This window comes from Artemia sp. Qi Xiang Cuo, chromosome 1 (assembly GCF_049724085.1).
Source record: "Artemia sp. Qi Xiang Cuo chromosome 1, ASM4972408v1, whole genome shotgun sequence".
NCBI lineage: Eukaryota > Metazoa > Arthropoda > Branchiopoda > Anostraca > Artemiidae > Artemia > Artemia sp. Qi Xiang Cuo.
Genome location: NC_142794.1, coordinates 44,777,606 through 44,921,784, shown reverse-complemented (window position 1 = coordinate 44,921,784; position 144,179 = coordinate 44,777,606). Strand labels below are relative to the sequence as shown.

Here is a 144,179-nt window from a genome sequence, read left to right as displayed (position 1 = left end):
CCTCAATTCACCTATCGTGAATCAATAATTCCCCTTAGAAACAACAAATTAATTCCCCTTTCTTGACAGATCAATCAATCAATGACATCATCTGTCAGACTTTAAAAATTTTCGCATAGAAACGATTCTCCAGGAATAGATCCAAGTCATTAATGTCTTTGCCTCGGAAACAACTCTTTTGGTCGAACTCCAAAGGATATTAATAGCCAAAGGCCATGGAAACAATTCTCCAAGAAACATCTTAGCGATGAATTGTTTTAGCGCGGGAATCAGGTTTCTTATTAATTTGAAATGCATTAGCGCAGAGATGCCAAAAACAAAAGGAACACGCTGAATTACGTTTAGGGATTATTTGGGCGAAACTGTTTTAGACAGGTTATGGAACTATTTCGGCGAAACAGTTAGAGACATTTTAAAAGATGATTTTTGAAGAGATTTTAGAAGAGAATTTAATGGTGAAACTCTGTGGTCATTATAATACACAAGTTTCATTTGAACAGTGTTGTGAGGTCCTCTAACCCAACCCCAAAGGGTTCCAATCCTCCTACCACAACCACGAAGGGAAGCCCCTGGTCCTCAAAGGCCCCTCAAGCTCCCAAAGGGCCACCGGCGTCCCCAAAGGCCCATCCAGACCTCCAAAGGCCATCACCGGGCCCCCCAAAGGCCCATCGAGCTCCCAAAGGACCAACGGGGTCCCAAAGGCCCTCCACCGGTCCCCAAATGTCCCCCAGGCCCCCAACTGCCCCCCGACCCCCAAAGGCCCTCCCTGTGCCCCAAAGGCCCTCCCTATGCCCCAAAGGCCCTCCCCCGGGCCCCCAAAGGTCCCCCGGACCAGAGAAGTGCCACTGGGATGCGCCGTGGGCCAGGAAAGCGCCGCAGGATGCGCCGCAGGGCTGCGCCGTGGCTCAGGAAAGCGCCGTAGGGGATGCGCTGCAGGGAGGCGCCGCATGAACGCGCCGCAGGATGCGCCGCAGGGATGCGCCGCAAAAAAAGTAAACTAAAAAGTAAAAATTTCGAAATGTTATCCCCCAAACGCCCTCCTCAGACCCCCAAAGGCCCTCCCCGGGTCCACAAAGGTCCCCCGGGCTCCCAAAGGGCCAACCGGCCCCCAAGGGTCCCCCCGGCCCCCAAAGGTCCACCCCCGGTCCCCCAAGGTCCACTGGGCTCCCAAAAGACTACCCAAGCCTCAAGGGCCCCGGATCCCCAAACGCCCTCCCTGTGCCCCAAAGGTCCTCCCCCGGTCCCCATACATGCACACAAAAACTTACACACACACAAAGACTTACACACACAAACAAAAACTTACACACACAAACTAAAACTTACACAAACACACGAAAACTTACACACACACGCCAAAACTTACACACACACAAAAACTTACACACACACACACACACAAAAAAACTTACACATGCACACGAAAACTTATATGCAGATAAAAAATTACATGCATACAAAAACTTACACACACACACACACAAAACTTAAAAAAACACACACGAAAACTCACACACACACGCAAAAACTTACACACACAACAAAACAAACACACACACACACACACAAAAACTTACACAACAACACAAAAAACTCAAACACACAAGCACAAAAACAAACACACACACACAAACACACACAAAACAAACACACACACACATTAAAACTTACAAACACACTAAAAAACTCAAACACACAGAAACTTACACACAAACACACACACACACACACACACACAAACTAATACACACACACACACAAAAAAAACTAAAACACACAAAAACTAACACACACACACACACACACACACACAAAAACTTACACACACACACAAAAAACTTACATCCACACACAAAAGCTTACACACACACACACAAAAACTTAGACCAAAACGCAAAAACTTACATGCACACAAAAACTTACATGCACACAAAAACTTACACACACACAAAAACATACACACACACACAAAAACTTACACACACACACAAAAAAGAACACACAAACACACACAAGAAAAAATACACACACACTCAAAAACTTAAACACACACTAAAAAACAAACACACACACAAACAAAAACTTACACACACACAAAAACTTACACATGCACACGAAAACTTACATGCACACAAGAACTTACATGCACACAAAAACTTACACACACACACACACACAAAACTTACACACACACACACACGAAAACTCACACACACACGCCAAAACTTACACACACACAAAACTACACACACACACACACACACACAAAAAACTTACACATGAACAAAAAAAACTCACACACACACGCAAAAAAACTTTCACACACACACACACACAAAAATTACACACACACACACAATAAAACTTACACACACACTAAAAAAATTACAAACACAAAAACTTACACACACACACACACAAAAACTAAAACATGCACACGAAAACTTACATGCACACAAAAACTTACATGCACACAAAAACTTACAAAAAAACACACACACACAAAACTTACACACACAAACACACGAAAACTCACACACACACGCTAAAACTTACACACACACAAAAACTTACACACACACACACACACACAAAAACTTACACATGAACACAAAAAAAACTCACACACACACGCACAAAAACTTACACACACACACACTCACAAAACTTACACACACACACACGAAAACTTACACACACACGCCAAAACTTACACACACAAAAACAAAAACATGCACACGACAAACTTACACACACACACACACAAAAACAAACACAAACACTAAAAAACAAACACACACACACACACACACACAAACTAACACACACACACACACACACAAAAACTTACACATGCACACGAAAAACTTACATGCACACAAAAACTTACATGCACACAAAAACTTACACACACACACACACACACAACTTACATACACACACACACACACGAAAACTCACACACACACGCCAAAACTTACACACACACAAAAACTTACACACACACACACACATACACAAAAACTTACACATGACACACAAAAAACTCACACACACACACACAAAAAATTACACAAACAAACACACACAAACAAAAAACTTACACACACACACACTAAAACAGACACACACACTCCAAAACTTACACACACAAAAACTTACACACACACACACTCACAAACTTACACACACACAAAAACTTACACACACGCACAAAAACTTACACACACACACAACACACACAAACTTACACACACACACACACAAAAACTTACACCCACACGCAATAACTTAGACACACAAAAACTTACACACACACAAAAACTTACACACACACACATGCACAAAAACTTACACATGCACACAAAAACTTACACACACACAAAAACTTACACACACGCACAAAAACTTACACACACACACAAAAACTTACACACACACACACACCAAAACTTACACACACACGCCAAAACTTACACACACACACAAAAACTTACAGACAAACACACACACACACAAAAAAACTTACACATGCACACGAAAACTTACATGCACACAAAAACTTATACATGCACACACGAAAACTTACACACACACGTCAAAAACTTACACGCACACACAAAAACTTACACACACACACGAAAACTTACACACACACACGACAAACTTACACCCACACGCAAAACTTACACACACACACACAAAACTTACACACACACACACACACACACACACAAAAACTTACACCCACACACAAAAACTTACACACACACACAAAAACTTACACACACACACACGAAAACATACGCACACACAAAAACTTACACACACGCACAAAAACTTACACACACACACACAAAATTACACACACACACACACTAAAACTTAAGCACACACATTAAAAATCACACACACACACTCCAAAACTTACACACACAAAAACTTACACACACACACACACAAAAACTTACACAAGCACACGCAAAAACTTACATGCACACAAAAACTTACACACACAAACACTGACACACACACACAACAACTCACACACACACACAAAAAATTACACACACACACACGAAAACTTACACACACACAAAAACTTACACACACACACACACACAAAAACTTACACATGCACATGGAAACTTACATGCACACACACAAACTTACACACACACACACACACACACACACACACACACACACACACACACACACACACTCACACACACACACACAGCTTACACACACACACAAACTTACACACACACACACACACACACACACACTTACACACACACACACACACACACACACACACACACACACACACACACACACACACACACACACACACACACACACACACACACACACACACACACACACTTACACACACACACACACAAACTTACACACACACACACAAACACACACACACACACACACAAACTTACACACACACACACACACACACACACACACACACACACACACACACACACACAGAAAAACTTACACACACACACACAGACACACACAAACTTACACACACACACAAAAACTTACACACACACACAAAAACTTACACACACACAAACTTACACACAAAAACTTACACACACACACGCAAAAACTTACATGCACACAAAAAATTACATGCACACAAAAACTTACACAAACACACACACAAAACTCACACAGACAAAAACACTAAAACTAACACACACACACAAAAACTTACACACACACAAAAACTTACACACACACACACACACACACACAAACAAACATACACATGCACATGAAAACTTACACACACAAAAAAACTTACACACACACACACACACGAAAACAAACACACACAAACTACAAAAATTACACACACAAAAGCTTAGACACACAAAAACTTACACACACACACACACACAAACTTACACCAACACGCAAAAACTTACACCCACACGCAAAAACTTACATGCACACAAAAACTTACATGTACACAAAAACTTACACACACACAAAAACTTACACACACACACACAAAAACTTACACACACACACGAAAACTTATGCACACACACACACACACTTACACACACACACAAAAACTTACACATGCACACAAAAACTAACATGCACACAAAAACTTACACACACACAAAAACTTACACACACGCACAAAATCTTACACGCACACACAAAAACTTACACACACACACGAAAATTTACACACACACACTAAAAATTACTCACACACACACGAAAACTTACACAAACACACACAAAAACTTACACACACACACATGAAAACTTACACACACACACACACAAAAACTAAAACATTCACACGAAAACTTACATGCACACAAAAACTTACATGCACACAAAAACTTACACACACACAAAAACACACACACACACACACGAAAACATACATGCACACAAACACTTACACACACACAAAAACTTACACACACACACACACAAAAACTTACACACACACACGAAAACTTACACAATCACAAAAAAGCATACACACACAAAAACAAACACAGACACACACACACACACACACAAAACACACACACACACACACACACAAACTTACACACACACACACACACACACACACACACACACACGAAACACACACACACACACACGACAAACTTACACACACACACACACACACACTTACACACACACACACACACACACACACACACACACACACACAAACTTACACATGCACACAAAAACTTACATGCACACACACACTTACACACACACACACACATACACACACACATAGACACACACACACACACACACACACACTTACACACACGCACAAAAACTTACACACACACACACACACACACACACACACACACACACACACACACACACACACACACACACACACACACACACACACACACACACACACACACACACACACACACACACACACACACACACACACACACACACACACACACACACACACACACACACAGAAAACTTACACACACACACAAACACACACAAACTTACAAACACACACAAAAACTTACACCCACACACAAAAGCTTAGACACACAAAAACTTACACACACACACAAAAACTTACACCCACACGCAAAAACTAACATGCACACAAAAAATAACATGCACAGAAAAGCATACACACAAACACACAAAACTTACATACACGCACAAAAACTAGCACACACACACACAAAAACAGACACACATAAAAAAAATTACACACACACACACACACACACAAAAACTTACAAAACCACATTAAAAATAACAAGCACACGAAAACTAACACACACACACACACACGAAAACTTACACACACACACGTCAAAACTAACACACACAAAATCTGAGACAAACAAAAACTTACACACACACACACACAAAAACTTACACCAACACGCAAAAACTTACACCCACACGCAAAAACTTACATGCACACAAAAACTTACATTTACACAAAAACTTACACACACACTAAAACTTACACACACACACACACACAAACAAACACACACACACGAAAACTTATGCACACACACACACACACACATACACACAAAAAACTTACACATGCACACGAAAACTTACATTCACATAAAAACTTTCATGAACACAAAAACTTACACACACTCACAAAATATTACACTCACAAACAAAAACTTACACACACACACTAAAATTTACACACACACACTAAAAATTACACACACAGACACAAAAACTTACACACACACACAATAAAACTAAAAGACACACACACTAAAACTCACACACACACTCAAAAACTTACACACAAACAAAAACAAACACACACACACACACAAAAACTTACACATGCACACGAAAACTTACATGCACACAAAAACTTACATGCACACAAAAACTTACACACACACACACACACACACACACAACTCACACACACACACACACACGCCAAAACTCACACACACACGCAAAAACTTACACACACACAAAAACATACACACACACACATACACACACAAACAAAATTACAAATTCACACGACAACTTAAATGCACACAAAAAATTACATGCATAAAAAAAATTACACAAACACACATACAATCACACAAAACACACACATACACACAGAAGAAAACTTAAAAACACCCGACAAAAAATGCACACAAACAAACACAAACAAACACTCACACAAACACACACAAAAAAAAAATTATACATGAACACAAAAAAAACTCACACACACACGCACAAAAACTTACAAACACACACACACACACACACACAAACTTACACACACACACACGAAAACTCACACACACACGCCAAAACTTACACACACAAAAACATACACACACACACGCCCACACACACACAAACAAAAACACACACACACACAATAACTGACACACACACACAAACACACAAAAACTTACAAACACACACACACAAACTTACACACACACACAAAAGCTTAGACACACAAAAAATTACACACACACAAAAAAACTAAAACCCACAAGCAAAAACTTAAAATAACAAAAAAATTAACATTCCCACACAAACTTACACACTCACAAGAACTTACACACACGCACAAAAACTGACACAAACACACACACACTAACACACACACAAAAACTTACACACACACACACACACACAAACACACAAACACACACAGACACACACACACACACACACACACACTTACACATGCACACTAAAACTAAAATTCACACAAAAACAGACACACACACACACACACTAAAACTAACACACACACACACGAAAAAACTAACACACACAAAAGCTTAGACAAACAAAAACTTACACACACACACACAAAAAAAATAACACACACACTCAAAAACACACATCCACACAAACTCTTAAATGAACACACAAAAATACAAACAATCAAAAATAAAAACGCGAAAAATCTCATACAAACAACCAAACACAAAAAAACAAACAAACACGAAAAATAACTCACACACACGAAAAATTACACACACACACGACAAAACTTACACACACACAAAAACTTACACACTTACCATATCACAGTTACATTGTCTTAATTTTTCAAATTTCATTTTGAATTTCTGTCGTGAAATGCAAGAGTTGGAATATTTCAGTAGTGACTTGTGGTGCTTTGCCTTCTCACAGTTACATTCTCTTGATTTTTCGAAGTTCATTTTGAATTTCTGTCATGAAATGCAAGAGTTGGAAAATTGGGGTCTTAGTCCACCAGCCCGAATGGTGGAAATCCACTAGCTCAGTATTGGGGTCCCAGTCCACCAGCCTGAACGGTGGAAATTCACTAGCTCAGAATTGGGGTCTTAGTCCACCAGCCTGAATGGTGGAAATTCACTAGCTCAATATTGGGTTCTCAGTCCACCAGTCTGAATGGTGGAAATTCACTGTTTAAGTTAGGTTAGGTTAACATATCATGAGCGCACATGATAAGTTAACCTAACCTTTTCCGGCGAGTATGGTTAGGTTAGGCTAGATTAAGTTAGGTTAGGTTAAGTTAGGTTAGGTTAGCCCATGTACGCTTCACTTAGGTTAGCTTAGGTTAGGTGAGAGACAGGCAAAAAGTTAGGTGTATGATTAGGTTAGGTTAGATTAAATTAGGTTAGGTTAAGTTAGGTTAGGCTAGGTTAGCCTACGTACGCGCGCGTACGTAGGCTAACCTAGCCTAACCTAACCTAATAGTTTTTGTGTGCATGTAAGTTTTTGTGTGCATGTAAGTTTTTGCGTGTGGGTGTAAGTTTTTGTGTGTGAGTGTAAGTTTTTGTGTGTTTAAGCTTTTGTGTGTGTGTGTGTTTGTGTGTGTGTGTAAGTGTGTGTGTGTTTGTGTGTGTGTGTAAGTTTGTGTGTGTGTGTGTAAGTTTGTGTGTGTGTGTGTGTGTGTGTGTGTGTGTGTGTGCGTGTGTTCCTGTGTGTGTGTAAGTTTTTGTGTGCATGTAAGTTTTTACGTGTGCATGTAAGTTTTCGTGTGCATGTGTAAGTCTGTGTGTGTGTGTGTGTGTAAGTTCTTTGTGTGTGTGTAAGTTTTGTGCGTGTGTATGTGTAAGTTTTCGTGTGTGTGTGCAGTCTCTGTGTGTGTGTGTGTGTAAGCTTTTGTGTGTGTGTAAGTTTGTGCGTGTGTGTAAGTCTTTGTGTGTGTGTATGTTTCGTGTGTGTGTGTAAGTTTTTGTGTAGTGTGTGTAAGTTCTTGTGTGTGTGTGTAAGTTTTGTGTGTGTGTGTGTGTGTAAGTTTTTGTGTGTGTAAGTTCTTGTGTGTGCGTGTGTAAGTTTTGCGTGTGTGTGTAAGTTTTATGTGTGTGTGTGTGTGTAAGTTTTTGTGTGTGTAAGTTCTGATGTGTGTGTAAGTCTTCGTGTGTGTGTGTATAAGTCTTTGTGTGCATGTAAGTTTTCGTGTGCATGTGTAAGTTTTTGTGTGTGTGTGTGTGTGTGTGTGTGTGTGTAGTTTGTGTGTGTGTGTGTAAGTTTGCGTGTGTGTGTAAGTTCGTGTGTGTGTGTGTAAGTTTTGTGTGTGTGTGTAAGTTTTGTGCGTGTGTGTAAGTTTTTGTGTGTGTGTAAGTTTTTGTGTGCATGTAAGTTCTGTGTGCATGTAAGTTTTTGCGTGTGGGTGTCAGTGTTCTGTGTGTCTGTGTGCTGTGTGTGTGTGTGTGTGTGTAAGTTTTTGTGTGTGTGTGTAAGTCTTTGTGTGTGCTAGCTATTGCGTGTGTGATATAGCTTTTTGTGTGTTTGTGTAAGTTTGTGTGTGTGTGTGTGTGTGTAAGTGTTGTGTGTGTGTGTGTGTAAGCTTGTGTGTGTGTGTGTGTGTAAGTTTTGTGTGTGTGTGTTTGGCGTGTGTGTGTAGTGTCGTGTGTGTGTGTGTGTGTAAGTTTTTGTGCGTGTGTGTGTGAGTTTTTGTGTGTCATGTGTAGTTTGTGTGTATGTGTGTGTGTGTGTAAGTGTGTGTGTGTGTGTGTGTTTGTGCGTGTGTGTGTGAGTTTTCGTGTGTGTGTGTGTGTGAGTTTGTGTGTGTGTGTGTGTGTAGTTTTTGTGTGCATGTAAGTTTGTGTGTGCATGTAAGCTTTCGTGTGCATGTGTAAGTTTTTGTGTGTGTGTGTGTAAGTTTGTGTGTGTGTGTGTGTGTGTGTGTTTGTGTGTGTGTGTAAGTTCTCGTGTGTGTGTGTGTGTGTGCTCGTGTGCATGTGTAAGTTTTGTGTGTGTGTAAGCTTTGGCGTGTGTGTGTGCTTTCGTGTGTGTGTGTGTGTGTTTCGTGAGTGTGTGTGTGTGTAAGTTTTTGTGTGCATGTAAGTTTTGTGTGCATGTAAGTTTTCGTGTGCATGTGTGTTTGTGTGTGTGTGTGTGTGTTTTGTGTGTGTAAGTTTTGGCGTGTGTGTGTGTGTTCGTGTGTGTGTCTGTAAGTTTGTGTGTGTGTGTGTGTGCGTTTTTGTGCGTGTGTGTGTGAGTTCTTTTGTGTTCATGTGCAAGTTTTTGTGTGTGTGTGTGTGTGTGTGTAAGTTTTGCGTGTGTGTGTGAGTTCTCGTGTGTGTGTGTGTGTGTGTGCCTGTGTGTGTGTGTGTGTGTGTAAGCTTTGTGTGTGTGTGTGTGTAAGTCTTTGTGTGCATGTAAGTTTTCGTGTGCATGTGTAAGTTTTTGTGTGTGTGTGTGTAAGCTTTTGTGTGTGTGTGTAAGTTTGTGCGTGTGTGTAAGTTTTCGTGTGTGTGTAAGTCTTTGTGTGCATGTAAGTTTTTGTGTGCATGTAAGTTTTTGCGTGTGGGTCTAAGTTTTGTGTGTGTGTGTGTGTAAGTTTTTGTGTGTCTAAGCTTTTGTGTGTGGATGTGTGTTTTGTGTGTGGATGTAAGTTTTGTGTGTGTGTGTGTGTGTGTGTGTGTTTTGTGTGTGTATGTTTTGTGTGTTTTTGTTTGTGTGTGTGTGTGTGTGTGTATTATTTTTTGTGTGTGTTTGTTTTGGCATGTGTGTTTAAGTTTTAGTGTGTGTGTGTGTTAGTTTTGTGTGTGTGTGAGTGTGTGTGTATTTTTGTGTGTGTGTGAGTTTTTTTCGTGTTCATGTGTACGTTTGTGTGTGTGTGTGTAAGTTTTTGTGTGTGTGTAAGTTTTGGCGTGTGTGTGAGTTTTCGTGTGTGTGTGTGTGTAAATTTTGTGTGTGTGTGTGTGAAGGTTTTTGTGTGCATGTAAGTTTTTATCTGCATGTAAGTTTTCGTGTGCATGTGTAAGTTTTTGTGTTTGTGTGTGTGTAAGTTTTTTTGTGTGTGTGTGTTAGTTTTGGAGTGTGTGTGTCAGTTTTCGTGTGTGTGTGTTAGTTTTCGTGTGTGTGTCTAAGTTTTTTTGCGTGTGTGTAATTTTTTGTGTGTGTGTAAGTTTTTGTGTGCATGTATGGGGACCGGGGGAGGACCTTTGGGGGCCCAGGGAGGGCGTTTGGGGATCCGGGGCCCTTGAGGATTGGGTGGTCTTTTGGGAGCCCAGTGGACCTTTGGGGACCGGGGGAGGACCTTTGGGGGTCCGGGGGACCCTTGGGGGCCGGTTGGCCCTTTGGGAGCCCGGGTGACCGTTGAGGACCAGGGGAGGGCCTTTGGGGGTCTGAGGAGGGCGTTTGGGGGATAATATTTCGAAATTTTTACTTTTTAGTTTACTTTTTTTTTGCGGTGCATCCCTGTGGCGCATCCTGCGGCGCTTTCAGGCGGTGCCTCCCGGTATAACATCCCCCGTGGCACTTTTATGACCCATGGTGCCTCCCTGCGGCAAAGCCGGTGGCACTGTCGTCTCCCGCAGCACTTCCTCTTGGCGCTTCTCTGGTCTGAGGGACCTGGTGGGGCCGGGGGAGGGCCGTTGAGGCCCATGGAGGGCCTTTGGGGCATAGGGAGGGCCTTTGGAGGTCCGGGGTGTGGGGCAGTTGGGGGCCTGGGGGACATTTGGGGGACCGGGTCGGAGGGCCTTTGGGGGCGCCGGTGGCCCTTTGGGAGCTTGAGGGGCCTTTGAGGACCGGGGGCTTCCTTCGGGGTTGGGGTAGGAGGATTGGAACCCTTTGGGGTTGGGTTAGAGGATCTCACAACACTGTTCAAATGAAACTTGTGTATTATAACGACCACAGAGTTTCACCATTAAATTCTCTTCTAACCAAAATCATCTTTTAAAATGTCTCTAACTGTTTCGCCGAAATAGTTCCATAACCTGTCTAAAACAGTTTCGCCCAAATAATCCCTACACGTACTTCAGCGTGTTCCTTTTGTTTTTGGCATCTCTGCGCTAATGCATTTCAAATTAATAAGAAACCTGATTCCCGCGCTAAAACAATTCATCGCTAAGATGTTTCTTGGAGAATTGTTTCCATGGCCTTTGGCTATTAATATCCTTTGGAGTTCGACCAAAAGAGTTGTTTCCGAGGCAAAGACATTAATGACTTGGATCTATTCCTGGAGAATCGTTTCTATGCGAAAATTTTTAAAGTCTGACAGATGATGTCATTGGTTGATTGATCTGTCAAGAAAGGGGAATTAATTTGTTGTTTCTAAGGGGAATTATTGATTCACGATAGGTGAATTGAGGTCGACAGCACAGGTGTTCCAAATTCCGGGAAACTCATAACATTTGGCTTGAACAACAACAACAAATAAATCGACCTTGACATTCGCTGAGAGCGTGCACTTACAACAACAACAACATCGACCTTGGAAATTTAGGTCATTGACCCCATTAACACCGTGTTCTCCCTAATGACTCTATGCCCATATATGGTGTGGGGTCACGAGTCAATAAGGCCCTTCTACTATCATTTACGGGTTTATTTGGCAAGGAAAAGAACCCCCAAGACTGAAAACAACTGATATGTACCTAAAGAAGAAGAACGGAGGACTGCAAGTTGTTGATACCCATGCAAAAACTAGGTAACCCTACGATGGCACTGATTGTGTCACTTTTTCCTATTACACATGCAGCGTTGCCACCAGCTCAAAAATAAAAGTCCGATTTTTCTTCAAAAAAAAATTCCCGAAATTAAAAAAAAAAATCCCGGAACACGGTTTTTAAGTTATACAACATAGGGCTGCGCGGTGATGACGTAAAAAGCAAGGTGCGAAATTCAAAGTACCGTGAAACGTGGTTTCTAGTTGTAACTAACAACTGATTGTCAATATTCCTAGTATTATTTCGAGGTTAAAATGTTCTGGTGGATTAGTAGGATCTACGACAAATATTTTAGGCCAAAACAATTCACCGAAGTTCCGAAAAAATGTGTCTACGCATCCATGTTTCACCGTTATTTGAATTTCCCGCCCAAGAATTAACGTCACGCTTGGCAGCCCTATTCAATTTGGCTTGACCAGCGATAAAAGATACCTTTTATTTCGTCTTCACGTGTCCCTTTCCCTTTTAACGTTCATGATTTTCTGTTTAGTGGCTGTGCCAAGACGCACCCTTGGATCTCGGATTCTTAATTGTATACTAAACAAAAAGGAATCTGCTGCTTTGCCACGAAAGAATCCGGAAGAAACACAGATCCCTTTTTTCCGAATGTACTAAGTATATAAACTTTCTTGGTATTAAACCCAGGCCTTTGGGTATTTGAAGAGAAAATTGTAAAGTCAGAAAAATTGTAACTAATGAGTTATAAGTAAAAAGCGCTAAGTAAAGCCACCAATTAAAAAAATAAATCGTTTCTAAGATATCTATTGGTACGGTTCAGTAATCATCTTGATAATTACAGCTCAAATGGCAACCCTAAGAAACTGGACAAATGAGCTTCAGTAAATCAAACTAAGCTCGGTTAGCACAAGTATAAACACTAAGTCTTCTACTACTAAGTCTTCCTTAGTAGTAGCATTTTGTTCCTCTTCAGAGGCAACAAAATAAAGCTCTGCGTCTATTGAAAAATTGCTTGCCTAGCCAGTTTTCTTACCCTGGTAAATCGTCGACAAAAAGTATGTATCAAATTTTAAATATCCTTCCACTGGATCTTTTCTCTTCTTTCCATTCTGTTCTTTATATGATTAAACACGTTCAAGGTCTTTTGCCTGAGTGTTTTTATTTGCATAATAATTTTTTTCAGGATGATAATCAGGTTTTGCATGCATATTGGACCCGTGGCAGTTGTGTTGTCCGTCAGGCTTTAATAAAATCTGAAAGGTCCCGTTTTTCCCCAAGGCGAAATATTATATATAATTGGAATAAATTTCATAGTTTTATAGATTTGAATAATTCGTTGGTTAATAATAAAATTAGATTCATGAATCACCTAATCAGTAATTATTAATTTGATTTATTTTCTGGGGTGGATGCTCCTCATTTCACTTTATTTATTTGGTTATTTTGATTTTATGCGGATTTTGTTTGTTGTTACCGTGAGGAAAGTCGAAAAGCAATCTTTTTATTCCAGGATCTGGAGATAGTATTGTATATTCATTGTTGAGTGTATGTAAGCCCAAACAAAAGTAATTCTGACGATGGGTTACTCATTTGATAGTTTTGTCAAAACATTTTTTATTGATTAATAAAGAATTTGAACTTGAACTGAGCATAACAAGTTTTCCGATGGTATTCATCGCTTCCGCTGCCTTAGATCTCGGAATGCATTCGAGACTCATAAAATTATATCAAGAACTCAAGCGAATGGGGGAGGAGGGGCACACGCACTTAAGCTGGAAGGACCAGCCCCGCCGTGGGTGGCCTCCTCGTCCGTAGGAGACATGGTTCAAGATTCTGTTCAGTTCTGTGCCCTCATGCACGTCGGTATTAAGGTTATTTTTGGTTTTTTGTTGATGGGCTGGTTGTATTTTGTTTTTTTTGTTGATTTATGCTGGTCGTAAAAAGAGCTGAAAAAAAAGAAGAAAAGAAGTGCCACCGCAAGAATGGGTTTCTTGTGGAAGGAGGACGCCCAGTCTACGGGAGAGCACATAGTTTTTTTTGTGTTAAAAAATTTTAAAGTTGTAAGAGTAAGCCTTTTGGAAGACCACCTTTAAAATTCGAATTCGTATTAGTGAAAATTGAAGGATATGAATTTTAAGAAATTGAAGTAAAAATGCCACCGGAAAAGCGTCTCCTAGAGGGGGAAAGACACCCTGGAACGGGGGGAGGCGATAGATATTTGGCAAGAAAAAAGTTAAATGGTAGTGTGTCTTCATGTCCACTAATACATTGACTGGTATATAATAATTTTTTTTTTTGAAGTTTAGGTGATATGATAATATATAAAGTTGTAAGATTCATATGTTTTTGTATTAAAACATCATCGAGTGGAGAGGAGGAGGGGAGGAAAAAAAAAACAACTACCTCTGAAAAATGTTAAACAAAATTCCTTCTGTTGACACAGAGAACATAGCAATGGTTTTGGTTATGGTCTTGAGGTCAGTTTTGGGTTTAGGTGCCATTTTTAACATGATGATTGCGATGCTGACGAGACATCAAAAAAGTGGAACCCATTCTTCTGGATAAATGAATTCAGCTTTGTGAAGACGTCTGAGTCAAAGCCAAACACAATGTTGGTGCCGATTTCCATAGAAACGGGTTCTGCTGAATGCATGATATACAGGCTGGAGTCACAGTAACCCCGGTCTACCAATGCGGCAGTTAATGTGAGATCAGCATTCAGCCAGAACCACTGGCACAGAATTTCTATGTCGTCAGGGAACGGCATCGCCATATTCTGCGTGTCAGCAGAGTGGCATCTTCACCCAGACAAGTAGCCAAAGTGTATGACCCGCCCAACTAATACTCTCCTTCCCCTGCCAACCGGTCTGTAAACGCACCATTCACCGATAAGCAATTCCGATTTCACACCGACCTCTACATTGGTTTGTTGCAACTCACGTAGTCCTACTCGTCAGCCCTGGACCATCACCCTTTTTACTCGGTCACTACTCAGCTTCTCAGAGCTTTCCCTCAGAAGCCACAACAGCGTGGAGTTTTTTATTGGTGTTATGGAGCCGTCAGAAGTTTTGACAAGACAAAACCTAGAATTCTTCATGTTCGTCACATGCTCACTAACCCAATTTTTCTCAACTTGGTGTTTCACACAGTGAGCAATCCCTGGCAAATCTTCAAAGATGCCGTCACTTTCCGAACCCGATTCAGTGTCTGCCGCGGAAGCCGTTTCCTGCTTATCGGACAGATTATTTTTTTCTGAGTCATCGTTTGAGTCATAGTCGTGAAGTACAGAAAGACGAATATTCGGTACTTGGCGACCGAAAGCAAAAAGTGCGTCGTCGGGTATCAAGGCTTTCATTATTCGCCGGCTTTCAATACGAGCTCGCCCTAGCTCAAGCTTGATTTCATCGTCCCCTGGCAAAAAAAAATCGGAACTGACAGACGCAACACCAATGGATCTAACTCGTTTGGCCTTGGGCAAGGACAACTATTCATTAGAATATTGAGCTTCAAAATCCGTTATACTCTCATATCGACGAATTCGATGTAGAAGTTGGAGGAACGAAAAGTTTATTACAGTACTGTAAGTGCTGGTTTGAGACCACATCTTCCTAAAAAAATGTTCACACGGTAGGCTATTCATGTCGGAGAGTTTGAAAAGACGTTCGAGACCAAGCCGTTTGAATCGACGAATGAGAAGCACTAGGAAATGCATATTTATCTCTAGGCAATGGTAAAGGTTTGTGGTAATAAAATTTTTGTTCAAAGCATAATGTCCACTTTTTAGGACCCAGGATCTCCAATGTCAAACGCAGTAAACAACACGACCAAGTAAAGATAACCTCTCAAGAGGAGAAAGTTTACCGTCGTAAAAAACGCGCCGTACGTTTTCCATAAGCCAAAGATAAAACTGTGTTCCTTCGCTTCCAGGAACACGCTGTTTCAGGTGTGCCGGAGGCGCGAAGGAAGGGACACCTGCGACGGTCAGTTATTAGCCCCTCGGCCTACACCAGGTGACACTGCCTGGGCGAACGTGGCGTAGCTTAGCAGAACATAGTTTGGCAGGCCAGAGCACGATAAAAAGTAATATAGTGTGGCAGCGATTTTAAGGAACATTAATTAGACCTCCTTTTTTCAACCCAAAATAACAAATATCATTCGATAGTACAATCACAAATCAGACAGTTCGTGGTAACAAACTGTAAGTAAGGAGCGACGCGGCTAATTAGTAATCAAAACTCTAAGAAACGGAATTTTGATACCAACAGATACATCAAAAGAATTGTCTTATCATGCTGATTCCAAATATGCAAGATTCATAAAGTTAAATATACCCATTAAAGGTTACGAGCCTGATAAAATCTACCTAATTTTCGAAAATGGGGGAAAACCCCCCTAAAAATAATTTTTTTTTAATGAAAATCACACCATCAGATTCAGTTATCAGAGAACCCTACTGCAGAGGTTTCAAGCCCCTATCTGCAAAAATGTGGAATTTTGAAATTTTTTTTCCAGAAGAAAGATCACGGATGCGTGTTTATTTGGGATCTAGGCGTTTACCCCCCCCCCTCCGACGGCTGGTTTCCAATTACTTTTGACTTATAAAAAAGGACTAGAACTCTCAATTTATGATCGAATGAGCATCCTCCGAAGTTTCTACGACCATGATGCGGAGGTGGGGATGAGGAAGGGGCACTCCATCTCATATACGGAATAAATTCTGCTCATTTGGGGTTTAATGTTACTCTTTACTTTCATATTAACAAGGCAGGCTGGTGGAGTAAATTCGTCAAAATCCAGTGGGTGGGGGGGGGGGCAAAATTGGAGCCAATTCTCTCAAATCAAGTGAAAATGACAATGTAAAATGAAAACCGAGCTATATCAAACAGTTCGTGGTAACGAACTGTAAGTAAGGAGCGACCCGGCTCAATGGTAACCGAAACTCTAGAAAACGGGTTTTTGATGCCAATAGATATATCAAAAGAATCAGATTTCAATGCTGATTTCAAATATATAACTTTCATCAAGTTTAGAGCTACCCATCAAAAGTTACGCGCCTGAGAAAATTTGGCTGATTTTCAAAAAAAGGGGGAAAGACCCCTAAAAGTTATAGAACCTTAATGAAAATCACACCATCATATTCAGCGTATCAGAGAACCCTACTGTAGAGGTTTCAAGCTCCTATCTACAAAAATGTGGATTTTCGTATTTTTTGCCAGAAGAAAGATCACGTATGCGTGTTCATTGTTTGTTTTTTTTCCCAGGGGCGATTGTATCGACCCATTAGTCCTAGAATAACGTGGGAGGGCTCATTGGAACTGAAATTAAAAGTTATAGTACCCTTTTTAATTGACCAAAAAAATGGAGGGCAACTAGGCCCCCTCCCACGCTTATTTTTTTACCAAAGTCACCTGATCAAAATTTTGAGATAGCCATTTTGTTCAGCATGGTCGAAAATATGATAAATATGTCTTTTGGGATGACTTAATCCCCCGAAGTACCCAGAGGGAGGGCTAAAAGATATGAACTTTACCCAATGTTAACATATAGTATTGGTTATTCGTAAGTATACAGAAGTTTTCAGGTGTTTTTTTTTGGGCTGGGGGTGGGTTGGGTTGGGTCGGGAGTTATGTTGGAGGATCTGTTCATGAAGGAATTTTTCATGGGGGAAGGGAAATAACCATGAAGGGGGCGCCGGACTTGCCAGCATTATTTATTGGTTATTGGGAAGTATACAACCATTTTCAGGAAGGATTTTTTCTGGAGGGGGGCTAGAGGAGGGAGTTACTCTGGAGAATATTTCCGTGGAGGATGTTTCTTTGGGGTAAGGGACATTTCTATGAAGGGGGCGCCGGATTTCCAAGCATTATTTAAAAAACGATCAGAAATTAAATATAAAAAAAACCAAGTTTTTTCAACTGAAATGTAAGAAGGAATATTAGAACTTAAAACGAACAGAAATTATAACGTATGTGAGGGGGTTCTTCTCCAAGTCAATAGCTCGCTCTTTACGCTACAGTTTTTTTTTAGTGCTTTCAAAAGAGCTATCTATTCTAATTAAACGGCCTTTGTGATTCAGGGGTTTGTGAATAAAATTTTTTTTTTAACTTTTAACGTAAAGATCTTGGTATTGACTAAGGGCAGAACCCCCTCATATACGTAATAACATATACGTAATAAAAAAAAAACAATAAAAAAACAAGCGATACGGCTCAATAGTAATCGAAACTTTTAAAAACGGAATTTTGATGTCAATAAATGTATCAAAAGAATGTGTTTATAATGCTGATTCTAAATATATAAATTTTATTAAGTTTAGTATTACTCATCAAAGGCAACAAGCCTGAGGAAATTTACTCGATTTTTTAAAGAGGGGGAAACATCCCCTACAAGTGGAAGAATTTTAATGAAAATCACAACGTCAGATTCAGCGTATCAGAAAACCCTATTACATAGGTTTCAAGCTCATATCTGCAAAAATCTGCAACTTTGAATTTTTGCCAGAAGAAAAATATACGAATATAGAAGTTAGTTACGTAAGTTAATTTGTAAAGACATTCATTTAGCAAAAGAAAAGTAAAATTTTTATGCAAATAAAAGCTGCATTAACTAAAAAACGATCAGAAATTAAATAAAAAAAACAAGTTTTTTAAACTGAAAGTAAGGAGCGACATTAAAACTTAAAACGAACAGAAATTAGTCCGTATATGAAAGGGGCTGTCCCCTCCTCACCGCCTCGCTATTTAGTCCTTATATGACTGGGGCTGTCCCCTCATCAACGCCTCGCTATTAACGCTAAATTTTTTTATTTTTTAAAAAAAAAAATTTTGATACAGTAAAACGTTAGCGTAAATAGCAAGGCGGTGAGGTGGGGCCAGCCCCGTTCATATAAGGAAAAAATAGCGAGGCGGTGAGGAGGGGACAGCCCCTTTCATGTACGGAATAATTTGTGTTCGTTTTAAGTTTTAATGTCGCTCCTTACTTTCAGTTTAAAAAACTTGTTTTTTTTATTTAATAGCACCAAAACGGCATCTATACACTAAAGAAAACTGACTTGTTTCTCTGGATTCTTAAATTAGGTAGGATAATCTTAGTTTTGTCATGATTTTTTGCAGAAACTAAATTTCAGATGGGTGGCAAACTGAGGTCTAATTCTGAGAACTATTTCTGTATTTATCTGAAGGCTCAAAGAGAGTTGGGATATTTTGGCATAAAACGCACCCTTTGAGGTATCTCACTCTCTCTCTAACTAGCCAAAGAAGTTTTAAGGTCTAAACAGATTTCATTGTCTTAGGTAAATTGCCTGTCGTTTTATAATTCCAAACATTTGAATACAAGGGCTTTATACCCTACAATGGGGTTCTATAATTGTTTTGGAATTAGGGAGGGAGGGAGATGCCTCAAAGGATGCAAACCTTTTGACCATAATCAAACAGTTCGTGGTAACCGAAACCCTAAAAAACAGAATTTTGATACCAATAGATACATCAAAAAAACGGATTTTTATGCTGATTTCAAATATATAAGTTTCATTCAGTTTAGCTTTACTCATCAAACTTTAAACGCCTCAGAAAATGTGCCCTCTTTCCAAAGAAAGGGGAAAACACCTTCTGAAACTTATAAAACTCTAATGAAAACTCTATTATCACAATAAGCGCATCAGAGAACCATATAGTAGAGGTTTCACGCTCACATCTGCAAAAATGCGGAATTTTGTATATTTTCCCAGAAGAAATATCAAGGATGCGTGTTTTATTTGTTTTTTTTTCCAGGGATTATCATATCAATCCAATGGTCATGAAATATCGTACGAGGGCTATCTTAAACGAAAAATCCACTTTCTAGTTTCCTTTTTGACAGACCAAAAAAATGGAGGGCAACAAGGCCCCCTCCCTTACTCATTTTTTCCCCAAAGTCACCCAATCAAAATTTGACAGCCAATGGCTGAGATAGCCATTTTGTTCAGCAGGGTCGAAAAATATAATAACTATGTCTTTGGGAATGATTAATCCCCCACAGTCCCCGGAGGAAGGGCTGCAAGTTATGAACTTTGCCCAATGTTTACATATAGTATTAGTTTTTGGGAAGTATATAGACATTTTCAGGGGGGATTTTTTCTGGTAGTGGGAGAGGGGGATCGGGGGTTACGTGGGAGGATCTTTAAATGGAAGAAGTTTTCATGGGGGAAAGGACATTGCTATGAAGGGGGCACAGGATTTCCCAGCATTATTAAAAAAAAACGATCAGAAATTAAATAAAAAAAAACGAGTTTTTCAACTGAAAGTAAGGAGCAACATCAAAACTTAAACCGAGCAGAAATCATTAACCATATGATTGGGTTCGCCCCCTAGTCAATACCTCGCTCTTTACGCTAAAGCTGTTTTTAATACTTTCATAAGTTATTTATTCTAATTAACGGCCTTTGTGATTAAGGGGTCATTCTTAAAGAATTGGAACAAAATTAGAACTTTAGCGTAAAGAGCGAGGTATTTAATAGGGGGCGAGCCCCCTAATTGCTTCATAAAATATACGAATATAGAAGTTCGTTACGTAAGTTAATTCGTAAGTTACGTATATTTATTACTAATAAAAATGTTCCTAAATAAAATTGAACAGCTTTCGAGAAAGCCAATAAAAAAAAAAAAATAAAAAAAAAAAAAAATGCAAATTTCGTTTTAATTATTCATATATGGTGAGCCAAAATCAAAACCTGCATTAATTCAAAAACGTTCAGAAATTAAATAAAAAAAAACAAGTTTTTTAACTGAAAGTAAGAAGCGACATTAAAACTTAAAACAAACAGAAATTATTCCGTATATGAAAAGGGGCTGTCCCCTCCTCAAAGCCTGCTCTTTACGCTAAAGTTTGACTCTGTCTCACAACTAAATTTTTTAAAACAATAAAAAAAACTTTAGCCTAAAGAGTGAGGCGTTGAGGAGGGGACAGCCCTTTTCACATACGGAATAATTTCTGTTCGTTTTAAGTTTTAATGTCGCTCCTTACTTTTCAGTTAAAAAAAAGTTGCTTTTTTTTATTTAATTCAAACAGTGAGCTCTACGAAAACGAGGTTCTATCCCGCTCTCTAGGGCTATAATGAGAACATGGTTGAAATGGCTGGGACTTGATCTGCGGATAAAGCGTGCGTAGCTGTGATGACATCAGGCGGTTTGGTGATGTAGTGAATTGTTAGTAGCAGTAGTAGCATGTTAAAATATGGTGTCATTGTAAAGAATGAGTGTAGAAATCGAGCTTTCTCTAGGAAAGACTCAGTTTGAGACTACGGAAAACTGAAAAAGCGTCCACTTTCGTTGAAAGAACGTCACATTAGTCAAACCATAACGTTAGATCTTTAACCACTATTTAAATTTATAGTCCTTAGCCTTAGATCATGAACACAAAGGATTTTCATTTCCACTAAGTTAGTCTTTTATGCTGCTTCAATAATAATTTAGTCTTCTGTCTTGTATATTTGTATATATAATACTGGCAAAGATTTAAATATAAGACAGGCAAATATATATTTAACAAGCAAATATAATATAAAGGCAAAAACTTTCATGTCCAAGGCTCAAACAGACTTGAATAACATGGGTCAACGGGGGTTGAATTGAATGCAGGCTGAGTTAGCGGAGTTGAGTTGAATGGCGGTTGATGTAAATCGGCTGATTTGAACGGGGTCGAGTTACACGTACACAGAAAATGATAGTTCAGTCTTTGAAGTCGAACTTAGCTGGTATTGAAAGTTTATCATCGTAACCAGTTAGGGCTATTTTATGCTACATACTTCCGAATTTAGTTTTATAATTAATTCTCCCCCTGGAAGAATGATGATTCCTCGTAAGGTTAAAAATTGCTAAAGTTATACCTCATCACAAGGGTGGATACAAAGATGAAATTGAGATTTGGAGCCTGATTTGGTTACTGCTTTTATTTTCGAATATCTTGGAAAAAGTTGCGCATAAAAGACTTAATTCTTTTCTACAGGAACCTGGCTCCACGAGCCAAATATAATTTGGCTTCTGTTAGGGTTACTCAATCACCCATGCTCTGTAAAATTTAGTCGAGTCTGTAAATAGCGCAATGGATAAGTTTATAGGTTCGTGTAAATACTTATTGACATCAGAAATGCGACCGACACTGTTGACTTTGAGGTTTTACTTCACACAATAGGGAGTATGGGGGTTCAGGAACTGTGTTTAGTGTGGTTTGAGAGCAATTTAACAGGACGATCGCTGAAAATTGGGTTGCAATATGTTACCTTTTCGGCTTTTCCCGTGAAGTACAGAGTACCGCAAGATTCTGTACTTGACCCATTACTGCTTATAATCTACGTTGACATGATGAGTCAATGTCTAAAGATATGTGTCAAATCATTTGCAGACGATACGACCAAATCAGTTTTTGGAAGTTCGGCTGAGAGCTGATGAAAAAAGCAGACCAGGCGCTGGATAGTCTGGAAATATTTACAGGTGTAAGTTTGTTTTGCCTTAATGCAAGAGTAGTAAGCTGACCAATCAAGTCAAAAATTGATTTTAGTAAAATAAATAATAAAGACAGGAAATACAAATTACTAAGTTTTGAATCTACCACTTTTACTAATATAAGAGTTTGGAAAAGAACCACAATATAACCACATATCCTGGGCTTCAGGGTGTGTGTAGGTTTGGAAAGTAAAAGGAGAAATATCCACATCCTTGCTTAGCTCAGGTGTGGCCCGGACTAGTGTGGTAGGGCCTATCCTATAAAAGCAACTGTTGCTCTTGTTTTCTGGATATCTTTTTGACCTCTGGTCTTTGCCAAGTCTTTGTATTGCTTTGACTATTATAAGCGTCCGTAATTTCTTATAGTTTTAAGTTGTATGGGCTTTTAAATCTGTTGGGACAAGATTCCCAGTACCGAGTTTTGTCTAGCACTAAGACCTCGTACAGTTGTTGTCGAGTCCATTAAAAGGAAATAATAACCGGTCTTCTTGTACATGCCCAGTAGGAATCGTCTCTTGTAAATATTTTAGGCCCCATACCTTAGTACGCTACCATAAAAATTAGTCACCCTTTCGACATATCTCTTACCCCCTCTAGTGACCATACAATACCAGCTCTACCACACCCGATGAATATAAAGGTATTCACTTTATTACACAAGAAAGGACCTTCATGACATACAGTAGAGTTGGTGGGTATGTTTATGTTACTACTGGAAATGTGTTATTACGCGATACACCTATTCAACAAGTTAACATCCTAAGCTACCTTGGTTTCTACATTAGTTTAAATCTTTATTAGAAGTATCACAGCGATATAATTTCTGCCAAGATTACTCAGTTCGTTGAAACCCTTCGGTGACTGAAGCACACACACACACATATATATATATATATATATATATATATATATATATATATATATATATATATATATATATATATATATATATATATATATATATCATACAGTTGCTTAGTTTGGAGTAGTAATATGTAAAGTAATAACTATCGTGTACAAATTGAACTGTTCGTGGAAACGAACTGTAAGTTCGTTCCCACGAACTGTAAGTTCGTATCAAAAGGAATTTTGATAGCAACTTACACATAAAAGAATTGGATTTTTAGGTGATTCTTAATATATATCGATTTCTTAACCCCTCGAAAAGATCAAGGATGCATTTTTATTTGACCTTTTTTCCAGGGATGATCAAATCGAACCAATGGCCCTAAAAGATCAGAAGATGGCTCATTTGAACTGAGATTATAAGTTCTAGTGGTCTTTTCAAATGGCCAAAAAGATTGAACCATGGAAAAGTGGCATTTTCTGTCATTGGCGACATCAAACTGAGATTTTACCACAAAGAGGACCAAATTGTTATTGATTGAAAATTGTGAGATAGTTAATCGATTAATAAGTGTCAAGAACTGTTTACTGAGCTTCCCCTTGCAGAGGAAGAAAATACAAATACGAAAATACACTAAATAAGCTCTTTTCCGGAACATTTCTGTGCAAACGTTCAATTACTATTTTAAGAGCCAGGTTTGAGGGGTGGTAGCTATCCTCGCATTTAGGCTCACTCTGTATATACTATGGAAAAAGAACATGAACCAAATTAAACACAACAAACAAGTTTTCTCAAATGAACGTAAAGAGCAACATTAAAACAAACAGAAATTATTCCGTATATGGGGGGACCCCTCCTGACCCCGTGGCTTTTTATGGTAAACTTTGACTTTTTGTCACAATTCAGTAAAAAAAAAAACGGCTGCTCAAACATAAGGGCCGTTGATGCGGAAAAAGAAGCATTCTTAAATCCCGATAAAGCTTCAGCGTAAAGAGCGAGGGTAACCCCCCCCCCCATTTGCGAAATGGTAGTTTTTTATTAAATTTTTACAAAATAAAGTGATGACAGTAATTAGTTAGTACATGACGCATATAAATAGTACATGTCAATGTTACAAGTATTTAAGTTAGTACATACGGTATTTCGTTTTTTTATTCCTCAAAAAGTGACCTCCATGAGTATCACCCAGGGAGTCGCAGTTAATTAGTTATAAAGCATCGGATTAGAAAAAGGTCTGATTTCTCAATAAAACACTTACGCCTTATCATATGGAATGTACCAACCTCAATTTAAAAAAAAACTTCTTTTAAATGAAGAATTTTTTGCAGACTTGAATATTGAGAGAAAGGTTTACACATATTTGGATAGATCTGTTTCGTTCTGAATTTTTTTTCGTTTGTCTCTTGTTGTTAGTCGTGCATTTATTCAGCTTGTCTGTTAATCGTGGATATTTTACCGTTAACCGTTTATTTTTTTGTTAACCGTATGTTAACCGTTTATTTATTTTTTTCTTGTTTTGTGTAATTATTTAGTATAAAACTTGGAATGTTAGTTGCTGTGAGCAAGCAAAGCTCCAGCAATTTTTTCCTAACACAGTGATCTGTATTAAGAAATAGTTGATGTGTTGTGAATTATTGTGATAAATAAACAAAGTAAATAAACTACAATATCTCTAACTGGTCCTGATACAATAGAAGCATGACATGTCCGCATACACAAGGCTGGGTAAGAGGGAACTTGGAACCCATATGCAGTCTCTCAGCTATGCAAATTACCAAGCCTTGTATGATTAAATAAAAAAAACAAGTTTTTTAAACTGAAAGTAAGGAGCGACATTAAAACTTAAAACGAACAGAAATTATTCCGTATATGAAAGGGGCTGTCCCCTACTCAACGCCTAGCTCTTTACGCTATAGTTTTTTTTATTGTTTTAAAAAATAGAGTTGTGAGAAAGAGTCAAACTTTAGCGTAAAGAGCGAGGCGTTGACGAGGGGACAGCTCCTTTCATATAAGGAATAATTTCTGTTCGTTTTAAGTTTTAATGTCGCTCCTTACTTTTAGTTAAAATACCTGTTTTTTTTTAATTTAATTTCTGATCGTTTTTTAGTTAATGCAGCTTTTATTTTGGCTCACCGTCATTGAATAAGTAAACAAAATTTGCGTAAAAATTTTACTTTTCTTTTGCTAAATGGCTGTCTCTAAATTTGGTACTGACGTAATTTACAAATTAACTTGCGTAACAGTAGTAGGGTATCTTATACTCCCGTACGTACCACGTGGTTTATGGTTTTCTCACTGAGAATGAAAAAACAGGAATTTTCTCACTTGGAAAAACAGGAACTTTGTCACATTTATGTCTGTTTTCATGGATGGTTATGTGTGTTGATTGATTTATTTGATGTTTTTATGGTTTTTGTCAGTGAGAATTTGAAAAACAGAAACTTTGTCCCGTTCATGGATTATTGAGTCTAATGGGGGCAGGTCAATGACACTTCCTTCTTGTTGTTGCTCGAGGCGAATGTTATGATCCAGAAATAGTAAGATCACGTGTTTCCTTCTCAGCCAATCAGAGGGCTTGTTTACATATTAGCGGCGGAGGGAATATAAAGAAAAGATTTTTGCTATAGTTTTATTAGTCTGTGAATAGAATTCACCAAGTTTTTAGTTAGCAGTGTAATAACATGAGTGAACAAATTGAGTTAGAAATATCCTTTTATTGCAACTGTTCTATTTGTAAAGGACATTTTCATGATTTTGAGTATTCATATGAACCTACTGAATGTTTAGAGTGCATAGAGGCAGAGACAGATGAGAAGAATCTGGAGGAAACGAGAAGAAAAATTATATGTGACATAGAGAGAAATTTATACGGATTGCAAGTAAGCTCAGATAAAAGAAGGATGGATATGATAGAAAAGGAAGATCAAAAGAAGAGACTGGTAAAAGAGGGCTTTCTCTATAGTGTAAAAGACAGCAGTGAAAACCCAAAGAAAAATGTGTATAGTGCAAGATATAACTCGGATTATTATGATGATTATGCTCCAAGAGAAGAGAAAAAGTGGCCCTTTAAGAGACAACATAAGACATTATTCTATGGAATGGATTTTAAACAACGAAAACCATGGTGGAAGAGTTCTCATAGATCATTTACCGCTAAATCTAATTATTAATATGCATAATGAGTTTTATATCATAATCATACAATAAATTTGTTTGTGGTATTTTAATTTTCATATACTTGATATGTATAGAATAAGGATACCAATAGAGACTTCTGTACATGAATAGTTCAGTTTGAATAGATCACCATATAGAGTATTATCAGTCCATAACCAAGTCTTCTATCAAAGATAAAAAATAATTCATTCTTCTAATCATTTACTCCTTTGAAAAATCAATATTTACAACGGTTTTTAAATAAAGTACATCTGGTTCAATTATTTCATAATCACTATCGCTATCTTCTAATATCGTTATATTACACAGAGGGGGTGGTATACATTCAACCTCCGGTTCAAGTAATTGAACCCCGTCTTCATCATCATTATCGCTATCTTCTATTATCGCTATATTACACAGAGGGGGTGGTATACATTCAACCTCCGGTTCAAGTAATTGAACCCCGTCTTCATCATTGACCGTTATATCGATAAAAGGGGGCATCTCCTGAAATAAATCGCCGCGTATTCTAATGGGCAAACTAGGGGCCAACCGCTCATCGTCTTCAATACACATTTGACCCGAAGGCCATTTCCTCACTAAATCATCAGATGTGTATGATAGTCCTAATGAAGTATAATGTACTTCCATTACATCATCATCGGTACCATCAATGCTTATATCACACAAAAGAAGCTCCTCACTTTCCGTGAGCTCCCATTCGCTCCATACATCCTAAAAAGATTGAGAACACTATGGTCAAAAGCTCTGTGGAAAGGTATAGTCTTCATGAATATACTGAGGGGTGTTCTATAAATTTGATAAACAGGGTTACTTATTATTTTTCATTTTATCTATAATTTTGTATGTCTAAAATTCATCAATTAGCCAGATCTGGGTTTTTTTTTATTATTTTTTACATACGGAGCGAGATTTAATGTCATTGATAGAAGCCTGTATGAGATTTAATGTCTGTGATAAAACCAGTAAAAAAAACCTTTCCAAGAACTATGTTTTTCAAAGAAAAGTAAAGAGCTACGACATTAAATCAAAGAGAGCAGAAATAAAGTTGAATAATTGCTTAAACGTAAATTTTCTGTAAACATACTTCTAATTAATCACTCCTAAAAAGGTAAGTATAGACCGCTCATCCTCTATGGTGGGGGAGCATGCACAGCTGTGTCCTTCTCGGTCGACTAGGTGCTGAAGTGAGTTGTTTTTAGTAGGAGTACATTGTTTTTGAAGATTTAAATGAATCAGATTATTTAAACAAAGCTTATAAATAAAAATTGTATTAACAGTTAATTTTGTACCAACTACATAAATATTTAAGACCAAGTGCACCACGATGCACCATTGTGGTCTGAGAAATTTAAAAACTCAGAAACTCAATACATAGTTTTCGATAATTTCAAGTTGATTGTTATCTAAGAATTTTATTTCTACAACACTTAGACCTTCCTTAGGTTGAAGTGCTGTTTTGCGACACAAAATGGTAGAAAATCCCGCTTTACTTGAGTACATTATACGTTTTGCCTCTTACAATAGACACTAAAAAGGTAAGTATAGACCGCTCATCCTCTATGGTGAGGGAGCATGCACAGCTGTGTCCTTCTCGGTCGACTAGGTGCTGTAGTGAGTTGTTGGTAGTAGGAGTACATTATTTTTGAAGATTTAAATGAATCAGATTAGTTAAACAAAGCTTATAAATAAAAATTGTATTAACAGTTAATTTTGTACCAACTACATAAATATTTAAGACCATGTGCACCACGATGCACCATTGTGGTCTGAGAAATTGAAAAACTCAGAAACTCAATACATAGTTTTCGATAATTTCAAGTTGTTTGCTATCTAAGAATTTTATTTCTACAACACTTAGACCTTCCTTAGGTTGAAGTGCTGTTTTGCGCCACAAAATGGTAGAAAATCCAGCTTTACTTGAGTACATTATACGTTTTGCCTCTTACAATTGACACTAAAAAGGTAAGTATAGACCGCTCATCCTCTGTGGAGGGGGAGCATGCACAGCTGTGTCCTCTTCGGTCGACTAGGTGCTGTAGTGAGTTGTTGGTAGTAGGAGTACATTATTTTTGAAGATTTAAATGAATCAGATTAGTTAAACAAAGCTTATAAATAAAAATTCTATTCACAGTTAATTTTGTACCGACTACATAAATATTTAAGACCAAGTGCACCACGATGCACCATTGTGGTCTGAGAAATTCAAAAACTCAGAAACTCAATACATAGTTTTCGATAATTTCAAGTCGATTGCTATCTAAGAATTTTATTTCTACAACACTTAGACCTTCCTTAGGTTGAAGTGCTGTTTTGCACCACAAAATGGTAGAAAATCCCGCTTTACTTGAGTACATTATACGTTTTGCCTCTTACAATTTGCCCCATTAGCTTGATATGCTATCTCGTGAGAAAAAAAACTATCAAATAAACACGGATCCGTGATCTTTCTTCTGGCAAAAATGTAAACTTCCACATTTTTGTAGAAGGGAGCCTGGAACCTCTAGAGTAGGCTTCTCTGATACGTTGAATATGATAGTGTGATTTTCATTAAGGTTCTATAGCTTTTAGGGGGTCTTTTCGACCCTTTTTCGAAAATCAGCCAAATTTTCTCAGGCACCTAACTTTTCATGAGTTAGACTAAACTTGATGAAACTTATATATTTGAAATCAGCATTTAAAGCTGATTCTTTGATGTATCTATTGGTATCAAAATTCCGTTTTCTAGAGTTTCGGATACCTTTGAGCTGGCTCGCTCCTTACTTACACTTCGTTACCAAGAAATGTTTTATTAATTAAAAAACTTTCCACAAAATAAGTTTTTCAAAGAAAAGTAAAGAGCTACTACATTAAATCAAAGATGAGCAGAAATAAAGTTAAATAATTGTTCAAACGTAAACTTATGTCCAATGCCATACTAGTTAAAGTGACAAAAACTCTTTCCCACAAGAGGACACTTTTCGAGTAAAAGTAAAGAGCTACTAAATCAAAGATATGATGAAATAATAAAGAATAATTGTTAAAACGTAAACTTATGTTTAGAGATAAACTTATTAGAGTAATAAAAAACTTTTTCCCACAAGAGGACACTTTTCGAGTAAAAGTAAAGAGCTACCAGACTAAACCAAAGATATGATGAAATAATAACGAATAATTGTTCAAACTTAAATTTTCTGTATTACGGGAATGGTTTATTTTCAAACCATTATATCTACCAAAGGTTCAATACTTGAGTTAAACTAAGAGGTTTCAATTTCAGGAAAAAATTACATTTTGACAACATTTGACAATTTACCAAATTTAAAGTTTTGTTTAGTTTCAAAATGTTTTCTGTCACTCATCATCTTTTAATCATTCACAAACAATACTAAAGAAAACCACTTCCCACGGTTTGTTGATTTTAAATTATTAAGAAGGCTATTATTTCATTGAAATATACATTTTACATTTTTAATTTTCATGCTTTTGATAAGTATCTTGTCCTTTTGGTGTAAATTGCAGCTGAAGGCTTATCGCAAAATCACTCTTTCAAGTTTTTTCATAATTAAAGGATATGAATTAGAACCATGGGAACGCATTTTCATCATATTTTGCTTATTTTCATTGGAAAAAACACTGAAAAGTCATATTAAGAGCTATATTTTTGAGTTTTTCACTGAAAATTCCTTTTTCATACCAAGTCCTGACCCCCCATAATTGAAGGATATGAATTAGAACCATGGGAACGTAATTTCGTCGTATTTTGCTTATTTTCGTTAGAAAAAACACTGAAAAACCATATTAAGAGCTTTATTTATGAGTCTTTCTCTTAAAATTCCTTTTTCATACCAAGCTTTGACCCCCCTAATTAAAGGATATGAATTAGAACTATAGGAACATAATTTCATCGTATTTTGCCTTTCCCACAAGAGGACACTTTTCAACTAAAAGTAAAGAGCTACCAGACTAAACCAAAGATATGATGAAATAATAACGAATAATTGATCAAACTCAAATTTTCTGTATTACGGGAATATTTTATTTTCGAACCATTATATCTACCAAAGGTTCAATACCTGAGTTAAACTAAGAGGTTTCAATTTCAGGAAAAAATTACATTTTGACAACATTTGACAATTTACCAAATTTAAAGTTTTGTTTAGTTTCAAAATGTTTTCTATCACTCATCATCTTTTAATCATTCACAAACAATACTAAAGAAAACCCCTTCCCATGGTTTATTGATTTTAAATTATTAAGAAGGCTATTATTTCATTGAAATATAAATTTTACATTTTTAATTTTCATGCTTTTGATAAGTATCTTGTCCTTTTGGTGTAAATTGCAGCTGAAGGCTTATCGCAAAATCACTGTTTCAAGTTTTTTCATAATTAAAGGATACGAATTAAAACCATGGGAATGCATTTTCATCATATTTTGCTTATTTTCGTTGGAAAAAACACTGACAAGTCATATTAAGAGCTATATTTTTGAGTTTTTCACTGAAAATTCCTTTTTCTTACCAAGCCTTGACCTCCCTAATTGAAGGATATGAATTAGAACCATGGGAACGTAATTTCGTCGTATTTTGCGTATTTTCGTTGGAAAAAACACTGAAAAACCATATTGAGCTATATTTGTGAGTCTTTCACTGAAAATTCCTTTTTCGTACCAAGTCCTGACCTCCCCTAATTGAAGGATATGAATTAGAACCATGGGAACGTAATTTCGTCATATTTTGCTTATTTTCGTTAGAAAAAACACTGAAAAACCTTATTAAGATCTATATTTATGAGTCTTTCACTGAAAATTCCTTTTTCATACCAAGCCTTGATCTCCGTAATTAAAGGATATGAATTAGAACCATGGGAACGTAATTTCATCGTATTTTGCATTTCCCACAAGAGGACACTTTTCAACTAAAAGTAAAGAGCTACCAGACTAAACCAAAGATATGATGAAATAATAACGAATAATTGATCAAACTTAAATTTTCTGTATTACGGGAATAGTTTATTTTCGAACCATTATATCTACCAAAGGTTTAATACCTGAGTTAAACTAAGAGGTTTTAATTTCAGGAAAAAATTACATTTTGACAACATTTGACAATTTACCAAATTTAAAGTTTTGTTTAGTTTCAAAATGTTTTCTGTCACTCATCATCTTTTAATCATTCACAAACAATACTAAAGAAAACCACTTCCCACGGTTTATTGATTTTAAATTATTAAAAAGGCTATTATTTCATTGAAATATACATTTTACATTTTTAATTTTCATGCTTTTGATAAGTATCTTGTCCTTTTTGTGTAAATTGCAGCTGAAGGCTTATCGCAAAATCACTGTTTCAAGTTTTTTCATAATTAAAGGATACGAATTAGAACCATGGGAAATGCATTTTCATCATATTTTGCTTATTTTCGTTGGAAAACACACTGAAAAGACATATTATTTGAACTCACATCAAACATTGCCGGGCTTGCATTTGAAGAACCTTCCATTATTTTCTATCTTGTCCTCTATTTCAGCATATACTGACTTTTAAACCTTTTCAAAGCTCTAAAATATACTAACCTAACGGTTATTTTTTTACGAAATCTTGCAAACTGTTGCTTTAGAACAATAATTATCTTTCTATATATCACTTAACACCCACTGGAATTGCCACTTTTCACTCACGGAGAATGGTTTCAAAACCATACTTCTTACATCATATAGACTAATTGTGTCAAACGAGACATCTTCAATGCAGATTAATTAATTGTTACGTTCGATTTTGTTTTGGATATAGGAGAGCATCAATGGGAAGTGAGAATTTCTGTAAAACTATCAAAGATTGATCAACTCTCTGATTTCACACTTCTTATGTAATCAGAAACAAAAAAGAAGGAAAATTGATAACAGATATTTTGAAATATGCCCCAAAATCAGAGCTATTACAACTTAAATGACACGAGGGGAGGGGGAACCAGATTTAAGAATATCCTGGATATATCATTTTACATTTTCTAAGTACTCACAGAAGGACTCGTCACGGAAACATTGAAAAGGACTCATTTGATTGGGAATTAAAGTTACTAGCACTCAATTCACAGGAGGGGGCGTGAAAATTTCTAGGAACGTATTTTCAACATATTTAAATATTTACCTACGTACGCATCACTTAGGTTAGATTAGATTAGGTTAGAGACCGACAAAAAGTTAGGTGTATGGTTAGGCTAGGTTAGATTATGTTAGGTTAGGTCAATTTAGGATAGACTAGCTTAGCCTACGTACGAGAAAGAAAAGTTCTTAGGTGTGGAGCTCCCCCACCGCCTCAACCATCGCTCTTAAAATCCATTGAATTAGGTTAGAGACAGACAAAAAGTTAGGTGTATGGTTAGGTTAGGTTAGATTATGTTAGGTTAATTTATGTTAGACTAGCTTAGCCTACGTAGCCCCCCCTCCCCCACCGCCTCAACCATCGCTCTTGAAATCCCTTGAATTAGGTTAGAGACAGACAAAAAGTTAGGTGTATGGTTAGGTTAGATTATGTTAGGTTAATTTAGGTTAGACTAGCTTAGCCTACGTACGCGCGCGCGTACGTAGGCTAAGCTAGTCTAACCTAAATTAACCTAACCTAACATAATCTAACCTAACCTAACCATACACCGAACTTTTTGTCTGTCTCTAACCTAATTCAAGGGATTTCAAGAGCGATGGTTGAGGCGGTGGGGGGGCTCCACACCTAAGAACTTTTCTTTCTCGTACGTAGGCTAAGCTAGTCTACCCTAAATTAACCTAACCTAACATAATCTAACCTAGCCTAACCATACACCTAACTTTTTGTCGGTCTCTAACCTAATCTAATCTAACCTAAGTGATGCGTACATAGGTAAATATTTAAATATGTTGAAAATACGTTCCTAGAAATTTTCACGCCCCCTCCTGTGAATTGAGTGCTAGTCACTTTAATTCCCAATCAAATGAGTCCTTTTCAATGTTTCTGTGACGAGTACTTCTGTGAGTACTTAGAAAATATAAAATGGTATATCCAGGATATTCTTAAACCTGATTCCCCCTCCCCTCGCGTCATTTAAGTTATAATAGCTATGATTTTGGCGCATATTTCAAAATATCTTTTATCAATTTTCCTTCTTTTTTGTTTCTGATTACACAAGAAGTGTGAAATCACAGAGTTGATCAATCTTTGATAGTTTTACAGAAATTCTCACTTCCTATTGATGCTCTCCTATATTCAAAACAAAATCGAACGTAACAATTAATTAATCTGCATTGAAGATGTCTCGTTTGACACAATTAGTCTATATAATGTAAGAAGTATGGTTTTGAAACCATTCTCCGCGAGTGAAAAGTGGCAATTCTAGTGAGTGTTAATTGATATATAGAAAGGTAATTATTGTTCTAAATCAACAGTTTGCACGATTTCGTAAAAAAATAACCGTTAGGTTAGTATATTTTAGAGCTTTGAAAAGGTTTAAAAGTCAGTATATGCTGAAATAAAGGACAAGATAGAAAATAATGGAAGGTTCTTCAAATGCAAGCCAGGCAACGTTTGATGTGAGTTCAAATAATATGTCTTTTCAGTGTGTTTTCCAACGAAAATAAGCAAAATATGATGAAAATGCATTTCCCATGGTTCTAATTCGTATCCTTTAATTATGAAAAAACTTGAAACATTGATTTTGCGATAAGCCTTCAGCTGCAATTTACACCAAAAGGACAAGATACTTATCAAAAGCATGAAAATTAAAAAATGTAAAATGTATATTTCAATGAAATAATAGCCTTCTTAATAATTTAAAATCAATAAACCGTGGGAAGTGGTTTTCTCTAGTATTGTTTGTGAATGATCAAAAGATGATGAGTGACAGAAAACATTTTGAAACTAAACAAAACTTTAAATTTGGTAAATTGTCAAATGTTGTCAAAATGTAATTTTTTCCTGAAATGGAAACCTCTTAGTTTAACTCAGGTATTGAACCTTTGATAGATATAATGGTTCGAAAATAAACTATTCCCGTAATACAGAAAATTTAAGTTTGATCAATTATTCGTTATTATTTCATCATATCTTTGGTTTAGTCTGGTAGCTATTTACTTTTAGTTGAAAAGTGTCCTCTTGTGGGAAATGCAAAATACGATGAAATTACGTTCCCATGGTTCTAATTCATATCCTTTAATTAGGGAGATCAAGGCTTGGTATGAAAAAGGAATTTTCAGTGAAAGACTCATAAATATAGCTCTTAATAAGGTTTTTCAGTGTTTTTTCTAACGAAAATAAGCAAAATATGACGAAATTACGTTCCCATGGTTCTAATTCATATCCTTCAATTAGGGGAGGTCAGGACTGGGTACGAAAAAGGAATTTTCAGTGAAAGACTCACAAATATAGCTCTTAATATGGTTTTTCAGTGTTTTTTCCAACAAAAATACGCAAAATACGACGAAATTACGTTCCCATGGTTCTAATTCATATCCTTCAATTAGGGGGGTCAGGGCTTGGTAAGAAAAAGGAATTTTCAGTGAAAAACTCAAAAATATAGCTCTTAATATGACTTTTCAGTGTTTTTTCCAACGAAAATAAGCAAAATATGATGGAAATGCATTCCCATGGTTCTAATTCGTATCCTTTAATTATGAAAAAACTTGAAACAGTGATTTTGCGATTAGCCTTCAGCTGCAATTTACACCAAAAGGACAAGATACTTATCAAAAGCATGAAAATTAAAAATGTAAAATGTATATTTCAATGAAATAATAGCCTTCTTAATAATTTAAAATCAATAAACCGTGGGAAGTGGTTTTCTTTAGTATTGTTTGTGAATGATTAAAAGATGATGAGTAACAGAAAACATTTTGAAACTAAACAAAACTTTAAATATGGTAAATTGTCAAATGTTGTCAAAATGTAATTTTTTCCTGAAATTGAAACCTCTTAGTTTAACTCAGGTATTGAACCTTTGGTAGATATAATGGTTCGAAAATAAACTATTCCCGTAATACAGAAAATTTAAGTTTGATCAATTATTCGTTATTATTTCATCATATCTTTGGTTTAGTCTGGTAGCTCTTTACTTTTACTCGAAAAGTGTCCTCTTGTGGGAAATGCAAAATACGATGAAATTACGTTCCCATAGTTCTAATTCATATCCTTCAATTAGGGGGATCAAGGCTTGGTACGCAAAAGGAATTTTCAGTGAAAGACTCAAAAATATAGCTCTTAATATGTCTTTTCAGTGTTTTTTCTAACGAAAATAAGCAAAATATGATGAAATTACGTTCCCATGGTTCTAATTCATATCCTTCAATTAGGGGGGGGTCAGGACTTGGTATGAAAAAGGAATTTTCAGTGAAAAACTCAAAAATATAGCTCTTAATATGACTTTTCAGTGTTTTTTCCAATGAAAATAAGCAAAATATGATGAAAATGCGTTCCCATGGTTCTAATTCGTATCCTTTAATTATGAAAAAACTTGAGTGATTTTGCGATAAGCCTTCAGCTGCAATTTACACCAAAAGGACAAGATACTTATCAAAAGCATGAAAATTAAAATTGTAAAATGTATATTTCAATGAAATAATAGCCTTCTTAATAATTTAAAATCAACAAAGCGTGGGAAGTGGTTTTCTTTAGTATTGTTTGTGAATGATTAAAAGATGATGAGTGACAGAAAACATTTTGAAACTAAACAAAACTTTAAATTTGGTAAATTGTCAAATGTTGTCAAAATGTAATTTTTTCCTGAAATTGAAACCTCTTAGTTTAACTTAGGTATTGAACCTTTGGTAGATATAATGGATCGAAAATAAACTATTCCCCTAATACAGAAAATTTAAGTTTGAACAATTATTCGTTATTATTTCATCATATCTTTGGTTTAGTCTGGTAGCTCTTTACTTTTACTCGAAAAGTGTCCTCTTGTGGGAAATAGTTTTTTATCACTCTAATAAGTTTATTGATAAACATAAGTTTACTTTTGAACAATTATTCGTTATTATTTCATCATATCTTTGATTTAGTAGCTCTTTACTTTTACTCGAAAAGTGTCCTCTTGTGGGAAAGAGTTTTTGTCACTTTAACTAGTATGGCATTGGATATAAGTTTACGTTTAAACAATTATTTAACTTTATTTCTGCTCATCTTTGATTTAATGTAGTAGCTCTTTACTTTTCTTTGAAAAACTTATTTTGTGGAAAGTTTTTTTAATTAATAAAACATTTCGTGGTAACGAAGTGTAAGTAAGGGGTGACCCAGCTCAAAGGTATTCGAAACTCTAGAAAACGGAATTTTGATACCAATAGATACATCAAAGAATCAGCTTTAAATGCTGATTTCAAATATATAAGTTTCATCAAGTTTAGTCTAACTCATGAAAAGTTAGGTGCCTGAGAAAATTTGGCTGATTTTCGAAAAAGGGTCGAAAAGACCCCCTAAAAGCTATAGAACCTTAATGAAAATCACACTATCATATTCAACGTATCAGAGAAGCCTACTGTAGAGGTTTCATGCTCTCTTCTACAAAAATGTGGAATTTTACATTTTTGCCAGAAGAAAGATCACGGATGCGTGTTTATTTGATAGTTTTTTTTCTCACGAGATAACATATCAAGCTAATGGAGCAAATTGTAAGAGGCAAAACGTATAATGTACTCAAGTAAAGCGGGATTTTCTACCATTTTGTGGTGCAAAACAGCACTTCAACCTAAGGAAGGTCTAAGTGTTGTAGAAATAAAATTCTTAGATAGTAATCGACTTGAAATTATCGAAAACTATGTATTGAGTTTCTGAGTTTTTGAATTTCTCAGACCACAATGGTGCATCGTGGTGCACTTGGTCTTAAATATTTATGTAGTCGGTACAAAATTAACTGTTAATAGATTTTTTATTTATAAGCTTTGTTTAACTAATCTGATTCATTTAAATCTTCAAAAATAATGTACTCCTACTACCAACAACTCACTACAGCACCTAGTCGACCGAAGAGGACACAGCTGTGCATGCTCCCCCTCCACAGAGGATGAGCGGTCTATACTTACCTTTTTAGTGTCAATTGTAAGAGGCAAAACGTATAATGTACTTAGTAAAGCTGGATTTTCTACCATTTTGTGGCGCAAAACAGCACTTCAACCTAAGGAAGGTCTAAGTGTTGTAGAAATAAAATTCTTAGATAGCAAACAACTTGAAATTATCGAAAACTATGTATTGAGTTTCTGAGTTTTTCAATTTCTCAGACCATAATGGTGCATCGTGGTGCACATGGTCTTAAATATTTATGTAGTCGGTACAAAATTAACTGTTAATAGAATTTTTATTTATATGCTTTGTTTAACTAATCTGATTCATTTAAATCTTCAAAAATAATGTACTCCTACTACCAACAACTCACTACAGCACCTAGTCGACCGAGAAGGACATAGCTGTGCATGCTCCCCCACCATAAAGGATGAGCGGTCTATACTTACCTTTTTAGTGTCTATTGTAAGAGGCAAAACGTATAATGTACTCAAGTAAAGCGGGATTTTCTACCATTTTGTGTCGCAAAACAGCACTTCAACCTAAGGAAGGTCTAAGTGTTGTAGAAATAAAATTCTTAGATAACAATCAACTTGAAATTATCGAAAACTATGTATTGAGTTTCTGAGTTTTTGAATTTCTCAGACCACAATGGTGCTTCGCGATGCACTAGTTATTAAATATTTATGTAGTCGGTACAAAATTAACTTTTAATACAATTTTTATTTATAAGCTTTGTTTAACTAATCTGATTCATTTAAATATTCAAAAATAATGTACTCCTATTAAAAAAAACTCACTACATCACCTAGTCGACCAAGAAGGACACTGCTGTGCATGCTCCCCCCCCATAGAGGATGAGCGGTCTATACTTACCTTTTTAGGAGTGATTAATTAGAAGTATGTTTACAGAAAATTTACGTTTAAGCAATTATTCAACTTTATTTCTGCTCATCTTTGATTTAATGTCGTAGCTCTTTACTTTTCTTTGAAAAACATAGTTCTTGGAAAGGTTTTTTTCCTGGTTTTATCACAGACATTAAATCTCATACTGGCTTCTATCAATGACATTAAATCTCGCTCCGTATGTAAAAAATAATAAAAAAAAACCCAGATCTGGCTAATTGATGAATTTTAGACATACAAAATTATAGACAAAATGAAAAATAATAATTAACCCTGTTTATCACGTTTATAGAACACCCCTCAGTATATTCAAGAAGACTATACCTTTCCACAGAGCTTTTGACCATAGTGTTCTCAATCTTTTTAGGATGTATGGAGCGAGTGGGAGCTCACGGAAAGTGAGGAGCTTCTTTTGTGTAATATAAGCATTGATGATACCGATGATGATATAATGGAAGTACATAATACTTCATTAGGACTATCATACACATCTGATGATTTAGTGAGGAGGGGGCCTTCGGGTCGAATGTGTATTGAAGACGATGAGCGGTTGGCCCCTAGTTTGCCCATTAGAATACGCGGCGATTTATTTCAGGAGATGCCCCCTTTGCTAGATATAATGGTCAATGATGAAGACGGGGTTCAATTACTTGAACCGGAGGTTGAATGTATACCACCTCCTCTGTGTAATATAGCGATAATAGAAGATAGCGATAGTGATGATGAAGACGGGGTTCAATTACTTGAACCGGAGGTTGAATGTATACCACCCCCTCTGTGTAATATAACGATATTAGAAGATAGCGATAGTGATTATGAAATAATTGAACCAGATGTACTTTATTTAAAAACCGTTGTAAATATTGATTTTTCAAAGGAGTAAATGATTAGAAGAATGAATTATTTTTTATCTTTGATAGAAGACTTGGTTATGGACTGATAATACTCTATATGGTGATCTATTCAAACTGAACTATTCATGTACAGAAGTCTCTATTGGTATCCTTATTCTATACATATCAAGTATATGAAAATTAAAATACCACAAACAAATTTATTGTATGATTATGATATAAAACTCATTATGCATATTAATAATTAGATTTAGCGGTAAATGATCTATGAGAACTCTTCCACCATGGTTTTCGTTGTTTAAAATCCATTCTATAGAATAATGTCTTATGTTGTCTCTTAAAGAGCCACTTTTTCTCTTCTCTTGGAGCATAATCATCATAATAATCCGAGTTATATCTTGCACTATACACATTTTTCTTTGGGTTTTCACTGCTGTCTTTTACACTATAGAGAAAGCCCTCTTTTACCAGTCTCTTCTTTTGATCTTCCTTTTCTATCATATCCATCCTTCTTTTATCTGAGCTTACTTGCAATCGGTATAATTTTCTCTCCATGTCACATATAATTTTTCTTCTCGTTTCCTCCAGATTCTTCTCATCTGTCTCTGCCTCTATGCACTCTAAACATTCAGTAGGTTCATATGAATACTCAAAATCATGAAAATGTCCTTTACAAATAGAACTGTTGCAATAAAAGGATATTTCTAACTCAACTTGTTCACTCATGTTATTACACTGCTAACTAAAAACTTAGTGAATTCTATTCACAGACTAATAAAACTATAGCAAAAATCCTTTCCTTATATTCCCTCCGCCACCAATATGTAAACAAGCCCTCTGATTGGCTGAGAAGGAAACACGTGATCTTACTATTTCTGGATCATAACATTCGCCTCGAGCAACAACAAGAAGGAAGTGTCATTGACCTGCCCCCATTAGATTCAATAATCCATGAACGGGACAAAGTTTCTGTTTTTCAAATTCTCACTGACAAAATCCATAAAACATCAAATAAATCGATCAACACACATAACCATCCATGAAAACAGACATAAATGTGACAAGTTCCTGTTTTTCCAAGTGAGAAAATTCCTGTTTTTTCATTCTCAGTGAGAAAACCATAAACCACGTGGTACGTACGGGAGTATAAGATACCCTACTACTCGTAACGAACTTCTATATTCGTATATTTTTCTTCTGGCAAAAAATACAAAGTTGCAGATTTTTGCAGATATCAGCTTGAAACCTATGTTATAGGGTTTTCTGATACGCTGAATCTGACGGTGTGATTTTCATTAAAATTCTTTCACTTTTAGGGGATGTTTCCCCCTCTTTAAAAAATCAGGTAAATTTTCTCAGGCTCGTAGCCTTTGATGAGTAATACTAAATTTAATAAAATCTCTCTATTTAGAATCAGCATTAAAGCCTATTCTTGTGATACATTTATTGACATCTTAATTTTATATTTCAAAGGTTCGATTACTATTGAGCCGTAACGCTTGTTTTTTTTTATTGTTTTTTTTATTACGAATATGATGTGGCTCTCTCCTTAGTCAATACCACGCTCTTTGCGCTAAAAGTAAAAAAAAAATTAATTCACAAACCCATGAATCACAAAGGTCGTTTAATTAGAACAGATGGCTCTTTTGAAAGCACTAAAAAAAAACTGTAGCGTAAAGAGAGAGGTATTGACTTGGGGGAGAACCCCCTCATAATTTCTGTTCATTTTAAGTTCTAATGTTGCTTCTTACTTTCAGTTGCAAAAACTTGTTTTTTTTAATTTAATTTCTGATCGTTTTTTAAATAATACTTGGAAATCCGGCGCCCCCTTCATAGAAATGTCCCTTACCCCAAAGAAACTTCCTCCACGGAATGATTCTCCCGAGTAACCCCCTCGTCCAGCCCCCACCCCCCCCCCACCAGAAAAAAATCCTTCCTGAAAATATCTGTATACTTCCCAATAACCAATACAATATGTAAGCAATGGGCAAAGTTCCTAACTTGCAGCCCTTCCCCTGGGAACTGCGGGGGATTTAAGTCATCCTAAAAGACATATTTATTAGATTTTCGACTATGCTGAACAAAATGGCTATCTCAAAATTTTAATCGGGTCATTTTGAGAAAAAAATGAGCATGGGAGGGGGCTTCGCTGACCTCCAGTTTTTTTGGTCACTTAAAAAGGACACTAGAACTTTTAATTGCCTTTCCAATGAGCCCTTTTACGATATTCTAGAAGCACTGGGCCGATACAATCACCCGTGGAAAAAAAAACAAGAAATAAATACTCATCCGTGATCTTTCTTATGGCAAAAAAATGCAAAATTCCACATTTTTGTAGATAGGAGCTTGAAACCTCTACAGTAGAGTTCTCTGATACGCAGAATATGATGGTCTAAATTTCATTAAGGTCCCATAACTTTTAGGGGGTCTTTCCCCCTTTTTTCAAAAATCAGCCAAATTTTCTCAGGCGCGTAACTTTTGATGGGTAATATTCAACTTGATGAAACTTATATATTTGAAATCAGAATTAAAATCTGATTCTTTTGATGTATCTATTGGTACCAAAATTCCGTTTTTTAGAGTTTCGGTTACCATTGAGCCGGGTCGCTCCTTACTTACAGTTCGTTACCACGAACTGTTTGATACTGATTTCAAAAAGTGTAGATTGACAAGGTGAGGCAGACTCCTCTAGTAATATAGCCATTAATTGTATTGAATGATTCCCAAATTCAGTGATATACATTAGAATTTATTTAATAGGTTATTTTACCATTAAAAATGACATTGATCTAATTTAGTCAGTAAATTAAGGCTGACTAATTAAAATTAATGTTCCCTAAAATATCACAAAACGATTCTGATTGGAAATTATAACATGTCTATATCTGGGGCAGAAACGGTCAGTCCGCAAGACCCTATTTACGGCACTTAGTTATGCAAATTATCAATCTTCGTATGATTCTCATTGCAACAAGGCGTAGTATTTCCAATTCTAAACCAAATCTATGAAACTTATTTTTCTTCAAAGTTAGAACTTATTACTTCTCATACTGTAGCTGTGTATAAAAACCAGAGCTGAACTTCGTTCGGGCAGAAGGGAATTCTGAAAAATATCCTTCCTTTGACTTTGTCAAACGGCATGGAACAAAATTCAGGCCGCTATTCCGCTCCTTTCGAACATGGACACGTCCTCTAGACATATTGATGCACCTTTAAAAAGCTTCTTTTTAAGTTGCTTATAAGAAAGCCAAGTATCGAGACAAATGATACGATCATATAGAGAGGGTTTGTTGATCAGGTAAAGTAAGTGTCTGTGAAACCAAATCTAACCGATAATTTATCTTCCCTGCAAAAATGTCTACGACTTCTCCAGGGCAGATTTAGATGTTCCAATGACACCGATTAGGGCTAAACCACTCAACCTTTCTTATTCTGTTCAATATCTTGAGCCAGGCTGGCTCTGGATTAGCCGTACTCTTAAACAACATCACTAAAAATAATGCATAGCCGAATCATAATGATCGATTTGATCTTAGTCCATCTTTTTCACAAAGCCCAGTCAGACTTTAGTTTCAAAAGTCCGGTAAGAGTTCGTTTATTTTTCTCTGAGATTCCAGGCTCTGGATGACGAAGCATTGTACAAGTTGCATTTGTCTACTCCTGCCATCACACAAAAGTTTCAGTTTTTGTGTTTTCTTAGTTCTCAGCAGATATTTTCGGGTTTTTATAGCTTATATGTTTTCCCCAATAGTTTTCAAATATTTCAGAAAAAATCCAGCTTCAGTTGCATCACTCATTTAGGAAAATGAGGTCAAGTTAAACCTGGGCCAGCAGCTGAAAATGCTGTAGAAGCCTACCTTCCATTTTATACTCCAAGCAATGTCACGCGGGTCTTTTAAAAACAAAGCAGATTACTGCTGCTTCAACCACTTCCTTTTCTGCTGTAATGGAGTTTTGGTAATTATATTTTTAGATACTAGGTTATTTCCATTTCGAATTCAAGTCTGGTCGACAATTTTAACAAACCTGAAGACGAATGGCCAAATTTTTCAAGGCATACCTGAATATCCATAGATATAGGTGAGCTTAAACGCCTTTTCCATCTACATTAATAAATTATCTTAAATTGAAGAAGCATATAGTACGCTTTGACCATAATGATTGAGCCAGAACTAGAAAACATCTCATCAATAGAATACAAATCAAATGACGAAATATAGTCCTTAAAAAAGAAGAATAATAAGATACCGACTAGATTCATGAAACATTATGAACTCAAAGTTATCAATATCTTCGGTTGTCACATCCAAAAGGTTCGTAATAGAACTGCTCCTGACACATTAATTTGACTATTAATAATCTGCTATTTCAGAAATTCAGGCTTAAAAACTGATTGAAAAATTTAAAAATACTAAGAACTTAATTGGATGTCAGAAATTATATTCATTTTCATCAGTGGCAATAGCTAGAAAGTCCACAAACAAATTACTGCGACTTATTAAAAGGGCTGTACATTTTTTTCTCTTCATCAACTGTAATTGATTCCAAGTCTAAATTAATTGTATTCGAAGTATGTGTTATAATACCACAGGGGGTGGGGTCACCTCTCACAAACAAACAGTTTGTAGAAAAATTAAAAAAAATTACGTTAATTATCTTATAGATTCAGAGTAGCCTTTTGTACCAGCTATGGACGATCTCGAGCCGCCTCACATTGGGTAGATATAACTATAGATGCGACTTGTGACACACCTGCGGTTGTTTTGCTGATCTTGAAAGTTCAGGAGGGTCATACCCTCCTCCTCCTTGTGTATCCCAAATGAAAATTAATGCTTTTATTTTCGAGTATTTACATACTTTTATATCTAAGAAAGAGGCATGATCCGTAAAAGGAACCCGTTACCTAATTTATTTGATTCCATGAATAGAGTTTGCATTCCAATAAGGACCCTTTCAGGCAAGGGACTAGAAAAATAAGACTTGCTATCACAAGCAGAGTGCTAAAAACTTGTCACACTTTCAGACTTCCTTGTGTAAAATCTAAATATATTCTAAATCCAGCGATTTGCTTAGTATACCTCACCAGTTTAATAAAGAAATCTATTAATTAGAAAAATACATTAATAGACCCTTCGAACTCGGAAGCCTTAGGCTGCAGCCAAGCATGTATGTACGCAGGGTCGTTCCCTGGGTTGGAAGCGCCCGGGGGCAAAATTAGTCATGCCCCCCGGCTCGGGGGGGGGGCAATAGCTCCCCCCATAAATATAAAACCTATATCCAAGCCATGGCACCCCAGCCCCGGTTGCCCCCTGCTTTAAACGGCTCTGTATGTACGAGGTTTCATTGAAGGGCACGGAGACGTAAACACTTCGATATTTCCTGGGAGCTCCATGCGGATACCCGGCGTTGATTAAATAATGCTGGAAGAAGAAGATCAAGAACATTAGACTGATAGAATAATTTCGTTTGTTAGCGCTATATATCACGAGGTTTTACAAACCTCAAGTAGGTAAAATGACGAAAATGAAGTCAAAGCATCTATCCAAGCATTATTTTTCTTATCAGATGCAACGCTGTAGCGTTGCCTATAGTAAAGGCCATACGGCTCCAATGTTTTATTTTATTTTTTCCCCAGAGGCACTTCATATGGAAGGGGTCGTCGTAGAAACTTCAAAGGGGGCTCATTCGATTGAAAATCGAGAGTTCTAGTGCCCTTTTTAATAGTCGAAAATGATTGGAGGGCAACTAGCCCCCCCCACGCCCATCATTCCCCCAAACACATCCAATCAAAATTTTGATATAGCCATTTTGTTCAGCGTAGTTGATTTCCAGATCGAAAATATATTTTTGAGGAGGACACTCCCCCACAACCCTCAGAGCAAGGATTTTCATTAATGCCCTGAGGTCCGAGAAGGTTTTCATATAAGGTGTTGTCGTAGAAACTTAAGAACAGGCTCATTCAATTGGAAATTAGAAGGGATAGTGCCCTTTTTAATAGTCGAAAGTGATTGGAGGGTAACTAGCCCCCCCCCCACGCCCATCATTCCCCCAAACACATCCAATCAAAATTTTGAGATAGCCATTTTGTTCAGCGTATTTCCAATTAGAAAATATATTTTTGAGGAGGATACTCCCCCACAACCCTCAGGGCAAGGGTTTTAAGTTATGCCCTGAGGGCATATAAGGTTTTTATAGAAGGCGTTGTCGTAGAAACTTCAAAACAGGCTCAATCGATTAGAAATTAAAGGGCTAGTGCCCTTTTTAATAGTTGAAAGTAATTGGAGTGTAACTAGCCCCCTCCCCCATCATTTCCCCAAACACATCCAATCAAAATTTTGAGATAGCCATTTTGTTCAACGTAGTTGATTTCCAGATAGAAAATATATTTTTGAGGAGGACACTCCCCCAGAACTCTCAAGGCAAGGGTTTTAAGTTAAGCCCTGGGGCATATAAGGTTTTTATAGAAGGCGTTGTCGTAGAAACTTCAAAACAGGCTCATTCGATTGGAAATTAAAGGGCTAGTGCCCTTTTTAATAGTCGAAAGTGATTGGAGTGCAAGTAGCCCCCCCCCTCTTTACGCCCATCATTTCCCCAAACACATCCAATCAAAATTTTGAGATAGCCATTTGTTCAGCGTAGTTGATTTTCAAATAGAAAACATGTTTTTGAGGAGGATAATCCCCCAAAACCCTCAGGGCAATGGTTTTAAGTTATGCCCTGGGGGCTTATAAGGTTTTTATAGAAGGCGTTGTCATAGAAATTTCTAAAAAGGCTCGTTTGATTGGAAATTCAAAGGGATAGTGCCCTTTTTAATAGTTAAAAGTGATTGGAGGGCAACTAGCCCCCCCCCCTACGCCCACCATTCCCCCAAACATATCCAATCAAAATTTGAGATAGCCATTTTTGTTCAGCGTAGTTGATTTCCAGATTGAAAATATATTTTTGAGGAGGAAACTCGCCCACAACCCTCTAGGTAAGGGTTTAAAGTTATGCCCTGGGGGCAAATTAGGTTTTTATAGAAGGCATTTTCGTAGAAATTTCAAAACAGGTTCTTTCGATTGGACATTGAAGGGTTAGTGCCCTTTTTAATAGTCGAAAGTGATTGGAGGGCAACTAGCCCCCCCCACGCCCATCATTTCCCCAAACATATCCAATCAAACTTTTGACAGAAACTTCAAAACATGCACATTCCATTGAAAATTGAAAGGGCTAGTGCCCGTTTCAGTAGTCGATAGGGATCGTAGTACTGCTATCCCCTCCCCCCACGCCCATCATTCTTCCACCCCCAGCACGTACCGCTGTTGAGAGAGACAATTTATTCAGCGGCTTTGATTTCCCGATATAAAAAATATATTTAAGGAGGACAATCCCACACACCCCACGGGGCAAGGGTTTTAAATTATGCCCTGGAGGCATATAAGGTTTTTATAGAAGGCGTTGTCATAGAAACTTCAAAACAGGCTCATTCGATTGGAAATTAAAGGTCTAGTGCCCTTTTTAATAGTTGAAAATGATTGGAGTGCCACTAGCCCCCCCCCCCCCACGCCAATCATTTCCCCAAACACATCCAATCAAAATTTTGAGATAGCCATTTGTTCAGCGTAGTTGATTTCCAGATAGAAAATATGTTTTTGAGGAGGACGCTCACCCACAACCCTCAGGGCAAGGGTTGTAAGATATGCCCTGGGGGCATATAAGGTTTTTATAGAAGGCTTTGTTGTAGAAACTTAAAAAAAGGATCATTCGATTGGTAATTCATAGGGCTATTTCGCTTTTAATATTTCAAAAGGGATTAGAGGGCACCTAGGGCCCCCCCCACCATTCCCCCAAACACATCCAATCAAAATTTTGAGATAGCCATTTTGTTCAGCGCAGTTGATTTTCAGATAGAAAACATGATTTTGAGGAGGACAATCCCCCACAACACTCAGGGCAAGAGTTTTAAGTTATGCCATGGGGCCATATAAGGTTTTTATAGAAGGTGTTGTCAAAAAAACTTGAAAACACGCTCACTCGATTGGAAATTCAAAGAGCTAGTGCTCTTTTTAATAGTCAAAAATGATTGGAGGGCAACTAGCCCCCCCCTCCTACACCCATTATTCCCCCAAACACATCCAATCAAAATTTTGAGATAGCCATTTTTGTTTAGCGTAGTTGATTTCCGGATTGAAAATATCTTTTTGGGGAGGACAATCGCTCACAACCCTCGGGGCAAGGGTTTTATGTTATGCCCTGGGGGTATATAAGGTATTTATAGAAGGCGTTGTCGTAGAAACTTCAAAACAGGCTCATTCGATTGGAAATTAAAGGGCTAGTGCCCTTTTTAATAGTCGAAAGTGATTGGAGGGCAACTAGCCCCCCCCACGCCCATCATTTCCCCAAACACATCCAATCAAACTTTTGACATAGCCATTTTGTTCAGTGTAGTTGATTTTCAGATAAAAGAACATGTTTTTGAGGTGGACACTCCCTCACAACCTTCAGGGCAAGAGTTTTAAGTTACGCCCTGGGGCATATAAGGTTTTTATAGAAGGCGTTGTCGTAGAAACTTCAAAACAGGCACATTCAATTGGAAATTCAAAGGGCTAGTGCCCTTTTTAATAGTCGAAAGTGATTGGAAGCCAAATAGCCCCCCCCACGCCCATCAGTACCCCACACCCATCCAAACAAAATTTTGAGATAACTCTTTTGTTCAGCGTAGCTGATTTCCTGATAGAAAATATGTTTTTGAGGAGGACAATCAACCTAATCTCTCGTCACGGTTTCTAAGTTATTCTATTGGAGTATCTACTGTTTTTGTAGAAGACGGTTTCTTAAAAACATCAAGAAATGCTCTTTGGGCGGAAAACTTCAAAGGATAGTGCCCTTTTCAATTGACAAAACTGATATGAGGGCACATAACCCCCCTCTGACGCCCACCTTTTCCTCAAACACATGCATTCAAAATTTTAAGACAGCCATTTTATTAAACGTAGTTTTAAGTTCTGGAAATTAGGTCTTTGAGGATTACAACTCCCCCAAAACCCTCAGGGCAAGGGTTGTAATTTAAGGATTCTCCGAATCCTTGATATTATTTCTTATGGAAGGGATGCTTGTATAAACTTTAGAGAGGGCTCATTTGATTGAAAATTGAAAGTTCTTGTTCACTTTTTAAGAGTCAACAGAGATTGAAGGGCAACTAGCCCCTCTCCCTGCTCCACGCCCTAAATTCATCAGATAAAAATTTTGAGATAGACATTTTGTTAAAATAGTTCAAAGTTCTGATAACAAAAAACTCCGGTGTCGACACAGCCCACTATGGCCCAGGGGTAGGCGTTGTAAGTTATGCCCTGGGGCATAACTTATTAAAGGGGGTTTATAACTTATGGGAAGGGGTTTTTGTATGGGAAGAACACATAGGAAATCTATTATAATTATCTAATTATAAGGTTAAAATACATACTCTGTGATAGATGCAAAATTGCTTTGGCACACAAATTCCTATTAAGGTCAATTCCAAACAGTCGTGATCCCTTTGTGTCAGCAAGTGAAATGGTCTAAATCCCCTTATTGGAGCTATTTTTTCAATCCATTTATTGTTGTCAATCACTGTCCACAAGTTATGAGAGCTGTCTATAGTTCATATATATGGTTTTTACCAAAGAGGTAATCGTATAGACTTTGAAAAAATCCTCATTCGATTTAAATTGAAAGTTCTAGATCCGTTTTTTAAGGTCAAGAATAATCGGACAGTAAGCATCCCCCTCCCATGCCATAAAAAATTGAAACTTTTTGCAATCAAAAACGAAAAAAAATCCATTAAAAAAAACTTTCTGACAAACAAGTTTTGCAAAGAAAAGTAAAGGCCATTATATACTTAAGATCAGGATATAAAAATACTTTTTAAAATTAAAAATAAAAACGACCAGAAATTACTATTAAAGAATAAATGAAACCCAAAAAGAAAAGAAATTAAATAAACAATCACAGCAAAAAACATACAACAAGTAATAATATAAATGAATAAATAGATCTTAAAGCGAGTAATGCTTAGACTAAACAAGAAAATTTATGTTGAAACAAAAAAAAACAGTTTCCTATGGAAGTATGAATGAAACTTCAAACAGACACAAATTAAACAAAGTATCAATGTAAACAAACATAAAATAGATATTAATGTAAATGAGTAACTAAATCGTAAGACAAGTGAAACTTAGATTGAGTATACAAATCCAGTTTGAATCGAATAAAAGTAACTACAAACTAGAGTTTGGGTATTGCCTCACTGCAATAGCCTAAAACCTACTGCGTCATTAGCGCTTTACTGAAAACAATTCTTTGAAATATTTTCACTTTTGTAACTTTAAGAAATCAAAAATTAATTAAGATTTTAGGGAATAAATATCAGTATATGTATATTAAACAAACGGCTGAATTACACTGATATCGTTTCAAGAATCGTAAAATTTACTCGATTATCGATACTATTCCGATCTTTTGAAAAACCACAATCATCACGATTCCGATTCATCGTTCCATACTAGTATAGACCAGTTTCTTATGCAACCAAGATAGTACTGTACGCTAACTCTGGCTTCGATCAAACGACCGTTTGCGGAAAAAAAAGATAAACGAATAAATAACAGATTCTCACCTCCACAAGCAGCTGACAAGAGGTGGACCTGGTGTGAATCCGGCGAAAGATTTTCGTTGAAGAGCTTCTTTGAGCTGGAATACGTCCAAAAATAAATCGCTCTCGAGGGGGCAACACCCAGCAGTGTTGGACCAAGGCCCTTGAAGAGTGCCTGTGGCCCCTCTTGGCTGATAATATGCCTAAAAAAGACAAGCACTTGTTCTTTGAGCTCTATGCTTAAGAGAAAACATCGTTCATTTTCCTAGTATTTATAAGAAAACTTACTAGCCATGATCAGTCGCAATTTTCAACGCACTAACAATGCTCTGTCTTCATCCTATCCATTATGACAACAACCACTGTTCCAACAAGCTACGTCTGCGACGACGAGGGGGGTCTTAGGGCCCGTATCTCTTTCCTAAAATTGTTTGGCAATTGTTCGTACCATTTAACATATTTTCAGCATAAGTTGCCTTTTGACACCGCCCAGATAAATAAATTTCTGAGTTATATACCTGATTCGAATGAACAAATAAACAGGTCCAACTGAATATTTTATTAGATTTCTTATCCTTAGAGTTAGTTCAGACATTTGGGGAAAACACAAGGGATTTCCTATAGGAAGAATAGGGAGAATGTTCACACGTATCCGAACTGCAAACATTGCCAAAATATTCAAACATCAGAAGTCATGACTGAAGATACAGACTTGGAAGTTGCTTTTTTAGCTTGTTGAGATCTCTTGTAGTCTGAACTTGAAGCACCATGCAAAAGTTGAAAATTCTTTACAAAGGCAATCAAATTGGGTATTTTATGATGCCTGACAATCGACATGTTTTTCAAATTTCAAAGATACCGCCACAAATTCCTGATCACTTCAGCCCTCCGTTAGGAAAAAGCAAGGAAAAAATCCAAACCATACTCCGAATGGGAATTACGAAACTCCCTATCGAAATTCCCATAGGAAGAATGGGAATTCCCAAACGTCTGAACTAACTCTTGTGTGTTTCTACTTTCTTCTGCAAGAACATCATTGACCAAGTTCGGATAGTTCGAGACCGATTAAATAGACAAGGAACTTTAGCAAGAAAAGGAAATCTGAACTCAAATGTACACTGAAACTTATGCAGAATTCTGAAAAACAAGTATTTTACTGAAACAGAACTTAATTGAGTTGTTTCACAAAATTCAAATCAAACAGTTCGTGGTAACGAACTGTAAGTAAGGAGCGACCCGGCTCAATGGTAACCAAAACTCTAAAAACCGGAATTTTGGTACCAATAGATACATCAAAAGAATCAGATTTTAATTTTGATTTCAAGTATATCAGTTTCATCAAGTCTAATCGTACCCATCAAAAGTTACGTGCCTGAGAAAATTTGGCTGATTTTTGAAAAAAGGGGAAAAGACCCTCTAAAAATTGTAGAACCTTAATGAACATCACACCATCAGATTCAGCATATCAAAGAAACCTACTGTAGAGGTTTCAAGCTCCTATCTACAAAAATGTGGAATTTTGCATTTTTTTTGCAGATCACGGGTGCGTGTTTATTTGTTTGTTTTTTCCCCAGGGGTAATCGTATTGACCCAGTAGTTGTAGAATATCGCAAGAGGGCTCATTGGAACGGACATTAAAAGTCCTAGTGCCCTCTTTAAGTGACAAAAAAAAATGGAGGGCAACTAGGCCCCCTCCCACTCTCATTTTTTCTCAAATTCACCCAATTAAAATTTTAAGATAATCATTTTGTTCAGCATAGTCGAAAATTTAATAAATATGTCTTTTACGATGACTTAATCCCCCACAGTTCCCAGGGGAAGGGCTGCAAGTTGTGAACTTTGTCCATTGCTTGCATATTGTATTGGTTATTGGGAAGTATACAGACATTTTCAGGAAGAATTTTTTTTTTGTGGGGGGGGGGGGGGGGGGGTGGAGGAGGGGGTTACTCGGGAGAATCTTTTCGTGGAGGATGTTTCCTTGGGGTAAGGGACATTTATATGAAGGGGGCGCCGAATTTCCCAGCATTATTTAAAAACAGATCAGAAATTAAATTTAAAAAAACAAGTTTTTTCAACTGAAAGTAAGAAGCAACATTAGAACTTAAAATGAACAGAAATTATTACGTATATGAGGGGGTCCTCCCCTAAGTCAATACCTCGCTCTTTATGCTATAGTTTTTTTTAGTGCTTTCAAAATGGCTATCTATTCTAATTAAACGGCATTTGTGATTCAGGGGTGTGTGAATTAAAATTTTTTTTAACTTTTAACGTAAAGAGCGTGGTATTTACTAAGGGGAGAACCCCATCATATACTTTACAAAATATACTTAATAAAAAAAAAACAATAAAAAAAAAACAAGCGATACAGCTCAAAAGTAAGCGAAAATTTTAAAAACGAAACTTTGATTTCAATAAATTTATCAAAATAATGTGCTTATAAGGATGATTCTAAATATATAAATTTTTTTAAGTTTAGTATTACTCATCAAAGGCTACGAGCCTGAGAAAATTTACCTGATTTTTTGAAGAGGGGGGAAACATCCCCCAAAAGTGAAAAAAAATTAATGAAAATTACTGTTAGATTCAGCATATCAGAAAACTTTGTAAAATAGGTTTCAAGCTCATATCTGCAAAAATCTGCAATTTTGTATTTATTTCCAGAAAAAAAATATCCAAAAATAGAAGTTCGTTACGTAAGTTAATTTGTAAATTACGTCGCAACCAAATTTAGAGACAGCCATTTAGCAAAAGAAAAGTAAAATTTGTATGCAAATTTTGTTTACTTATTCAATGACGGCGAGCAAAAATAAAAGCTGCATTAACTAAAAAACGATAAGAAATTAAATTAAAAAAACAAGTTTTTTTAACTGAAAGCAAGGGGCGACATTAAAACTTAAAACGAACAGAAATTATTCCGTATATGAAAGGGGCTGTCCCCTCCTCAATGCCTCGCTCTTTCCGCTAGATTTCGACTCTGTCTCACAACTTTATTTTTTAAAACAATAAAAAACTTTAGCGTAAAGAGCGAGGCGTTGAGGAGGGGACAGCCCCTTTCATATACGGAATAATTTCTGTTCGTTTTAAGTTTTAATGTCGCCCCTTACTTTCAGTTTAAAAAACTTGTTTTTTTTATTTAATTGTATACCTAAGGTTACCAGTATTATAGCCGGTAAAAGACCATTGAGAACCTTATAGTCTTTTCTTTTCTGCCGATTATTTAATAACTTTCGGCTTCTAACATAACATCCTGTTTAGGCAGCAATGCAGCTCAATAGTAACCGAAACTCTAAAAAACAGAGTTTTGATAACAAAAGAATCGATTTTTAATGTTGATTAAATAAATAAAAAACAAGTTTTTCAACTGAAAGTAAGGAGTAACATTAGAACTCAAAACGAGCAGAATTTGTTCCGTGTATGAAGGGGATTGCCCCTTCCTCAACACCTCGCTCTTTACGCTAAATTTTTTTCGTACTTTTAAAAAAGCTATTGAAACGGAAAAAAGCAAGACATTTAAAAAGAATTTTGTATAGGAATCCTGGCAAATTCCCCCAGTGTATAATTTCCCTGACAAGCTCACTCCCTGGAAACTTCCCTCCCCATAGATTCCCCCGTGGAAAAAAACCCAAGCAGAAAATTCCCCCACCCAAAAATGTATACATACTTCACAATAACAAATACTATGTGAAAAAAATGGGCAAATTTTATGACTTAAAGACCTTTCCCCTTGGGCGGTGGCTGGGGGGGGGGGGGTCATCTAATATTCAAAGGCGTAGATATTGGGCCTTTCAACTACGAAGAGCAAATTGGCTATCTCAAAATATTAATCGGACGACTTTGGAAAAAAGGGGCGGGGAGGGGGCCAGGCTGCCCTTCAATCTTTTTGGTCACTTAAAAAGCGCACTAGAACTTTTAATTTCCGTTCGAATGAGCCCTCTCACGATATTCTAGGACCACTGGATCGATACGATCAACCCCTGAAAAAAAACATCCATGATCTTTCTTCTGAAAAAAAATACAAAATTCCACATTTTTGCATATAGGAGCTTGAAACCATTACAATAGGGATGCCTGATACGCTGAATTGGATGGTGTGATTTTCATTAAGATTCTAATATTTTTAAAGGAAGTTTCCCCTTTTTTCATAAATCAGGTAGTCCTTTTCAAGCTTTTACACTCTAATCGGTATGATTGAGCTTAATGAAACATATATAGTTAAAATCAACATAATAAGCCAATTCTTTTTTATATATCTATTGGTATAAAATTCCCGTTACTTTTTAGTTTCGGTTACTATTGAGCCGGGACCCTCCTTACTTACAGTTCGTTACCACGAACTGTTTGATTCCAAATATATACAGTTTATTAAGTTTAATGTTACACATAAAAACACATAATGTTACACATATATGTAAAAATGTGGAATTTTGTAATTTTTGCCAGAAGATAGATCACGGATGCGTGTTTATTTACTATTATTTATTTTCTTCAGGGGTGATCGTATCAAGCCAATGATTTTAGAAGATCGGGAGAGGGCACAAAGTTTCTTCAACTGAAAGTAAGGAGCAGCATTAAAACATAAAAACGAACGGAAATTGTTCCGTAAATTATTAGTATTATTTATTGAAAGCCTGTCTTCATTCCAAAATAAAATGACGTAGCACTACGAAAAAAAAACAGAAATAAAAGCAAAGCAAAAGAGCACTATACTTTCTAGGACGGAAGACAATTAAAAAAAAAAGAAACAAAAAAAAAAATACAAAAAGAAAGAAGAACACAGGCACTTGTAACAAAAGCGAGAAAGAAGAGCTACAACAGCGTAACTTATGTTAGAAGGAGTTGTTTCCAAGCATGGTTTGAAATCTGGTTGTGTTTTTCTATATAAGTTTAGCAACAGCTATAGCAGGATCTACTATATGAAGACTCTTGATGAGCTTTGAACAGCACGTCCAAATTGAGTATCTCAGTAGATGTTTTGCAAAACAGAAGAAAGTGGAACATTTGATCATAATAACCTAAATACAAAAAAACGTATACTGTCATGGGACTGATGAGTTTTTGCCCATTTATTTTGAACAGTATTCCTGGAAAGGATTTCAGGTGTATGCAATTGGCTACTAATGAAAACTACTACAATATTATTCTAGGTATCAAAGAACAGAAATAGAAAAAGAAAGCTTTTACTATTTATCACAGCATTCACGTTCTCCCAGCTCAATAATAGTCAAGTAGACAAAAGCTATTCTTAGAAGTTAAGATTGATTTTGTTTGGAGGTAATTTACTATCTGTGCTTATGAAAGAACATGAGCATTGGAGCAAACCAAAGAAAGCAGAGAAAAAACTGCTTCCAATGATCCAATAGTTGTAAATAGAGCAACATGCCTGCTCAATCTCTGGAGAAGGAGACAAAGATTGCTGGAGTTAATGGAATGAATTTTGGCCCTTGGCTTAAAGTAAATTGAATTGGAGGTCTGCCATTCCTGACTGGCACAGGTTGGGTACTCACTATGCCTTCAGACACAGGGGGACCCTAGTAAGTAAGTCTTTAGGTGAAATGGGAAAATCAAGAGCATTACACTTCAATTTTACCAAGACAAAATTTGTATTGTAGAAAGATCAGCAACAGAAGAAGGAGGAGGGTTCCTTTTTCCCACTGGTATTTGATGCTTATGCTCCTTCTCCTAGAGCTCTGAACATGTTAGCCTCACTGCCAATAACCAGTCATTGTTATCTTCAAGTCTAAACTTATTAGCCTCTATTCAAACCTTTATCAAGTTAAATATAGTATTGCAAACTTACTTGATGCATGATGCAAGTCCCATCCTCTGTTTGACAAGGGAGACCTCTGTGAACACCTCTGCTGGCGACTGCATCCCTTGCAGCTTGTACCCAGATTGAAAGAAAACTGAAGTCTTGTTTTTAAAGCCTGGACATTCAGTAGAGACATTTCCTGCTGTAATACCAGGGAATGAAAGGACATTTTGAGGCAATGTTAAAACAGTCTGAAATGGCCTCTTTAAAATGTTCACTGAGATTGTTTTCACTTTCTTCTTTTCAACATATTCACTTGAACCAGACGATTGTAGTCGAGTTTTAACCACTTCTAAAGGACAAGTAAGGATTGCCCCAATAGTTCCAGCAACACTACAGTAACAAAAAAGCTTGTTTTTAATTGTGTTTGACATTGAGAAAAGAAAAAATAAAGAAACAACATTGCATGATTCAAATAAAAAGTCATTTGTTAGGAAATGGAGAAAACTATTTCTTTCTTACTAATATCAATAAATGAGGTATGCATATGTTTGCAATAACATATCAGGCATTCAGAAATGGAGAATATTTCTTATGAATATCAATAAATGAGATATGTGTAAGTCTGCAATGACATGTGAGATGTGTCATTGACATCTTTTAAGAGAGTATACTTGTATATATTTTTGAAGATATTAGTTTAGAGTAAGACATTTACCAGATGAAGGTTACAAAAATAGGATTGAAATTATGTCAAAAGACAATGAACTATGAAATTGACAATGAAGTACAGAGCATTTGAAGCTAGGAAAAATTGCAGCTATATGACTACTTTTAATTCCCTTTGTTCACATGCACTGACTGGTTTTTTTCTTTTAGATATGTGGCTTCCAATAAAAGAAAAATACAAAAACGTCCAGGTTTTTACTGAGAGTTTTAGATCCTTGCCTGAAGAGAGACACAAACAGACAAAATGAAAACAAAAAAACATTACAAAAAAAACTAGAAACTTTTCATTCACTTGCAAATGAGGGGCAAAAAAGCTAAAAAAAAAAGAAAAAAAGGGACAATCATTCTCAGAACTATTTATCTACCATGGTAGCACTGAGGCAAATTGACAGTGAGGGTGTTTAGTTATACAAAGAACAAACATGATTGAAATTAAATAGTGCTAACTCTCATTGATGTCAACTATTTTTCACCTTTTTCCAAAGTATGGGATGTCTTTTGAACAAACTAATTGTAGGGAGGGGAGAGGCTAATTCCAACTTTTCACCACCCATTTTCAATATTGGTGTTGTGTCATCCTTGTTACCCTTGCCAGTTTTGTTTCTCATGCCAATCCAATACGGTTTTAAGAAGTGCTCTTATATTAGAAATTCAGTTTACATCCTCTAAATCCCACAACAATACTATAGTATATTCTCCCCTTTACTGCAAAATATATGGGTATGCACAGACCTAACCTTCCGAGGGGGGGGGGTATTGCTATAAGAACAATTTTTCCAGAAGGACTGAAAATTTTATAAAAATGAATTCTTTACAATGGTGCCTTTCAGACAGGGAATACTTCCGGATCAAGGGAGGGGAAATCCAGAGTTTTGTATCCATTTTTTGATTGGTCTTATAGGAGTTATTATGTAATCCAAAGTACAAAAACCCTCTTACTCATCAAGTGACCCTAAGTCTTAAAAATCTATCTCTGTTCTACCTGCTCTCAGTAAAGTCCTTGAAAGGATCTTTCTATCAAGAATAGAATTTTTTGCTGAAATTAATAATCTCCTTCCAAAAGAACAAACAGTGTTCAGAAAAGGATATAGCACCATGGACCGCATTACCTACTTGGGAATTGAGGTTAGTAACACCCTTAAAAGCAGACATTTCACTATGGCTGTCCTGCTTGACTGGTCTGATGCCTATGGTATTTTGATTAGATTCATTTTTAAAATAACTTCATAAATTGAATCAACATTTAAATTTCCATTGTTCCTATTAATTGAAAAAATTCTAATTATATTTTCATTTCTCTGGCTTCCCTAACTCATTGCATAAAACCTTTATTGTAAGAAATTAATTTAAAAAAAAACTTTTTACACAAAATCAGTTTTTCAAAAAAAAGTAAAGAACTCCATTAAACCAAAAATGAACAAAATAAAATCAAGCATACAACTACCACAAACCAGTATCAATAAATAAATGAAACCAAAACAAACAGAAATTAAAATAAATAACAGAGTCAAACTCAAAACGAGCAGAAATTAATATGAGTAGGGTTCTAAACCCCAGGCTTTCTAAAAGCCAGAAAGGGCTGTTATTTCTAAAAGGGCTGTTATTTTAATCATCTTTGTGCTAAGATCTTACATCTTTTGACAAAGAATGCTTAAAAGTGAATCTTAGCACTAAGGTCTTACATCTTATAGGCTAGTGTTCTTTTGCAAATTTCTTTCATCATTCTGCTCTGATCAGTGGTCTAAGAACAATGATGAGCATATCATCAAAGTTCTCTCATCATTGTTCTATATGGTAGAAAGATGGCATCTTTCACACTTTTTGCTAACATCAGTGAGCTGTAAGATCTTAGAACAAAGATGAATTAAAAGAATGGAAATCTTTGTAGAAAGATATGAGATCCTGAGGTAAGATCTTAGTGCAAAGGAACAGGCCTAATGACAAATGTAGATTATAATGCAAATACTTTGTTTAATACCTCCACTTGACTCTCAGTGCAGAATAAAACCAATAAAATATAAAAACCAAATGTTAAAACAAAACACAAAACTAAAATGAAGTGACCCTTTCAGAATAACAGTGAAAGGGTAACTGACTTACCTTTTCACTGTTACTCTGGAAGGGTCATCTTATTTTAGTTTTGTGTTTTGTTTTAACATTTGGTATTTTACTAGTCTTATTCTGCACTGAGGATGTTCAAGTGAAGGTCTTGATCAAAATATTTGTTTTATAATCTATGTTTTTCACTGGCTTGTATTATTACCTTAAATTACCTTAAATTTGCGATGTGCCCGATGAGCTGAGCCACCATCATCATTGACCGGCGTCTACAGGATTCGTCCTTATCGCTGGCTAGTGCGATTTAAGGTAATTTAAGGTAATATACATATGCTGATATTTATTCCTTTGAATCTTAATTAATTAAAGATTTCTTAAAGTTATAAAAATGAAAACATTTAAAAGAATTTTTTCAGTAAAGTACAAATTATATTGCATGGAAGGGGTGTTAGTTGCCTTCCAACCACTTTTGACTATTAAAAAAGGCACTACCCATTCCAATTTCCAATCAAATGAGCCCTTTTCAAAGTTTCTATGACAACTCCTTAGATACAAAGCGCCCTGATCTAGAAAAAAAAGAAAAGAAAATGTACTAACCCTTTCAACTTCCAATCAAATGAGCCCTTTTTGAAGTTTCTACAACAAAACTTTCTATATAAACCTTATATGCCCCCAAGGCATAACTTACAACCCTTGCCGTGAGGGCTCTGAGGGGGTTATTATCCTCAAAGACATAATTTCCAGAACTTTCAACTACATTGAACAAAATGGATATCTCAAAATTTTGATTGTATGTGTTTGGGGAAATGGTGGGCGTAAGAGGGGGGTTAGTTGCCCTTCAATCTCTTTTGACTATTAAAAAGGTCACTAAGCCTTTCAACTTCCAATTGAATAAGCCCTATTTGAAGTTTCTACAACATCACTTTCTATAAAAAAAAACCTTATATGCCCCCGGGGCATAACTTACAACAATTGCCCTGAAGGCTGTGGGGGGGGGGGGTATGCCATCCTCAAAGACCTAATTTCTGAAACTTTTGACTACATTGAACAAAATGGCTAAATTTTGATTCAATATGTTTGGGGAAAAGGTGGCTGTGACCGGGGGGTTAGCTGTCCTCAAATCACTTTTGACTAATTAAAAGGGCATAGATTATAAAACAAATATTTTGATCAAGACCTTCACTTGAACATCCTCAGTGCAGAATAAGACTAGTAAAATACCAAATGTTAAAACAAAACACAAAACTAAAATAAGATGACCCTTCCAGAGTAACAGTGAAAAGGTAAGTCAGTTACCCTTTCACTGTTATTCTGAAAGGGTCACTTCATTTTAGTTTTGTGTTTTGTTTTAACATTTGGTTTTTTATATTTTATTGGTTTTATTCTGCACTGAGAGTCAAGTGGAGGTATTAAACAAAGTATTTGCATTATAATCTACATTTGTCATTAGGCCTGTTCTTTTGCACTAAGATCTTACATCAGGATCTCATATCTTTCTACAAAGATTTCCATTCTTTTAATTCATCTTTGTTCTAAGATGTTACATCTCACTGATGTTAGCAAAAAGTGTGAAAGATGCCATCTTTCTACCATATAGAACAATGATGAGAGAACTTTGATGATATGCTCATCATTGTTCTTAGACCACTGATCAGAGCAGAATGATGAAAGAAATTTGCAAAAGAACACTAGCCTATAAGATGTAAGACCTTAGTGCTAAGATTCACTTTTAAGCATTCTTTGTCAAAAGATGTAAGATCTTAGCACAAAGATGATTAAAATAACAGCCCTATTGGCTTGTATTATCCTTGTTTCTCTTTACTGTTATTTTTGATGTCATGATTAGCCAGGGTGGTCTCAGAAATCATTTTCCCTAAGCTAGCTAGGCTACTTTTATTTGCTTAGCATGTTTCCATCAGAAGTGGCCAACCACTATGTATTTACCAATCTTAGAAATAAGGAAGAAGTAACTAAGCTGAAGGCTAACTAAGACCTCAAAAATAGAGAAGGAGAAAATAGACCAGCCTAGGCTATTTGAACTTAAACAGTCATTTTAGTGCGCACTGAAAAATCTTAAAATAGCAATTCTAGTAGCCTACTGGAACTGTTATCATTATAGTAGCATTAGCACTTCAATCTTACCCTCCTCCAACAAGATGTATCAAATTATCCTTGTCGCACATTACGATTAATGTTTTTCATTTTTTTTTTTACCAGATTGTTCTTTCTTTGCACTATTCTGACTGGCCAGAGTTGCCGAAAATTTTAATTAAGAACCGGTACAGATTATTCTGGGAGAGCTGCCAAGTCGCGTTTTGTATGCACAGCATTGCCTTGTAAAGACAGAATGCAGCTGCCAGAAGTTTTGCCTTGAACTTATTTCTGAAAGGCAAAGGAAATGGTACTTCGGTGCCCCCTAAAATAATTTGTTTGTTTTATAACATGGAAAAAGCTTTTTGTAGTCATTAGCTGTAGCTTTGAGTAAAAATAAACCTTGTTTTTTTTTTACAGTAAGTGCGTATTTGAAATGGAGACTGTCCAGGTGCCATCAGAGAGAAACCACAATTGAAAGTAACCCACTTGACAGGTGCGAAAACAAAACCTAAATGCCCCTTATTTTTCAAGGCTTTTTTTATTAAAAATAGTGTCACTCCAATTCATTTTCCACTTTCGACATTGTATCAAGGAGTAATATTTACTTAACTTAACTGAATAGAAATCGATAACCTTTCCGTGTTGCATTAAGAAATTAATCCTTCATAGTCCAGCCAAGTTAAGGAAAGGTAAATAAGTTAAGGAAAGATAAAGATAAGAGAAAAAGTGACAGTGTATCACAAGGTTAAATTCTTTTATAGCAGTCGGGTCAATTAGAGGTAAGGGGGGTTAATAAGGACATTTCCCCCTAGAATGTGTTGCTCTACGCCCTAATTTGAAGATACCTTTTGTTTGGGGGGGGGCGGACAATTTTCAGTAAAAAATGTATTTTTGGGGTATTTTGATTAAAACTGAAAAAGGCAAATCTGCCCCCTCCTTGATTTTAAAACATACATTTTGCGCTCCCACCACCTAATTTTTGTCATTTGACTCAACTATCCTACGAAATTTATAAAAACAAATAGTCTATCTCTTTTTCTTTTTCATCTGTTTCTTGACTTTTAATATAAAATATTATTATGTATAATGTTAGTCATAATTATGATATATAGTATTATTATGCAACATATGATTATTATAATCTACAATGTTAGTTATTATTGTCTAGATTTTTGTGCATAAACTTGAAGTTAATTTTTACTTATTTTTTAATATTAGCATAAATCATAGGCAGCGCAATTGCACTGCCTAAGTAAAGACCGATGTGGGCACAATGTATTATCTTTTTGTTTTTGTTTTTTAGACTAGTGCACTTCGTTTAGAAGGAGTGGTCTTAGAAACTCCGAAAGGGGCTTATTCAATTGGAAATTGCAATTTTTTGTACCCCTTTTAACTGGCGAAAGTGATTGGAGGGCAACAAGCCCCCCCCCTACCCATCATTTCCCCAGCACATCCAATCAAAATTTTGAAATCGCCAACATCCCCCCCCCTCACAGCCTTCAATAGTTGCATATAAGGTTCTTATGGCAAGGGTGGCCTCAGGGTTTACAAAAGCCTTCAAAGTCTGGAGGCAAGGTTTGTAAGTCATACCCCGGTGGCATATAAGGTTCTTATGGAAGGGGTGTTCGTGTCAACTTTAGAGGAGGGTAACTAGCTCTCCCTCCCCCCTCCTGAAATCCTCTTTTCCCCAACCGTATTTGACCGAAGTTGTGAGATAGCCATTCAGTTCACAATAGTCCAAAGAGCATAGAAAAATTCCTTCAGGATGGACACAACCCCCAAGAGCCAAGGGGCAAGGGTTGTAAGTTATGCCCCGAGGCATATAAGGTTTTTATGCAGCAGGTGGTCGTACAAAACTTCGGATTAGATGGGGCTCAATTGATTGGAAGTCAAAAGTTCTAGTGCCCTTTGTAAGTGTCAAAGCCAATGGAGGGCAACCAGCCCCCTACCCAAGCTTATCATTCCCCACCTATTTTGAGCTATTTTATTCAGAACTCCTGAAAGATCCAGTAATTATGTTATTAGGGATGGCAACCTCCCCACAGTCCTCAGGGCAAGGGCTGAAGTTAAGCAATTCGTTCATTGTTTACATATACTTTATGCTATTGAGAAATATATATACGTAGTTAAGCGAATGCCAGAAGTTAAATCCGCTGCAAGAGAAGAGACTTCAAGATTTTGAGAACAATTGGCTGCAGAGAATCCTCAACATAAACTGGACACAACACGTCTCAAGCCAGACAGTACACCAAATTACTGGAAAACCTCTAGTCATCGACATGATCAGGACCCGAAGATGGAAATACTTGGGACATGTTAAACGAATGAAAGACAACCGAACACCAAAGTTCATCATCCAGTGGCAATCAACGGGAACGTGGTGAAGGTGAAAATCAAAGAACACTCTACGCCAATCATATCAGAAGGACCTTCTCAAGGCAAATACCTCCATACAACCCCATTGGGAAGATATTATGGCAGCAGCCCATTTGAGGGACGACCGGCGTCTCTTTGTCGATGCCCTGGGTGCCTTCGGAGACACAGGAGGATCTAAGGTCTAAGGTAAGGTATTAAGAAAGGTATGCATGTTTGAACTTTACTGTCCAAAAAGACGAAGGTCATTCAGGTACGCCTCTCAGAGAATGTTGAGGAGAGTGTTGAACTAAATCAAAACACGTCATATGTATTCGGATTGTCGAAAGGTTTTAACTCAGAAATGACTGAGTATATTAATTTTGAACTTTTAGGAAATGATTAGGGAGATGATCAAAAAGGCAATATTTGTATGCTACCGCTATAACTAAAACTACCACCACTACTACTACTACACATTACGTCATTTACAATATTGAGGGCAAATTGCCCTATTTAATATTCGAAAGTGATTGGAAGGCAATTAACATCCCTTCCACGCCCACCATTTCCCCATACACATCCAATCAAAATTTTGAAATAGCCATTTTGTTCAAAGTAGTTGATTTTCACATAATAAGTTATGTTATTGAGAATGAAATTCCCTCGCAGCCCCCAGGGCAAGGGTTTTAATTTATGCCCTGGGGGCATATAAGGTTTTTATAGAAAGTGTTGTCGTAGAAACTTCAAAAAAGGCTCATTCGATTGGAAATTAAAATGGCTAGTGCCCTTTTTAATAGTGGGGAGTGATTGGAGGGCAACTAACCCCCCTCTCAAGCCAACCTTTTCTTCAAACACATCCAATCAAAACTTTGCGCTAGCCATTTTGTTCACGTAATTGAAATTTCTGGAAACTAGGTCAAAGAGGATGACAAACCACAGCCCTCCGGGCAAGAGGTGCAAGTTATGCCCTGGGGGTATATAAGGTTCTTATAGAAAGCGTTATCGTAGAAACTTGAAAAAGGGGTCATTCGATTGGAAATTCAAAGGGCTAGTGCCCTTTTTAATAGTTGAAAGTAATTGGAGGGCAACTAACCCCCTCTCACGCCCACCATTCCCCCAAACACATGCAACCAAAATTTTGAAATATAAATTTTGTTCAACGTAGTTGAAAGTTCTGAAAATTATGTCTTTGAGGATGACAAACCCCCCCTACAGCCCTCAGGGCAAGGGGTGTAAGTAATGCCCTGGGGGCAGATAAGGATCAAATAGAAAGCGTTGTCGTAAAAACTTCAAAAAGAGCTCAGTTGATAATGGGGGCATATAAGATTTTTATAGAATTTGATGTAGTAGAAACTTCAAAAAAAGCTCATTTGATTGGAAATTGAAAGGGCTAGTAACCTTGTAAATAGTCGAAAATGATTGTAGAGCAACTAATCCCTCTCTCACACCTACCATTTCCCCAAACACTTTAAAATTTAAATTTAATTGTTTTTTAAATTTTGAGATAGGTATTTTCTTCAACGTAGTTGAAAGTTCTGGAAATTATGTCTTTTAAGATGACAATCCCCCCAAATCCCTCGGGGCAAGGCTTATAAGTTTTGCCCTTGGGGAATATAAGGTTTTTTTTTTATAGAAAGTGTTTCCGTAGAAACTCCAAAAAGGCCTCATTTAATTGGAAATTGAAATTATGCCCTTTTTAAAGGTCGAAAGTGATTGGAGGGCGACTAACCCCTCTCTTAAGCCCACCTTTTCCCCAAACACATCCAATCAAAATTTTGGGATAGCCATGTTGTTCACCGTAAAGTCAAGATCTGGATACAAGGTCTTTGAGGATGACAACCCTCCCCCTCCCCCCCCAGCCTTCAAGGCAATGGTTGTAAGTTATGCCCTAGGGGGCATATAACGTCATTTATAGAAAATGTTGTCATAGAAACTTCAAAAAGAGCTCATTCAATTCGAAACTGAAAGGGCTAGTGCCCCCCAAGACCCCTCAGGGCAAGGTACACAAATTATGCCCTTAGGGCATATAAGGATTTTATAGAGAGCGTTGTCATAGATACTTCGAAAAGGGATCATTCAATTGGACATTGAAAGGGCTAGTGCCCTTTTTAATACGCTAGTCTAAACTGATTGGAGGGCAACTAACCTTACTCTCACGCCCACCATTTCCCCAAACACATCCAGTCAAAATTTTGAGATAGCCATTTTTTTCAATGTAGTTGAAAGTTCTTAATATTTTGTCTTTGAGGATAATCAAAACACACACACACCCCTCAGGGCAAGGGTTGGAAGTTATGCCCTGCGGGAATATAAGATTTTTATAGAGCGTTGTAATTGAAACTTCGAAGGGCTAGTGCCCTTTTTAATAAACTTCTCATTTGACTGGAAATTCAAAGAGCTAGTGCCCTTGTTAATAGTCAACGTGATTGGAGGAAAACTAACACCCCTTCCACGCCACCAATTCTCCAAAAACATCCAATAAAAATTTGAAGATAGCCATTTTGTTCAACGTTGTTGAAAAGTCCGGAAAATTATGTCTTTGAGGATGACGCTCTCACCACAGTCCTCAGTGCGAGGGTTGTAAGTTATGCCCTGTGGGCATATAAGGTTTTATAGAATGTGTTGTCGTAGAAACTTCAAAAAGGGCTTATTCGTTGGAAATAGAAAGTGCTAGTGCCCTATTTAATATTCGAAAGTGATTGGAGGGCAACTAATGCCCCTCTCAAGCCTACCATTTCCCCAAACACATCCAATCAAAATCTTCAGATTGACATTTTGTTCACGTAATTGAAAGTTCTGGAAACTAGGTCTTTGAGGATGACAACCTCTCTCGAGGATGAAAGTGTTGTCGTAGAAACTTCAAAAAGGGCTCATTCGATTGGAAATTGAAAGCACTAGTGCCCTATTTAATAGTCGAAAGTGATTGGGGGGCATCTAATGCCCTTCTCAAGTCCACCATTTCCCCAAACACGTCCCATCAAAATTTTGAGATAAGACATTTTGTTCAACGTAGTTGAAAGTTCTAAAAATTAGGTCTTTGCCAGCGTTGTCGTAAAAACTTCAAAAAGGACTCATTCAATTGGAAATTGAGAGGGCTAGCGCCCTTATTAATAGTCAAAAGTGATCGGAGAGCGAAACCCCCCCCCCCCCCCGTACCCATCATTTCCCCAAACACTTCCAATCAACATTTTGATATAGCAATTTTGTCAAAGGTAGTTGCATGGTCCGGAAATTATGTTTTGAGTATGAAAACCCCCAACAGCCCTCAGGGCTAAGGTTGTAAGTTATGCCCTAGGGGCATATTTTGCCATATAGAAAGTTTTGTCGTAAAAACTTCAAAAAGGGCTCTTTCGATTGGAAATCGAGGGGACAATTGTCCTCTTTAATAGTCAAAAGCAATCAGAGGGAGAATCACCCTCCCCCAAAGGCCCATCATTTTCCCAAACATTTGCGATCTTCATTTTGATATGGCCATTTTGTTCAACGTAGTTGGAAGCTCTGTAGATTATGTCTTTGAGGATGACAACCCTCCACCATTGCTATCATGACAAGGATCGTAAGTTTTTAACATGGGGCATATAACGTTTTTATGGAAAATTTTGTCGTATAAGGCTCAAAAAGGACTCATTCGATTGAGAATTGAGGGTACTAGTGCCCTTATTATTTGTCAAAAGCTATCAGAGGGCAAATGTCTCCCTCCATGCCTATTATTTCCCCAAACATTTCCAATCAAAATTTTGATATAGCCATTTTGTCAAGCCTATCAGAAAGGTCTGGAAATTATGTCTATGAGGATAACAAATCCCCCCGGCCCATGGGCGCCAATATAGGGGGGGGCAAGGGGGGCACCAGCACCCCTCCCCCCTCCCTAGCTGAATGACGGTGTAATATATTTGTATTAGTTTAAAAACTTTTTCCACAGAATAAGTTTTCCAAGAAAAGTAAAGAGCTCTATTAAGCCAAAAAAGGGCAAAAATAAAGTCAAATAATCTTCCAAGAGTAAAACTACCACAAATCAATATCAACAATTAAATGAATCTCAAAACAAACAGAAATTATAATAAATGGCCCAGTCAAACTAAAAAACGAGCAAAAATTAACATTACTGGGGCTGATAACCCCCATGCCTTCTCAAGACCAGAATATAACTTTGGCTTTATTAAAAAAAAAAACAAAAGACCGTTGATTGTCAGTTTAATCTACCTATACTGATATTTATTCCTTAAAATAAAAAAAAGGGTAAAAAAGTAAGTAAAAAAAGTGTTTTACTTATTTAAGTAAAACAAGTGAAAACATTTAAACAGATTTTGTTTTCAGTAAAGCGCAAATTATGTTTTGTTCTTGAGAATGCATGGGGGCTATCAGCTCTACTAATGTTAATATTTTGCTCATTTTGAGTTTGACTCGGCTATTTATTCGAATTTCTGTTCATTTTGAGTCTCATTTATTTATTGATTAAATAAAAAAAAACAAGCTTTTTAAACTGAAAGTAAGGAGCGACATTAAAACTTAAAACGGACAGAAATTATTCCGTATATGAAAGGGGCTGCCCCCTCTTCAACGCCTCGCTCTTTACGCTAAAGTTTTTTATTCTTTAAAAACATAAAGTTGTGAGACAGAGTCAGACTTTAGCGTAAAGAGCGAGGCGTTGAGGAGAGGACAGCCCCTTTCATATACGGAATAATTTCTGTCCGTTTTAACTTTTAATGTCGCTCTTTACTTTCAGTTTAAAAAACTTGTTTTTCTTATTTAATTTCTGATCGTTTTATAGTTAATGCAGCTTTTATTTTGGCTCACCGTCATTGAATAAGTAAACAAATTTGCATAAAATTTTTACTTTTCTTTTGCTAAATGGCTGTCTCTAAATTTGGTTCTAACGTAATTTACAAATTAACTTACGTAACGAACTTCTATATTCGTATATTTTTCTCCTGGCAAAAAATACGAAGTTGCAGATTTTTGCAGATATGAGCTTGAAACCTATGGAAAATTCCACATTTTTGTAGATAGGAGCTTGAAACCTCTACAGTAGGGTTCTCTGATACTCTGAATATGATGGTGTGATTTTCATTAAGGTTCTATATTTTTTAGGGGGTCTTTCTCCCTTTTTTCGAAAATTTTCTCAGGCGCGTAACTTTTGATGGGTAAAGTTAAACTTGATAAAACTTATATTTTTGAAATCAGAATTAAAATTTGATTCTTTTGATGTATCTATTGGTATCAAAATTTCGTTTTTTAGAATTTCGGTTACCATTGAGCCGGGTCGCTCCTTACTTACAGTTCGTTACCACGAACTGTTTGATAGTGATTTGTGGTAGTTTTACGCTCGGGTGATAGCTCGACTTCATTTCTGCTCATTTTTGGCTTAATGGAACTTTTTAGTTTTCTTTGAAAAACTTGTTTTGTGGAAAAAGTTTTTATTAGATTAATTTCTGTTCGTTTTTTTATTGATATAGTCTTTTTCATGAAAAAAAATAATATTTTATGTCTTTTTGTTTTTTTTTCTAAATGAATCCATAGTTTGGCTTGCTATTTGTATGTTGGGAGAAATATTTTCAGCAATTTTTAATCCTGACACAAATAGTATTTTTAATTTTATTTTATACCTCCTCAAGTTGACCTAAAAAAAAAAAAAACTTAATATCGTTCCCAAAAGATTCTATCTATGCTCTTTGAAAACCAAGATACACTTACAATCTATTTATTTATTTAAAATGTAAGAGCAGAAGTAGTAATAGTAGTCGCCCCAAAAGCTTCAACTTAATAACCCCAGTCGTTCTCGATGTATTGCTGAAGTGTCTTATTGGCAACCACAAACACAATGCCTTTTGATTTAGTTTTAAAGTAGCATTTAGTTACATAGCATAATGGGCCAATTGCATAATTTTTGGGGTTAGGCATGCCCAATATCTCTAAAGACATAGTTACTGGACCGTTCTACTATGCTGAACAAATTAGTTGTCTCAAAATTTTGACTAGATGTGTTTGGGGAAAAGAAAAAATCAACTTAAGAGACGGGCTGATTGCCCTCCAATCTCATGTTACTCTTAGAAAGGACCCTAGAACTTTCAATTTTGAATAAAAATAGCTTCTTTAAATGTTTCAATGATATTTCTAGCTATTATAGAGTGATGCTGCCTATGATATTGCTTATATGCCTTTTTGAAAATCTGCATGTGTTCAGTTTTTTCTTTAGTTGGACCACCCCCTAAACACTTCCTAGAAATTTCACCTTAATACTCTTAGCGTCATTAGTTACAGCAACTGTAGTTGTAGTACTAAAAGTATCACATAGTGCCTTCTGGGTAGTTAAAAATCCCCCACAACTTAGTCTAAAAGATATAAATTAATAATATAAGTTGTTCTCGAGATACTGCTTTGTCACCTTTTTGAAAGTCCCCATGCTCATAGTTTGTTTTGATTTAGTTCAACGTCCGCCTAAATATTTATTATATTTGATTACTGCAGACATTGTTATATTCTCTTTGGACAATTGGCTACAAAATGACTATCTCACAATTTCGATCAAATGCGTTTGGGAAAAAGAGATATCAGGGAGGGGGCCTATTTTCTCTCCATCACGCTTGACTCTTAAAATAGAACTAGAACTATGCATTTCCAATCAAATGAGCCTCCTCTAAAGTTCACAAGACCATCTCTTCACAAAAACCTTACATCCCTCGGGGCCATGGGCACCCATAAGCTGAATTCCAGGGGGGGGCAAACTTCGTCTAATTGCTACTTTTAATGCTATATAATAGAAATCTCAGAACAAAAATATAAAAATAAGGCAGCATCAATCAGCAAGGGGGGGGCAAGAGCCCCCGCCCCCGCCCCCCCCCCCATATGGGCGCCCATGCTCGGGGCATAACTTAAAACCCTTACCCCCATACTCTGGAGGGGGGGGGGGTTGTCAACCCCAAAAGCCATGTTATGAGATCTTTGGAATATTTTTGAACAAAGGGCAATTTCTATGGGATGTATTTGGGGAAAATATGACGTGGGAGGGTATAGCTGCCCTCCGATAAATTTGACTCTTTAAAATGGCTCTTCAACTTCTGATTTTCAATCGAATGAGCCCCCTCTAAAGTATATAAGACACACCGTTTCCATAAATACCTTAAATGCCCTCGGGGTTGCCCTCCGATCACTTTTGACTATTAAAGAGGGCACTGGCCCTTTCAATTACCAACCGACTGAGCCCTTTCCGAAGTTTCTACGACAACAAATAGCCATCTTAAAATTTCTATTGGATACGTTTTGGCATAATACGACGTGTGTGTTTGGGGGGGGGGCATTTTCCTTCTGATCATTTTGACTCTTAAAAAGAGCACTATAACTTTTGATTACAAATCCAATGAGCTCTGTTTGAAGTTTATATGACCACCATTTCTATAAAAAACCTTATATGCACCCAGGGTGAACTTACAACCCTTGCCCTGAGGGTTATATGGGAGGTTGGGGGGGGGGTCATTCTCAAAGACATATTTTTTGGACCTTTCAACTACGCTGAACAAAATGGCTATTTCAAAAATTTAATTCAAAACCTGTCAAAACAAAAAAGGGCGCATGATTGAATGTGTTTGGGGATATAATTTGTGCACGGAGGGGGGGCTGGTTGACCTCCAATCCCTTTTGACTGTTAAAAAGGTCAGTAGAACTTCTGATTACGAATCAAATGAGCCCCCTCTGAGGTTTATATGATCATCCTTTCTATAAACACCTTATATCCCCCCAGGGCATAACTTACAACCCTTGCTCCGATTGTTGTGGGGAGGGGGGGTTGTCATTCTCAAAGTCATGATTTCCGGACCCTTAAACTACTCTGAACAAAATTGTTATCTCAAAATTTTGATTGGGTGTGTTTGGGGAAGTGATTAACGTGGGGGAGGGGGAGCTGGTTGCCCTCCATGAGCTGTTTTTGAAGTTCCTATGACATTTCTTTCTATAAGAAGTGCCCTGGTCTAATGAAAACAAAACAATATATTGTGCCCACATTGCTCTTTACTTAGGTAGTGCTTTCGCGCTGCCTATCATATTCTGTCTTGAGATTTCAATTATACAGCACTGGAAGTGTCGATTAGACCAGGTAAGCCCCACCCTAAAATTCAGGCTTTGGGAGCCCATGCCCCAGCCCTCAGGGCAAGGGTTGTAAGTTTTGCCCTGGGATACAAAAATAAATTAAAATAGGTCAAACTAGAAACGAGCAGAAATTAATCTGAGTAGGGTTCTAAACCCTATGCTTTCTAAAAGCCAGAATACAATTTGTACTTTACTGAAAAAAAAAATTATTTTAAATGTTTTCATTTATAACTTTAAGAAAACAAAAAATAATTAAGGTTTTAAGGAATAAATATCAGCATATGTATATTAAATTTACTATGCACAGTTTTTCAGTAAATCCATTTGAATTTTCTTCAGTACAGAACAAATTATATTCTGGATTTTAGAAAGCATAGGGCTTAGAACCCTACTCAGACCAATTTCTGCTCGTTTTGAGTTTGACTTATTTTAATTTCTGTTTGTTTTGGGTTTCTTTTATTTATTAATACTGATTTGTGGTAGTTGTTTGCTTGGTAGATTATTTGATTTTATTTTTGTTCATTTTTGGTTTAATGGAGTTCTTCACTTCTTTTTTGAAAAACTTATTTTGTGCTAAAAGTTTTTTGGTTAATCTAAATAAAAAGACGCTATGTTCAGGTTCATTGTCAGAGCGCACGCTACTACTAATGCTACTATCACTGCTACGTTTACTGCTGCTACTAATCCTACTTCAACTACTACTTCTATTGCAACTACTTGTAAGGCCAAGGGCAGTCAGATGAAAGTTTCAAGAAGTGTTAACACACAGGATATCAAAAGAACATTCAGGAATATCATAGCAATGGCTCACTGTATAAAGTTGAAACTTCCAGGACTTGAAAAGAGCGAACGACCGAAAGACAATAAGTTAATACTACTGCTGCTACTATAACTAAAACTATTGCTATTATACTACTACTAGTAATACCAACTCTACTACTGTGACTACTATTACAACTATACCTAAGGGTATGAAAGTGAAATTTTCAAGAAATTTTGAGGAGGGAAGGTGAACAGAGTCACAGCGCACCGTCGGGATGCAGTTTGTCAAAAGGGCACAACAGTAATATATTAGGAAAATTTGGGTGTGTGAAGTTGAAACTTACAGGGCTTGTTGTGGAGGACGTTGAACTAGCCAAAAAGAAAATATTTGCATCCTAATGCTACTGCTTCTATCGGTACTACTAACACTGGTACTATTATTACTGCTTCTGATACTACTACCAACATTAAAGCTAAGGCTACTACTATTAATTCTTCTGCTACTACTACTGCTGATACTACTACTACTGCTGCTACTAAAACTAAGGGTATTAAGGCGAAAAATTTGGGAAATTGAAACTGTGTTGAACTAAATTGAAACGCACTATGCTCACACAGGTTATCAAGAGGAAGGATCAAAAATGCCTCAGGAACGGTTGATGATGTTAAGTTGAAACTTTCAGTGTGTGCTTAAGGGGATGTCGAAGAAACCAAAGATGCTATGCGCATACTGCTACTAATACTAAAACAAATATTGCTACTATGCAAGCTAAGAGTGTTCAGGTGAAGCTCTTAAGCAATATTTAGGCGGATGTTTAACTAAATCGAAACGAACTATTAGCACGTAGATTTTTAAAAAGATGACAAGGAAGTATCTCAAGAACAGCTTACATTATTAAATTAGACCTTTAAGGGTAAGTTGTCACAGATTTTGAACAAGCCAGAAGGCACTATGTGCATACTATTAATAATTCCACTACAGTTACTGTGACTAATGAGGCTAGGGGTATTAAGAGGAAAGTTTTAGGGAGCATTTAAAGAAAGTTGCAATCAAACGAAAAAAATTTATGCATGCAGGTTATCGAAACGGCATATAAGCAATATCATAGGCAGCGCCACTGTAAAATAGCTAGAATTATCTTTAAATCTTTTATGGGAGCTAATACGATCGAAAATTAAAACACTCTAGTTCCCTTTGAAGAGTCAAAAGAGATTGGAGGTTGAGCAGCCCTCCTCCCAAGTACATTCATTTTTCAAAGAAATCCAGTCAAAATTTTTAGGCAGCCATTTCGTTCAGAAGAGTAGAACGATCTAGTAATTACTCCTCTAGAGATATTTGTTATGTCAACTCCCCCCCCCCAAAAAAAAAAAAATTATGCCATTGGCTCATTGTGCTTTAAAACTAAATGTTGCTTTAAAACTAAATCAAAAGGCACTGTGTGTATGGTTGCCAATAAGACATCTCACAAATATATCGAGGACGACTGGTGGTATTAAGTTGAAACTTTCGGGGTGACTACTGTTACTACTTCTTCTTTTACAATTTAAATGAATCAAAAGTCTGTAAATGTCTTCAGGTTGTAAAAGAGCATACATGGAATTTTTGTGAATGATGTTAAGTTTTATTTTTCAGGTCAACTTGAGGAGATATAAAATTAAATTAAACAATACTATTGGGTCAGGATTAAAAATAAAGTTTCTCCAACATACAAATAGTAAGCCAAACTATGAATTCTTATGGAAAAAACCGAAAACATATAAATTATTATTTTCTTATGAAAATAACCATGTCAATAAGAAAAACAGAAATCAATTCAAAAAACTTTTTCCACGAAATAAGTTTATCAAAGAAAAGTAAAGAGCTCCAAAAGTAAAACTACCACACCATCAATAAATAAACGAAACCCAAAACGAACATAAATTATAATAAATAGCCTGTTCAAACCCAAAAGGAAAAGAATGAGTAGGGCTAACAACCCCCGTGCCTTCGCAAGACCAGAACATAACTTGCACTTTACTAAAAAAAAAATACATTTGAATTTTTTTCCCTTTTTTGACTTTAATAAATATAAAATAAATATGACTTTAAGGAATCAACATCAGTATATGAATATTGAACTAACAATCCGCGGTCATTTTTTTTTTTTTTCAGTAGACTGCAAATTATGTTCTGGTCTTGAGAGGGCATGGGGGTTGTCAGCCCTACTCATGCTAATTTTTACTCATTTTGAGTTTGACTCGGTTATTTACTGTAATTTTGGTTTGCTTTGGGTTACATTTATTTATTGATGGTGATTAGTGGTAGTTTTACGGTTGGAAGATTATTTGACTTTATTTTTGCTCATTTTTGGTTTAATAGTGCTCTTTACTTTTCTTTGAAAACTTGTTATGTGGAAAAAGTTTTTTAAATAAATTTCAATTGAAAGCTGAAATTTGAATGTGTAGGTTTTAAGGTCGCATTTGCGGTTGCTCTTAACGTAATAGGCATACGGCACCTTTAATCTTGTTGATTTTGTGCACCAAAGTTACTTCCAAATAGTACTTTCTATATTGTTTTGACCCACTTAGGTGTATTTTCTTTACACAACAAAACAGTGTTTTCATAGATATAAATCCCATATCATATTCGATCTTTTTGCATTTAGCTTCAGTTTTTTGGCCATACTCCATGACGAGAAATCGTAACGAAGAAAAAGTGCACATAATTACAGCTATTGAAAAAACCAAGAACAACACAAATATTTTTGTCGAGAGCTCATAGAGCAGTGCCTCAATGTGTAATTAAGAATATAAAAGAGTAATACATATAAAAGTCCACGGGACGATATAGAAAGAAAATCTTAAAACAAACACTGAAGTAAAAATGGCCCTTTCTCAAAAAACGCTTAGAAGGTAATTGATTGAAAAAAAAACAATATTGAATGGCAATTCGAACTTCAGTTAAGAATTAATTTTGTATAGAGATTTTTGAATGATATAATCGCTTTCTAAGCGTGGTTTTATCAGAGATCCTATTATGCTGAGAAATATTATTTCATGAAGAAGATTAATTTAAAAAGAAATAAAGAAAGATTTTCTAATGAAAATAAAGATCAAAGTTGAAACTTAAAACGAATAATCATTAATGCTTCACAGTTTTTGGGATATGTTTTTGAAAAACTATTTCAAATAAAGTGGCTCGTAATAAAAAAAAAGCATAGACTAAAATAACATGAAATAAACCATATTTTTAGGATTCTGAGAAAGTAGTACTTTGCTGAAAACACAAAACCAACGGAACAAAACGGGACTAGAAGCCTAAAAATCCATCAGCGGCACGGTGAAATAAACAACAGTTCATAAATCTCCGAACATTCTCTTACCAGCCATGAGATCAACAAATTTTACTGCACGATTTTAACTTTCTAAAAATCCCAAGAAAGCTTTGTTTTCAGTAAAGTACTAGTTTTTCAGAACTCTACAAACATAAGGAAATAATACGAATCGGTTTATTAGGAACAGTTTTTCAGAAATTTGTTGCATACTTGTGAAGTAGTATTTCTGTTTGTTTTAGGTTTTAACTTCACTCTTTACTTCCATTAGAAAAAAATTGTTTTCTCAGCAGATTTTGTGATTTTTTGTGTTTTTTAGGCTTTGAAAATATAGACAATAAGCCTTAAAACAAAATCTCAAACATAGAAGACATGATTAGTTTCTGCTAAAATTTGGCAGTAAATATACGTATATCTCTTAATCTTTCCCTTAAACAATCTGCAATATGTCCCATAAACAGTCCTGGGATATATTTTCCTTGGTATCTTTAAGGAGTTGTAAATAAAAGTTCAATTATCAACGAAATATTATTTTATGTGAAATATATAAACGATTTTAGAAATCTTAAGGGTGTTAAAAGAATTAAGTATATGTAGTAAATTTTGTTTATGGAGTCTAGTTTTGCTATTACTACAATTTTTCTGCCGCAACGCTGCAAAGCATTTGAAATTCTCATCAGAAAGTATACTTTCATGAATTTTGCCCTTTTTACTTCAAAATTTTTGGAGAACTGATCAATCAAGGCCGTATACAGGGGGGGGGAGTACCCAGTTTGAACCCCCCCCCCCCTCTCCGAAATATTTGACTGAGTCTAAATTAGTCGAAAATTAGTAAAATCTTAGTAAAAATTAGTAAAATTAGTCTTAAACCGAGTCGAAAATTAGTAAACCTCCCCCCCCCCCCGAAAAAAAATCCTGGATCCGCTCTTGTGATCAATACAGCTGAATGATCACCTGAAAGCGAAGAATTATTTCACTAGCGTTATGCAAAACCGTCTAAGTCACATTTTTTAGGAAATTGAGTTATGGGCTCCACCTTATGTAAAGTTTCACGACAAGTCGTTTGGTATGATCAGAATCGATCTACGTCTTCAAATAAGGTCACAGTTAAAATTTGAATTTTCAGTCTAAGTCCCTTTACAGCAGTTTGTAAATCGCAAAAACAAGCCAAGTCCTTGGATCTGGCGGTAACTGGACTTGGCATGTTTTAGCTTTTTGTCTTTGGCCGCAAGATTTGACTTGTACTGTTTTGATTCATCACCATCATCAGTTTTTACAAGCCAAATGGAATTTCTGGAAGGATAATAAAGCATTTTGCTAAATTTTGATTTTCTTGTGTTTATTAGTTTAAAGGTTAATATTAAGGTATTCAAGCCATTATTCCTTCTCTTCTTTTCATCTTGAGTCTGGTAGTGTTGAATTGCTTTCGTTTTGGTGTTTCCTATAGTGCTTGGCTAGCCACTAGGAATGTCCAACCCTCCTGACTTAGGATGTTCAGCTACATATTCTGTTATCTCAGACCAATGTCGTTATTATGAGTAAAAATCATAAGAATCTGGTTCACAAGAAATAGTCACCCTGGTCCCCTTAATCCCACTCTGGGGATAATCATGAAAGCAATTATACTTTTAAGAAAGCAGACTAAAGAGTTTTAAAAAGACTCAATATTGGTAGGGTCAATCAACGGTGTTAACTGTTTGAAGGTCAAGAATCAATATGTGTCCAATAAGGTTCTGGAGATAGGGAAGCTAGATGTGGCTGATGATCTAATGTTAACATTTTCCTTTGATAAAGATTTCCTTGTCCCAAGTTCAGAGGGATTACAGGAAAATCCCCCAAAGGGCTACCTGCCTGAAGGGCTTGTCTTTTTTGATAATATACCCTCAGTAAAATTTGCCTTGTACGCATATGACTTGGCCATTTGGACTGAGGGCACTTGTCCGCAAATTTGCAGACCCCAACTTTAGGGAGCTATTGATAAACTGTCAATATGGCTTAATCTAAAAAGTCAGATTTTTTCTATCCCAAAAACTACTGGAACAGTTTTCTATAGGAAAAATGACCATAGGTAAGATTGTCCCTCAACCAGTTTGACTCTGTATAATCAGTTCATTCACTTTGACAGGAATCCGAAGTTCCTTGGAGTTTGGATCGATAATAAGTTAAATTGGAATGTTCATATTTCTTATCTGACTAAATCACTTGAAAAACGGCTGAATTTTATGCGTGCTTTTGCAGGGCAAAAGTGGGGTGCCAGCCGAAATGGGCTTCGACAACTACTCATTTCCATAATATATGGAAAGATTGAATATTGTCTTCCTGTGTACTTCTCAGCTTCAAAAAAGTACTTTCTAAAATAGAATCATTAGTACATTAGAGACTTATCACTGGTGCTCTTAAAAGTACACCCACTGCAGCACTATACAAGAAGGTGAATATCCCTTCTTTAGAAGAAAGGCTCTTGAAATTATCCTCTAATTAATTTATGAAAGTTAACAACAATCATAACCACCCCGTTTTTCAAGGAGTGTTCTGCAAATTGAAAATTGTATTAAGATTAGCTAAAATGGCAGAATTTTGCAGTTGGAAAAAGATTTTTACTAATCGATCAGTTTCCAGTGACAGAAGGGCTTCCATATGTATTTTTTTCTGAATAGAATGGTTCATCAATTGGGATTAGAGTTTCAAATGGAATCTCAATTTTCCGTACAGAATGCCTTGCTGCCCAGAAAGCTCTGGATGTTGTCCTGGAAGCTGAATTAGGCTCTTTTGATATCTTCTGTGATTCTAAAAGGGTTTTTTCTGATCTTAAAAAGAGGTAAGATAAAGTTATTCCAGTCACTTTTCATCTAAAGGAAAAAGATTTAGAAAATCGTGTCTTTCCATGCTCTTCAACTGAAAATGATTTGGCTTCCTTCTCACGTAATGATTAAGGGTAAGAAAATTGCTGATAGTCTTGCTAAACAGGCTATTCACTACCCAATTACTAAGAAGGTCACTCTCACTGTAAATGAATCCTCAAAGTTAATAACCTCTGCTGCAAATGTTCTTAGAATCAATAAAAACCGTATTGCAGCAACAAATACATATGTTCTGTCTTTTGCCAGTCAATGTATCCCCAATCTCCTTATCCACCCAAATAGAAAACCACAAAATAGTGTATTCTCTCTACAACAACAGGATAAAAAGCTAGTTTACATTTATTTAAAAGTCATTTTGGGCTCATTGGACAAATTGGAGAGCTGATTCCACGGATGTAAAAGTGTACATTTAAGCTCATTTGGTTAGGAGAGTGTTGTGACAGAACTGAAAGATGCTTGATGCTCCTAAAAGGCTTTAAACTAGTTTTAAACACTACCTTTTTTCCAGGCAATATGGATCACAGAACCAGGCAAAAACTTGATCTTTCGAAACCTTCTGATCTAAATGCAATTGACGAAATTTTGATGAAGAGTGACCCAGAGGAGGATCTTTCTTCTGCAGAATCGACGATTTCTGAGTTTGTTCCTTCCAGTAGTAGCAGCGACGAAGAAGACTCCGTTGCTCTTGTTCTTAATCCTCCAAAGGTATACAAAAGCCTTCAGCCAGCTGAGGAAGTGGACTATGATGGCGAGACAACCCAGTCAGTTAGTGTTTTACAAACAGAAGAGAGTCCTAGTGAAATTAATAATAATACAAGCCAACAAGAACAGAATGTGCCATCCCGTGGGTCAGGGAATGTTGTTGAAGACCCGGTGACAGATTCTTTGCCTGACCAAGACAGTGAAGTTACTGCGGAAGAAGCACATTCCGGACGAAAGCGTGGCCGAAGTGCGAAGTACATGAGACGGAGAGAACGGACGGAAAGTAAATACAAAGGCGAAGAATATGTGAGTGCCAAAAATATTGTTCACCCTGCTAGGAAACAGAATAAAGCTTTTAGAAGTTGCAGGCTGAACTGTTGTGAAAAATTTGGTAGTGAAACGAAAGCCAGTCTGTTTGAATCGTACTGGGCTATAGGTGAAAAGAAACAGCAGCAGTAATTTCTTCTGAATTGCATGAACAGAATTCGACCAACACGAGCCAGGAAGAGAAAAGATGATAGTAACAAGGAGCGCTATGCCTGGTACTATTATGTGACTGTTGAATCGGAGAAAGTTAAAATATACAAGTCCTGTTGTATGTCTGTCTTTGCTCTAATCAAAGTAGAGCTCGCAACGGTTCAAGGAAAACATGGGAAGTTCTCTATTATTAGCACTCCTGAGAGACGCCAAGCTTTCAACAGATCAGTCCCGGCTGATATTGAGCTCATAAAGCAGCACATTGAATCACTTCCTGCTTATAAATACCACTATGGAAGGTCACAAACTTCCAGGAAATATCTTTCTTCTAATGTTAGCCTTCAGAAGATGTACGATCTTTACAAAGATTTTGCTGCAGAAAAGGGGTTGCCAGCAAAATCCATTGCAATGTATAAGAAAGTAATCTATCAAGAATACAATCTTGGATTTAAACCTCCTGTCAGGGACTCCCGTGGAACGTGTGAGAAGCTTAAGCAACAGATTAATTGTGCTGATCCTGAAGATTCCAAATGAGTCTTACAAGCTCAGCTTGAGGCCCATGAGACAGCCTATAGATCGGCGTAGGAGTCTAAACAGAAAGACAAAGAGGTTGTAAAGAACGACCATTCCACTCTGTTGTGGGTTTTTGATCTTCAGCAGTGTCTTCCTACGCTCTTTGTACAGACTAAAATAGCTTTCTACAAAAAGGCAACTATGGACCTACAAACTTACCATTCACGTAATAAGCAATTTGAAAGAGGGAAAGTCATACAATTACCTTTGGCACGAAGGAATGGGTGACAAGGAAGCCTCTGAGGTAGCCTCTTGTCTGTTTAAGCATCTAAAGGCACTGCCGTCAAGAATAACACAGCTAATCTTGTACTCAGACACATGTGGTTCTCAGAATCGAGATATGTATGTGACCGGAATGTTCTCGTATTACGTTTCTAAAATTGCTTCGGAGGATTTTGAATTGATAGATCAAAAGTTTCTCGAACCCGGAAATACTCACCTCTAGTGTGACAGCGATCACGCCAGGATTGAGAAGGTCAAAAAGTATACAGACTTTGAAATCCGAGTTCCAGCTGACTGGACGAACTTAATACATCTTGCAAAGGGAAAAATTCCTATGACCACCACTGAGATGCCAAAGTACAAAATGTTTTACATGAACGAATTTTTCAGGAAAAGATGTGTCAAAAAAACGGTGGACACCGAAAATTAGCCATTCTCTTGGTTAGCTGTACGTTGGTTGCGGTACGAAAAACAATTTAGCATCATAAAGCTCAAAACTTTTCTAGATGAAGATGCACCGTTCAGAATAATGGATTTTAGAAAGAGAGGATCCCAGAAAATTTCATTTTCAGGTATGAAGACAAAGTATCCCAATGGGAAGACGATTTCCAAAGCGAAATACGCCAATTTGATTTCACTTTTGCCGTTTGTGCCTGAGGACTATCATGCCTTCTACAAAAATTTGCTTTATGACAATACAGCGGTGAAATACCTCGAACATGAAAATGAGGAAGAATGAGCTAATATTCTCATGTTTGAGATTTTTTTCTACCATTTCTTACATAAACGAAGTTGACTTAGCTTGAATTTGCAATTTGTTTTTTGAAAGATTTTCAGAAAATTCAATTTGTAAAAACCGATTAAGTCCATTATCTCAAAATATACTCCATTTTTAGCGAAATCTAATGGCAAATTTCAATTCCTGGATGTTTTTTTTTGCATATATCATTTTTCCTCAGCAGTATTCTTTCATAATCAGATTCAGGAGACGCTTTCAACCAGAAAAATCGCTCTCCCGTAAAATTTGGAAAATGTGACTTAGACGGTTTTTGCATAACGCTAGTGATTTAATAAGAAATTGTCCTAAGCAATATTTTAAACTAGATTACCACGGTCTCATCAAAAAGACGTTACTTCTAGACCACAAAGAAAGAATTTATTTCATAGTCTTATTGGCTGACCAAAAAGTTTTATCACCCCTTGACGTGGCTTAGTTATGCTCTTTTTAACTATAAATCTAAAACAATTATAATGAAAAGATCATTAGCTTTGAATTGGGCCTTCAAACATCATGCTACTACGTTGCAGTTGCCTACTACTTCCAGTGACGTCAACTGGGGGCCACCAAGTTCTTTCCTCCACCTAGAACTTGAAAAATACCCTTTGTTGATTACTTTCATATAAAAATGCAGCTTTTTGGGTATTCTAATTAAAAAAGCTGAAATAAACAAGAAAATTACCCCCCCCCTCGAAATATCAAAATGTATATTACTCTTCCACTTTTTTTTTGAATTTAGACAAATATTTTGGTCTTAAATTTTTCAGAACTATCTAGTTATGTTAGTTAGAGTACAATTTATAAAAAAATATTAAGGGGGCTGGTAGGGCGAGTAAACAAGAGAGGGGATAGTAAATTCCAACCATGGAGATGATGCTGTACGATCAATTCTTCCCAGCCTTTCTACTCTAGAAATTACACTCAAAGTGTACTTTTTGGGTACGATTTGGAACTTTGTGATGGCTTTATCAAATTGAATCTAAAACCATATAGATATAGAAACTAGCTTCGACATGAGCCCTTAAAAAGTTTTCTGTAATGTTTCTGTCCCCTGCTAGAATTAAATTGGCCGTGCATTACTGCCGAAAAGAAAAGAAGTCTTAGAAAAGTAAGGCACAAGCAGAGAGGTGCTTCTATTATAAAGACGTGATTATGCAAGCAGTATGTCTGATGTTCAACAGGGTTTCCACACATATGAGCTGAACTGGGAAGGCAAGTAAGCTAAATTCGATCCATGACTCATTGAGAGAATCTCATTATGGAAAACAACTGCAGCAACACTTCCAGAGTCCAAAAAATGTTTGAAATCTTACAGGAATGTATGTCTGCTTTACGGGTCCAATGAAACAAGTTATCAAAGGCAACGCTATAGCGTTGCCTATAGTAAAGGCCATGCGGCTCAAATGTTTTATTTTTATTCCCAGAGGCGCTTCATATGGAAGGAGTCGTTACATTGACTTCGGAGGGGGCTCATTCGATTGGGAATCGGGAGTTCTAGTGCCCTTTATAAGAGTCAAAAACGATCTGAGGGCAGCTAGCCCCAAATGTATCTAATAAACGTTTTCAGATGATTGTTTTGTTAAAAATAGTTTAATGGTCAGACAACAAAACTTTGAGGGCAAAACAACACCTCAAGACCGTGGGATAGGCGTTATAAGTTACGCCTTGGGGGCAAATATGGTTCTTATAGAAGGGATGCTTCTATAAACTTCAGAGATGGTTCATTTGATTAAAAATTGAAAGTTCTAGTTCATTTTTTAAGAGTCAAAAGAGATCGGAGGGCAGCTATCCTGCCCCCCACGCCCTATTTTCCCAAAATGTATTAGATACAATTTTTGAGATAGGCATTTTGTTAAAAATAGTTCAAGGATCATATAAGAAAAACGCCAGGATCGACACTTCCTCCTAGGACCCGGGGGTAGGCGTTGTGAGTTATGTCCTATTGGCAAATAAGGTTCTTATAGAAGGGATGCTGGTAAAAACTTCAGAAAGGGCTCATTTGATTGGAAATTAAAAGTTTTAGTTCATTTTTTCAGAGTCAAAAGAGATTGGATGGCAACTAACCCCCTCCCCTTATGCCTTTTTTTCCAAATACATCAGATAAAAACTTTGAGATAGTCATTGTGTTAAAAATAGTTCAAAGAGCTCATCAGATTGGAAATTGAAAGTTCTATTTCACTTTTGAAGAATCCGGGGTCGACACAATCCCCCCGGGTCTGGGGGCAGGCGTTGTAAGTTATGCTCTGTGGGCAGCTATGGTTCTTATACAAAAGGTGCTCTTATAAACTTCAGAGAGGACTCTTTTGATTAGAAATCAAAAGTTCTAGTTCACTATTTCAGATTCAAAAGAGATCGGAAGGCAACTAACCCCCCCCCACGTCCTCTTTTCCCCAAATGCATCAGATAAAATTTTTTAGATAGACATTATGTTAAAAATAGTTTAAAGATCGTATAAGAAACACGCCAGGATCAACACAATCTCCCAGGACCCGGGGTAAGCGTTTTAAGCTATGCCCTGGGGGCAAATATGGTTCTTATCGAAGGAATGCTCGTATAAACTTCAGAGAGGGCTCATTTGATTGAAAATTAAAAGTTCTAGTTCACTTTTTCAGAGTAAAAAGAGATCGGAGGGCAACTAGCCTCCCCCCATGACTTTTTTCCCAAATACATCAAATAAAAATTTTGAGATAGCCATTTTGTTAAAAATAGCTCAAAGGTCAGATAACAAAACTCCGATGTCGACACAACCCACTAGGGCCCAGGGGCAGGCGTTGTAAGGTATGCTCTGAGGGCATATAAGGTTCTTAGTGAAGGGATGCTCGTATAAACTTCAGAGAGGGCTCATTTGATTGGAAATTGAAAGCTCTAGTTCACTTTTTAAGAGTCAAAAGTGATCGGAGGGCAGATAGCCCCCCCCGCCTTTTTTCCCTAAATACATCCGATAAAAATTTTGAGGTAGCCATTATGTGAAAAATAGTTAGAAGATCATGAAACAAAAACTCCGGGGTTGTCACAACCGCCCAGGGTCCAGGGCAGGCGATCTAAGTTATGCCATGTGGGCAAATATGGTTCTTATAGAAGGGGTGCTTTTATAAACTCCAGAGAGGGCTCGTTTGATTGGAAATTAAAAGCTCTACTTCACTTTTTAAGAGCCAAAAGAGATCGGAGGGTAACACCCCCCCCCCCTGCCCCCCACACGCCCCCTTTTCCCAAATGAATCAAATAAAAATTTTGAGATAGAAATTTTGTTAAAAAAAAGTTTAAAGGTCAGATAACAAAACTCTGATGACGACACAACTGCCCAGGGCCCTGGGGCAGGCATTGTAAGTTATACCCTAGGGGTATATATGGCTCTTATGGAAGGGATGCTCGTATAAACTTCAGAGAGGGCTCGTTTGATTGGAAATTGAAAGTTCTATTTCACTTTTTAAGAGTCAAAATTGATCGAAGGGCAGCTAGCACCCCCCTCCCATGTCTTTTTTCCGAATCAGATAGAATTTTGAGGTAGAAATTTTGTTAAAAATAGTTCAAAGATCACAAAAATAAAAACTCCAGGGTCGATACAACCCCCCAGACCCTGGGGACAGGCGTTGTAAGTTGTGCCCTTGGGGCCACTATGGTTCTTATAGAAGGGATTCTCATATAAACTTCAGAGAGGGCTCATTTGATTGGAAATTAAAAGTTTTAGTTCACTCTTTCAGAGTCTAAAGAGATCGGAGGGCAACTACCCTTCTCCCCCCCCCCGACCCAACGCCCTCTTTTTCCCAAATGCATTAAATAAAAATTTTGCAATTGACATTTTCTTAAAAATATGTGGTTCTTTTTCAGATTCAAGTTCACTTTTCAGAGTCAAAAGAGATCAGAGGGCAACTAGTCCCCCTCAAACCCTTTTTCACAAATACATCAAATAGTAATTTTCAGATACCTATTTTGGTAAAAATAGTTCAAAGGTCAGATAACAAAACTCCGATGTCGACACAACCAACTAGGGCCCGGGGGCAGGCACTGTAAGTTATGCTCTGGGGGCATATAAGGTTCTTATGGAAGGGATGGTTGCATAAACTTCAGAAAGTTCTAGTTCACTATTTAAGAGTCAAAAGTGATTGGAGGGCAGCTAGCCCCCCTCCCTCAACTTTTCTTTTCCCCTATATGCATCAGACACCAATTTTAAGATAGCTATTTTTATAAAAATAGCTCAAGGGTCAGATAACAAAATTTCCTGTGTCGACACAACCCCCCAGGCCCCAGGAGCAGGCATTGTAAGTTGTGCCCTTGGGGCATATATGGTTCTTATGGAAAAGATGCTCATGTAAGCTTCAAAGAAGGCTCATTTGATTTGAAATTGAAAGTTTTAGTTGGGTTTTTAATGGTCAAAAGAGATCCAAGGGTAACTACCCCCCCCATGCCCTTTTTTTCAAACCCATACAAATAAATTTTGAGATAGCCATTTTTTTTAAAACTAGTTCAAAAATAAGATAAAAAAAAACCGGTGTCGACACAACCCCCCAGGGTCTGGCGGCATGCGTTGTAAGTGGTTCCCTGGGGGCATATATGGTTCTTATGGAAGGGTTACTCGTATAAACTTCAAAGAGGGCTTAATTGATTGAAAATTGAAACCTCTAGTTCACTTTTTAAGAGTCAAAAGTGATCGGAGACACTAGCCCCTCCTCCCTCCACTCCTTTTTCCCCAAACCCATCCGAAAGAATTTTTGAGATGACCACTTTGATAAAAATAGTGCAAAGATCATATAATAAATTCTCTGCTGTTGATAAAACCCCCAGGGTCTGGGGGTAGGCATTGTAAGTTATGCCCTGGGGGCAAATATGGTTCTTATAGATGAGATGCGTGTATAAACTTCAAAGAAGGCTCATTTGTTTGGAAATTAAAAGCTCTAGTTCACTTTTTCAGAGTCAAATGAGATCGGAGGGCATCTAGCCCCTCCCCTCCCCCCACGACTTCTTTCCCCAAACCCCTTCGATAAAAATTTTGAAATGAGCGTTTTGTTAAAAACAGTTCAAATATCAGATAATAAAACTCCTGGATCGACGCTGCCCCCCCCCCCAGGTCCTGGGGACAGGCAGTGTAAGTTATACCCTGGGGCATATATGGTTTTTATAGAAGGGATACTCGTATAAACTTCAGAGAGCTCATTTTATTGAAACTGAAAGTCTTAGCTCACTTTTAAAGAGTCAAAAGAGATCAAAGGGCAATTAGCCCCCCCCCTCCCATGCCCTTTTTTCTCCAAACCCATCCGATAAAAATTTTGAGATAATAAAAACTCCGAGGTTGACACAAACCCCCAGAGTCCGGGGGCAAGTGTTTTAAGTTATGCCCCGGGGCATATAAGGTTCTTATGTAAGGAGAGGTAGTATAAACTTTGGAAGGGGCTCATTTGATATGAAATTGGAAGTTCTAGTTCCCTTTTTATGAGTCAAAAGGTATCGGAAGGCATCTACGCCCCCTCCCCCCACACAGACCCTTTTTTCCAAATGCATCCGATCCAACTTTTGAGATTGCTAGTTTTTTTAAGTAGTCCAACGATGAGATAACAAAAACTGGGGGGTCAACATAGCCCCCCAGAGTCCGGGGGGAAGAGCTGTAACTCGTGCTGCGGGGGCATATAAGGTTCTTTTGGAAGAGGTGGTCGTATAAAATTTACAGAGGACTCAAATGACACATCCCCTAGAATTAAATCTTACCTTCTAATATCTTCACATTTGCAGTGCAAATAGGAGGGCAGCTCTATATAGCCTACTGCTTGTGAGTGATTATCTCTTATGTAATTTTTTTTTTTTTTGTAATTAATTTTTTTTTCTGTTACTAAGTTTTAGAGAATAGAAAACTATAGGTCATAAACGCAATAAGGTTTCGTTGTTTTATTGTTTTTTAGTTGCGCATTAAGATTAGTAAAAACAGGGCCACCACGGGAAGGTTGTGCGCAGCTGGCCCCGCCCACCCCCTAGGATTAAACCCGACCCCCTAATATCCTCCCATTTGCAGCGCAAATGGAAGGATAACTCTATTTACTGCTTGTGAATGGTTATCTCTTGTGTAAAGTTATTTTAGTTTTTTAAATTATTTTTTTTCTGCTACTAAGTTTTTGCCAATGAAAACTTAAGGTAACTAAGGCAATAATGTTTCGATGTTTATTGTTTTTTTTAGTTTTGCAATAAGATTAGTGAAACAGGGCCACCACGGAAAGGTTGTGCTTAGCAAAACCCACTCACTCATTAGTAGTAAACCCCCCCCATTGTGCCTTTTCCCACAAATCTATCCTATCAAAATTTTGAAATGGCCATTTTGTTCAAAATAGTCCAAAATTCAATTACTATAACTTAGGGGTGGAGAAATCTTCCATAGCCCCCGGGGCGAGGACTGTAACTTATGTAAGTTGCTATTCATAAAATTGTATTGTTTTTGTGGAAACGCTGGTCATAATAATTTTGAAAGGGGCGTGGTTCATTGGAAATTGGAGCCTCTAGTTTCTTTCTAAGAGTCAAAAGTTATCAATGGGTAGCTAGCCCATGTCCGACTGTTTGCTAGGGCATCCGGTCAAAATTTTGAGATTGCCAATTTGTTCAAAAACTTCAAAGGAAAAATAAGTATGCTTATGGGGCTGAACCCCCCGGCCCCAACCCTGGGGAAATGGCTCTGAGTTACGGAACTTGATTATTGTTGCTTTGAAGCTTTGTTTACTTTAGTACTTGGATTTAGTGATTTACGTGGCAACTTCGATTGACAGTGCAAAGCTTGTAAGTTATGCAAGCTGCTTATTGCTACTTTGATACCTGGTTTACTTTAATGCTATCTTTACTTTGTTATTTTTTTACTTTGATATTGTATCTTTGATAATAGTTTTGATACATCGGTGAACATTTGATGCTGAAAAAAAAAATTTGATTTTGAAATAAGGAATTTTCTAAAAACTTGAAACTTTTTGCAATCAAAAACGAACAACAACTAATAAGCTTTCCGAAAAAGAAGTATTTCAAAGAAAAGCAAAGGCCATTTTAAACTTAAGATCAGCAAATACAAATACCTGTTAAAATCCAAACTCAAAATGACTAGAAATTACTATTAAAGAATAAATGAAACCCAAACCAAACAGAAATTATATAAACATTCATAGCCAAAAAAACATACAAGTAATAATATAGGTGAATAAATAAATATTAAAGGGAGTAATGTTTAAATTGAATATGCAAATCAAGCTTAAAACTAAGAAAAATATTTTGCTATTGAAGTATAAGTGAAACCCAAAACGAAAATAAATTAAATAAACAATCAATGCAAACAAACACACAATAAATACTAATATAAATGCATAAATAAATATTAAACGAGTAAAACTTAAATTGAAAATGCAAATCAAGCTTGAAACGAACAACAATAACTGCAAAGAAGAGTTTGGGTACCGCCTCCTTCTATCACTGTAAAAGTCTAAAACCTACTGCATCATTGGCGCTTTACGGAAAAAAAATTATATTACAAATATATTCTTTTGTTCTTACATTAAAATTAAGTAATTTTTGAATTGATGAGCTTTCACCAATTAATATCAATATACATCAGATATTCAGTTTAATTTATTAGTTCTTTCTAAGATTGTTCAAGAAGAAGACAGTTTCACTACAAACAAGAGTTTGAATACTGCCCCTTTACTTAATTGTAAAAACCAAAAGCCTACTGCATCATTGGCGCTTCAATGAAAATGAATTATATTACAAATATTTTCTGCTCCAGTCCTTAAAGCATTGAAAATGAAAATAAAATTACAGTGAAATAAATTCTTGAACTGATGGGTCTTTCAACATTTAATGTCATTATAAATCAAATACTCAGTTTGATTTTATTTATACTTTCAAAGGCTGTTCAAGACATATACTGTTCAGTAAAGCGCCAATGACTCAGTAGGCTTTAAGCTTTTACAGGGAGAGAAAGAGGCGAAACCCAAATTCTTCTCTGTAGTGATGTTTTTTCATTTCAAGCTTGATTTGCATATTCAATTTAAGTGTCACTCGTTTTAAGATTTATTTATGCATTTATATTCAGATCTATTGTATGTTTGTTTGCATAGATTGTTTCTTTAATTTCTGTTCGTTTTAAGTTTCATTTATACTTCAATAGCAAGAGTATTTGGGGTTTTAATTTATGAAAACCTGTCGTGGAAAAACCATTCATGTGCGATAGCTGAAAAATTAAGCAGAAACATTGGGGCGATGCGAAGAATTAAAAATCTAGTCCCAAAATTTTTTAAAAATGATTTATTTTTCTATATTTGCTCCATATATTAGCTACGGATGCTCTATATGGGCAAGTAATTTTGTAACATGTTTCAAAAGAGTACAAAAACTTCAGAACAGATCTCTAAAATTATTATCGAAATTTTATAACTCTAATGAGGTTCCTGCTCATGAGCATTTTAAAAAGAATAACTCAATGGATATACCCCAAATTTAAGATTACAAAGTCGCGATTTTCTCGTATAAATATTTGAATCAGCTGCTCGCCTCTGCCTTTGAAAATCTTTTTACTTTTAATAGAGACCGTCATGATCATAATACAAGAAAAGCTGATAGCTTAACTCATGAGTTTAGAAGCACCACTCGGGCATCTTTTGTGATTCGCCATTATAATCCTCATGTTTGGAATATATTGCCCGAGTGTGTGAAAAATGCACATAGTCTTCCGGCTTCAAGTCAAAGGCAAAGAATTTTTCTTTTATCTCGTCAGTAAATTTGACGTTAAACCCGCTCCAGGTTGTCATTCTATTTAAGGTATGTCCCCGATTTTCTTTGCTGTTTTTCTTTTTTCTATCTTCTTCTTGTCTTTTCCTCTTTCTCTTTTTTCCTTTATTCCTTCATTAGTTGAGTTTCTTGTGTGTTGAGTAGCTCGGTATGAATGTGGTTTTAATTAGCTGAGAGTATTAACCGCATTTGCCCCGCATTAACAAGCTTATTGCCTTTCTTGGCAGGCGAAAGGCGAACAGTGTTTGTTTTCTTTTTTAATAAATGTAAATCTCATCGCTCATCTCATAATGTTACCATTCCAAACTTAAAGTACGACATCCAGAAGCAAATGAGTTGCATTACAGTTACTGCCTTTATGATTGAAAAGTAACTCAAAAGCCTGGATTTCAACAAAAGCGTTGGTCCTGATAACATTCATTCTCTTCTGCTAAAAGAAGCTCCTCGTGAAATTGCCCCTGTACTATCTATACTTTTTCATCATTTCCTTGATCATAAGTATGTCCCCTCCCAATGGAAACTAGCCTATATGACAGCTATTTTTAAAAGGGGAGATAGATCTAAAGCTGAAAATTATAGACCTATCAGCCTCACGTCTGCTGTTGCAAAAGTACTTGAGAGGATTGTTAGTGATGCACTTCTTCAACATATTGTTACTAATGAAATTATCTTCAACAGGCAGCACTTCTTTCTCCCAGGACAATCTGTAGAAACTAACATTCTAGACACTTACGGACAGGCTACCCAGTTACTGGACAAAGGCATTTCTGTTGGTTTAATTTCTTTACACCTAGCCAAAGCATTCGACAAGGTCCCACATAATCGGCTTCGTTTTAAGTTAACAGCATCAGGAATCCACCACTAATTAGTAGACTTGCTAATGGACTTCCTGGCTGGTAGATCTCAGAGTGTACAGCTCTTCGCAATAGATAGCAAATGTACCTACTCCCAGCCTTGTAATTTTATAAGTGGTGTTCCCCAGGGGACAGTTTTGGGACCCACAATGTTTATTTTTTATATAAATGATATGATAACCGAAGTCAGCAACCATTTAACCCCTTATGCTGATGACTCAAAATTATTTGGTGTACCTGATAAATCATCAATACAGCCTGACCTTGACCACCTTCAGGCATGGGCAAATAGGTAGCTTCTTTCTTTGAACATATCAAAATACGTCATCATTCATTTCGGTCATAATAATCCTCTGCACCAATGCACTATGAGTGATAACCCGACATCGTGCCCCATTCCTCTCCAAACTTACACCAGTGGCAAAGACATGGAAATCCATAGATAATCTTCTGAAGTTCCATGAACACTCTGCAAAAACTGTTTCCAAAGCAAATTCTACCCTTGGACTCATTAAAATTACACTTACTAGCCAATCACATGGAATCTTCTTGAAGCTATACATAGCGATTGTGAGACCAGTTCTTGACTTTGGAACCTCCCTTGCTTGTCCTTTTTAGAAAGTTGATATACAGTTGATTGAAGGTGTACAAAGGAGGGCCACTAAGTGCACCTCTGGACTTGGTGAGAAACCATATAGTGAAAGGGTATCTAACCTGAAATTCCCATCTTTGACCTTCCGACGCAAGCGGAGTAACATGACAAACACGAGGTCATTCTAAGAAGCTTCATATGCACCGAGTTAATAATAAAATCAGACAAGACTTCTTTAGCCAAAGGGTTATCAATCATTGGAACTGTTTTAGCGAGGAGACAGTGTCTTCAACATCAGCTGAAGTTTTAAAAGGGGACTCGACAAACAATGGGAAGCCAAACCTTCAAGATACAACTGGAGCTGCCTATCATCTGTGTCTCATAAATCGTGATTAATATATATATATATATATATGCATATAATAAAAAGTTGTGCTAGGATGCTGATGCCGCTTGTCATACCCAACCAACTCGCATACCCTATCAGAAATTGACCCTGTGTGGCGGATTTACTATAAACTAAAGAAGTCCCCTTGGTCATACCTATATGTGGTCACCGATACTAAGTGGGCTTAAATTACTTTTATCCTAGCACACTTTTAGTTGGAAGGCGTGTCGCTATGCCGTACAAACAGTCACAACCCTGTTCTTTTATGTTTTGTGTAAAATGTCTTAACTGTTCATTTTTAGGTCTAATATCACAAGAATTTATTTCTTCTCGTTTTAAACTTATTGTAGTCCTTCCTCAGAAGCTTTTAGACCTTTTTTTCTGGCAAATGGGACTTAAGGATAGCAAACACATTTAGGAGAATCCCATTTTCATTTTGTGCTGACAGAATTGTTGTCTTGCTGATTCTTTGGCTGATTTACTTTGTGCTTTGTCAGCAAAACCACAGACAAAATAAATATCAAAAAAACGCAAAATAGAAACCCGACATACCTTTTCAGCCCATAACGCGTTCATTGAAAACGGCTGAATCACAAAGAAAAGAATAAATAAAGAAATAGGAGTGTGAGTTATATCACAAAATTTAATTCAAACAATCTTACTTACGTTTTTATTGCCAGTACGATTTTTCATCTTCACACAGACTTAATATACGGTGTTGATTTCTATCTTGCCTGCACTACTCATCCAAATTTTTAAGGAAAACTTAAGGCTATAAGTCTAAGCTAGCCTATTGCTGCTGTTTAGATGGTTTGCCACTTTTTTTTTAAAGTATCATCAGACTCTCATAACAAACTAAAGAAAATGTGAATAGAGGGTAAATTTTTACAAATCATATTATTGACTTACGAATAAAGTAAATATACCACTTGATGTCTTTTTTTATGCTCTTTCCAAATAGGCTAGGCCTAGGCCCTATAATCATTTTGTTGGAAATGAATTTTACCCCCACCCCTATATATACCAATTCAGGGTATATATTTGCACATTAGGGGGGGGGGCAAATTTTATTTCTGATGTAAATGGGAGGTAGGTTTAAACTTTACCCTGTAAATATATACAAAATCATATTAGGCTATTGAGTTAGGAATAAAGTGAATACACCATTCAATGCCTTTTTTTATGCTGATTACGAATATAATAATAATTTCTATTGGAAATGGATTTTAGCCCCCCCCCCTATATATGTCAATTCAGGGTATATATTTCTTCATTAGGGGGGGTAAAGTTTTGTTTCTGATGTAAATGTGAGGTAAGTTTAAACTTTACCCCCACCCCTCTAATTTATAAATATATACCCTGAATTGACATATATAGGGGGGGGGGGGGCTTAAAATCATTTACAATATAAATGATTATTATATTCTTAATCAGCATAAAAAAGGCTTCAATTGGTGTATTCACTTTATTCCTAACTCAATAATATGATTTGGTATATATTTACTCTTTACCCCCACCCCCCTAATGTACAAATATATACCCTGAAGGTATATAGGGGTGGGGGTAAAATTCATTTCAGACAAAAATGATTATTATATTTGGAAAGAGCATAAAAAAAGGCATTGAGTGGCAATTCACTTTATTTGTAGGCTAAGTCAATAGCCTAATATTATTTGGTAAAAAATTACTGAATAGAGAATAACACACTCCTAAGGAATAGGTTAGGCTAAAGCCACCAATACCCTCTACAAAGGTTTGGACAGAATCATTTTAGTTGGCTTAATGTTAGCAGTGGCAGATGCAGCCCCCCCCCCTAGCATAGTCTAGCTTAATTAATCCAAGTTTGTATTAATTAAATTTGCTCCTTTCACAAGTTTATTGGATTGACTATTTTGCACCCCCCCCCCCCCTAATTTTTTTTATCAGATCAACCTATTTTGCCCCCTCCCCCATAAAAAAAAATCCTGGATCTACCCCTGAATGTTAGTTATAGGCTATTTTTAGTTCAGAAATCAGACAGGTCAAAAAGAAAAAATTAATTTATCATTGTTCATATTATTGACTTACAAATAAAGTGAAAATACCATTTGAAGCCTTTTTTTATGCTCTTTTTCCAAGTATAATAAATCACTTTTACTACATATGAATTTTACCCCCACCCCTATATATACCAATTCAGGGTAGGCTATGTGTTTGCACATTAGGGGGTTGGGTAAAGTTTAAACTTACCTCTCCTTTGCATCAGAAATAAACTTTGCCCCCATCCCCATAATGTGCAAATATATATGCTGAATTGGTATATATAGGGTTGGGGGTAAAATTCATTTGCAGCAAAAGTGATTATTATATTTGTAAAGAACAAAAAAGGCATTGAGTGATATGTTTACTTTATTTATAAGTCAAAAATATGAACAACAAAAAAAATTACCAAAGGAAATACTGGATTCTACTTTAGCTACTTTTGTCTATTTTGGAAAGGGGTTAGGTTAAGAAAATGAAATTTTCAGGAATAGGTCTACAGGCTAAAGTAGGTCTTGGGAAGATATTTTCAAAGTACCTGCCTCAACTACTCTCTAGAGGGTCCTGATCTTTGATAACCTATAAAATTTGTCTGTTATAAAAGTGAAACCTTGCCAAATAGATCTTCAGTACAAGATCTATTTTGCAAAATATTACAACAAAATTGTTTTCAGCTTCATAACTTTGTTCAATCCCAATTTATAAGGTTTTAAAGATATACAAATACATTTCCTAAATTTTGACAGGCTCCTGTCAAAATTTCCTGTCATGTAGGCGAATTTCAGGACCCTCTAGAGAGAAGGAGTAGAGGTAGATACTCCAAAATTCCTTTCTAGGACATACTTTATCATGTAGACCCATCCCTGAATGTTTCATTTTCCTAACGTAACCTCTTTCCAAGATAGCCAAACATAGCTAACATAGAATTTTACTAAAGTACTAATCAATTGCTTATTCAAGGATTGCTCCAAATATAATCCTAATCTCTTTTGCATCCCAGTCCCCCCCCCCCCACTTATGAAGCCAGATATAGCCATGGGCTTTAGGCCTACAGTCTACCAAGGTTTGCTTATTTTTCTTAAACCAGGTCTTTTTGAAATTATGAATCCAATCTTGATGAGAAACTAGCATATGACATTATTGAGATCCAAAGAAGAAAAAAGAAATGGATTTAGCCTAAACACCCCTCAGTAGCATATATCATCTTGTATCTTCTTAAAAGCTTAGGTTAATATGATTAACTAGAGCCTTAAGGGTCACTATCTGAAATTCTACTCTGAGCCCTTGAAGTAAAACTTTCTTTATTATTTTTTTTTAATTTTTAATTAAGTAGGCCTACAGATCCAGCATTGAACCTTATTTTGCTCCAAAGTGCAAATTAAGGTAAATTCAATAGTGAAATAATCCAATTTTTAAGAGTACAATAGATATTCATATTAATTTAACTATTGATATGGTTATTACCTGTCTTTGCCTAGGCCAGTAGGCTATTGTGTAAATAGGCTATGTTATCCTAGTGAAACTTAGGTATAAACATACCATTTTTTCTAAGTTCATGATCACACAAAGAAGAAGGGAAAACAAGTTTGAAGTTAAAATAAGTAGTGCATTACATTTAATTGTAAAACTGTGTCTTTTTTCAGTAGCCTTTTTGTTTGCTTTAGCCAAATAGGCTTTCATTGTGTAGCCTTAAATTGAAAGTTTGTGCTGCAATGTTTGCCTATGTATTGTATTAGAACACATGGTATTTGTGTCGTGATTGCTGACTTATATAATCCATAGATAAGGTAGTAAACTATCTACCAGCACCAAAAAAGGTTTAAGCTTAAAATAAAGATTGTTTGACTTAAATTCTTTTGAAATTCAAGGAAATATACTGTTTTGAAGTACTTTTGATTTTGAAAATCTGCAATTTATAAATATATTTTAATGCTATTGATGTTTAGGTAACCCAACAGATGTTTAGGTAATTGAACAGACCTGAAAAATGCCAAAAATTAGACATAATTGTTCTAGAAGTGTGAAAAGTAATATTGTTCTAGCTGTTTATGAAAAATTAGAGGTAATATTCTTTCTGGTAGTACAGTATCATAATTATCATGTTTTGCACAAAAACATGATAATTATCATAATAATCATAATTATCATGTTTTGCACAAAAAAACAATCAATCTTTTTTTTCCTTTAGTTTAATTTATTTAAAAAAAACAATCAAATTCTAAATTTTGGCTCTTTACTTTGAAAATGTCTCCAGGATTTATGGCAAACTTTTGTCTTATTCTGGATTATTTTCAAATCCAACAGAAATTTGAATGTAAATCATGTAATTTTTTAGCCTGTTATTTATAGTTTCATTTTGGCATACTTCTTTAGAACTCTATATGTTAAAGGCTGTCTACAGCAAGTGTTAGAAAAATTCTACTTTGTTTGTCACACAAAAATTGCTGTGTGTATGATAGAATTATATGAAAAATATAATATTTCTGCAGCTCAGTGCAGAAATGTGCATCTTATTGAGAAGCTAATATCACCTAATCCACTAAAAACATGTTTAAACTTGTATTATAAATTTCTGAACAAAAATTTTACAAAAATAAACACAGTGTAAATATATTAAACCCTGGGCTATTTTATTGTAAGGCCTGTCTTATCCAAGCTAATATGTATCATACTAGTCAAGATTAGTCAGGAACCTCCTATGTCTTTTGGTTTTTCTTTCTAGTATTTTGCTTCCTTTTTTAAAATTAAATATAAAAAAAAACATCACTAGACAGTTTTTGTGCTTCTGTGAGATATCCTAATTTATTCTTTTTTATGCATTCATAAGTTTGTAGAAAGAAAAGAAGAAGGAAGGAATTTATTACTAAAATATCATGAAGCTATTGTTGTTTTCTTTTTCCATTCCTATAAGGAATGGAAAAAGAATGGACTAATTTTTTTTGTGTAATTTAAAAATTGATATATAGGAATGGGTATAAATTTGTGGAAGAGTGTATTTTTAATTGAGTTAAAATATCTTTCTAGGAAAGGGAGGAAGAATGGCACAGAGTAAACTAAATGATTTGGCTGGGAAATTCGGGGGGAGCCCAAAGGGTTTAGGGACAGGGCTAAAGATAGCTGCTGCTCTTGGAGCTGCTGCATATGGAATCAGCCAGTCAATGTTTACAGGTGAGTTTCATTAAACTAATTATTCCAAAATGTTTGTCAAAATCTATTATAATAGTGCAACTTAAAGATCCTTAAAAATTACTCTTTTTAAAGAGGTTTCAAAAGACCTATAAAGTAGTTTTTTCATGGTTATATTGAGTAAGAAAGTTCAACCTTGAATACTAATCTTGGAGTCAGAAGAGACACTGTAAAATTATTCTAATATATTTTTAAGAATTTAAAAAGATGAAATTAGCTTGATCTATGCCTTAAAATATGAGACATGCTTATAATCAGGATTTCAATGTACAAGTATTTGAAATGCATCCTAACACTGTATTGGTCAATTTACTGTATGATTCTGATTAATTAAAAAAAACTTCTTCCACAAAATAACTTTTTCAAAAAAAAAGTAAAGAACTCCATTAAACCAAAATTGAGCAAAAATAGAATGAAATAATCTACCAAGCATAAAACTACCACAAATCAGCATCAATTAATAAATGAAACCCAAAATGAGCATAAATAACAATAAATAACTGAGTCAAATTCAAAACGAGCAGAAATTAACAAGTACAGCTCAAAACACCTATGCTTTCTAAAAGCCAGAACATAATTTGCACTTTACAGAATTTTTTTTTAAATATTTTCACTTTTATAACTTTAATAAATAATAAAAAATAATTGAGATTTTAAGGGATATCAGCATATTTATGTTAAACTGACAATGCAAATTCATCTGTATTTTTTTCAGTAAAGTGCAAATTATGTTCTAGCTTTTAGAAAGCATAAGGGTTTTGAGCCCTTCTTGTGATAATTTCTGCTCATTTTGAGTTTGACTTGGTTATTTATTGCAATTTCTTTTTTCTGTTTATTTTATTTTTTTTTAGTTAACAAAATTTCCAGATACCTTGCTATTCTTCTGTAGTTTTTTAGTGGCCATATACCTAGAAAGAGTTGTTTTTTTACTTCAAACTGTCCAAATATTTTACCATCCCCCTGGTAAATACCCCTCCCCCCCCCCTGTGGAAAAGAAGGCTTTCTAAATTTGAGAATTTTATTTGAGTTTTATTTTTATTTAAGTGTTTTTTTTTCCATGTGCTAAGTGTTAAGACCATTTTTCCAAGTATTAAGTGCTATTTTTAGGTTAATGTAGTGTTTCATTTAAGTGTTTTATGATGATTGCTGATCAAAGTTTATGTTATCTGCGCCTTTCATTTATGTTATTTTACTCTGTTCACGGCAATATATTTGGCTTTGAAATATGGTTATCTATCTGTCTATCTAATATGCAGAATAATTGTACCAAACACATTTTGCTCACAGACCTGCTATAGTTTACCCCCCCCCTAATGTGCAAATCTATTGCCCAAATTTATTTCTAAAGTAACAAAAAATTGGTGTATTCTTGAATTTTACACAGCATAAACTTGAGCAAGTAGTGCATAATACACAAGTACCAAATTTCCTTCTCCCCTACAGAAAAAAAAAACTCAAATAAAATTCTCAAATTTGGAAAGCCTTATTTTCCACAGGGGGGGGATTTTCCAGGGGGATAAGCACCTAGAACTTCTGGGGCATAAAAGTTTTTTTTTTATAAAAAGGGTGGTTTTATAAGCTTCAGAGGGGGCTCATTGGATTGGTACTCAGAATTTCTAGTCCCTTTTGAAGAGTCAAAGTGATCAGAGGGCAGCTACCCCCTCCCATCCCCCCAACGTTGTATTTTCCCAAAATGCATCCAATAGAAATTTTGGGATAGCCATTTTATTCAAAATTGTCCAAAGATTATATAACAAGGCTTTTGGGATTGAAACACCCTCAGAGCCTGGGGGCAGGGATGATAAGTTATGCCCCATCTACTCTTTTCACCAAACAAATCTGATTGAAGTTGTGAGATAGCCATTTTGTTCAAAATAGTCTAAAGAACATATAACAATCCCTCAGGGCTGACACAACCCCCTAGAGCCATGGGGCAAAGGTTGTAAGTTGTACCCTGGGGGCATATAAGGGTTTTAAGGAATGGGTGGTTGTATAAACTTCAGATGGGGCTCATTTAATTTGGAATTGGAAGTTATAGTGCTCTTATTCAGATTCAATAGTGATTTGAGAGCAACCCCCCATCGACAACCATCATTTCCCCAAACACATTCAGTCAAAATTTTGAGATAGCAACTTTGTTCAGCATAGTTGAAGGGTCTGGAGACTTTGTCTTAGAGGATGACATCCCCCCAGAGCCCTCAGGACAAGGGTTGCAAGTTATACCCTGGGAGCATATAAGATTTTTATAGAAAGGGTGGTTGTATATACTTTGGAAGGGGCTCATTGGATTGGTAATCAGAAGTTCTAGTGCTATTTTTAAGAGTCAAAGTGATCAGATGGCAGCTACCCCCCCCTCTCCCCCTCCAAAAGTCATGTTTTCCCAAAATGCATCCAATATAAATTTTGAGGCCATTTTATTCAAAATAGTCCAAATATCATATAACAAGGCCTTTGGAGTTGATACAAACCACCAGAGCCTTGAAGCAAGGGTTGTAAGTTATTCCCTAGGGGCGTTTATGGTTTTATGGAAGGGACGGTTGTACAAACTTGAAGGGTGGCTCATTTTGTTGAAAATTTGTAGTTCTAGTTCCCTTTTAAAACTCAAAAGTGATAAATGTCAACTAACCCCCCCCCTCCCAACTACCCTTCTTTTCACCTAAAGTATCTGATTGAAATAGTGAGATATATATTTTGTTCAAAATAGTCCAAAGAACATATAACAATGCACCCAGGGTTGACACAACCCCCAGAGCCATGGAGCAAGGCTCTAAGTTATACCCTGGAGTCATATAAGGTTTTAATTGAATGGGTAGTTGTATAAACTTCAGATGGGGCTTATTTGATTTGAAATTATAGTGCCCTTTTTAGAGTAAAAGTGATTTGAGAGCAATCAGCAACTCCCCCCCCCAAGCCCATCATTTCCCAAAACAAACATCCAAACAAAGTTTTGAGATATCTTATTTTTTCAGCAATGTTGAGAGGTTCAGTAATTATGCATGTGGGGATGTCAACCCCACCCAAGGCCTCAGGGCAAGGGCTTAAAGTTAGGCAATTTGTTCATTATTCACATATAGTATGTGTAATTGAGAAAAGGTATGCATGTTTGACTTCTACTTTCCCAAAATAAAAAAGGCATTAAGGTGAGTCTTTCAGGGAATTTTGAGGGGGTGTTGAACTAAACCAAAACATGGTATGCACATATGAGTTGTCAAAAGGGCGTAACTGAGGAATGACTGAGTATATTAATTTGGAACTTGTAGGAAATGGCAAGGGAGATGATCAATTGACCAAAAAGGCAATATTTGCATGCTACTACTGTTAAAGCTACCACTGCTTCTACTAAGGCCATTTGGTTGAAAATTGGTAGTTCTAGTTCCCTTTTAAAACTCAAAAGTGATAAAGGTCAACTAACCCCCCCCCCCCTCCCAACTACCCTTCTTTTCACCTAAAGTATCTGATTGAAATAGTGAGATATATATTTTGTTCAAAATAGTCCAAAGAACATATAACAATGCACCCAGGGTTGACACAACCCCCAGAGCCATGGAGCAAGGCTCTAAGTTATACCCTGGAGTCATATAAGGTTTTAATTGAATGGGTAGTTGTATAAACTTCAGATGGGGCTCATTTGATTTAAAATTGGAAGTTATAGTGGCCTTTTTAGAGTAAAAGTGATTTGAGAGCAATCAGCATCTCCCCCCCCCAAGCCCATCATTTCCCAAAACAAACATCCAAACAAAATTTTGAGATATCTTATTTTTTCAGCAATGTTGAGAGGTTCAGTAATTATGCATGTGGGGATGTCAACCCCACCCAAGGCCTCAGGGCAAGGGCTTAAAGTTAGGCAATTTGTTCATTATTCACATATAGTATGTGTAATTGAGAAAAGGTATGCATGTTTGACTTCTACTTTCCCAAAATAAAAAAGGCATTAAGGTGAGTCTTTCAGGGAATTTTGAGGGGGTGTTGAACTAAATCGAAACATGTTATGCACATATGGGTTGTCAAAAGGGCGTAACTCAGGGCTGACTGAGTATATTAATCTGGAACTTGTAGGAAATGGCAAGGGAGATGATTAATATTGACGAAAAAGGCAATATTTGCACGCTACTACTGTTAAAGTTACCCCTACTTCTACTATTGTAACTACTACTACCACTACTATCACTAAAACTACTTCCTCTGTAGCAAGTACTACTAAGGCTGACAATATTGAAATAAACATATGAGGAGATGTTGAGGGGAAATTTCAACTAAATCAAAACATACTATGTGCATACAAATTGCTGAAACAGGCTTATCAGCAATATTTTGAAACAGCTTATAGTATCAAAAGGAAACTCCAGGGACATGAGTGGTATATTCAGTTGACCAAAAGGCAAAATGTACCTGCTACTGCTGCTATTAATACTGCTGCTCCTACTGTTACTACTACTACTAATAATAATTATTCACTATTACTGCTACTACTGCTCCTACTACTACCACTACTACTAAAATGGTAGTACGATTAGGGCTACACATATGAAAGTGAAAATTTGACTGGGTATTGGGGGAGAATTTCTACTAAATCAAAACACTATGTGCATGCAGATTGTCAAAAGGGCATAATTCAAGAATTGATTTGCATATTAAGTTGGATCTTTCAGAGAACACTTAAAGGGGAAGATCAATCAACAAAACAGTAATATACGCATGTCAATACTAACAGAACTACTGTACATTTACTACTACTACTACTAAACTACTCCAACTACTACTTATTGCAGCACCTTGTAAGGCTTAGGGTATTAAGGTGAAAAGGGCGTCAAAAGGTGGTCAAAGTGTGCATCAGCAATATTTTTGGAAAAGCTTACCATTTCAAGGTTAAACCTCTGGGGCACCATGAAAGGGATGTTCAACTGACCAAAAGGCAAGATGTCCATGCTACTACTGCTATTAATGCTGCTACTACTACTACTAATAGAACACTAGCACTGCAACTACTTCTCCTACTACCACTGCAACTACTATGATACTAGTATGATCAATGCTAAGTATATAAAGGTAAAATCTGAGAGAAGATTGATGGCAAATTCAAACTAACAGAAGACACTATGTGCATTTAATTTTTCAAAATAGCATATCTGAAGAATTGATTTGTGAATTAAGTTGGAACTGTCAGAGAATGCTTAAAAGGGAAGATCAATTAACCAAAAGACAATATGTGCACACTGCTACTAATAGTCCTACCACTGCTACATTTACTAGTTCTACTACTGCTATTACTATTGCAACTACTTCTAAGGCTAAGAGCATTAAGATGAACATTTCAAGAAGTATACAAATATACAGGTTATCAAAAAGGTATCACCAATGTCATAGCAATGGGAAATTGTATTAATGTAAGTACTAATACTACTGCTGTGACTGCTATTATAACTACACCTAAGGATATTAAGGTGACATTTTCAGAGAATTCTTAGGGGGGGGGGGTATGTAAACTGAATCACAACACACCGTCTCCCCCACATAGTTTGTCAGGCGGACGTATCAGAAATGCTTCAGGAATGGTTGGTTGTTAAGTAGAAAGTTTCATTATGTGTTGAAGGAGATGTTAAAAAAAAAACAACTAAAGGTGTTATGTGTATACTTCTACTAATGCTACTACAACTATTGCTACTACACAAGCTAAGGGTATTAAGATGAAGCTTTTTGGGAATGTTTAGGGGGAGTTTCAATTAAAGAAAAAAAAACAACTATATGCATGCATGTATTAAAAGGACATAGGTAGCACTGCTCTACCATAGCTTCCCTTAAAAAGACTATCTCAATATAAAACTAAAAGAAATTAATAGAAAAGAACTTCCCACAAAATAAGTTTAAAAAAAATTACTGTAAATTACTCTAATATATTTTTAAGAATCTAAAAAGATTAAATTAGGTTGATCTATGCCTTAAAATATGAGACATGTTTATAATCAGGATTTCAATGTACATGTATTTGAAATGCATCCTAACAATGTATTGGTCAATTTACTGTATGATTCTGATTAATTAAAAAAACTTTTTCCATAAAATAAGTTTTTCAAAAAGAAGTAAAGAGCTCCACTAAACCAAAAATGAGCAAAATAGAATCAAATAATCTACCAAGAATAAAACTACCACAAATCAGCATCAATTAATAAATGAAACCCAAAATGAAAATAAATTACAATAAATGACTGAGTCAAACTCAAAACAAGCAAAAATAACATGAGTACAGCTCAAAACCACTATGCTTTCTAAAAGCCAGAACATAATTTGCACTTTACAGAATTTTTTTGTTTAATATTTTCACCTTTATAACTTTAATAAATCTAAAATTAATTGAGATTTTAAGGGATATCAGCATATTTATGTTAAACTGTAGGATTTACCAAGGCATGGTAATTTTTGTACATCTTTAAACCTGCATACTTGGTCAAACGTAATTTAATTGATTAATTATTTAGTTTAAATATTCAAAGGATTTACCAAGGCATGGTAATTTTTGTACATCTTTAAACCTGAATACTTGGTCAAAAGCTTGAACGTAAAACATTCATTCTGTTGTTGCTGCCACAATTACATACTGTCTAGGCCTTATTATTCAACATAGTGAAACTGGAGTTTAAGCTCTTAAGCTGCTGATAGTAAGTCTATTGCTTGTGGTAAGTGATTCCATCATTTCAACTATTCTGTCTGAGGATGATGGGGCCCATGTCCTGCAAAAATAATTGGTTGTGAAACTTTACTGATGCCTGAATATATATACCTAATGTGATTTTAAATGTTGTTTTCATTATGCTATTATTATCAGAGGCAACGCTGTAGCGTTGCCTATAGTAAAGGCCATATGGCTCCAATGTTTTATTATTATTATTTTTTTTTTTCCAGAGGCACTTCATATGGAAGGGGTCGTCGTAGAAGCTTCAAAGGGGGCTCATTCAATTAGAAATCGAGAGTTCTAGTGCCCTTTTTAATAGTCGAAAATGATTGGAGGGCAACTAGCCCCCCCCCACGCCCATCACTCCCTCAAACACTACCAATCAAAATTTTGAGATAGCCATTTTGTTCAGCGTACTTGATTTCCAGATAGAAAATTTATTTTTGAGGAGGATACTCCTCCACAACGCTCAGGGCAAGGGTTTTAAGTTATGCCCTGGGGGCATATAAGGTTTTTATAGAAGGCGTTGTCGTAGAAACTTCAAAACAGGCTCATTCGATTGGAAATTAAAGAGCTAGTGCCCTCTTTAATAGTCGAAAGTGATTGGAGTGTAACTAGCCCCCCTCCACCCCCACCACCCCAACGCCCATCATTTCCCCAAACATATCCAATAAAAATTTTCAGATAGCTATTTTGTTCAGCGTATTTGATTTCCAGATAGAAAATATATTTTTGAGGAGGACACTCCCCCACGACCCTCAGGGCACGGGTTTTAAATTATGCCATAGGGGCATATAAGGTTTTTATGGAAGGAGTTGTCTTAGAAACTTCAAAACAGGCTCATTCGATTGGAAATTAAAGAGCTAGTGTCCTTTTTAATAGTCGAAAATGATTGGAGGGCAACTAGCCAACCCCCCCCCCACGCCCATCATTCCCCCAAACACATCCAATCAAAATTTTGAGATAGCCATTTTGTTCAGCGTAGTTTATTTCCAGAATGTGATGTCGTTCACGTAAAAAAGTTTTTTCTTAAAATTAAGGCGCTAAAGTATAGTTAGCCGAAGGGTGCACATCCTGCCTATGACCCCACAAAAATGTTGCAATGCCCCACTGGTGGGGCCTGTGCTCCATGTTGGGAATCACGGGGTTAGACATTAAAGGAAGACTGAAGTAAGTTTGACAGGTCATTTATGAAGCACCATAATTAAAACAACTTGCGACGCTATTCAAATAATGTAATGTTTATGTCCCCTGTATAAGTTGTTAGTGTTATTTTTCTGCAGTCCTATGGTTTTGACATTTGAACGTAAGACGACAGTTTTGCTATAATTTGATAGCTGAGATTCGGCTTCATCTATCTATTGAATTAAATTTCTGACACATTTTTACATTTACTTTAGATTGAAAAATGCCCGTAAAAGACTATAAAAAAATGTGAAAAAAAAACGTTTCCTATTTTTACAAAAGTTTAGACCATTCTCTAAAAAAAAAACTATGAGTAAGCTCAGTCAATGAATGGATCTGATAATAAATCCAATGACAAAAGCAACTTGTCCGTCCGGTGCAAATAACAGCTGTCGATATGTTGCAAAACTCCATGCTTCACAGGGAGCATGGACCTAAAAGACAAATTCTGACACTATCTCAAGACACAAATAATACAGTATATAATAAAATATTTCAATAAATAGAATCGACCATGTAAAATTACCAGGTATAAGCAGACTAAAAATGTTTCCATGTTGTCTAAAGGAGCATTTAGCGAATTGTATAAAATAGCTTAAAACCAGATTCTGACTGGAGTCAAATTCCCCTGTGGCAGACTGATTTCACATCGCTAAATGCTTATTATTTATTAAAATGCTTATAATTTACTACGCAACAGGAAGGGAAAACTTTGGGAGAAGTACACGAAACAAAAGACTACAGCTTTGTACGAGCAGTACAAAACTGCAAGGAACCTCCTCAGAAAAGAAACTAGAAAACTGACCTCAAACTACAAAGAACGACTGGCCAAAAACGTTAAGGAAAACCCAAAACTATTCTGGAAATACATCTCCCATAAGAAACCAGGCAGACACTCTGTACCAGACCTGGTAAACAACAACTCTATATCCTCTTGCCCCTCTGAAAAAGCAAACCTGCTTAATCAGCAGTTTGCCTCAGTGTTCTCCATGGATGACCCCCAATCAACCCCCCCACCAGCAGAACAGGCTCACACTCCCTTCCCGATGGTACACTCACCAGTCACAATCGAAGAAGTAACCAAACAGCTTAAGGACATCGATCCCAACAAATCGACGGGACCTGATGGTCTCAGCCCACGACTGACAAAGGAATTAAGCCCTGCAATATCAGCCCCACTGGTAAAACTATTCAATCTGTCGCTGACACAAGGAAAGCTTCCAGGGGACTGGAAGAAGGGAATAGCCATCCCAATTCACAAGAAGGGTAGCAAAACGTCTGCAGCAAACTACAGACCAATCAGCCTTACATGTGTGGCATGCAAGGTCATGGAGAGAATCATAAACAAGCGTATCATTAACCATCTTGAGGCCAACTCACTTATCAGCAGTAGTCAGCATGGTTTTCGCTCAAAGAGATCGGTGGACACAACCTTCTTGAGTCATAGTCTTGTAACTGACCTACTAGAGAGAGGATTACCTGTGGATATAATATTGTTTGACCTAGCCAAAGCATTTGACAAGGTTTGTCACCGATACCTCATTCACAGGCTACTTACTCTATTTCTTAGTCCACAAGTGGTCAGTTGGACTGAGGACTTTCTGAGGGACAGAACACAGCAAGTGAAAGTGACAACCGGACCAAACAGCCATGTCCTTTCTGACGAAATCAAAGTCACTAGTGGGGTTCCCCAGGGCAGCGTCCTGGGCCCCACCCTGTTCAACATCTACCTAAATGAGCTACCCCTCATCACCAGCAACAAAACCACCCTATATGCGGATGATTCGAAACTCATAGGTCCTGCCAACACCTCTTCTTCCATCCAATCCCTCCAAACTGATCTCGACCACATGTGCTCTTGGGTCAAAAGATGGCTGCTGGAATTCAACGCAGAAAAATGCAAGGTCATACACTTCGGACACAAAAACCCGAAACATCAGTACCTCATGACCCAAAATTCTGGAAGTCACCACACAATTGAGCCTGTCCAGGAGGAGAGAGACCTTGGCGTCATCATTGACTCCCAGTTGAAATTCAGCTCCCACTCACAGAACATCTCAGCCAATGTTAGTAGAGCCCTAGGCATCATCAAACACTGCATCACCAGCAGGAGTAAACACGTAATCACCAAACTCTACTAAGGATTAGTAAGACCTAGACTGGAGGTGGGGACAATACTGGCCACCCCTTGATTCAAAAAGGACAAGGCAGTTCTTAAGCAAATCCAACGAAGGGCCACTAAGATGATTGCCGGCATGGAAAACAAGACATACAGTGAACGGCTGAAGGAACTCAACCTCCCCTCCTTAGTATACAGACGGAAACGTGGAGACATGATACAGGTGCACAAACTCCTCTCAAACAATCGAGAAAATGAGATCCTGGAGACCGACACCTCCTAAAAAACACGAGGACACCCTAGACAAATCCGCAATCATCACGCTACAACTGGAACAAGATGCAATTTCTTTTCGAATCGGAATCAAGAACCTCTGGAACAACCTCAAGGAGGACACTGTTGCTGCTGAATCAACAGATGCTTTCAAACGCCATCTGAATGCTGAGTAGAAAGATACACCGTGGAAGTTTGACTGGGAAGCACCAGAATCTTCCACCAGAACTTAACCAACTACAACAGTCATCACAAGGAGTGATTCAACAGGACCAAAATTCCTTATTTCACTCCAAGCTGTGATTTAAGGTAATTTAAGGTAATAAATAGAAAACCAGAATTTACTGATCCCGTGTCCTGTTAATTTCATTGGGCAAAATTTTTGAATGCTTTTAATTCCTACAATTTAGTTTTTTTTCAATATCTTTTTGGAATATATTTGCCTCAGGTGCTGCAGTGAGTTGATAGTAGTAGTGATTGTTTGTAGCAGTCTGACAATGACAGACACATGAAAAAAGAATTTGGCATAGTTCAAAAGGTCTTTTGAAAAATACCCCCATCATAAGTTAGAAACATTCAAACCTTTGACTAAGCTAGATTTATGGTGCAAATCAACTATGACCCATGGGTCACAATTGTAGAGCAACCTATGTGACAATGTCTGTTGGATTTGACCTGAACCCCTTAATTACCTTAATTTGGACTTCAGAGCAAATTAATGTACAGCACAAGTTGTAGATGCTACTAAATTCAGTAGAGATCCATTTGGCCATTCTTACAGATATGGGCAACAAAAATATAATTCTTTTCTTACTGAGGATCAATCAAGTTCAGACACTGATATCTTAATTATAGCTGTTAAGATCTGATAACAACTTCTGCTAAATATCTTGATGACATAAATTTAGAGCCGCTCCAATTATTTTTCCCTGAATTGTCAGATTTTATCCTGATTTGCACAAGGCATTGCTAGGACAGTAGCTTGTATTTTCTACCAAGTTTTATCAAGATAAAACTTAATAAAGAACATTCTATCCCCTCACCAGCATAGCTTTCAGCCAGGGAAATCAGTTGAAATCAATCTCATTGAGACAAATCCCTGTGGACTTGATTCTATTAGAACTGGCTAAGGCCTTTAAGAAGGGGCCTCACAACTGCTTTGGATTAAAACTTTGGCAGCAGGTACCCACAGGGACATAGTTGATTAGGTCATCAACTTTCTTACAGGTTGGACTCAGTAGGTTTGAATCTTCTCAGCCAATGGTGAGAAGGTTTTCTCCAGAACCTACCCCTCAGGAGGCTACTTTGAAACTGTAAATAAACCCCATTATGTAAGGTTTCACATTCAGAAATAAAACAAAAAGAATTAGGTTTTGTAAGACTTTTCAAGAAATAAATTTCCAGTAATTTTTAGTCATTTAGAGATCAAATAAAAAGCGTCTTAGATTTGGCTGGGGAAAGCAGGTTAAAAAAAAAACAACACATTTTACAACATAGGCCATTTCTTTTTTCTATAGGTTCCAAGTATACCCTCTATAGTTTGTAGAGTATGATTTAATTTCAAAGCCATTCCTCATTGCCCCTGATGCACATCGGCTATTAATTGAAATAGCTTGTACTAGCATACTACTACTACTACTAACTAGTCACCGCATCACCAAGCCGCCTTAGGCCAACACAGCTACGCACGCTTCTCCTCCATCCCAATCTATTCAAAGCCTCCCTCTTTACACCCTCCCAGGAAGTTCCCATTTCCTTTAAATCTTTCTTTATGACATCCTCTTACCCCAACCGCGGACGACCTGCTTTCCGTTTAGCCCTAGACGGTTGGCCAAGAAGGACAATCTTTGGCAATCTGTTATCCTTTATCCACAAACCGTGCCCTAGTCATCTCAACATTTCTCTCATTATAGCCCTGGAAAGCGGGATTGAACCACACTTTTCGTACAGGCTACTGTTTGAAATACAGTCAGTCAACCAGGTGCCCAGAACAATCTGTAGGCAATTTCTCTGGAAATCACCTAGCAAATCTTTATCCACTTTTTGGAGCGCCCATGCTTCGGAACCATATTTGACCTCTGTCATCATTGTAGCTTCCAATATCCTAATCTTGGTTTGCAGACTTATCTTCCTATTCCTTCAAACTTTTTTTAACTGTGAAAAAACACCCTGGGCCTTGGCTATTCTATTTTTAACATCTTCACTGCTCCCGTCTTCTTTACTAATATAATAATACTACCTAGGTAATAGCTCCTAGTCTCACTGAGAGTTAGTCTTACATGTTTTAGTCCTTAAATCCTTAAAGCTTTAAAGCTTCTAAATCCTTAGAAACGCTCTCCAGATCAGTCTGCTGTATAGTCAAATGGTTTGCGTCATAGCTGTGGCATTTTTTTCATCAGCAAATTTATAACATTAACAGATTGCTGCTTAAATATGGTAAAATTAATAAGAAATAAAATAGACATAGCTTAATCCCCTGCTATGAGCTGTAGAAAATATATAAAAATTCAGACAGTTTATGACAAGGGATTTTAATGAACTGAAATCTGTTGGAAAGGAAAATAGCGAGCATACGCAGAACAAACAAATCGGTACCTATACTCTTAGCCTCATCCATTGCTGCATGCTGGCCAATCAATCTTATCTTATATATTCCCAAACTTGAATTCAGAATAAAACTTTCAAAAGAGTTTTTGAAATGGGCCTTAAATCATTGAAACCTTTTTGGGCTTCATACTTATCATAGGCAGCGCGCTAGCACTGCCTAAGTAAAGAACGATGTGGCCAGAATGTGTTTTTTTTTCTCCATACCCGGGCACTTCGTATCGAAGGAGTTGTCGTAGAAACTTCGAAAAGGGCTCATTCGATTGAAAATTGGAGTGGCTAGTGCCCTTTTTAATAGTCGAAAGTGATTAGAGGGTAACTAGCCCCCCCCACGCCCATCAGTCCTTCAAACCCATAAAATCAAAATTTTGAGATATCAATTTTGTTCTGCCTAGTTGATTTCCACAGAGAAAATGTCTTTTTCAGGAGGACACTCCCCCACAACCCTCGGGGCAAGAGTTTTAAGTTATGCCTTGAGGGCAAATAAGAACAATGTTGGCACAATGTACCCTTTATTATTTTTTTCCTTTAGATCAGGGCACTTCATATGGAAGGAGTTGTCGTAGAGACTTCAAAAGGGGCTCATTCGATTGGAAATTGAGTCCTAGGGCCCTTTTTAATAGTCGAAAGTGATTGAAGGGCGACTAGCCCCCCCCCCCTCCCCGACGCCCATCATTCCCCCAAACACATCCAATCAAAATTTCGAGATAGCCATTTTGTTTAGCGTAGTTGATTTCCATATAGAAAATGTGTTTTGAGGAGGACACTCCCCCACAACCCTCAGGGCAAGGGTTGTAAGTTATGCCCTGGGAGCATATAAGATTTTTTATAGAAGGTGTTGTCGTAGAAACTTAAAAACAGGCTCAATTGATTGGAAATTCGAAGGGCTAGTACCCTTTTTAATAGTCGAAAGTGATTGGAGGGCAACTAGTAACCCCCCCCCCCCACTCATCATTCCTCCAAACACATCCAATCAAAATTTTGAGATAACCATTTTGTTCAGCGTAGTTAATTTCGAGATAGAAAATATGTTTTTGAGAAGGACACTCCCCCACGACCCTCAGGGCAAGGGTTGTAAGTTTTGCCGTGGGGGCATATAAGGTTTTTATAGAAGGTGTTGTCCAGCGAATAGCCATTTTGTTCAGCGTAGTTGATTTCCAGATAGAAAATATCTTTTTGAGGAGGACACTCCCCCCATCCCTCGGAGCAAGGGTTTATAAGTTACGCCCTGAGGGCATATAAGAACACTGTTGGCTCAATGTACCCTTTATTGTTTTTTTCCTTTAGAGCAGGGCACTTCATATAGAAGGGTTGTCATAGAGACTTCAAAAGGGGCTCCTTCGACTTTAAATCGAGAGTTCTAGGGCCCTTTTTAATAGTCGAAAGTGATTGGAGGGCAACTAGCCCCCCCCCCCCCACGCCCATCATTCCCCCAAACACATCCAATCAAAATTTCGAGATAGCCATTTTGTTTAGCGTAGTTGATTTCCATATAGAAAATGTGTTTTGAGGAGCACACTCCCCCACAACCCTCAGGGCAAAGGTTTTAAGTTATGCCCTGGGGGCATATAAGGTTTTTTATAGAAGGCGCTGTCGTAGAAACTTCAGAACAGGATCATTCGATTGGAAATTCGAAGGGCTAGTAACCTTTTTAATAGTCGAAAGTTGTTGGAGGGCAACTAGTCCCCCCCCCACTCATCATTCCTCCAAACACATCCAATCAAAATTTTTAGATAACCATTTTGTTCAGCGTAGTTAATTTTGAGATAGAAAATATGTTTTTGAGAAGGACACTCCCCCACGACCCTCAGGGCCAGGGTTGTAAGTTTTGCCGTGGGGGCATATAAGGTTTTTATAGAAGGTGTTGTCCAGCGAATAGCCATTTTGTTCAGCGTAGTTGATTTCCGATAGAAAATATCTTTTTGGGGTGGACACTCCCCCACATCCCTCGGAGTAAGGGTTTATAAGTTACGCCCTGAGGGCATATAAAAACAATGTTGGCACAATGTACCCTTTATTATTTTTTGCCTTTAGAGCAGGGCACTTCATATGGAAGGGGTCGTCGTAGAGACTTCAAAAGGGACTCATTCTATTGGAAATTGAGAGTCCTATTGCCCTTTTTAACAGTCGAAATCGATTGGAGGGTAACTAGCCCCCCCACGCCCAGTCGTCCCCTCCGAAACTCCACACAGAGTTTCGAGATGGCGCCTTTGGTCAGCGTAGTTTATTTTCATATAGAAAATATGTTTTGAGGAGGACACTCCCCCACAGCCCTCAGGGCAAGGGTTTTAAGTAAGGGCCTGGGGGCATTTAAGGTTTTTATAGAAGGCGTTGCAGTAGAAACTTCAAAAAAGGCTCAATCTATTGTACATTCAAAGGGCTAGTGCCCTTTTTAATAGTCGAAAGTGATTGGAGGGCAACTAGCCCCCCCCCCCCGCATCAGTCCTCCAAACACATCCAATCAAAATTTTGAGATAACCATTTTGTTCAGCGTAGTTAATTTTGAGATAGAAAATATGTTTTTGAGTAGGACACTCCCCCACGACCCTCAGGGCAAGGGTTGTAAGTTTTGCCGTGGGGGCATATAAGGTTTTTATAGAAGGTGTTGTCCAGCGAATAGCCATTTTGTTCAGCGTAGTTGATTTCCAGATAGAAAATATCTTTTTGGGGTGGACACTCCCCCACAGCCCTCGGGGCAAGGGTTTTAAGTTATGCCCTGAGGGCATATAAGAACAATGTTGGCACAATTTACCCTTTATTATTTTTTGACTTTTGAGCAGGCGACTTCATTTAGAAGGAGTTGTCATAGAGACTTCAAAAGGGGCTCATTCGATTGGAAATTGAGAGTTCTAGTGCCCTTTTTAATAGTTGAAAGTGATTGGAGGGCAACTAGCCCCTCCCCACGCCCATCATTCCCCCAAACACATCCAATCAAAATTTCGAGATAGCCATTTTGTTCAGCGTAGTTGATTTCCAGATAGAAAATGTGTTTTGAGGAGGACACTCCCCCACATCCCTCAGGGCAAGGGTTTTAAGTTATGCTCTGGGGGCACATAAGGTTTTTAAAGGCGTTGTCGTAGAAACTTCTAAAAACTCATTCGATTGGAAATTCAAAGGGCTAGTGCCCTTTTTAATAGTCGAAAGTGATTGTAGGGCAACTAGCCCCCCCCCTCCCACGCCCATCATTCCCCCAAACACGTCCAATCGAAATTTTGAGATAGCCATTGTGTTCGGCGTAGTTGATTTCCAGATAGAAAATGTGTTTTGAGGAGGACACTCCTCCATAGCCCTCAAGGCAAGGGTTTAAAGTTATGCCCTGGGGGCATATAAGGTTTTTATAGAAGGCGTTGTCGTAGAAACTTCAAAACAGGCTCATTCTATTGGAAATTCGAAGGGCTAGTACCTTTTTAATAGTCGAAAGTGATTGGTGGGCAACTAGCCCCCCCCCCAGACGCCCATCATTCCCCCGAACACATCCAATCAAAATTTTGAGATAGCGATTTTGTTCAGCGTAGTTGATTTCGAGATAGAAAATATGTTTTTGAGGACACTCCCCCACGACCCTCAGGGCAAGGGTTGTAAGTTATGCCGTGGGGGCATATAAGGTTTTTATAGAAGGCCTTGTCGTAGAAACTTCAAAAAGGCTCATTCAATCGGAAATTCAAAGGGCTAGTGCCCTTCTTAATAGTCGAAAGAAATTGGTGGGCAACTAGCCCCCCCCCCTCCCACGCCCATCATTCTCCAAAACCCATCCAATCAAAATTTTGAGGTGGCCATTTTGTTCAGCGTAGTTTATTTCCATCTAGAAAATATGTTTTTGAGGAGGACACTCCCCCACAACCCTCGGGGCAAGGGTTTTAAATTATGCACTGAGGGCATATAAGAACGATGTTGGCACAATGTACTATGTATTATTTTTTTCCTTTAGAGAAGGGCACTTCATATGGAAGAGGTCGTCGTAGAAACTTCAAAGGGGGATCATTCGATTGGAAATCGAGAGTTTTAGCGCCCTTTTTAATAGTCGAAAGTGATTGGAGGGCAACTAGCCCCCCCCCCTCCCCCACGCCCATTATTCTCCCAAACACATCCAATCAAAATTTTGAGATATCCATTTTGTTCAGCGTAGTTGATTTCCAGATAGAAAATATGTTTTTGAGGAGGACACTCCCCCACTACCCTCAGGGCAAGGGTTTTAAGTTATGCCCTGGGGGCATATACGGTTTTTATGGAAGGTGTTGTCGTAGAAACTTGAAAAAGGCCCATTCGATTGGAAATTCAAAGGGCTAGTGCCCTTTTTAAGAGTCGAAAGTGATTGGAGGGCAACTAGCCCCCCCCCTCCCACCCCCAACAATTCCCCAAACACATCCAATCAAAAATTTGAGATAGCCATTTTGTTCAGCGTAGTTGATTTCCAGCTATAAAATACATTTTTGAGGAGGACACTACCCCACAACCCTCGGGGCAAGGATTACAAGTTATCCCCTGGAGGCATATAAGGGTTTTATTGAAATCTTTGTCGTAGAATCCTGAAAAGGGGCTCATTTGATTTGAAATTCAAAGGGATAGTACCTTTTTTAATAGTCGAAAGTGATTTGAGGGCAACTAACCCCCCTCTCACGCCCACATGGATTAATATCAGTGGTTGGTTAGGGCTTACTGTCATCATCTTGGATGTCATTTGTTTTTTAACAACAATATTATTAACCTTATTATGAAATTTCAATGGGCACGATTCATTTAACATCCATTTTTGTCCTGTATTTTTTTCAAAACATCTTATTTTTTGCACATCCCGAATACATTTATAATCCCTGGCTTATCATTATGTTTCACAGGCACTTTTTTGGGGAGGAAATTTCACAGTAATGCTTGTACAGCTGATTACAAAATAAACTTGTAATTTTGCCATCATCAGATAATGAAAAGATATTCTACCAGCCACGGGCTGAGAGCCATTCCTTTGTAATTTTGAACTAAATTGGTTATGCAGTGTATCTACAGTACAGCTTTATTCAGTCTGCTTAGAATAAACTGAATAGGTACCCAAACAACCCACAGATGATCACTAATTGAGGTAGTGTAATTTGAGTAGTTTAACATTTTTTGAGAGTTGATCAAAATGATATCCACCTTATTATAGTTAAATGGGCACCTCCAATGACTTATGGTATTATTTTTTCCCCTAAGTTTAATGCAAATCCCAAAACAAATCTTTATTAATCCAGTGCATAATTTTCAAGATATTGACTTGTCACATTTTGTGTAGGAGTTCGTTTGTCTTCATTCTCAATAGAAATATTTTCATATCTCTTCATGTTTGCAAAAGGGTCTTGTACACACTTATGTACCCAAAACTATAGAATACAAAATTTAGTCAATTGGGCAATGTCCATATTGCTGGCCATTCCTGTGGGGGGGGGGTGCATATCGTAAATGAAGCAATTAAAGCATTTTTTGTTTGTTTAATGTTGCTTTAAGAGTAAGAACCAGAAGTGAAGCATATTTGGTCACATGTCACGTTGCATTTGATCATCCAGTATTCATCATTGACCTTGGTCAAATTCGCCCATGAGTTCTTTTCATGATTGGATTGTTGCTTTGAAAATTTATTGTAATAAAGTTTATTCGTCTTAAAAACTTAAGCAAAATCCCATTTGCATCAGCTGTAGATGTGTACCAACTTTTTTTTTTTTTTGCATCATTCTTTTAGAGTGAGTCTGGTTTGATGAGTGCTATGTGCCATAATTTTATTGTCAAATTTTAGTTGTTGGTATGGAGTAAAAGTGTCAAGTCTCAGTTTGGGGAAGAACGTGGTGTGATTTTCCTCTGCCAGCTACGTCTTTATCCCCGTAGCTCCTTAAGCCCCTTATTTGAAAAAAAAAAAGTTATTTGTTCTCTAAGGAAGGCTTTTGTAATTATGCTAATTGCACTTTATATATATTTATATATATACAAATATTAAGTACAAGTTTGTTGTTGCGTCATTCTTAAATTGTAAAATCAGTATGCAGTTTACTTACTTATTGACTTTGCAAGTAAACTTGACTTACGTCAAAAACGACAAAGCTCGTCAAAAACGAAGTCTTGATCTAATTTTGCATAAAATTGATTGGTAAGCTATTGACAATACTGCCACCTTGAGATGATAGGGATAAACTTCTACTCCTCAGAGAATTGAAAGTGTTCATAATATGCTAAACCTTTGCATGCATTTAGGAATAAAATCATCAAAAAGGTGGATCATAAATTTTTTATTTTAGTTGATGGTGGTCACAGAGCTATTATGTTCAGTAGATTGGGTGGAATAAAGGACGGGACTTACACTGAAGGTTTGCACTTCAGGGTGCCCTGGTTTGAGTACCCTATTATTTATGACATAAGGTAAGGCTCTTGAATTTATGTTATGTTCGCCCATAAATTTCCTACATTTATTTTGTAAATATTAATTCTTTCACAAAATATAATAGCTTCATTTACTCTTTTATACAATGTCCTTGCATATATAAAAGAGCTCCCTCAAATACTTTTCTGAAGAAAAAAACATGTGCTTACTAGTATATGAAGAGTAAACCTTTATTCAAACAAATATCCTAGGCTGAAGAAACAATATTTTTTAACCTTGGTCTAAACAGAAACGGATGGAATTGCGCATACAAGGACATTTCTTTTATTTAGCGATGTGAAATCAGTCTGCCACAGGGGAATTCGACTCCAGTCAGAATCTGGTTTTAAGCTATTTTATACAATTCGCTAAATGCGCCTTTAGACAACATGGAAACATTTTTAGTCTGTTTATACCTGGTAATTTTACATGGTCGATTCTATTTATTGAAATATTTTATTATATACTGTATTATTTGTGTCTTGAGATAGTGTCAGAATTTGTCTTTTAGGTCCATGCTCCCTGTGAAGCATGGAGTTTTGCAACATATCGACAGCTGTTATTTGCACCGGACGGAAAAAGTTGCTTTTGTCATTGGATTTATTATCAGATCCATTCATTGACTGAGCTTACTCATAGTTTTTTTTTTAGAGAATGGTCTAAACTTTTGCAAAAATAGGAAACATTTTTTTTCACATTTTTTTATAGTCTTTTCCGGGCATTTTTCAATCTAAAGTAAATGTAAAAATGTGTCAGAAATTTAATTCAATAGATAGATGAAGCCGAATCTCAGCTATCAAATTATAGCAAAACTGTCGTCTTACGTTCAAATGTCAAAACCATAGGACTGCAGAAAAATAACACTAACAACTTATACAGGGGACATAAACATTACATTATTTGAATAGCGTCGCAAGTTGTTTTAATTATGGTGCTTCATAAATGACCTGTCAAACTTACTTCAGTCTTCCTTTAATGTCTAACCCCGTGATTCCCAACATGGAGCACAGGCCCCACCAGTGGGGCATTGCAACATTTTTGTGGGGTCATAGGCAGGATGTGCACCCTTCGGCTAACTATACTTTAGCGCCTTAATTTTAAGAAAAAACTTTTTTACGTGAACGACATCACATTAAAGTGCATTTAAAAAGCAAAAAAGATACATGATTCTGTTGCAATGACGTTATGCATTGTATAAAAGGTGTCGTATTCAGACAATATTTTTCACCACTATAAAATATGCCTAGAGGACGACCCAAAAAAAAGATACCAAGATAATGGTCTTTTAAGCTTTTCTTAATTCAAAATGAAATTTTGAATAACAAAATTTAAATTTCACGATGGGGGGGGGCATCAAGATTTTAAAAATACATGGGGCATGGCCCAAAATCGGTTGGGAACCACTGGTCTAACCTTTATTAAAACCGTTACCTGAAAAGTTATCTCAATATTCTCATTTCCGTTCAAAGGAGCCCTCTCCCGGTATTTTACGACCACTGGTTCAGTACGTTCATCCCTGGGCTACGATCAGTCTATCATGCTAAGAAGCCATTTTTCTTATTGCTCAAGATAGGGGACTGTAAGCTATCAGTTTTGGGTTCTGACAATGGTGATTACCATGTTGTACTTTTTTGTGTAGTTTATTTTTATAGGGATTTTAGGCTCTTCTGCGAAATAGTCAAACAATTCTGTTCATAATTACAAATTGGTTTTGGGTTTGTTTGATTCTGAATGAAAATCTCTGTTTACTAAATAGTGGTATGGTCCTTATCCTGGATACCGCCCTCCATGGGGCATATTTGCCATTAGATAGTTTGTTTAAAAACCCCTTTTTTAAAATTTTGGCTACTATAAGCTGGCTACTGGCTACTATATATCTGAAAGTATTTGAAATTTAGATATTCGGCTTTATGAAGAAATTAAAATTCGGCTCCTGGTTAAGAATAAAAGACGGAAGAAATATAAAATGGGAGTGGCAATAACTTGTTTTTTGGTCTTATTACAATATTCTGCTCTCAATTTGTTGAGGAGCACAAGTAACTTTTATTATGCTAGAAACAATGCGACAAAGTTAGCATCAGTACCAATGCAGAATATCTCCTAAACTTAAATTAAACTATTCTACTAATACTATTAACTATTCTACTATTTGTATTACTTGGCTTGGACACGCATTTGTTGGAAAAATAAAAAACAACTTAGACTACTCAAGGCTAAGGTACACTTAACCAGAAGGTGTTTTAACGGATTGGCCGCCGCTACTTGAAGGTTTATCTCTACTGATTGTGGGTTCACTACCCTTGTGATTAAGAATAATAAAATCAGTGTTGGGGTTCCACCCCTTGTTTTTTTTTTTTTTTTTTTTTTTTTTAACTCTGGTTGCTAAGCTAGATTCTTTCGCAATAAGTAAGCTTTGAAATCTAAATTCTATTTTGGTCTTCCGGGTCTGGGCCATTGAAAGACAAAATTACGCACCAGTAGAATGGATTTTGGATGGTGATTTAGAGGATTGGTCAGAGCCAAGCGAAGGCCCTATCCAATGCAAAGTTTGTTGTACAGAACCAATGTTTTATTAGTTAATTTAGAGTGAGACCCCGTTTGGGGGAGCCTGTTCTTTTCAGAGTTGATATATGTGTGTGACTTTTTTTTGGAAGATTACAAGTAAGCTATTTTCTACTCCTGTGTAGACTTTTTTTCCATGAACCCAGACAGAACAGGGAAGGGGTTGCATTAAATACCGTCATCATTGAATCGTCAAGGGGGTTCGTTTACCTCCCAAGGAGATAGCTAAAGATTTTAGCGGTGACCCGGGTTGGCTGCACCCTGGGCTCTAGAGTTTGGCCATTTGACCGTTCGATCACGTTATCGTACCCTGGGGCAGGGTATATTGTAAATTGGGTATTAACAAACCCTATATTTACAGAACCGTTGTGGTAAGCGCTGGCATTCCATTATAATATTTGGCGCCACCAGGGGCTTTCCCCTCCAGTAAGTGGTTCAGCACCATTTTTGCACCAATAAGTGGTGACACCCGTACCTTACCACACAAATAATCAGTTTTATATCCATTAAAAGAGACTAATGGGGATTGTTTTTATATTTTTAATGCTTAATTTATTTTTCAGATCTCGACCTAGAAAAATTTCTTCTCCAACTGGTTCCAAAGATCTACAAATGGTAAATATTTCACTCCGTGTTTTATCAAGGCCAGATGCTGCTTTTCTGCCTACCGTTTATAGACAGCTAGGACTTGATTATGATGAAAAGGTTCTACCATCTATTATTAATGAAGTTTTGAAGTCAGTTGTTGCCAAATTTAATGCTTCACAGTTAATTACACAGCGCCAACAGGTAATCTATTTACTTAATTTACTTAAACGCATGGGCAAGCTGAAGAAATGATTTTAATCTGTTGCCCATCTTCACTAATAGAAGGCGAATTGAATAATGTCAGATATACTAGCCAGAATGATCATAGCAGCTACAGCATACATTACCAATAGTTTGTGCTGTGCAGTTTATTTACAATAAAAGTGTTTGTTAGTTTTTCTGTAGAATCCAATGCGTGTAGTCTTTCAACGATTAAAATGGTTATTTTTGTAGTCTATCAATTGGAAATATCATTTTTATTTTCTCAAAAATGAAGAAAACACTCCATTAAAATAAAATATCTTAAATATTCTGAGCAAACTACTCTTGTAATTTAAGATGAAAAAATTTGATCAATGTTTCAATAGTTTCTGTGTTCTAGAATATAAAAAAAGGTACCCAGAATGGTATGCTAGAAATACTTTCAAAATATTTGGAAATTCTACAATTTTATTTTATCATTTAATTGTTATCACTTGTTTTTAATCCAGTAGGAGACTAACTTCAGCGTAAACATTGAAAAATCCCAAGTATAGATTTAATCACAAATATTCACTTCATGCGTTTTTCTTTTCTGTTTTTATAAGTGTGTATGTGTGTGTGTCCTTCATCCTGGAATATGTTGTGAGTATTTTATCTTCAAGGGACTTCACGTGAGATACTTCATCTTCTAAATATTTTTTTTTTGCCAGTTTTAATGTTGTTAAAGCTAAGATTAAAAGAAATCGACGACAAAATGGCCAAGGATGATAAATCGAACTAAGCAATAGGAAAGTATTCACAAATAGCTGGTTAGCCTTTTACTGTCCTACGAATTGTGGATACGTATGCAAAGTATGGGAAAACCTTCTGATGTACGCCTAGTGGAGGCGTTCTCAATTCCAATGGGTAAAATGGTGGCATCAACGGTAGATTTAGTTACCAGACCAACTCCACAGGAAGTAATTACTCCTTCTTTTGAGTCCCAGCCTGTATCTTTTTGTACTTCCATCCTAAGGTAACCATTCTACAGTTACTACTAATTTTATATTTCCAAATCATTTTCTTTAACCCTTTTCTGGCCCTGCTATGACAACTCAATCCTCCAAAACACGAAAACAAGGGAAAAAGAATCTTAGAAATAAATTCTATAAGACATTTTACACCATGCATTCTGCCTATATTTTGGAATATAAGTAGACTATTCCAAAATCCCTTCTTTTCTTCTATTCGTCATACTTTCCCTTTGGCTGCTCAACTTTGCATGTGGGTTTTTCTGTCGGGGTAATTTTTGTAGGAACTTTTGGAAGGAGGAGGGGGGGGTATCAGACTAGAACCATGAAGGTCATCCTCAAAGCTTCCCTCAAATTCCTTACAAAGAATCTCAGACTAAGAATGCTCTGAGAGAAAAGGTAGTTATAAAGAGTTACAGCATATTATCAAGTAGTTGATAGTAAGGCAAATCTGGCCGTGAGATCTTAAACTTTGCTGCAAAAGGTTTCACTTTGAGTTTTTTCATCTTGCGTGATTTGTCTGATCATCTCACTTGTGTATTGCAGTCCAGTCCCTGTTTCATCTTGCAGAGGTTTAGTTAAAGCACCATGTAGAATAACAATAGAATAAGACCTTGCCAACGCTCAACCTCATCCAGTTTTGCGTGAATAGTTTAATCTTGACTTTTAAAACAATCACAAATAATTTTCTTTATATATTGTCCTTATTTAATGTACACCATTTCAGTTGTTTAGTGAAGGTCAAACTTTTAAAAAAATGAAAGTTTACGCTTAGAGTTCTAGTTGAATTTGAGCTGATGTGCGCCCGACATGCCTCGTCGAATCCGTTGCTCGTGGCAGAAGTTTGCTGCACATTGGAAACAACACGCAATGAAAAATTTCTCAGTATGATGTCGGGATTCAGTGTCTGTATTGACATTTATGTCGTAACTAGGAAAAATAATCGAAGTATTCTTGTACCTTAAATAACTGATTGTTTCTGCTCAGTATTACGTTTGGTACGACACAGCAGTCTTTTTCCTTGATTGTTTATAACCTACTAGTTCTTTTGTCGAGGTAAAATTCACGTTCATTTCTAGCGAGGTCAAGAACAATATAAAAAATGTCATTAATCTGCCTAATTCAGGAATATAGAAATCGAAGCTAACTGAATGATCCAAACAGCTTTGTTGACTATGTTGCTACAGCCTAGCAGGGAGTAAGCATTCCTAGACAATTTAGGATTTTCATTAAATATATATTCCTGCCTTAAATCTTCAAACCTTAAATTATCAGTCAAACACATGCGCTACATTTCGTCTCTTTTCACACACAACTGTTAAAAATTTAAATGTTGTGATACTTGGAAGCCCCAAAAGAGAATAAAATATGATAACTAAAATTATAGAGTGTTCATAAATTTTAGGTTTCCTTGCTTGTCAGAAGAGAATTAACAGAACGAGCAAGAGATTTCAACATTATCCTTGATGATGTTTCTATTACAGAGCTTTCTTTCAGTCAGCAATATTCAGCCGCTGTTGAAGCTAAACAGGTAAGGTGTATTTCAATGAGTTACTTTTAGTCTCGTGAGGGAGGGCGGAGTGGGTATCTGGGTTGCAGCGGTAGCTAGCAACCTAGCTACCACTGGAAACTTTCAGTCCCTTGGCTTGGACAGCAAGTACGCCATTAGAACCGCCTTGTCCGAAAGCCCTATGTAGGAAACTTTCAGTCCCTCGGCTTGGACAGCAAGGGAAATATATTAGCTTGAAAATCAAGAAAAGTGGCAGCTACTACAGCGTTCTGCCTAAACAGCATCTTTTTTCATTTTTTTCTTCCACAGATAGCTTGGCACTGGAACATCGTAGAGGGTTGTTCAACGGCTCGTTTTAAAGGAAATGAATGGGGTTAAAGACCTTTTATAATTAAAACAAATTATTTTTAAAATAAAATCAGTTTTTTACGAAACATGCATATTTCATGTTAAAGATTGATCAATGACGTCATAATCGTAGGTTGTAGCCAGTCTCTTACTATTTCAATTAAGAAAAAGCCATAGGCTTTTTCTTGCTTGTAATTTCACATCAAACAAAGAACGGATCAGATCAGACTGATCCGGGTTGCAGCAGTAGCTTACAATCTAGTAAGAGACGACCATGTCCAATGTTAATACGGGTTGCAGCGGTAGCTAGCAACCTAGTAAGAGACGATCACGCCCCATGGTAAAAACTAATTACATTAAAGAACAAACTTCCAGCCCATAGTAACTAAAATTTTCCATTATAGAGGCATTTTTATAAACAGAAATATGGGCGCCCCCTTTCACCAATAGAGGCTGATATTTTCATGGAAGACATTGAAGAAAGGGCTATTTCACAAAGTCTTTGTAAACCCGTGTTTTGGGTTCGTTTTAAAGATGATATTTCATGGGAGCATGGTGAAGAATCTTTGGGGTCTTCCCTTCACTTGCTTAACTCTTTGGATCCATAACTCAAATTTTTTCAGGAGTCAGAGGTAGATATGCGTCTTCCTTTCTAGGATGTTCTGGTGCACCGAAATGATACATGTCTTCGAGTTCGGGGTTTATAGAAAACCTACGCATAGTGACCGTTACTTAAATTATTCCTCTAATTATTCTCCTGTGGTTAAAAGAGGACTGGTCACATCTTTAGTCGATAGATCATTGCAGGTTTGTTCACCACGTTTCCTGGATTCAGAGCTTGACTACCTTAGGGATATTTTATTTGAAAATGGTTATCCAATTAGTTTAATAAATTCTGTAATTGAAAAACATATTAAAAAGCTATCAGATGGTGACAAAGCTAAAACAAATTAAAGTTAAAATCTCGTTTACCTTGATCTCCCGTACGTAAAAGGGGTTTCAGAACACATTTCCAAAGATGTAAAGAAAAAAAACATTTGCACCTATTATAGACCCAGTAAAACTATCAGTTCCCAAATTTATCAAGGTAAAGACCCTATCCCAAAAGGTGGAAACTTTGGTGTCTACAGAATTTTATGCTCATGTGGTCTTTGGTACATCTGAAGAACTTACCAACGGCTTAGGGATATATTAAATCAATACTAACTCAATTGAGAACACCCTTAAAAAGCAAAAAAAAAACCGGAAAATTTTGACCCTGTCCTTGCAGAACATATCTATGATTTTCCGGAAAATACTATTTTATTTAACTAAGCTAGTTTAATTTCTCATGACAAAGGTATTGTCCAGCACTACAGGGAAGCGGCTGAAATTTTTCAATACCAACATTTAGGTCTAGCTTTAAACACAGATTCCGGTGATTTAAGAATAAACGAGTCATATTTCGGCTTTATCAAAAGAGAAGCCGATACTTTAGTAATCCCTGAAATAAACCTTGAACTACTTTCCCAATCATATAATCAAACACGTGAACCCCTTTGGTCTCCAAGGGTGTCAGCAAGGAATGCAATAATTAAAATCAGAAATCAGTTGACATAGTTCTCTAATTTATTTAATTGCTCGTTCGTTTTGTTTTTGAGTGAACGAATTGTTTTCTTTTATTTCTCAGTTGTTCGCTAGTATCCGTCGATGGCAGGTAATAATTTTTTGGATTTTGTGCAAATCGCGGATATTGGCGAATGACTCGCTTTTATGGTTGTTAGGTATTTGGTTTTAATTTTATAATTTTTGGCTTTTATTGAACTTTACTCATCTTTAAATTTTTTGGTTTTTTCACATTCACATTGACTTTCCGCTTTTGTTTTTGTTGGTTTTTTTCTTCGGCACTTTCCTTCGTTTCGCACTGAAGAAGAGAGGCGGTTGTCCTCTCGAAGTATTCGCTTTGTTTGTTTATTTATTTGTTTGTTTGTCTATTGCTGATTCTAGGTGGGAGCAAAGGGCTAGCTAAGCCGGGAAATTTCCACGGCAGTGGTGGGCATCCAGGCAATGAGGCTTGACCCTCCGTCCCTAGGCAGCATAGGATATCCGTTGCGGACCTCAAAAGAGTGAAGTGTTGTAAACATCACTGAGCTTCACGGAGAGCAAGGTGATGGCTAACGTGCTTCGGGTGACCGCAAAACTTGGGACCTTGTGGTGTAGCTTATACCCAAGAAACGCCCAATGATGATGACAAATATAATGTTGAAAAGTTTGGCTACGGAATCCCCGGTATTATGCGATGCGACAAGAATGGCGCTCTCGTCGAAAAGTATGCTAGCTACCGTCTTATAAAGAAGACAAGGCCTGAATATTGGCTGCTGGAACCTGTGCTTGATTAAATGTTCATTGACACAAGCTTCTGTAGTGGATGAATTTTTATAACCTTGATATTCTGTGCGTTTCTGAGACGAGACTAAATGGACGTAACATCTTGACCCTTGAATCCTCGGCTGGGAAGGCAGTCTCTTTTTATGACTAGGGACCATTAGATGGATCTGGCCGAGCATGAGTAGGTATCCTGTTGTCCCCCAAAGCAGTTACTGGGCTCATCGAATATGAGCCTGTGTCTGAGAGAATCATACGGGCAAGAATTAAAGGTCGCACGAACAATCTGACTGTCCTTAGCGTTTACGCCCCAATAAGAGATGCCACTCAACAGCAAAAAGATCAGTTTTACAGTGACCTGCAGACAGTCATTGATAAGATTCCCCGGAAAGATATCCTCCTAATTCGAGGCGACTTCAATGCAAGAATCAGCGGAAAGCTGAATAACTCGGAACATGCGATCGGCAAGCACGGCCTCGGAGACAGGTGCACAAATGGAAACAGGCTTTTGCTGTTTGCAATGCAGAATAATCTCGCTGTGGCTAATACCTGGTTTAGGCACAAGCTGTGTCATAGGTATACATGGGAATCCCGCAATGGAAGAGTAAAGGCCCAAATAGATTATCTCCTTGTATCCCGACGATGGAAATACATGGTGTTGGACTCGAGAGTTCACAGAGGTCCTGACATGGGATAGAAATATGGATCGGACCACTTCTTGCTGAAGAAAAGGCTAAAGTACAGAATTAGCTCAAGGAAGACTACTATGCCGAACCAGAAAATAGACGTGTCGAAGCTGAAAGTAGATGAGTACCGAGGAGCATTTGTCCTTGAACACTCAAACCGCTTCGCTGTCCTTCAAGATGACACCGAGGAGGCAGTCCCGACTGATCAGTGCCCCAAGATAAAGATTGAGAAGAAATGAAGCAAATTTAAGGACCACATCAATGAAGATGCCTCAAACATACTTGGGTTTGTCAAGCGTAAAACCAAGAAATTGATCTCAGAAAAGACACTCAAACTCTCTGCCAAGAAAAAAGAAATGACCAACAAGAAGTTCCCCACATACAAAGTGCCACGACAAGAATGTCATAAATCAGCAAGAGCTGACAAAAAAGCCTATTGGTCTAATGTTGCCAGTGATATGGAAAGAGCCGCATCACGGAACAATACACGAAAACTCTATCATATACTTGGAGAATGCACTGGGAAGAAAAAGCAAACGATCATCCCCTCGCTTAAGGTGAAGGATGGGAAAATACTCACAAGCAGCGAGGAACGTATCGAAAGATGCCGAGTTCATTTCCAAGAACTATTAAGACCAGGAGACAATGGTAATCGAAAGCAACCACTTACAGCACCGCAGAACCCCCCCGCACAACCAGGCTTATGAAAATGTATGTACGGACCCACGCTCCGGGGATGAAGTAGTTAAGGCGATCCAAGTTTCGAAAAACCATAAAAGCCCAGGAATAGATGGGATTCCTGCCGAGTTACTGAAAGCTCTCCCCGAGGTGGCGGTGGATGAACTTCATAGCGTTATAACCGAAGGCTGGGACAATGAATACATCTCAAATGATTGGAAGACCTAAGTAATTATCTACATTTTCAAAAAAGGGAACCAAATGGACTGCGAAAACTAAAGAGGTGTATGACTTTCTCCATGGCTACTAAGCTCTCTACGGTCATACTTCTCAATAGGTTTAGAAACACCAGAAACAGCTGAACGTGACCAAACCAAGCAGGATTCCGACCAGGCATGGGTTGTTATGACCAGATTGTTATCCAGCGACAGATCCTTCGGCACCGGCTCAAACCCCAGCAAGAAACGATCCAATTCTTCAAAGACTTCATTACCACGTTTGATTTGGTCTATCGTGATTCAATATGGGAGGCAACGAGAGAGGACGGTGTACCTAAGAAGATCATTAATCTGCTCAAGGCATACTATGCTGGAACAAAGGCCCTGGTAAGAGTCAATGGCGATCTTTCAAATCTGGTCCTCATTGAGGAAGGTGTACGTCAAAGCTGTTTCATTTCACCAATTTTTTTCAATTTAATCATTAATTTGATCTTATGGGTCCTGAGCAATTGTAAGGACATTGTAGTTAGACAGTCTTTCTCTATCACACATCTTGACTATGGTGACGATGTGGACATGCTTTCTTAATCCATTTCAAAAACCAAGGCTATGATAAATGACGTGGCAGTCATGGCCCTTTCTAATGGTATCCAAATAAGCCTACCAAGAACAAAATCCAAGCGACCAGATGGGATGGATGAAACCCCTGTGACCCTAAATGGTAATCAGGTAGAGGACGTCCAGTCGTTCAAATACCTCGGATCGATGGTAAACCCTGCCGGCGAATCTTCAGAAGAAATCCAGAGCCGCATATCGTCAGCCTGGAGTGTCTTCCTTCAATTACGGAAGTATCTCTGGAAGCGGAGCGAAATATCGCTAACACAAAGCTCCGAGTGTATGAAGCTATGGTTCTCTCTGTCCTCCTCTATGAATGTGAAACGAGGTCACTGAAGGCAGCCGGAGGGTTGATCTTGAATACATTGAACCACAAATGACTGCGTTATATGCTGGGCATCCGCCTCTCAGATTGAATCTCGAATGAAGAAGTAAGGAGAAGGTTTGGGGATTGCCCCTTTGTCTCTGACATTGTTAAGCATAGGAGACTGAGATGGTTTGGCCACACAATGCGCAGACCAGATGACCATATAAGCAAAAAATGCCTCAAATGTCTACCACTACCTGCATGGAAGAAGAGGGCAGGACGCCAAAAGAAGACGTGGCAAGCAACAGTTAAGTCTGATCTGGAGCCAATCGGAGGATTCCAAAAATACGGCGGTCACTGATAACACCAATGGCTGGAATTGGTGGGGCCTACCACGCTCGAGTAGAACCGATGGAATGAGACGTGTCGTCATCTGCTGGGCGCCACGATGAGTCTGGATGCGGCTTGAACGTGCAACAAGTACAAGTAAGAAGTAAGTTTATTCAGTATTCTTGTTTGGCCTTAAAACCCCTTTTTTGATCGTTTCTTTTTCTTATATTTTGGCAGGCCAATGTGGCTTAAGAAATTATTACCGTGATGTCTTTCGGTTAGTTGAACATCCCTCATCAAGTCCTGGAAGTTTCAACTTAATACAATTAGCCGTTTCTACGACGTTACTGATACGTCCTTTTGATAACGTGTTTGTTTATGTACTTCTTGAAATTTTAGTCTCAACGCTCTTAGCCATACAAGTATTTGCAATAGAAGAAGTAGTTGAAGTACTAGTAGTAGCAGTAAATTTAGCAGTGATAGAGGTATCAGTAGTAGCGTAGTACCGTCAGTAGTACTGACTGGCTGGTCATTTTTACCGACTGTTTTTTGTCAATATTTAGCATAATGTCCGTTTGGAAGACAATACGTAAAATCACTGCAGATGGCGTGTTGTGACTAACTCCCCCCCCCCCCCAAAAAAATCCTTGAAAATTTCATCTTCATACCCATAGTCATGGTTGCAATAGTAGTCACAGTAGTAGTTTTGGTATTACTTGTAGTAGTATTAATTGTATTAGCAATAGTCCTAGTAGCAGCAGTAGTATTAACGTAATGTCTTTCGGTCAGTTGAATATCCCTCTCACAAGTCCTGGAAGTTTAAACTTAATACAATTAGCCGTTGCTATGACGTTAGTGATACGTCCTTTTGATAACGTGTTTGTTTATGTACTTCTTGAAATTTTAATTTCAATGCTTCTAGCCACACAAGTATTTGCAATAGAAGAAGTAGTGGAATTACTAGTAGTAGCAGTAAATTTAGCAGTGATAAAGGTATCAGTAGTAGCGTGCACATTTGGCCTTCTGGTCAGACGATTTTCCTCTTTAAGCATTCTCTGAAACCTGCAACTTAATACACAAATCAATTCTTGAGATACGCTCTTTTGACAGTGTACGTGCACACAATGTCATTACTAACCAAAATGTTTGGAGGGGGGAGCACGAGATTTTACCGACTGACTGGTCAGTTTTACCGACTGTTTTTATCAATAATTAGCATAATGTCCGTTTCAAATACAATGCATAAAATCACTCCACGAGTCGGTAAAACCGCTGCATCTACCAACCGAAATTTAGATTTCGGTACATATCATGTCAGTATTTTAATTAGATCCCGGCGCCGCGCCGATGAGGGAAGACCGGCGGCGGCGGGGCAAAAACAGCGCGCCGCCGGTAAGATGTTGGCGGCGCGCCGCCGGCGCGATCAATGTTGACCACAAACATTAATGTTTTCTTCAGTCTTTCTCAAACCACAACTTGAATTTACAACAGATTCGAGCCTATTCATGAGTTCAAAAATTCACAAGTTGCTGGCTGGAAACTGGCCTTCTTCGTTATTCATCAAGAGAAGTAGAAATCTGGTAGAAACAGAATTGTTGTGGCGTTTCAGAACCCTTGCATAATACGAGTAGTTGAAGTATCTATTAGCTATGTATTCTTAACATAAATAATTATCAAAATTAGTAGTTTTTTTTCATCGAGCATTACTGCATGCAAAACTTCAAATACCATATCACAAAATTCGACAGTTATCTGGGTAAAAACTTTGAATATAAATTTGAACTTAGAAGCTTAATTTTTTCATAATGCCCTGTGCCTGTATCTGTTTTGTCACCTTTAAAACAGTTGAAATGGGCGACTTTGATATTGATTGTTTTTTCTTGCTCTTTTGGATTCCTAAAAAGCCTTCTTGTATTAAAAACTGGTTTTTAATAACAATTTAAAAAAATGCATTTTAAAGCTTTTTTTTGTCTTCTTTATAGAATAAATGTCATGTAGGCTAAGGCTGAACTGCTGTTTTTTTGTTGCTTTTGGCTGCTCTTTTGGATATTATTCATTTTTTTCTTTTGGGGATTCAATCCAAATCATAAACTCATAAATACCTTATATCAGTCAAATTATAAACTGCATCTAAAAGGAATAAATTTATCAAATTGAAAAATACATGATGCCCTTCACATGAGAACACTTCAATTACAAAGAAACAAAAAACACTTAATGGTTTATTCGGTATGAAGAAAAGTTAAGTGCCAGCTATTATCTTAAGTAAAAAAATGAAAAGCTCATCCGTTTTAAATATAATTAAAGGAAACAACATGCAGACTGAAGTAGCTTCAGGAAGATGTTGAGATTTTCTTCCTAGTTCGTCACTTTTAATCCAAGCAAAATGTTAGGAGACTTAGTATCAGTTATTGAGTTTAAGCTTTGATTTCCAAATGCTCACAAAAATTGCCAAATTTAAGAAAGTCGCAACAATAAGTCACCTGTGGTCAAAATACTCGAAGACTCCTCTTTGATTCCCACCTAGGCTCAAAGCTTCTGCTATGGTCATATCCATGGAAATCTCCAAAGAGTTTCTTTTTAAAATAGCTTTTAAGCGTAATTAGGGGTATTTAGCCTTTTTTGCTTTTCTTCAAAGCTTTGAAAAAAGTTTTATAACATTTCAAATGTTACATTTGTTATATTTGGGCATATTTTTGGTCATCATTTGTGGGGTGATGGAATTTTTTAAACAACTGTAGGTACGTAAGAACGTTGCAACATCTAGTACCCTGAGGTCATAAGACTGTCAAAGTGTAAGTGAGGTCATAAGACTGTTAGTGTAATTTGGGCACTGGACCAAAGGCGCCATTGTCACTCGAGCGCAACATTAGGTGGGGATGTCGATACCGCTGTCGTCACAACAATTCGTTTTAGTGTGAATCTGCCTGGTACTTATGAATGAATGTTTTCAAAGTAAACCCGTTTCATCAATAACAAAGAAAAAACGGGTTGGACGTATATGTCCCTTTCCCTTTGGACGATAAAACCATGCAAGTGCTGTATCAAGTATAACTCACGAAAATCTTGTTAATTTTTGTCAACTTTTCAACTTTTTGGCATTCCTGTTTTCAATAAAAAAAAAAATCAAGGCACTATCACTTAAATATAATAACTCCCTATGCCCCCCCCCTGGATACCATCTTGATAGGATACCGTCTCTGCTTTAAATAAAAAAAAAATTATTAACTTATTGGCATCCCTTCTTCAAAAAAATAAATCGAGGTATTATCATTTAAATATGATAGCTCACCCCCCCCCCCTCTGGATACCACCTTGATAGGATGCCGTCTCTGCTTTAAATTAAAAAAAAAATTAACTTTTTGGCATCCCTGCTTTCAATAAAGAAATTTCGAGATATTATCATTTATATGTAATACCCCCCCCCCTCTGGATACCACCTTGATTGGATACCGTCTCAGCTTTACATTAGAAAAATAATTTACTTAATAATTAACTAGGTCACTATATAGTTCAAGCAAATATGCAAAATAATGTTAAACAGCTTAGTGGTCCTTGAAAAAAAAATTGAGGGTATGAGTAAAGGGCTACAAAGACAACAACAAAAATGTCGAAATTAATCAGATATACCTCAAATTATTGGAAAACTGAGTCATAGATTCGCCGTGGCATTCAATAAGATCCAAAGAATCTAATTAAAAGGGAGCATACACAAAAGCCAAATTACGACAGTAGCCTATGAAAAATTGCAAAATACCTAATATGATGAACAAGTCCCAATGTGGGGCCCTGGGTCTATCAAAATATTTCAATGGTTTCCCAGGGAATTTGATATCATTTTCTTCTGTCTCCACTTTAAATGAAAAAAATAATTATCATTTTGGCATCCCTGATTTCAATAAAAAAAAATGAGGTATTATCATTTTAAAATGATAGCCCCTACCCCCCCCCCTCCTATAGACAATAATTTACAATTTATTTATGAATCATATTTTTGGGGTAACTTCCGTTTCAATCTTTAATTTCCCAACCTTGTACATAGCTTAGTCTATAGCTAAATTTTGTCTCAATAGAAGGTTTTTTTTTTTGGGGGGGGGGGGTAAAAATGTTTCAGAAAGAAGATTGTATTTTCTATCAGGTGTTCGACAATTGAGTATTAAACATTAAAAAAAATCTTATCTAAAACAGCAAAAGAAAAACTAATTCTGCAAACTTACAATTCAGCTGTAGAAACAATCTATCAGCTATCAACTTCAAAATGCAACTGAAAGCTGAAGCTGTACAGTAATGAATGCGTTATATAATTCTATTCAATTTGAAAATAAAATTCTTGACTATGAATGATGTAAGAAATAGCGATTGGAAAACTGCATTCGAAATGATTTAAACTCATTTCATAAAGATGATACTATTTTTGTCAACATATGAAGAACTGTGTATATTGCAATATTTGCAATTGCATATTGCATCTGTCTGGTTTTTATGCAAAGCAACTAAGAGATGAAAATTAACGAACAAGAGAGTAATGAAGAATTGTGGTATGCAAAGTAATATTTGGCTGGGAAACTCACTGGTGATAAATCGCTAGGGGTGGCACCGTGATTGCGTGATTTTTGGGGATTCGGGGAACCAATTTTTTGTTCGGGGTGACACATAGATTTTCGGGGAAATACCCAGAAATTCTGGAATAGTGCAAGCCCTGCTTGATTTCTAATCAGGAAAATCAAAATACTAAACCACACGAGAAGGAAAAGCTCCGACTGCGGTTGACGCAATAAAGAATTGCCGCAAAATTAATTTAAAGTCGACCGAACGCCGCCACCTCTGCCGGTGGCGGTGCGCCTGCGTCGTGCCGGGGGCGTTGCGACACTTCGGCGGCGGTCGACCGGGCCTCTCGTCGGCGGCGTTCGGTCAATCCGCCGGCGCGGCGCCGGGGTCTAATTTTAATGCCGTTTATTTAACCAAATGGAAAGTTTTGGCACCATCTATAAAATTGCGGCAGGAGTCGGTAAAAGTGCTGCGTTAATAGCCAAAGTTCGAAATTGCTGTAGATGCCATGTCAGTATTTTCGTAGTCTTTATTGAACCGAACAAAGAATTTTAACCGCGTCGGAAAAATCGTGAATCCAGTGAATCGTCACTAGTTACTCAACTTTATAAATAAAAAAGAAATTACACAAAGAAGAGATTTATAAAACCTTAAAATCGCCCTTTTTTTAGATTAATTCCACTAGTGTGGAATTAAATGAAATCTCATAAGCGTATTTTCTAAGAAACTCTAGAGAGAAATATTTCGCAATGAAAGCTCATTTAGAAAATATAACTATTATTCAGATTAGCAGAATTTTAATTCTTATTTATTGAAGCAAATTTTAAAAATTTCCAAAATAGATCGCGAAACCCCTGGAAAATTACGTCAATTTGAAATATAAGGTGTAATATTGAAATTGTCAGTTTCAAAAACTCTGAATTGAAGACTTACTGTCCACCACCCTGAACAATTGTTCCCACTGTCCATTTTTGTTTTCGAGATGTGTTCTTGTTTCGTGTCCATTTCATGTACTATCTAAATATTAAAATTACTCACCTTGTGACAGCTTAGTGGATGAATCCACGCTCGGGAATATCTGAGACCGTGTTTCGATTCTTACTGTCGCAAGAAAAATAGAATAATGCCGCTAGTTCTGTATCAGTAATTTTTTTTTTTACAAAATAACGGAAATTATGGTATATTCAAAACAATATGTAGGCAATATTTGTATTAAGGTAATTTAATGAGCCAATAGGAAGGCCCTTCTAAGACTACCAAAAGTGCCTATTTTCATCTCATTTTGGCATTTCACTTCCATTATTTGAAGCATTCAATGGACATCCCTTATGGCTTTCATACTCTTAAGCGATTTCCAATATCCATGGTCACCGTCCTGTTGTCTGGAAAAACTCCTTTCCGTGGGATAGGGATTTTGCATTGGTTTGGGCACTTTTGTCGGAAACTGGGTTTTTCCCACAGCGCCTTTTCATTAGAAACAAATAAAAATTCATTTGAAAATGTTTTGAAAAAGTTTTTCAAAGATAAGTAAAAATGATATTACAACCTGAGACAAAACAGAAATAAAGTCTTATAATTATTCAGACTTGAACAAAAATGATCAGTCTAATAATAGTTCTGTGTCGCTTATCTGTCTGTCTAATGGACTAGTGAGCAGAAATTACTATCAATGAATAAATGAAACTTAAAGCAAAACGAAATTAAAGTAGATATTCACATCAAACATAGAGATCACAGATGTTGCTACAGACGAATAAATAAATCCTAAAACGAACAGAGATTAAAATGAATAATCACTGATTAAGATGAATAATCAATGAATAATTAGAATGAAAAGAAACTACCGCAAACAGGAATAAGGCTACTGCCCCCCCCCCCCAAACCTTCTAAAGGCTGTAGCTTCGTTTCCACTTTATTGAAAACGACTTATATTCGATCAGTGTGTTTTTTTCGTAAGATCATCAACAACAAAAATGATATCACAGACTATTCAAAGTTTACAAATTACAAATAATTGTGGTGCTACTCTTCCTTCCTCTCGAACCCAATTAACAGTTTGAGTGTCATTTGTGTTTTACTGAAAACGATATGCGTTTTTAACATTGTGGTTTTTTCGTCACAACATGAACATCAACAAAAAGTAAAATCAACTTTTATTTAACATGACTGGAAAGAATGAATAAAGTGAACTGATTGTTTGTATATAATGCTATTAATTCCTGGAAGCAGATATCCAATTAAAAGAAAAAAGAGCAGAAACCAGCATAATAGAAGCAGGCTTTAAAAAGCTTACTTTGTCAAGTAAGGCTAGTTAGAGGAATACCACTTGCCATGTATGGTTTGGTGAGTTTAATGTCTTACGTACGTTTTGTGGCATGTCTGCTGTTACAAATTTCCTTCAGCCCAGCAGGCAAAGAGGTGTACAGTACGAAACCTTCTGACAATTGGGTGATTCAATGTAAAGAAAAAGTATCTATAATTTTTCTTTCTAAATTACAGGTGGCCCAGCAAGAGGCTCAGCGAGCTGCTTTCGTCGTTGAAAAGGCGGTGCAGGAGAGACAGCAGAAGATTGTACAGTCTGAGGGTGAAGCAGAGGCAGCAAAGATGATATCCTTTTCAAACAATTTCATTCGTTAAATCGTTATTTAAACTATTACCAACCTGGTGGTATTGGCCTCCCTCTTGATACATCCCTGGCCGTACGGATACTAAAAATGATTTTAATTAGGGATTCAAATACATGACAACCCACGAAAGCTATCTGTACGGATATTTTTTTATAATCATGATTTTGTTAGCTAACTTGGACCAAAAAAAACTTGATACATATTCAGCTATTGTTACTAGGCTTAGTCTAGGTCTATATTCTAGCCAAGCCTTTATAGGATCATAAGCTTTGTTTACTTTTACCCAGTCAAATCATTATCTGTATTAGCTCAAAGAAAGAAAAGCTTATGGAACAATTTCAGATAGTCTTAAAAAAAAAAATGTTTCCTTTAGGCGTTCCATTAGATTTTAAGTAATACTATTGATGAATTATATCATCCGTGAGACCCAAAACGTGTAACCGATAATCCTTCGAAGAATGAGGTAGTACTCGATTAAGGCTCATCTGGTTAACCTTCGTTCAAAAAGTATTTTTCAGTCGTGTTTTTGTCAATGAATAAATAATAATAATTAAAATAAAAAGTGGAGTGATTCAGACAAATACTTGCCCATATCTCAAGCTCTAAAGTAAGAAGGAGTAACCGCTTGCAGAATTTGGCCACATGTTGCAACTTCACGGCTTTCTTTTTTTGTAAATCTTTCGAAAAATCAAATTCGTAAATTGAAGAAAAAAACTTCTAAAAAGAATCTCCATGAACCTTATTCCTGTTCTACTATAAAACTAAGAGAACATGTCTATTGGGTGTCCACATGACAATATTATAGTCAAAACTCGGTATTTTAAGCTATTTTTTTTCTATTTGTTACCGTTTTTAATATTTTACTTAATATCTTTTAGTTTATACTTATTATTGAATGTGTAAAACAACTTAATGAAGAAGTTTCGAACATCTTATTCCTTTAGAAATTCTTCTTTACAATTGAGACTTGCAGCGAATCACGTGCAGGAAGATAGTATACTTTCGCTGCTAGTTTCATGGTTCCAGCAAATACTGTAACCTAGTTAAGAGCGAACGACAACCTTTAGTAACCGAAACTTTGAAAACGCGTTTTGAAAAAAAAACGTCTCGTGAGAACAATTTTTCGCTTGAAGTTCATTCGGAAATGATTACTTAGTCTATTCCGGGGTATGTTTCTTTAAAGAAAGTTAGCAAATAATTGAAAATCGGTCCATAATTTGTAATTTGAGTAAAACGTTAATACCCTCCTAGGCTTAAAGTGGGAGTATTTCTTTGGTCTCTTTTATCTGCTCTAAGAAACACGATATGTTTCTAATCGGTAAGATCAATCGTATCACTAAACTATTAAGTTAACAGTTCCTTGAATTATGCTTTATATATGTATGCTTTATATTATATATTTTCTACAATTAGCTTGTTGACTGAAAATGGTGTTACTTTTATTTATGACGAGAAAAGCGATATGAAAGTAGTCCAGTTCCATCAATCTTAAGACTCGCTCTGTTCCCACAAATTGTCTGTAATCTTGGTAGCTGTTGATAGCAATAAACATGCTGCTGTAAGGCCGGACATAGAGAATTTGGTATAGTCTTTTAATTGTATTTTTTTGCAAAAAGAATAGCATTTAATACTAAGGATATACCAACAGTTGTTTTTTTTTCGTTTTTTTTTCTGTGGGTGTAGAGGTAAGATTGTTGGAAGGACATACTAATGACTATTCTTTAGTAATCTGAGATATTGTGAAATTAATTTTCTTGTTGTATGTTTTTGTAATATTGTTTTCCTTAACACTCTTTGTTCTTACTTGGGAGAGGCAATTGGATTGAATCCTGGATACCTGAAACTGCGGAAGATCAGGGCTGCTCAAAATATTTCAAGAACTGTAAGTGGGTTTACGCACTCTCTCTATCTCACTCTCTCGCTCTTCCCATCTCTCTCTCTATCTCACTCTCTCGCTCTACCCATCTCTCTCTTTATCTCTGTCTCTCGCTCTTTCCATCTCTCTCTCTCGCTCTTTCTCACTCTCGCTCTTTCCATCTCTCTCTCTCTCTCGCTCTTTCTCACTCTCTCCCTCTTTCCATCTCTCTCTCTCTCTCTCTCTCTCTCTCTCTCTCTCTCTCTCTCTCTCTCTCTCTCTCTCTCTCTCTCTCTCTCTCTCTCTCTCTCTCTCTCTCTCTCTCTCTCTCTATCTCTCTCTTTATCTTTCTCTCTTTTTCTCACTCTCTCGCTCCGTCTCTCTCTCTCTCTCTCTAACTCTTTCACACTCTCTCTCTCTCTCTCTGTCTCTCTCTCTCTCTCTCTCTCTCTCTCTCTCTCTCTCTCTCTCTCTCTCTCTATATCACTCTCTCTATCACTCTCTCTGTTTCTTTCTCACTCTCTCGCTCTTCCCATCTCTCTCTTTCTTACTCTCTTGCTCTTCTCATCTCTCTTTATTTCTATCCTCTGCTTTGTTCGTGATCAGGGTAACGAATATTTTTTGCGACAGTTAAGTTTCTACATAAATTTCTTAGAGTGTGAACCTACAGCGTACAAACTTCAAAATGAAAGCACATCACTGGTACTCGGGTACTATCACCACTTGCTCTATGTTTTATCTATGCAATGAAATAATATAAACTCTTCGAATTCGACATTAAAAAGTGTTTTTCTTCAATTAAATGTTTACATTAAGTATATTGTAAGATATCTGGTATGCCTTTTAATGGTGTCTATGTAAAAACGTTAGGTTTTTTTTTTTTATTATTTGCACTTTTTGGAGCATTATAATATATTTGTTGTAGTCATCTTTATCTTATTTTTTTCCAATGTCAAAAAGCACAAAGAAATGAATGCAAAGACGACAAACGGGTCTATGGCCAGTAAATGAAAACAAAGAAAAACAACAAAAATCAAACGAATATTTCGCCCGTATACAACAAGGCGTCTTTAGCGTAGAAAAAAAGAAAAAAACTAAAACTAAAAAAATATATATATAAATAAAGTAGACTAACCTAAAATATATAATATACAATTACTTAACATTTACAATTTGCAGCTACCTTCATCAAACCACAAAAGTAAAAGAGTTACTTTTGTGGTTTAATCAAGGTAGGTACAAATTGTAAATGTTAAGTAATTGTATATTATATATTTTAGGTCAGTCTATCTTAGTTTTATATGTATTGTTTAGTTGGTTTTTTTTTGTTTTTTTTTGTTTTTGTACGCTGATACGGTTAGATACGATAGCTGATTTTTTTTTTTAGATAAGGGTCAAACATTCGGTGAATTTTTGTTGTTTCTCTTCGGTTTTAACTACCGTCCCTAGATCAGGTCGCCATCTTTACAAACAGTTATTTCTGTGTTTTTTCATGGCTAGTTAGTTCGACTTTATATTATTTATTCTTCGGTGGCTACCAAAAAAGGGGATTTTGAAATTCGGGACGATTAAGTCCCGAATTTCAAATATTTGCTTTTGTTAATAATAATAAATTGATCTTGCTGGTGTATTGTGAAGTATTTGCTTCATCTGCCTCCATAGTACCTAATTTTGCTAGTAGCGTCAAATTCTAAGGTCAATGATACAGAAGTTACAGTCACTCGACGAATAGCTAACCATAATCAGAACCGAAATGAATAGTCCCATCTGCACAAGTATTGAATTAATACATTAATTAATTCTCTTTTGTAATTTTGACTCTTTGAAATGGCCCTTGATTTTGTTCTGGCGGTATCGGCTCTTGAGCCTTCCCAAATAGCCTTTGATTCAATGAATTATTTAATATACGATTGAAAAAAGAAGTAATATACAAAACAACACAAACACTTATTTGGCGGGCTTCTTGGAGAGCAGAAAGTCTTCCTTGTAGGCTTTTTGGTGCCCCTCCTCCCGCTCGTTTCAGTTGACAGTTGATGCCTTCGAGCCTTGCAAACGGCTCTTGATTCGGACTGATGGGACTTGGGTTTTTTCTCTTCGCAACTTACGCTCGCTTTGATTGCCTTTAAATTCAGGATTATTTTGGTATCTCTTCGCTAATTTTATTCAGGCCCCAAAGTTCAGTAAAGTTTAAGCAAGAGCAAGAGACATCTAGGAAGCTAATAACTTTTTTTTTATCATGGTTTTTATAAAGTCCTTTTCTAGTTTTACGAAATTTTTTGACGTTTTCGAAGGTTTCATTGATATTTTCTTCATGTCCAATTTCGTTTATGATTTCACAATTGATTAGATTATTTACAATAATACCAAGCGACGTAATAATTTTTGTAGAGCGTGATCTAAAGGGCACTGGGGGGGGGGGGATAATACTCCCACCTTTACAATAATTAAAAACATAATAATTTATGTTTTTCGTATTACATCTCTTTCTTTTCTAGATTGCCCAGAGTCAGAACCGAGTGTACCTGAATGCTGAGAACTTGATGATGAATATTTCTGATCCTAAATTCGACGAGGCTGCTAACTTGTTAAAAGGAAAGAAAAAAGGCAATTGATTTGTTAGTTAGCCATCAAAAGGATTTTTAGTAAAGACTCCTCGAAGAAAATATGTGAAATATTCCTTTGTTAGTGTCCTGTATGAAGCACTAAGTTTCTTAAATTTGAAATAAATCGTTTACTATCAGGAACTATACCTTCTAGTAAATGAAAGTAAAAGAAATTTGATTTCCAGATGGAAAATATGTTTTTGAGGAGGACACTCCCCCACAACCCTCAGGGCAAGGGTTTTAAGTTATGCCCTGGGGGCATATAAGGTTTCATAGTAAAGAACGTAAAGTAAAGAACGATATGGGCACAATGTGTTTTTTTTTTTTTTTTCTCCATACCCGGGTACTTCCTATCGAAGGACTTGTCGTAGAAACTTTTAAAAAGGGCTCATTCGATTGGAAATTGGAGTGGCTAGTGCCCTTTTTAATAGTCGAAAGTGATTGGAGGGCAACTAGCCCCCCCCCCCCCCTACGCCCATCATTCCACCAAACACATCCAATCAAAATTTTGAGATAGCCATTTTGTTCAGCGTAGTTGATTTCCAAATAGAAATTATGTTTTTGAGAAGGACACTCCCCCACAACCCTCGGGGAAAGGGTCTTAAGTTATGCCCTGAGGACATATAAGAATGATGTTGGCACAATGTACCATCTATTATTTTTTTCCTTTAGAGCAGGATACTTCATTTGGAAGGTGTCGTCGTAGAAACTTCAAAAGGGGCTCTTTCGATTGGAAATTGAGAGTTCTAGTGCTCTTTTTAATAGTCGAAAGTTATTGGAGGACAACTCGCCCCCCCCCCCGCGCCCATCATTCCCCAAACACATCCAATAAAAATTTCGAGATAGCCATTTTGTTTAGCGTAGTTGATTTCCCGATAGAAATTATGTTTTTTGAGGAGGACACTCCTCCAAAACCCTCGGGGCAAAGGTTGTATGCTGTGCCGTGTGGGCATATGAGTTTTTTATAGAAGGCGTTGTCGTAGAAACTTCAAAACAGGCTCATTCGATTGGAAATTCGAAGGGCTAGTACGTTTTTTAATAGTCGAAAGTGATTGGAGGGCAACTAGCCCCCCCTCCACGCCCATCATTCCTCCAAAGGCATCCAATCAAAAGTTTGAGATAGCCATTTTGTTCAGCGTAATTGATTTCCAGATAGAAAATATGTTTTGAGGAGGGCACTCCCCCACAGCCCCCAGGGCAAGGGTTTTAAGTTACGCCCTGGGGGCATATAAGGTATTTATAGAAGGCTTTCTCGTAGAAACTTAAAAAAAAGGCTCATTCGATTGGAAATTCAAAGGGGTAATGCTCTTTTTAATAGTCGAAAGTGATTCGAGGGCAACTAGCCCCCCCCCCACGCCAATCATTTTGCCCAAACACATCCAATCAAAATTTTGAGACAGCCATTTTGTTAAGCGTAGTTGATTTCCCAATAGAAAAAGTTTTTGAGGAGGACACTCCCCCGGAGCCCTCAGGGCAAGGGTTTTAAGTTATGCCCCGGGGGCATATAAGGTTTTTAAAGAATTCGTTATCGTAGAAACTTCAAGAAAAGCTCATTCGATTGGAAATTCAAAGGGCTAGTGCCCTTTTTAATATTCAAAAGTGATTGGAGGGTAACTAGACCCCCCCCCCCCACGCCAATCATTCCCCCAAACACATCCAATAAAAATTTTTAGATAGCCATTTTGTTCAGTGTAGTTGATTTCCAGATAGAAAATATATTTTTGAGGAGGACATTCCCCCACAACCCTGAGGGCAAAAATTATAAGTTATGCCCTGGGGGCATATAAGGTTTTTTATTGAAATCTTTGTCTTAGAAACTTGAAAAAGGGCTCATTCGATTTGAAATTCAAAGGGCTAGTAGCCTACCCTTTTTAATAGTCGAAAGGGGTTGGAGGGCAACTAGCCCCCCACGCCCATCATTCCTTCAAGCACATCCAATCAAAATTTTGAGATAGCCCTTTTGTTCAGCGTAGTTGATTTCCAGGTAGAAAATATGTTTTTGAGGAGGACACTCCCCCACAACCCTCAGGGCAAGGGTTTTGAGTTATGCCCTGGGGCAATATAAGGTTTTTATAGAAGGGTTTTAAGTTACGCCCTGGGGGGCATACAAGGTTTTTATACAAGACTTTGTCGTAGAAACTTCAAAAAAGGCTCATTCGATTGGAAATTCAAAGGGCTAGTGCCCTTTTTAATAGTCGAAAGTGATTCTAGGGCAACTAGCCCCCCCCCCCCCTCCACGCCCATCATTTTGCCCAAACACATCATATCAAAATTTTGAGATAGCCATTTTGTTCAGCGTAGTTGATTTCCAGATAGTAAATGTTTTTGAGGAGGACACTCTCCCAGAGCCCTCAGGGCAAGGGTTTTAAGTTATGCCCCGGGGGCATATAAGGTTTTTAAAGAAAGCGTTGTCGTAGAAACTTCAAGAAAGGCTCATTCGATTGGAAATTCAGAGGGATAGTGCCCTTTTCAATAGTCGAAAGTGATTGGAGGGCAATTAGCCCCCCCCCCCCACGCCAATCATTCCCCCAAACACATCCAGTCAAAATGTTGAAATAGCCATTTTGTTCAGCGTAATTGATTTCCAGATAGAAAATATATTTTTGAGGAGGACATTCCCCCACAACCCTGAGGGCAAAGATTATAAGTTATGCCCTGGGGGCATATAAGGATTTTTATTGAAATCTTTGTCGTAGAAACTTGAAAAAGGGCTCATTCGATTTGAAATTCAAAGGGCTAGTAGCCTATCCTTTTTAGTAGTTGAAAGTGATTTGAGGGCAACTAACCCCCCTCTCACGCCCACCTTCTCCCCAAACACATCCACTCAAATTTTCGGGAGAGCCGTTTTGTTTCATCTGGTTGAAAGTTCTAGAAATAGGTCTGTAAAGTTGACAATCCTTCCCCCAACAGCCCTCATGGTCAGGTTTGTAAGTCATATCCTCGGGGTATAAAAAGTACTTATTGAAGGACCCCTCGCCCTCCCCACGCCCATCGTTCCTCCAAACACATCTAATCAAAATTTTAAGATAGCCATTTTGTTCAGCGTAGTTGATTTCCAGATAGAAAATATAATTTTGAGGAGGACACTCCCCCAAAACCCTCAGGGCAAGGGTTTTAAGTTATGCCCTGGGGTCATATAAGGTTTTTATAGAAGGCTTTGTCGTAGAAACTTCAAAGGGGGCTCATTTGATTGGAAATTCAAAGGACTAGTGCCCTTTTTAATAGTCGAAAGTGATTGGAGGGCCACTAGCCCCCCCCCCGTGCACATCATTCCCCCAAACACACCCAATAAAAATTTTGAGATAGCCATTTTGTTCAGCGTAGTTGATTGCTAGATAGAAATATGTTTTTGAGGAGTACACAACCCTCAGGGCAAGGGTTTTAAGAGGTTTTATAGAAGGCATTGTCGTAGAAACTTCAAAACATGCTCATTCGATTGGAAATACAAAGGGCTAGGGCCCTTTTTAATAGTCGAAAGTGATTGGAAGGCACCTAGCCCCCCCCCTCCTCACGCCCATCATTCCCCCAAACACATCCAATCAAAATTTTGAGATAGCCATTTTGTTCAGCGTAGTTGATTTCCGGAGAGAAAATAAGTTTTTGAGGAGGACACTCCCCCATAACCCTCAGGGCAAGGGTTTTAACTTATGCCCTCGGGGCATATAAGGTTTTTATAGAAGGCGTTGTCGTAAAAACTTCAAAACAGGCTCATTCGATTGGAAACTTCAAAGGGCTAGTGCCCTTTTTAATAGTTGAAAGTGATTGGAGGGCAACTAGCACCCCCCCCCCCTCCACGCCCATCATTCCGCCAAACAAATCCAATCAAAATTTTGAGATAGCAATTTTATTCAGCGTAGGCTAGTTGCTTTCCAGATAGAAAATATATATTTGAGGAGGACACTCCCCCACAGCCCTCAGGGCAAGAGTTTTAAGTTATATCCTGGGGGCATATCAGGTTTTTATAGAAGGCGTTGTCTTAAAAACTTCAAAAAAGGCTCATTCGATTGGAAATTCAAAGGGCTAGTGTATTTTTTAATAGTCGAAAGCGATTGGAGGGAAACTAGCCCCCCCCACGCCCATAATTCCCCCAAACACATCCAATCAAAATTTGAGATAGTCATTTTGTTCAACGTAGTTGATTTCCAGATAGATAATGATTTCCAGATAAATGTTTTTGAGGAGCACTCCCGCACAACCCTCAGGGTAAGGGTTTTAAGTTATGCCCTAGGGGCATATAAGGTTTTTATAGAAGGCTTTGTCGTAGAAATTTCAAGAAAAGCTCATTCAATTGGAAGTTCAAAGGGCTAGTGCCCTTTTAGATAGTCGAAAGGGATTTAAGGGCAACTAGCCCCCTCCCCCACGCCCATCATTCCACCAAACACGTCCAATAAAAATTTTGAGATAGCTATTTTGTTCAGCGTAGTTGACTTCCAGATAGAAAATATGTTTTTGAGGAGGATACTCCCCCACAGCCCTCAGGGCAAGGGTTTCAAGTTATGCCCTGGGGGCATATCTGGTTTTTATAGAAGGTGTTATCGTAGAAACTTCAAAAAAGGGCTC

The 144,179-nt window shown here is 36.9% G+C and overlaps 2 protein-coding genes and 1 non-coding gene across 3 annotated transcripts in view; 2 read left to right on the top strand and 1 right to left on the bottom strand.

Moving 5' to 3' along the window:
- The window catches only part of Rim2 (replication in mitochondria 2), an 80,967-nt gene extending 19,404 nt beyond the window's left edge, over window positions 1–61,563 (bottom strand). The window contains exons 1-3 of the mRNA XM_089107391.1: window positions 61,478–61,563; window positions 56,597–56,941; window positions 50,824–51,002 (exon numbers count right to left, since the gene is read on the bottom strand). Coding sequence (XP_088963517.1) covers window positions 50,824–51,002; window positions 56,597–56,941; window positions 61,478–61,518 — 565 coding nt within the window. The 5' untranslated portion in view covers window positions 61,519–61,563. The remainder of the gene's footprint in view (window positions 1–50,823; window positions 51,003–56,596; window positions 56,942–61,477) is intronic.
- A 31,235-nt stretch (window positions 61,564–92,798) lies between these two features.
- On the top strand, window positions 92,799–139,760 carry Phb2 (prohibitin 2). Its single transcript, XM_089107339.1, has 8 exons — window positions 92,799–92,813; window positions 97,178–97,321; window positions 116,448–116,568; window positions 119,695–119,920; window positions 122,336–122,461; window positions 135,034–135,141; window positions 136,966–137,043; window positions 139,512–139,760. Exons 2-8 carry the CDS (start codon window positions 97,192–97,194, stop codon window positions 139,626–139,628), a joined length of 906 nt encoding a protein of 301 aa, XP_088963465.1. The 5' UTR covers window positions 92,799–92,813; window positions 97,178–97,191; the 3' UTR covers window positions 139,629–139,760.
- LOC148956368 (small nucleolar RNA U85) lies at window positions 136,602–136,899 on the top strand. Its single transcript, XR_016142581.1, has one exon. It is a non-coding gene; the product is annotated as a small nucleolar RNA U85 (small nucleolar RNA).
- Window positions 139,761–144,179: the final 4,419 nt, after the last annotated feature.

Excerpts from the sequence above, each read along its gene's own strand:
- Phb2 (XM_089107339.1), top strand. The coding sequence starts at position 97,192 with ATGGCACAGAGTAAACTAAATGATTTGGCTGGGAAATTCGGGGGGAGC. Across the intron at positions 119,921-122,335 it reads TAATTACACAGCGCCAACAG|GTTTCCTTGCTTGTCAGAAG; the intron begins GTAATCTATTTA and ends CATAAATTTTAG. Across the intron at positions 122,462-135,033 it reads CCGCTGTTGAAGCTAAACAG|GTGGCCCAGCAAGAGGCTCA; the intron begins GTAAGGTGTATT and ends TCTAAATTACAG.